At 50.8% G+C, this 136364-nt stretch overlaps 11 protein-coding genes and 1 long non-coding RNA gene across 23 annotated transcripts in view; 6 read left to right on the top strand and 6 right to left on the bottom strand.

The window, feature by feature from the left end:
- The window catches only part of USP49 (ubiquitin specific peptidase 49), a 24766-nt gene extending 13270 nt beyond the window's left edge, over positions 1-11496 (bottom strand). Inside the window, exon 1 of one of the 3 annotated variants that reach the window (XM_086861653.1) lies at positions 11423-11496. The gene's annotated coding sequence lies outside the window, so the exon portion shown is untranslated. The remainder of the gene's footprint in view (positions 1-11422) is intronic. The other 2 variants (XM_086861655.1, XM_086861654.1) reach the window with 2 other exon arrangements.
- A 280-nt stretch (positions 11497-11776) lies between these two features.
- Positions 11777-14678, top strand: LOC111945003 (uncharacterized). The gene is made up of 2 exons (XR_002871485.2): positions 11777-11838; positions 14221-14678. It is a non-coding gene; the product is annotated as an uncharacterized LOC111945003 (long non-coding RNA).
- MED20 (mediator complex subunit 20) lies at positions 14420-17858 on the bottom strand. 2 transcript variants are annotated; one of them, XM_086861652.1, is made up of 4 exons: positions 17778-17858; positions 17282-17433; positions 16263-16516; positions 14420-15016 (listed from the first exon to the last, which is right to left on the bottom strand). In XM_086861652.1, exons 1-4 carry the CDS (start codon positions 17789-17791, stop codon positions 14801-14803), a joined length of 636 nt encoding a protein of 211 aa, XP_086717778.1. In that variant the 5' UTR covers positions 17792-17858; the 3' UTR covers positions 14420-14800. The 2 variants fall into 2 exon arrangements, with proteins under 2 accessions (XP_086717778.1, XP_086717776.1); XM_086861650.1 differs by lacking the exon at positions 17282-17433 and having other exon boundaries at positions 17778-17832.
- A 7-nt stretch (positions 17859-17865) lies between these two features.
- Positions 17866-20595, top strand: BYSL (bystin like). Its single transcript, XM_086861649.1, has 7 exons — positions 17866-18187; positions 18269-18425; positions 18717-18855; positions 18979-19112; positions 19217-19377; positions 19560-19662; positions 20030-20595. The coding sequence occupies exons 1-7, from the start codon at positions 17923-17925 to the stop codon at positions 20376-20378; spliced, it is 1308 nt and encodes a 435-aa protein (XP_086717775.1). The 5' UTR covers positions 17866-17922; the 3' UTR covers positions 20379-20595.
- Positions 20596-21316: 721 nt separating this feature from the next.
- On the bottom strand, positions 21317-35489 carry CCND3 (cyclin D3). Its single transcript, XM_023942365.2, has 5 exons — positions 34325-35489; positions 32898-33113; positions 26403-26562; positions 25842-25984; positions 21317-22954 (listed from the first exon to the last, which is right to left on the bottom strand). Exons 1-5 carry the CDS (start codon positions 34520-34522, stop codon positions 22796-22798), a joined length of 876 nt encoding a protein of 291 aa, XP_023798133.2. The 5' UTR covers positions 34523-35489; the 3' UTR covers positions 21317-22795.
- A 22371-nt stretch (positions 35490-57860) lies between these two features.
- Positions 57861-67299, bottom strand: LOC111939671 (complement component receptor 1-like protein). 6 transcript variants are annotated; one of them, XM_086861644.1, is made up of 14 exons: positions 66504-67299; positions 65685-65830; positions 65023-65214; positions 64012-64111; positions 63377-63462; positions 62796-63008; positions 62177-62359; positions 61425-61613; positions 60866-61063; positions 60046-60228; positions 59479-59667; positions 59076-59255; positions 58803-58963; positions 57861-58636 (listed from the first exon to the last, which is right to left on the bottom strand). In XM_086861644.1, exons 2-14 carry the CDS (start codon positions 65770-65772, stop codon positions 58484-58486), a joined length of 2115 nt encoding a protein of 704 aa, XP_086717770.1. In that variant the 5' UTR covers positions 65773-65830; positions 66504-67299; the 3' UTR covers positions 57861-58483. The 6 variants fall into 6 exon arrangements, with proteins under 6 accessions (XP_086717770.1, XP_086717769.1, XP_086717771.1 ...); XM_086861643.1 differs by having other exon boundaries at positions 57861-58639; positions 66504-67281; XM_086861645.1 differs by lacking the exon at positions 60046-60228 and having other exon boundaries at positions 57861-58639; positions 66504-67011.
- A 1559-nt stretch (positions 67300-68858) lies between these two features.
- On the bottom strand, positions 68859-81673 carry PFKFB2 (6-phosphofructo-2-kinase/fructose-2,6-biphosphatase 2). Of its 3 annotated transcripts, XM_086861640.1 has the most exons (16): positions 81464-81673; positions 80749-80874; positions 80567-80663; positions 80154-80220; positions 79948-80022; positions 79774-79830; positions 79240-79364; positions 78616-78823; positions 76860-77006; positions 76190-76294; positions 75384-75513; positions 74381-74443; positions 73779-73852; positions 72262-72480; positions 71694-71757; positions 68859-70915 (listed from the first exon to the last, which is right to left on the bottom strand). In XM_086861640.1, the coding sequence occupies exons 1-15, from the start codon at positions 81537-81539 to the stop codon at positions 71731-71733; spliced, it is 1596 nt and encodes a 531-aa protein (XP_086717766.1). In that variant the 5' UTR covers positions 81540-81673; the 3' UTR covers positions 68859-70915; positions 71694-71730. The 3 variants fall into 3 exon arrangements, with proteins under 3 accessions (XP_086717766.1, XP_086717767.1, XP_086717764.1); XM_086861641.1 differs by lacking the exons at positions 71694-71757; positions 72262-72480 and having other exon boundaries at positions 81464-81670; XM_086861638.1 differs by lacking the exons at positions 68859-70915; positions 71694-71757 and having other exon boundaries at positions 71912-72480.
- Positions 81674-82358: 685 nt separating this feature from the next.
- Positions 82359-86346, top strand: YOD1 (YOD1 deubiquitinase). Its single transcript, XM_086861642.1, has 2 exons — positions 82359-82654; positions 83212-86346. Exons 1-2 carry the CDS (start codon positions 82447-82449, stop codon positions 83916-83918), a joined length of 915 nt encoding a protein of 304 aa, XP_086717768.1. The 5' UTR covers positions 82359-82446; the 3' UTR covers positions 83919-86346.
- Positions 86347-90496: 4150 nt separating this feature from the next.
- On the top strand, positions 90497-99366 carry C24H1orf116 (chromosome 24 C1orf116 homolog). Of its 2 annotated transcripts, XM_086861637.1 has the most exons (5): positions 90643-90774; positions 90877-90953; positions 93603-93732; positions 96346-96472; positions 97515-99366. In XM_086861637.1, the coding sequence occupies exons 3-5, from the start codon at positions 93646-93648 to the stop codon at positions 98645-98647; spliced, it is 1347 nt and encodes a 448-aa protein (XP_086717763.1). In that variant the 5' UTR covers positions 90643-90774; positions 90877-90953; positions 93603-93645; the 3' UTR covers positions 98648-99366. The 2 variants fall into 2 exon arrangements, with proteins under 2 accessions (XP_023797906.2, XP_086717763.1); XM_023942138.2 differs by lacking the exon at positions 90877-90953 and having other exon boundaries at positions 90497-90774.
- Positions 99367-107629: 8263 nt separating this feature from the next.
- On the top strand, positions 107630-114161 carry LOC111939674 (Fc alpha and mu receptor). Its single transcript, XM_023941992.2, has 8 exons — positions 107630-107639; positions 107672-108013; positions 109522-109851; positions 109924-110253; positions 110810-111170; positions 112232-112344; positions 112957-113105; positions 114118-114161. The coding sequence occupies exons 1-7, from the start codon at positions 107630-107632 to the stop codon at positions 113103-113105; spliced, it is 1635 nt and encodes a 544-aa protein (XP_023797760.2). The 3' UTR covers positions 114118-114161.
- A 315-nt stretch (positions 114162-114476) lies between these two features.
- On the top strand, positions 114477-126986 carry PIGR (polymeric immunoglobulin receptor). The gene is given in 13 exon segments (XM_023941952.2): positions 114477-116247; positions 119757-119852; positions 120569-120898; positions 121058-121387; positions 121999-122322; positions 122709-123023; positions 123918-123972; positions 123974-124038; positions 124517-124540; positions 124543-124635; positions 125351-125470; positions 125553-125611; positions 126414-126986. Coding segments are annotated over 12 exon segments (1923 nt in total). The 5' UTR covers positions 114477-116247; positions 119757-119770; the 3' UTR covers positions 126540-126986.
- A 2334-nt stretch (positions 126987-129320) lies between these two features.
- On the bottom strand, positions 129321-131826 carry LOC111939863 (interleukin-20-like). Its single transcript, XM_023942286.2, has 5 exons — positions 131656-131826; positions 131489-131554; positions 130940-131092; positions 130438-130512; positions 129321-130330 (listed from the first exon to the last, which is right to left on the bottom strand). Exons 1-5 carry the CDS (start codon positions 131812-131814, stop codon positions 130253-130255), a joined length of 531 nt encoding a protein of 176 aa, XP_023798054.1. The 5' UTR covers positions 131815-131826; the 3' UTR covers positions 129321-130252.
- Positions 131827-136364: the final 4538 nt, after the last annotated feature.

The following is a 136364-nucleotide window of genomic DNA, read 5'->3' as shown; positions in this document are numbered from 1 at the left end:
ACACCTCCAGGGATGAAAACTCCAAACCTCCCTGGGCAGCCCCTTCCGTGGAGAAATTCCTCCTGAATTCTTCCTTGCTTCCCAAAGACACCAGAAATGACACATTTCCAAGGAAAAAACCTCTCATATGATTGATATTCTGTTAGAAAATAGGAATTGATGCTCCAAGGAAGGAGTAGCACCATCACACCCTCTTATACTCTGTCCTTAGTGACCTCGTGCTCCAGAATTACTCACTCAGAGCATGGAAAATTCCCAGGAAAAGAGGCAGGAATCTCATTTTCCTGCTCTTTTCTCCAAAAATCCAGCAGGGTTTCTTCCCTTTACTCCTCTCCTTCAAACCCTGCTGGGTTCTGACTTGCAAATTCCATCCCTGATGAGCAAGAGATTTTCCAGAGAGATTTTTCCAATGATTCTGGAGCTCTTTTCCTGAAAACTCTCAGGCTTTCTGTCCCAGAATTGCTGCTTTCCCTCTCTCCAGGCTGACACAACAGCCAGCTGGGTACAGGAAAATTAACAAGGAAAACAGAGGAAGACAAATCCTCCACACCTGGATCTCACCAAATCCTGAGAATTCCCAACTTTCCCATGCCAGGAGGGAGTCAGGATCCCACAGGAGCCATGGAGGAATTCCTGCTGGATTCAGCTGTTGGACACAGGAATTGGAGGACTCCACACCCCACCCAGCTGTGCTGAACTCCAGCCCTGGCCACAAGGGAGCTTGAGGAAAATGGGATTTTCCCGCCAGCTTCGTCAGCCACTTCAGGTTTACAAAGTCCTCCCAGTCAATTCCAACTCTGGAAGTGTTAAACTCCTCCTGTGAGCTCCCAAAATCCACTCTAGGCTCAAAGCTGGAATTGTCAGGAATCAGTTTTCAAAGGAATATTGAAAAATTCCAACCAAACCCAAAAAAAAGAGTCAAAAAACCCAAAGCACTCAGATTAGGAAAATCCCATTCCCTGCATTGGCAGCATTCCTGGTGGGAACAAGGATTCCTGCAGGATTTGGTTGTCTGGATCCTGTCAGGAAGGTGAAGTTGGCAGATTTTGGTCCATCTTTGACTTTGGAGCACAACAAATATAAAAATGAAGCATTTCCAGGTCCAACCTCCACATCAACCAAACTGCTCCAGATAATTTAAATGCTCAGGGAACGGAGTCCCAGGGATGAAAAAGCTCCTTTCCTAAAAACTCTGGAATTCTGAGCACTTTAGAAAAGCCTTTAAGGCCTTCAAGAGTGCTTTGAATACAACTTGGGGATTTCTGTGAACTGGGATGTGCTGTTACCTCACCTACAGTCAAAAGGGAATTAAAAATATTCCCATTCCTAAAGGCTGCAATGGATAAAACAATCCAATTCTGCCTTTTTTGTTCCTGGGGAACTGGTGGAGCTGCACTACCCCAAAACCTCCTCTCCTCTGCTTTTCCTGGTGAATTCCAAGGAGTCAGAGAAGGCACCAAACTCCTTTTGGGTTGGTTGGGAGAGAAATTTATGACTCCACCAAAAGCCTTGGCCTCTTCCAAGAGCTGGAATTCCAACTCCACACAAAGGGCTGCACATGTGTCTTCTATTCACATTCCTTCCTGATGAAGATCCCTGGGAATGGAGCAGGGTTTGGAAATAATCATGGAAAAGGCAAAGAGGAGGTGAAATCCTTCAGTCCACAAAGGGATGAGTTGTTGTGTGTTTGCACTGCCATGGGAGTTTCAAGTTTTTAAAATTTAATGTGTTTTAAAGATTTAATTTAATTCAAATTTAAAAATTCGAATGTTCTTATCGAGCCAAGCACAGTTTTTCATCGGAGAGATGAACAAAAGTGACTAAAACCTCAAGTAGATGTATTTTTAATTTTCACCTCTTGACTTCAGCTTTAAAATTCCATTTCCAGGTGAAATATTGTCTATACATTCCTTAGAGTCACTGAAAACAAACAGACAAGATCCATATCCTACAAATCCCTGAAAATGTGGGAATTTCTATGTCATGACCCTGGATGTTAAAAAGCATTGTTAAAATGCTATTTAAGTCATAGTTCACAGCTTTCTAGAAGTTAATTTCTCTGTTTACTCCAGCACATAAAAATCCCTTCTCCCCTTTCTTTCCATCCAGGTTTTATTTTTGGGATGGCTTTTGGAAGGGTCAATAAGCTGGGAAACAGGAGCTGAACACAGATCTGGCACTAAAACAATTCACAACTTTCCTGAGCTGTTCTCCTGGACCAGTTTGAAGGGAAGGAGTTCACAGCAATTCCCTGCTGGAATTCACAGCAATTCCCTGCCTCTTCCATCTGCAGAAGCCTGAAGGAATTACAGCAAAACCACACAATTGGAATTATCAGCCTGGAGCAGGAAAAAGAATGGAATTAGAACAGGCTGAGAGATTATTCTGACTGAGAAAAAAAGTTCTGATTTCACTTTACAATCAGCTTGGCACAAGCCAGGAGTTCCCAAAGAATTCTGTGTCCACAGAGGTGACAACAGCAGAGGGTGATATCCCATATCCTGAAGTTTTCCACACAAACTTCCCTCCTGGAATAGCTCAGCTACAGCAGGCAGGAGAGGAGCTTTAGGGGCACAAAATCAGCAGCACAGACTCCAAATCCACTGGAAATCCACTTTTTTTGGTGCCCCCCATCCCCAGACTGTTTGGATTCATACCAAACGCAGCATCTTTGCTTCCTTTTGCACTTCCTACTGCCTGGGGATCCTGCTCCAGGGATCTGTGCCATGGAATAATAAACCAGGGACAGGTTAAACCAAATCATCCCAAGGTGACAAAGCAGGAGCAGAGATCAGCAGCCTTCCCTCAGACTCCCACTTTCCCTGCCTTATCATTCCTTTAAATCACAGCCAGCCACACAAATCCCTACATTTTCCAGCCTGCTGGAAGCATTTTTGCTTTTCCCCACGCTCTTGAACCATCATGATCCCACTCAGCACATCCCATTTATCACCGATCTGCAGGAAAACAACACATCCAGAGTTGAGGTTCACAACAACAGTTCACAGATGATGGATTAAAAATACCAAAAATCAGCCTTTTCACAGGGAAAATCCTACTCCAATCCCATCCAGCTTCCCAATAACAACAAAATCCAACCTCATTTTGGACTCGATCACCTTAAAGGTCTTTTCCAGTTTCAACAATTCCATGACTGAAAAGCAAAGCCGGTTACATTCTGACCCTGAGCACCTTTAGCATTCCCAAACCTGATTAATTCTGTCTCAAACCTCAGGGAATTTCAATGAAACCAAACCCCTCCATGGCACAGGGACGAGGGGAAGTTTGGCAGCTCTGGCACCTCGGTCTGCCGCAGGGATTGGGGATTCGGCAGCGGAATCCCAGCCCCTCGCAGGATCTCTTTGTGACAGACACAAAGAGGGATTACGGCACAGAGCCAACACTTGCTGAGTTCTGGGGTGTCCTCTGCTGTTCTTTCTGGAACAAAACTCAGATCCATGCTGGTGAAATCTCTGCTGGATTAGGAAGGAGCCCGTCCTGGGAGCGGATCTGGGAGCTATGGGTCACAGCGAGGTGGCAGAGCCATCTCTGAGGCAATAAAACACCAGCCAAGCCCAGCAGGCTGTGCCTGATTCTCTCCCCAGCCAGAAGGAACAGAGCATTCAAGAGGAGAGCACAATTCCACAGGCAGGGAAGGAGCTTCTGATGTGTTCAGGATCCCGAGACAAAAATAACGCCTGGTTTTGACAGCCCTCTCCATCATTTGCTTTGCCTTCACTTGCCAATCAATTATTTGGGGTTTTTAACCCCAAATGAGTGAGGTAGAACAGCTGAAAATTTTCTGTGGGTTTTGTAACAGCAGAAAATTTTCTGTGGGTTTTATAAATGCTGTGAATTGGTAAAAATGAATAAATCACAGCCATTTATCCAAATGCAGCAAGGATTTTGGTGTCTGATTTGTCTGCCCAGCAAACCCCAAGGTGCTCAATGGGATTTCTGTAGAGGATCCATAAGGATTCCCAAATTCCCATATGGAGAGTGCTGCTGTACACCCAGCTCTGGAAACAGAAAATCTCTGAGCCCTCCATTTGGACCCTGGGCCTCCAGCAAGAGCTTCTGTGTTTTCTTGCCAACAAAGAATTAAGGGATTTACACATCCTCTTCCCCTGCTCAGCTGCTGGGCCTGGTTTGTGCTGGGAAAAGCCAATCCATGCAGCAATCCCTGCTCTTCCTCAGTGTCCAAACAGGGATCTGAAGTGGCAAAAATAAAACTGAAATTTGTATTTTCAGCCCCAGCCTCACCCAAGGTTTGTGCCTCTATTTTCTGGTACAAAAGGAAGAATTTCACTTGTTCAAATCTACCTTTCCCTGCCGTTTCCTGATGGAATGATTCCTGATTTGCATGTTAGGAATCCTGCTCTGGCTGAAATCCTTTTTTTTTTTCCTGAACTACAGGATGTGAGTGCTGCCTTTGTCCTGCTCACAAGCCGAGGTCGGAAGCAGGACCCCGATTTGTGAACTCCCAGGTTGTTAATCTTCCTTAAGAACTGCAGATCAAGCCAGGCCCCATTCTGCAGCATCTGTTATTTTAATAAATTATCCTCCTAAGAGGTTAAAGTTCATCCCTTCAATTTGTCCTGAGATGAAACAACAACAGGACAAGGAGAGTAAAGAGGGAGAGGTGAATTTGGGTTTGATGCTACAAAAAGCTGTTCCTAAACCCTTCCAATTTTGGGATGAATAGAGTATTTCCTTCCTTACTCTGACTCATTTCCACATTACCCAAACCAGAAGCTCCAACTATCCTGGGAAGTGCAGGAAAAGAGCAGAACAGACTCCAAAGGAGGTTTTTTTCCCTCCTCCTTTGAAAACCACTTGCTGTTTCTACTCTCCATCATGAGTATATTTTATTTCCTCCACATAAACTCTGGTGAGCAGGATCTTCATCCTTGCTCTGATTCAGGTGAATTAACTATTCTTAGTTAAATAGATTTATTTCTAGTCTTAGTCTGATGACAGATTAACTCCTGACTGGTCGGATTATGGATTTACCTCTGGAACTAAATCACTTTTGAATCTGAGTTATAGCTATTAGTTCTTTCTAGCTCAGCTGAACAGCTTTTAGTGCCTCCTTTGTGTTTTTGAAAGAATGATTAAACATCATTAAATCCAAGCTCAGGGCTCTTTCTCACAACTCCAGGGAATAAACAGCTGATTTCAGGGGTTTTTTTAAGAATAGCAGAGTTTTACATGGATTTTTTTCAGCATAATTAATGCCATTCTAAATCTATAATGTTTGTCCTTAAAATTACAACATGTTTTTTTGTGCTTGTGTGGTTTTAAAGGACATAACCCCCACTTCGTTCTCCTCACAGGATCAACATCCTCTTCCCACATGATATTGCCATTATTTTTCTCCAGCTGCAGAAGACACAAAAAATTCCCAGAATCACAGAATATCCTGAGCTGGAAAAAGCCCACAAAAATCATGGAAATCCAAATCCTGACTTCTATACAGCAACCAGCAGACATTTGAACACACTTTGCTCTTAAATGAAACATGAAATATTCCAAATATGCCACCAGAAGAAGCAGCCACTAAGAGGAGTTTCAAGAACAAAAATAACCCCACCTGTAACTGCCTTGGGAGGTCACTGGATGCTGAAATCCAGGATTGAGACCCCCCTCATCCCAAATCAAGGGGTTTTTAAATAGCACAGCCTAAATTTCAGTTAATTCATCTTAAAGCAGCCCTTTGAGCCAGCTACACTGTCTGAATTATTTAATTTCTTACTGTTAATGACTTGAAAAGCCCTTAAACATCCAAAATCAGACTGTGCTGTTCGGTTCTACCACCACACACAAATATATATCCATATATATTAAAATATATCCCTGGATTTGTGTAACTCAATCCTTACACCCCTCCCTCCACCCAGAATCCTGAGAAATCCCCACAGTGACTACAAATGCAAACAAAATTAACCAATAAAACCCATGAACTTCTCATTCCATGAGTTACATCTGAGGTGGGGGGAAGTTTCCATGACCTGTTTTATTTGCTGAAGTTCAGTGCATGAAGAAATGATTTGGTTCTGGGGTATCCCAATACAGAATTTATCAATAAAAATATAATAATAAGATAATGCTCGAGGTAGGAGTCAGACAAAACAGCATTTTCCTCATACATACAGCACTTGTTATTTAACCTGCAGCACAAGGTGCAGCTCTAAGCCAGCTGAAATTCCTGGATAAAGTCAATTCCAGCACCAGGCAAGAGCTGGAATGGTTCCAACACATCCAAATAAAGGATTTACAAGAGCATGGAGTGACAGGACAAGAGGAGATGGATTTAAACTGTCAGGGAACAGGTTTAGATTGGATAGTAGGGAAAAATTCTTCCCTGTGAAGGTGGGGAGACCTTGGTACAAGGAGTTGTGGCTGCCCCATTCCTGGAAGTGCCCAAGGCCAGCTTGGATGGGGTTTGGAGCAAATTGGGATGGTGGAAATTGTCTCTGCCCATTGCACTGGATGAGCTTTAAGGTCACTCTCAAACCAAACCATTCTGGGATTCTGAGTTTTAATAAAAAAAACCAAATCACAAAATACAAGAAAGGTTCCCAGTTTTGTCAGAAATAACTGGAATGGAGTCAGGCTCCCAGACACCCATCCCTGGCAGGAAATAAAAAATGGGAAGCAAGCCCCCAAGGCAGCAGCGAGTGCTCCCCTCAGGACACTTTTAGGATTTCCAGCTAAAAGCCACTTATCACTTCCTCACCCAGCCCAACTCCTTCCACACAGCTTTTATTTCAACTCCAAACCCTCCAATTGTCTTCAGAGGTTTTTCAAAGCCTGGGAGAGAGGGGCAGAATGTAATTAGAGGACAGTATTTCTTCATCAAATCTAAAGCCGCCCACTGAAAGCGAGTGGGAAAATGCGGTCCCAAGGCAGCGCTGCTCCATGGAGGGGATGGATTTGCCTTTCACAGGGAAAAAGGGATGGGAGCTGTGCTCACCGTGCCTTAATCAGCTCAGCTGATCCCCTATAGAACATCTCAATGCAAGGCCACAGCTGCAGCCCATAACTCTTGGCTTGATCTTCCATGGTTTGCCTGAAAAGGGCAGAAATGCACTAAAGCTTTGCTGCAGTAAATTGGTCTTTTGGAAAAAAAATAAACAAATCCATCCCTGGCTGCACCCAGAGAGGGGGAAAAACAGGTTGGTTTGTTGGTTTTTTTTTTTTCAGTGTGAAAGTTTTTGTGGTCTACATCATCCCCCAAACAATTATTTCCTTTAAAATTCAAGTTATTTAGCTATTCCAGCCTTCTGGGGGGATTCCCGTGCCTGAGGATGTGCTTTTTCCTTTGGCATTTCAGTCAGCAAACTCCACAAAATGCTGAAAAAACACCTCCTTAGTCAGAATCTTGCTTTAAATAGTCCATTTGTCACGACTGACACGTCACACAAGACACATTGCAGAGGAACTTGGAGCTGTCACATCCCTGGATTCCAGCTCTCTGTCTCCATTTGGAAAAGCAGCTGAAAGCTGAATTACAGAGCTGAGCAAAGTGTGAGCACCGTGGGGAGGAACAAGAAAAGCTCCTGGTTTTCAGATATTTTTTACTTCCTCAGCAAAGCCAGACCTCTCAGTGAATTACAGCATAATTAGCTAATTAAAGGAACTCACCTAGCGAGTGTTCTTTCAAAAATCTCAAGGTATGTCCCAACAATTTGCCGTTTTCTGAGGGATTTCAGCTGATTTGTCACCAACTGGAGGTGTAACAGCTCACGTGCTCCTCATTATCATCTTGCAAGCTAAAAGCTCATTAACAACAATTAGGAAAAAAATATAAACTTGGCAGCTTTGTGTCATTTTCTGCCTACTACAGACACTCCTTAATGCTGTTGCAAAAAGGGATTTTTTTTTTCCTTTGACACCCAGCAGAACAGTGGGCTTTAATCTGAATTTTCCTCAGCGCACCAGGATATCAATTACAGCAAACAAACAAATAATCAGCTTTAGTCCACCTAAAATTCCATCCCAAAGACACTGGCAAAGGGCAGAATCTCACCTCCAGTTTTACCTCCTCTGCCTTTTAATCTGTTTTGTTTTCATGGGGTGTTCTGGCTGCTCTGTGCTGGAATTCCCTGGCTCCTGAGCTACAAAAGCCTCACCTGATCCATCTTTGAGCTAAAATCTCCTCAAACCCCAAAGTGAAGAGCATTTGTGGGCACACAGGGAAACATCAACCAACAACCGAGATATTTTCAGCTCTGAATAGGATTTTGAAATAATTTCTGTTCAACAATTTGGATTTGCTCAGCACCCTTAGGAGCAAACACTCATTAAAGGTTTCACACTAACGAGGATCCTCTTTCTTTCACTGGAATTCAAGGGGGGCTTTTTCCTAGACAAGAGCCTGGGGTGAAGGATTTGGGAAGGGTGAAGGGTTTGGGGAAAGGTGAAGGGATTTGGGAAAAGTGAAGGACTTATAAATATCAGGCTGCTGAGACAAAAACATCTCCCAAGGTTTCATTCCCCAAAGGGGAAAAAAAAAAACAAAAGCCCAGCAACAAACCCAACCCTTGATGAAATATTCAAGCTGAAAACCACAAAGGTTGTTAAACAAAGTGAGAAAACTTTTCATTCTCACTAGAAAGGATTCCTGCAGAAAATAAAGGATTGGAGGGGGATCTTTGGAACAACCCCATCTTTCCATTCCTCCTGACCTCAACCACTGCTCCAAGTTACAGGCAAAGTTGTCAGACAACTTATTATTTCTCTGTTTATTTATAACCATTTTAAACCAAACCCCTCAGTTTTGCTTTGCTTCAGAGCTGGGGTCAACTTCAGAAAACCTTTCCCACTTCCCCAAAGCTAAAAACACTCAGGAAGAAATCCACACTTACACACCAACAGTGAATTTTGTAGTATTTTTTAGAATTTTGTAGCATTTTGAAGTATTTCCATTTGTTAACTGCTCTAATTCAATCCATTAACATATTCTGAGGGCTGAGAAAGCACTAAATTTCACTTTATGAGTCCCAGCAGAAGCCCTGTGACATTTCAGTATAAAAACAGTTAACAAAGGGAAAAAAAGGCCAAGAAAAACAGGATCTAAAAGACATTTTCAGTCCTTTATACTGAATAAACGACTTTTGGTGCTGAGAAAGTGCTTCTTGTCACGTGTTTAGAGGTGCTGAGACAACACAGGGCTGCTTAAAAATAATAATTAACAAGTGAGTGTGTTTTAGCACTGAGGAAAACAACCTGCAGCGTGTGATATGGGCAGAGCTGCAGCAGCCACAAGAAATCCTCCGGAAAAAAAAAGACATCCAGAAACTGATTGTGCCTTTTTCTGTCCCCACTGAGCAATTGTCATCATTCCCTTCCCAATCCAAAGGCTCCTCCCAGCCCAAGCACACGAGGCTGATCCCAAATTTCCCCATCCTCACAAGCCTTGGACCACACGGAGCCGGCATCTCGGCAGGAATTGCAGCAAGAGATTCCTTCCTAACAATCCTTGGACACACAACAGCCAAACAAATCCCCAGTTTGGGCTTTTTGGCTCTTTTCTAGCCCTTAACCCGTTGCATGTGTGACTATTGTGCAAGCCCTGCTCCTGAACAAGCAGAATTCTCTTTTAACAAACCCAGCTTGCACAAAACCCAGAATTATTCCTCGCTGGAGAAAATCTGCCAACTTCAAAACACCCTCTTCCACTTGGACTCAGCTCGTATTCATTGGGAGAATGATCAGGGGAGGAATAAATGCACATTTATGGTTTGCTGAAAGCTCGGAGACATCAAATGCTGCTCACACTTGGCACATCACTCCCAAATATTTGCACCCAGCCCGTTCTCAAGGCAATTAAAAACACCAAATAAAACCCCAAACGCTTTTGTTGCCTTCTCCTTTTTGGGTTTTTGAGCATCACTCAACCTCTCTCACCCTGGATAAGCCACAGGAGCCCCCGAGTGCAGCTGCCCAAGGCAGAGCAGCCAAATTTCAGTGAAAATTCCACACGGGGCAGCTCCCAACACTTTACAGCAACAGCCATTTAATCCAAGTTTAATCCACGCTATTCGCATGCACACGGAGTTTTTAATTCACATTTCCACTGGTTTATCCCCTCTCATCCTCCAGCTCTTTTTTCCATCCTCATTCCCACATCCCAGCCACGTTTCCTCAGCTCCAGCAGCAGCTCAGCTCTCAGCCCCCTCCCCAACACCTTCTTTTTGCTTCCAGCCCCCCAAATCATCCCTTTTAATCCGCTGGTTTCTGCCTTTTTCCCCTCAAAAGAACGACTGACTACTCCAGGAAAAATTCCCGCTGAAATCCATCAGTTTTCCCTGGAATCACCACCTTTCCCTGGGCTCCATAAGCATCTTCCCCGAGGCAGCGGAGCGTGGAAGGACCAAATTTTGCATCGTTTCACACCAGACGAGCCCAGCGACTCCAGGCATCTCTCCCTGACTAAAAAGTACAGCAAAGAACTCCGCAAAGTAAAGACAACTTCCCACTCTCCCAGCTTCAGTATTTCGGGATAACGGGATGCTTTCCCCACGCTCTTCGACCTGGAGCTGTTTTGACACAGGGATCAGCCTTGTTCCCTACGTAAAGCGATTAACGGGCGCTTTTTCCTAAAATTAGCAGCTTTTCCAGGGCTGGATTCCCGTTTGTAGGGGCTCGGTTATCCCTGATCCGTGATTCCCGTGGCTCTGGGAGTCCTCGTAGCAAGGGGAATCCCCTTGGAGGTTTAAAAATGGGGATTTTGGAGCAGTTTTGCTGCCTGGAGCTGACACCAAGCCTCCCGCGGATCAAGTTCAGCTCTTTCCCCCTCTTGGAGACACAAACGCACGGATTTTTGGGGTTTTTTTCTAAATAAACACACACCCGCACCGATTTTTCTCCGTTTTCGTGCCCTCTCCCTGCTCTACCACGCTTAGCACGGAGGTTGAAAGGGAGTTTTTTAAGGGTTTTCTTTCCTCCCTCCCAGCAAAGCCACGACCCCAAGCACCCCCTCACGGTCCCGGGAAGGGGGTATGAGGAGGTGGAAGGGGGTTTGGAGGATTTTAGGAAGGGGGTCTTGGGGAGGATAAAGGGGGGTCTGGGGAGGTGGGAGTCGATCCCGAGGATGAGGGGGATAATGTGGAGAGGGGAGGATGTTCCCTCAACAAAGGGAAAGTTGCGGAGCCGCCGAGCCCGGCGCGGGGGTCCCGCCCGCACACAAAGGCGGCGACCCCCGTGATGGATGGGGGGGGGGGGTAGCGGGGTCCGCCTCAGCCCCACAACCGCACCACGGAGAGGGGGGGGTCCCTTTGAGGGGGGAGCAGCAAAGACCCCTCCTCTCCTCCTCCTCAGCCCCCATTTTCTCCCACCCCTCTCTCCCTCTCTGTCCTCAGGAGGGGTCGCGTCCCGTGTGTCCCCCCCCCTTCGCCCCCCCGTCCCCTTTATTTACCGCCATCACCAGCACGCGCGAGCTGTCACCCAGCGCGAGACGCCCCGGCCGACCACGCCCCCTCCCCGCCCATTGGCCGCCGCGCCCCGCCCCGCCAGTCCATTGGCTACAGTTCACGTCACTCAACGCCAACGTCCGCCTCCCTCTCCGCCGCTTACTCTATTTGCGTAGCGCGGCACACAGGCTAAGACCGCGGGTATTTACGCTGTGACCGTAGAGTACGCACCCCGCTGGCGTAGCGTACGCCGCCGAGGGCAGAGCGGTGTCGGGGCGTACGGAGTCTGCGCAGCCGGCAGGGGGCGCTGTTCAATGGGCGCCGGGGGGGGCGGGCCGGCGCGGGTTCGAGTCCCGCCCCCGGCCGTGACGTACCGGGCTTTGTGAATCGCGGGGCCGAAGTTCGGTTGAGGCACGGGAGGGTAAATAAGGGTGTCTTGGAGACAAAGAGGCTCTTAAAAGGGCGGCGCGGGGGCCCCCGAGAGGGTGGCGTGGGGTGGGAGGTACCCCACGGGGGCCCTGAGGTGATGGGGGTGCTGAGGTGACTGGGGGGGCGCACCCCACGGCGGTCCCTGAGGTGATGGGGGACACAAGGGGGAGGCTGTGAGGGCGCTGAGGTGATGGATACCTTGAGATGGAGATCCTGAGGGGATGAGGGGCACCCCAGGGGAGCCCTGAGGTGAGGGGGGAGGCAAAGGAGTTCTGAGGTGATGAAGACCCTGGGGTCACCTTAAAGGGTCCCTGAGATGTTGGAAGGGCCAAGGCGGGGGGGGGGGGGGGCTATGGAAGACCCTGAGGTGATGTGGGGACACCCTAAAGGGTCTCTGAGGTGATGGGAAGGGTCCAAGGGGGACTGTGAGGACCATGAGGTGATGTGGGGACACACCAAAGGGTCTCTGAGGTGATGTAGACCCTGAGGGGACACCCCAAAGGGTCTCTGAGGTGATGGAGACCCTGAGGGGACACCCCAGAGAGTCTCTGAGGTGATGGGAAGGGTTCAATGGGGGCTGTGGGGACCATGAGGTGATGGAGAAGCTGAGATGGGGGCTCTGAGATTAAGGGGGTCATACCCCACATGGCCCCTGAGGTGACAAGAGACCCCAAGGCGATGGTGGCACCAGTGCCTGGCCCACTTTGACCCTGTGCCTGCACAGAAATCCACACTGACACAGCTGCAATGAGCCTGCAGCATCTAAATTAAAATTGGAGAGTAATGAGCCACACTCACTTGTGAGATTAAAAAAATGCCACAGCACAACAGAACAAAAGCCCCAAAAATCCCCTGGGGTGGCAGCAAGACTGGCTCTGCCACTGAACCACTCGTGACCCTGATAAAATCACCTGTATAAATAAATTAATTATTATTTATATTATCACCTGTATAAATATATAATATTTATATATATATTTATACCTGTATAAACCTTAATTATATATAATATAGAACTAATTTTTATATTATTATGATAAATATTATTACTGTTATATATTATGCAAGTTAGAGATGATAATTATAAATATGAATAGTATATATTTATGTCTGTATAAAGTAATGTATTATTTATATATCATCTGTATAAATAAATAATTAATATTTATAAATATATAAAAAATATTTATTTATAAATATAAACCATGCAAGGTTGAGGCCTTCATTCCCAAAAGCCCTGCTCCCTCTTGGTCAGGCTTCAGTTCAGGGAATGAAACAACACTGACATAGATTTTGAGAGGTGCAGAAGCAGAGAAAAAAAAAAAAGGATCCACAATCAACAGGCTTGGCTGGGACATAAAGAACTAAATCCTCCTCATCCTCACGTCTCTGGAAACCCACTGACGTCAAGGGGTTAATGAAAGGCAGACTGTGGCTCCAGGGCTCCCTTTTTGGAGCTCCAGGAACAGCACAATGTATTAATAAAACCCCAGCAATCCCCAGGGATCCCAGCACACATTTCCATGTTTTTTAGGCACATGAGCAGAGTTTTGACATCTCCGATTCCGGAGCAGCCTCGGGAATTAACAAAGCATTACCAACATTCACCGTGACTAATCTGCTCATTAAGAGGGTTTTGGGGTTTTTTTTTTTAACTGTAAGGCTTGTAATGGGAAACAGGACAGGGATAACCATCCCTACAAATCCTAGTTTTTTCCCATAAGTTTTCCCAGCTGAACTAGGTGAATTTTCACCACTGAACACAAGTCATGAACTTGGGGCTAAAAGGTGCAAAAAATTCAGTATATTCAGCATTCTACCACACTTAAGGGACATTGTGCCATTTCTTAGGGCTCATGAACCACCTCTTTCTGGGCCTTGTGCTGATTAAATTTATTAAATGCTCACAACTAAAAGCTCTGAGCACTCCAACAGTTGATTAGGTTTGCAGGTAAGAATGATTAAATCATATTATAAAATCAAGCCAACAATCAGCTGGTTTTTTTTTTCCTTTTTGCTTCAGAAAGAAAACCTGTTCAAGATAAATTATTTCTGTTTTCTTTGCTCCTCAGACTCGTATGGGCAAGGAACCAATTATATTTTTTCTGGAATGCTGGTGCCTTCCCAGGAATATGAAGGAAAAAAAAATATATTGAAGAGATATCATTATGTCTTAAAATTAATCTTTGGCTGGTAGTGCCCAAATTCTTCCTTATTCCATTGAATCTGAAGCCATCAGGATTCTTCAAATGGTGTGCAGGAACAGGATATTTATTACCTACCTTAAAAACAATGGGATAAAGCTGCTGGAATTCTCTCAGTGACTGAAAAAGCTCCTGCCAGGCTCATTCATTTTATTTTTTAATTTATCCAGAGCCTTCATTGAGAGCCAGCAGATTCTGACATTCCCATCAGCTACAGAGGACGAAGGCAAAGTAAGAATGTGCCAGGAACAGGAATATGCAAGAAATCCTGGAATTTTTTTCACAGGGAAATGTTTGCTTTGGGGGTATAAAACTCTTGAAGCAGATCCAAGGGAACAGTCTGTAAATAAACACAAACCAGCACAACCCTCACTGTGCAGGGACAACTCCTCCTCCCAAAATCCAGTGTTTTATTGGCATGAAATACAATAAAACACCAATGTGCGTATATAAAAAATATAAATTGAAGAGATTTCTCCTGTAGCTGTTTGTAGTCACAGAAGCTCTGCCCTTACTTTTGGCTGGAATTTCTCTTTTCCCTGTGGATAAACAGCAATTCCCTGCACAAAACACTGTCCAAAGAGCCACGGATCCAATAATCCCAAACCATGGAGGACACCCAGAATTACACACGGCATTGGAAAACATAGAAATGGGAAAAATCAAGAAGGGAAAAAATCCTGGGGCTGCCTGCTGTGCCACGTTCTGGAGGGATTCCTGATCCAGTCCAGGAGCTCCAGAAAATTCTGTTCACCTGATTCCAGCCACAGGCACCTGCTGCTGCTTGCGGATCTTGTTGAAGAGCTCCATGTACTGCACCATGGTGTCCCCAGGGCTGTAGGCGCTGTCGTGCTTGGAGCTGAACACCGACGGGATCCCGGGCGTGTGGCTGCCCATGAAGCTCTGCATGAACTCCATCAGCAGGTTCCAGCAGTCATTGGCAATCACACAGGGACAGTATTCCACCTGGGAACACATCCCACAGCCCTGGAGCTGGTGGCAGGGACAGTATTCCACCTGGGAACACATCCCACAGCCCTGGAGCTGGTGGCAGGGACAGTATTCCACCTGGGAACACATCCCACAGCCCTGGAGCTGGTGGCAGGGACAGTATTCCACCTGGGAACACATCCCACAGCCCTGGAGCTGGTGGCAGGGGCAGAATTACATATGGGAATATACCCCAGACCCCTGGAGCTGGCAGGAAGGACAGTATTGCACCTGGGAACACACCCCAGAGCCCCTGGAGGTGACAGCAGGGGCAGAATTCCACCTGGGAACACATCCCACAGCCCCGGAGCTGCTGATGGGGCAGAATTCCACCTGGGAACACATCCCAGACACCCTGGAGGTGACAGCAGGGTCAGAATTCCACCTGGGAACACATCCCACAGCCCTGAAGCCTTCATGCAGGGAAGGCTTTTCATGGAAACACCCCAAAATATTCACCATCTAACAAGGATGGGTAAATATAAATGAGACAGAACGTGTTGGGAACATGCAAGAGGACCCTTTCCAAAGGGAAGGGAAGGTAACATGCAAAGGGAAGGACAGCAAGGCCCAAATCAGTAGGGAATTAGCACTGGAAAGGTTGTTTTATCCCCTTGGCCATCCTGAGGGATGCTGCTCGTGTTGTGCAGCTGAAATTTCATCAGCTTTTTATCAGGATGGCATTCCTGCAGGGATTCCCTGTGCAGGGACAGCCCCAGAGCACCTGCCTGGATTAAACCTTGGGAGAGGAGATCCAAACCTGCCTCCTGCACCAGCAAAACAACTGGGACACAGACAGGACAGGGAATTACAGAATCATGGAATGTTTTGGGGATGGGACCTTAAAGCTCATCCAGGGCAGGGACACCTCCCACTGTCCCAGGCTGCTCCAAGCCCCAGTGTCCAACCAGCCTTGGACACTTCCAGGGATCCAGGGACAGCCACAGCTTCTCTGGGAAATTTTTTCCATGGCTTTCCCACCCTCACAGGGAAGAATTTCTTCGCAATATCCCATCTGTCCCTGCCCTCTGGCAGTGTGAAGCCATTCCCACTTTTCCTGACACTCCAGGCCTTTATAAATAAAACATCTCCCTCCATCTTCCCTGTTGGCTCACTTCAGACACTCTCAATTAGATCACACCTAAACCTTCCCTCTCCAGCTTCTCCCATGGAATTTCCCCACCTATCCATGCATTCCCCACCCTTCTGAAATGGCTCTCACCTCCACAGATATGCCCCTGGCGCTGGGGCCCATGGTGACCGTGCCCAGCTTCACCAGGAAGTCGCAGTACTGGTAGCGGGTGCCGCGGCTCTCGATCTTGTTGGCCTTGGCGTTCTGGAAGAAGCCCTTGAGCTTCACCATGAGGGTGTCAAAGTTGGCATCAGCCACCAGGCAGGGCCCGTTCTCAAAGAGGGCAAAGCAGCTCAGGGGGTACTCGGTGTTGTGCATGACATACATCAGCTTCCCTGTCTGCCCTGGAACGACAGCGAGGGCGCGGGGCTGGAAAACCAATATTCCTGCCTTAAAGCAGCTCCTCCTCCTGCCTGTAATTCCTGATCCTCACGGGTTTATTGTGGTATCCATTCAGGGAAGAGCTTGGATTTCTTTCTGGAGATTCATGGGGAGAAAGAAATCCTCGGCAGGACCAGGATAAAACACCAGCATGGCTCGAGGGGAGGTGACAGGAGAACCCCAGGAGCACCCACCTCCCACAGGCATGGAGGGAGCTGGGCTCTGCCTCTCCTCCAAGATCCAGCTGCCAAAAAAGCAGGAAAATGCTGCTCTGGAAGATTCCAATGGGTCTGGCCGGGAGCAATGGCTGAGCAGAGCTGGGGCTGCACAGGCTCAGTGCAGTGTGGTGAGCATCACATAAATCAGTGCTTGAAAGGGATGTGGGCACCCAAGGGGAGGAAGATGAAGGGAAAGGGAAAAGGAACAGGAAAAAAGGACAAGAAGAGGGGGAAGGAAAAGGAGAAAGGGAAAAAGGAATTGTAGAATCATAGACTAATGAAAGTTGGATGAGACTTTCAGGATCAGCCAGTCCAACCCTCAGCCCAGCGCTGCCACCGTAACCCCTCAACCACATCAACCAGCATCAGATCCTGGAGCCTCCTCCACACCTCCAGGTAAGGTGGGGAAGGAGAAGGGGGAGAAAAGAAGCAGGAGGAAAAGCACAGGAAGGAAAAGGGAAAGAGGAGCTTGGAGAAGGGCTGGCCCCGCTGCCCCCCGGCCCTGCTGACCCTGTGTGCCGAGGGCGGCCGCGGTGTGATAGGTCTCGCAGTCCACGCCGAACGTCCCCTGCTTGTCCGCGCCCAGCGCCTCCAGCCGCCGGGCCAGCAGCTCCACGGTCTGCTGCACGCTCTTACCCTCGGCCACCGGCACCTGCGACACGCTGCGACACGGCCCAGGGCTCACGGACCCACCGGGGCACCGCCGCCCGCGCCCCCGGCCCTGCCCGTGTCCCCGGGGCTGCTCCGCACCCTCCACCCGGACATTCCCCCCGGGGCTGCTCCGCACCCTCCACCCGGACACTCTCCCCGTGTCCCCGGGGCTGCTCCGCACCCTCCACCCGGACACTCTCCCCGTGTCCCCGGGGCTGCTCCGCACCCTCCACCCGGACACTCTCCCCGTGTCCCGGGTCCGCCCCTCATTCCAGGAGCCCATCCCAGTGCCGCCCCCCACTCCAGGAGCCGCTCCCGGTGCCGTCCCCCCCGTCCCGGAGCCCCCCGCTCTCACCAGGTGACCCCCATGGTGCCGGTGCCACCACCGGAACGGGCGGGGCCAGAGGCGCCGGGAAGAGGCGGAGCCGCCCCGGAAAAGGCGGGGACAGGCCCCACGTGTCTCCCCGGTCCGGAGCCGGTGCTTCCCCGGTTCCGGCGCGATGCCCAAGGCCCGGCGGGCGCGGGGCTCCGGCGCGGCCCCGGCGCTGCCCTTGGCCGAGCAGATCCTGCAGGACGCGGCTCCGCGGGCGCGGGCGAAGCGCGGGGCCCCGGAGGAGCAGGACGGGGATGGCGGCGGGGACGGGTTCGTGGACGCGCGGCTGTCCCGGCGCATCCTGGAGCAGGCGCGGCGGCAGCAGGAGGAGCTGGAGGCCGAGCACGGCCCCGGAGCGCCCGCAGCCCCCCGGCAGCGCAGCGCGGTTCTCGGTGAGCCCCGGTAACCCCTGGCACGCTCCGGGACCCCCGAGCGTGCTCGGCCCCGGGCTGAGGCAGCGCCGCTCCCCGCAGGTCCCGGCTCGGACTCGGAGGATGATGAAGAATGGCCCTCGCTGGAGAAGGCGGCGGCGGCCGCGGGACGGGGCGGGGATTACGGCGGGGAGGTGGAGGTGGACCCCGAGGACGAGAAAGCCATCGAGATGTTCATGAACAAGAACCCGCCGCTGAGGTGAGAGGAGGGGGCTGCACCGGGGCAGGGACCCCGACTGAGCCCGGTCCGGTGTCGGCCCCGTGCGACCCCCGACTCACCCCTCGTCCTGTCCCAGCCCCTGACTCAACCCCTGTCTCACATCAACTCCCAATTCACCCCCATCGTGTCATCCCCCGCGACCCCCGATTCTCCCCCTGGTCCCGTGTGGGCCCTGCACAGACCCCAGCTCGCCCCCGTCCCTTGTCAGCCCCCGACTCGCCCCTGTCCCCTCCCTGGTCCCCCAGTGACCGTGTCCCGTGCCGGCCGCAGGCGCACCCTGGCCGATATCATTATGGAGAAGATCACGGAGAAGCAGACGGAGGTGGAGACGGCGCTGTCGGAGCTCTCAGGCTGCCCCATGCCCCAGCTCGACCCCCGTGTCCTGGAGGTCTACAGGGGCGTCAGGGAGGTGAGGCCAGAGCAGCCCAACCTGCAGCCACCACCCTGAGGTGCTGAGGGAGGGGACAACGCGCTCGTGTCCCTGCTGTCACTGCCCCCTGTCATGTCCTGGCCCGTGTCCCTGTCTTTGAAGGTGCTGTCCAAGTACAGGAGTGGGAAGCTCCCCAAGGCGTTTAAAATCATTCCTGCCTTGTCCAACTGGGAGCAGATCCTCTACATCACTGAGCCAGAGACATGGACAGCTGCTGCCATGTACCAGGCCACCAGGTAAGGTCACTTCAGGGACCCTCTGGCATGGGATTTTTTGGGGTTTTTTTCCCCCTGTTTGGCCTCCTTTCCTCATCCATCCCTTCATGCTTTGTTGTTGCCAGGATATTTTCCTCCAACCTGAAGGAGAGGATGGCCCAGCGGTTCTACAACCTGGTGCTGCTGCCACGGATCCGGGACGACATCGCCGAGTACAAGCGGCTCAACTTCCACCTGTACATGGCTCTGAAGAAGGCTCTGTTCAAGCCAGCGGCCTGGTTCAAGGGTAGGGGTCCTGCAGGGTCCCCTCTGGGGCTTGGCTGGGTACCTGGGGGGCTGTTGCATGGCAGGGACCCTCCAGCTGCTGCTGCGAGAGTGATGATTTCCTGGGCTCGGGGAGAAGGGGCTGAGCCCCAGGGCTCTGCCTGTGGATGAAGGTGGTCGGTGCCTGACTGTCCCCATTCCCAGGGATCCTCATCCCGCTGTGTGAGTCCGGCACCTGCACGCTCAGGGAGGCCATCATCATCGGCAGCATCCTCAGCAAGTGCTCCATCCCCGTCCTGCACTCCAGGTGAGGCCCTGAGGGGCTGGGGGGGAGCAGCTTCTCCTCCAGGGACCCTGGGAAGTGCCTTGGATCCATCCCTCAGCCTCTCCAGCCCCTGGGAGGTGGTGAGGGGCTGCTCAGCTCCCTCTGGGGTTAAGATTCAAGGCTCAGCTTTGTGCCTGAATGTCTGGTGCTCCATGGCTCCAGTCTGGTTGCCCCTCCATCCTTGTTCACTGTGGCTGTAGCCTGGTTCCTCTCATGTCCATTCCTTGGTCCCCATGACTTCAACCCAGCACCCCCTGACCCTTTGCCCATTCTTCTGTCCCCATGGCTCTGTCCCCTGACCTCTCTGTGTCCCCGTGGCCCTGTCCCCTGAGCTGTCCCCGTCCCGCAGCGCGGCGCTGCTGAAGCTGGCTGAGATGCAGTACAGCGGTGCCAACAGCATCTTCCTGCGCCTGCTCATCGACAAGAAGTACGCGCTGCCCTTCCGCGTGCTCGACGCCCTGGTCTTCCACTTCCTGGCCTTCCGCACGGACCAGCGGCTCCTGCCCGTGCTGTGGCACCAGAGCTTCCTGGCCTTGGCCCAGCGCTACAAGGAGGACCTGTCCTCGGAGCAGAAGGAGGCCCTGCTGGAGCTGCTCAAGTTCCACAGCCACCCGCAGATCTCGCCGGAGATCCGCCGCGAGCTGATGAACTCCAAGACGAGGGACGTGGAAGGGGAGCAGCCAGTGGCCATGGAATGAGCAGGGAAATGCTGGAGCCTGGCCTGCCCTCGGGACACTGCTGGGATCCTGGATCAGGAGCGTCCTTCCTGGATCACTCACTGGGAACAGACTGTGCCCACAGAGCTGCACCAAGCGCCCTGTGCAGCCCCTGTCCCACCCAGGAGCCCGGTGCCACCAGCACTGGGACACTGGCTTGTCCCTGTACTCAGAAATAAAACCAGAGCTGTGTCAGCCAGTCAGGGCTCCTGGGTCTGCCCAGCTTAGTCCCAGCCTGTCCCTGTCCCCACCAGCTTCTGGAGCTCCTTGTCCAGGGCTTTTCCCAAACACCCAAATCCCCTCAGGGTTGAATTCCTGAAGCTTCAGTGCCACCATTCTCACCTGGCCATGAGGGCACCTGCCTGGCCTGCTCCTGGCACTGTGCCCAAGTGCCAGCTCTGCTGCGAAACCCAGGGGGGACTTTCCCAGGAGGCTGCACTTCCCTGGGCCCTGCTGCCACTGCCAGGCCTGTGCCTTGCAGCTTTGGGCCACGGCGAGGAGCCCCTGCTGCACCCTGGGCTGTGCCAAGGGCGGCTGCCTCCTGTCACCTCCCATGGCAGGAGCGGGAGCTGGGTCCCCACACACCACCGCCTCTTCCGTGACTTCCCCATTTTCTCTTAAGCCAAAAGCTGGTGGCACAAGAGGGAGCCTGGGCTGGCACAGAGCACCTGGCACTCCTGAGCTGCTCCAGTGCCCACCACCCTCCAACCTGCTGGGAAGAAGGTGCTGCCTCAGCTCCGGCAGCACCTCACCTGCAGGAAGGTGTCTGGCTCCATCACCATCCCTGAGCTGCCCTGGGTGTCCCTCAGGGTCCTGCCTGCCCTGTTCCATCCTGGGAAGGAACCTTGGAATCCCAAGGGAGCACCAGGGAAAGATCTGAGCCCTGGGAACGGCGCAGGGAAACCCTCGAGCCACTGGGGTTTTTTTTTTGTTTAAAATATTTTATTGCAACATCACGGGGTTCTCTGGCTCTCCCAGCAGCGGGACTCATGCGAGTGAACACCAAAACCAGTTTACTCTTAAATTAAAAACTCATTTATATATATATATAAAAAAAAAGAAACACATTTCCTTTTGCACAGCCAGGCTCTGTCCCAGCCCTCCTGCTCGCAGGAGGCAGCGGCTCCGTGGGTTTCCGGACCAGGCAGGCTCAGGGAGGAGCAGCAGCCCCACCTTTTTCCGCCGGATTTTTTTTGTGGCTGGTGGCATCCAAAAAGGAAGATTTCTACCTCATTTTCCACATCCCCCACCGGAGGACAACAGCCACATGTCCAAAGGTTTCCCAGGCAGCAGCAGCATCTGCCTCCCGTCACTGTGGAGTCTCCGGCTTCTCCTGGTTAATTCCACTCTGTAATGGTTTTCTCATAGAAAAGCAGCATTATTTTTTTTTTTTCTTCCCTGTTTTACAACAATTTTTATAAAAAACTAACAGGATCAACAACAACAATACAAAAATGCAGTAATTGCTTTTCCAACTCAAGTGCGCAGCAAAGTTTTTCCACCCTCTCAGGAGGCAACTCAGATCCACCTGGATGAACACAGCCCCCTCCTGAGCGTAATCCAAAATCCCTGCCCTGGAAAGAGTGGAGATGCATCCCAGACTATAGCAGCACATTCAAAGGTTTTCCTTAAATCCTAGTCTGATGCCTAAGCTACCAAAGGACCCAGCAGCCTCCCAGGAGAGTCTCCCACTGCCCAGGGAGCCAGGGAAGGGGCGAAGGGGGAAGGCACTTTTTTGGGAAGGAGAGGAGAGTGGCACCTCACCCCGAGGAATCCCAGCTCTCCTCCCTCCCCATTTCCCAGCAGTGAACAATAAATTAAGCAGCCTCCGTGGGCCGGCGGAAAAGCCGAGGGGACGGCGCCCGACCCCGAACTCCTCCCAAGGCACGGACGGGGAGCGCGTCCCCAAAATCCCACATCCAACAGCAAAAACAAACAAGCCCCACAAGTCCTTTCCAAGCAGAAGCAGCTGCACGACTTCCCCAGGAGCTGTGGGGATGTGGCACGAAGCAATGGGGACTGAGGGGCCACCAAGCAGCTGCTCCACGAGCCCCGCAGGAGCTGGCGGTGATGAGGATTGGGGTCCTGCAGGGCTGGCTCCCCATGATTTTTGTCCCTCACAGGGCTGAAGTCACCGCCAACAGCCCAAAGAGCCAGGGAACACCAACACAGAAACAATTCCAAATTCATCCAGGCTCCTGCTCCCTGTCCCCAGCATTCCTGTGGCTTGGCACCACCTCGGTCACTCCCCCCCGGCCACCTGCAGCAGCTCCGAGCTCGGATCCCACTCCACATTCCCAGCCTGGGAAGGGCCCCTCGGAGGTGCTGGGTGGGCAGGGGGGATGCAGCGAGCTGGGGGTGTCCAGGGAGGGGCCGGAGTTCTGGGGAAGGGCGGTTGGTCACAGGTTGACGTCGGTGACGTCCGTGGGGGTGCTCGTGGGCTGGCTGCCCCCGTACGCCGCCGTCTTGGAGCTGAATTCCTGCTGGGATTGGGATGCCTGCTTCAGGCTCTCGGCTAAGGCCGCCTCGATCTGCTCCTGACAGGCCTTCAGGCAGTCCTGGAACAGGGAAACACACAGGAGCCATCAGATCCCTGCTCCTCAGGGCTGGGAGCTTTAGGAAAAGCTCAGAGCACCTGCTGGGCTGCGCCTCTGACCCCCCAGAGCATTTTTTCCAGAAAAAGGAGATTTTTCTCCATCAGCTTGTCCCTCCCCAGGCAAAGCCCCACACTCTGGTTGTCCTCCTCCCACCTCCCTGCTGACCCCATTCTGCAGGAATGCTGTGTCCAGCAGAGCTTCCCCAAGTCCCGGAGCCAGGGTGTGTCCAGCGTGGCAAGGGCAGGGCAGCTCCGCACAGCCCAAACCTCCCCCATCCCAAAAACACGGCTGTCCCTGGATCCCCCTCCAGCTGCAGCCCAGCTTTCCCACAGCTCGGGGTGATCCTGCAGCAGAGCCGGAATTCTGCTGGATGCCCCTGAGGCAGCAGGACCCTCCCTGCCCCAAAATCCACCCTACACCCCCTCCCACCCACGCTGGGAGAACGGTGCTGTGGCTGCCGAGCTTCTCACGAGGTTTTCACCCTCCTGTCCCCTCTGTGACACCCCCCAGGGGACCCTGAGCTGGGGGACACGCACAGGAAGGCGCAGGGGGCTGCCAGCAGCAGCAGCACTTGCCACAAATGCAAACCCTGCTCTGGTTTTTCCCCCACGAGCTGTAGGCAGAGGAGGAAACTCCCACTCGGACACAGCCCGGCTCAGCCCGGTGGCAGTTTGCACCTCACGGGACATTGTCACACCCGAAATCTCTTACCAGGAATCCGCCAGCGCTTCTTAGAAACTGACAGAGGATGTGGTGAGTGAAAATAGCAACGCCCAGCTCCCCTTCCCTGGCTCCCCATCAGCACAGCTCCTCCTGCCCCAGCCCTGAGTGCCACGGACACCTGGACAGGGGCTGCCCATCACCATGGACAGCTGGACAGGGGCTGTGCACCACCATGGACACCTGGACAGGGGCTGTGCACCACCATGGACACCTGGACAGGGGCTGTCTGTCACCATGGACAGCTGGACAGGGGCTGTGCATCACCACGGACACCTGGACAGGGGCTGTCTGTCACCATGGACACCTGGACAGGGGCTGTCTGTCACCATGGACACCTGGACAGGGGCTGCCCATCACCATGGACAGCTGGACAGGGGCTGCCCATCACCATGGACAGCTGGACAGGGGCTGTCTGTCACCATGGACACCTGGACAGGGGCTGCCCATCACCATGGACACCTGGACAGGGGCTGTCCATTACCATGGACAACTGGACAGGGGCTGCCCATCACCATGGACACCTGGACAGGGGCTGTGCATCACCATGGACACCTGGACAGGGGCTGTGCACCACCATGGACACCTGGACAGGGGCTGTCCGTCACCATGGACACCTGGACAGGGGCTGTCCATCACCATGGACACCTGGACAGGGGCTGTCCGTCACCATGGACACCTGGACAGGGGCTGTCCATCACCATGGACACCTGGACAGGGGCTGTCCGTCACCATGGACACCTGGACAGGGGCTGTGCATCACCATGGACACCTGTCTGTCCATCACCAAGGACACCTGGACAGGGGCTGTCCATCACTATCCTGGGCTCTCCATCACCATCCCCAGCTGTCCAGCACCATCCCTGGGCTGACCATCTCCATGGCCAGACCATCCCAGGGCTCTTCCAGGTCTCCACCAGCAATTCTGGCTGAGATGCCAAAGCCAGCCTGGCCATACCCAGCCAGGCTCCCGCTGGCCATGGAGCTGGCCCAGCCCTGCAGCAGCATCCCTGCATTCCCAGCACTGCCCAGCTGGGCCTGGGAGCTGCAGGAAGGGGATGGCTCCTCCAGAAGGGAAACTGAGTCACAGCCTGGCGACTGTGTCTCGGCTCAGGGAGAAGCAGCAGCACCACAGGAGGGGGAGGCTGAGCCCAGGTGCTCTCCCAGGAGCCCCAAATTCTGTGTACACAATCCAGGAGGAGCTGTTTGTGAGGCACCCCACACCTGGGCAGGGAGCACAGCAGATGCTGGGGAGGGACAGGAGGGTGCTGGGCTCCATTTCAGCTCCTCTCCCTCCACAGAACCCTCCCTGCTTCCCACCTGTTCCCTGCACAGCCCCGACCTCGTGGAGCAGGTTGGGAGCAGGTGGCTGCACTGATTTCTCTCTTTAAAAAGGAGAACAAAAAAATTCCATCTGCACAAGCGGATCGGGAGCCTCCCGCCCGGACAAAGCCCCGTGGTAGCCACCCCCACCCCTGATCCAGCTCCTGTAACTGACCTGGGCAGGGAGGACATCAAAGGGGAGAGGAAAAGCTCCCGACTGGAGTGACCTGTGGGATCCCCGTCCCTGCTCCAAGGGTGGCGGAGGGGCTGGAGAACCCCCCCATCCTGATGTCCCTAAACTTGGAATGTTTCATGTCCCAGCCCCCTTTCCCCCCCCAGCCAGGGCACCTGCAACCGGACACTGAAGGCAGCAGATGCCGAGCCCGACGTGTCCCTGTCCCCATCCCAGGCGGAGAACCCGATCCCGTCACCACCTGCCCGGCCGGGAACAGATCCTGCCCTTTGTGTGCCATTTCAAAGGCTCTGAGCCCAGCCCGCCCTGCCAGGGGCTGTGTTTGGGATCATCCCACAGCCCTTGCTTCTCCTCAAACCACTCTGGACAGCGCAATTCCACCCAATCCCAGAGGAGCTGGGGCTGGAAGGGCCCTCTGGAGCCCATCCCTGTGCCTGGCTGCCCATCACCACGGCCAGTCCATCCCAGGCTCTCCCTCCTCGTGGCCACCCGCAGCAGGTGACACGGGGACACATCCAGGTCAGAGGCTCCACACCCTCCCCTGTCCCACCCTCCATGGGAAATCTGAAGAAGGGAGGTTCCCAGCAGCTGGAATTCCCGGTGTCCACTCACCACCTCCGTGCCCGTGATCCCGGCCAGCAGCTCCGTGATGGCCTCGCCGCTGAAGCCGTTGAGGGAGAGGCTCAGGCCGTGGATGGCGGCTCCGATGCTGCCCGTGGCGATCATGGACGGGGGGTACATCACAAAGGTGTAGTCTGGAGCCAGCACAGGGACACGAGCGGGGAAGGAGCCGTCAGTGAGGACGCAGGGGGGGTTTGGGAGAGGGATTTTCCCTGGGGAGCTCGGGAGGGTCTCGCAGAAGGTGGGGAGAAACTGGGATGGAGGAGCATGGAACAGGCTGAGCACCAGGGCCAGGCCTTCAGGAGAAGTCCTGGGATGAGGTGGCTCCAGAGGCTGAGGGAGAGGCCGAGAAAAGTTGGGATTGAACCCTGGGCAGCCTCCCACAGGCACAGCAAGAGGCTGGCACACCTCTCCTGGCATCTAAGAGCCCCCAGGAGCATTATCCCGCCCTGAACGGCTCTGACTGCAATGAAGGCAGGCACCCAGCTCCCAAAAAAGGTGGGGAGCCCATCCCAGGTGTCCCAGCACCCCTGGGCCCAGCCCAGCACCCACCTGTGGCACAGAGGGCGATGAAGGTCTGCGCGTGTTTCTTCACCAGCTCCGCCTTGTCGGCGGGCAGCGGCAGCCGGTGCAGGATGTGAGGCAGGAAATCGTTGGCAATCACCGACACCAGGTCCCACTTGAGCTTCTCCAGGACCAGCAGCTCCCAGTGCTGCGGGGTCAGCGGGGACAGGACGTTATGGGATGGCTCAGGAGGCTCCAGGGCCAGCGCAGGATGGGGAAGGGCAGGAGGGGCTGTCCCCACAATTCCAGCCCTGGGCTGCTCAGAGCCGGGAGCAGAGCAAAAAATGTGGATTTTGCTTTGCAGGGATTAGCCCTGGACACTGCTGGCTTTGCAAGGTGCTGTGAGAGCCCAGGGAGGGAAACCCGGGGCAGGGACAGAGGGGAACCCAGGGCAGGGACAGAGGGGAACCCGGGGCAGGGACAGAGGGGAACCCGGGGCAGGGACAGAGGGGAACCCAGGGCAGGGACAGAGGGGAACCCAGGGCAGGGACAGAGGGGAACCCGGGGCAGGGACAGAGGGGAACCCGGGGCAGGGACAGAGGGGAACCCGGGGCAGGGACACCATTCCCAATCCCTTCCCCACTCCCAAGGAGACAGGCTGATGTCCAGGCTCCCAGGACAATCCAGCTCAGGGTAGAGCAACCATGGGGCTGTGACTGCCCCACAAACCCTGGGGCAGGAGGGAATTCCCAGGCTGGGAATGCTATTTTTTTCCTTTTTTTTTGGCAGAAAATTCCCTTTTCTCCACCAAGAAAACCTCCAAGTGTGTCCAGAACTGATCAGCCAGACCAACACCCCCTGGGCCTTCCCAGGTGCTGCCAACGCCTCCATCCCAGCCTGGGGTGTTCCCTCCAAAAATCCAGCAGGGATTTCTGGGATCTGCAGGAGCCAGCCAGGCTGGGAGCAGATGGTGGAAGGCTTGGAGCCCCTTGAGTTCCAGCTGGAGCTCCGGCTGCTCCTGAACCCCCTGAGCCCCTCCTGGCTCCGCTCCTGCCAGGGACAGGGATGGGGACAACCCTTGGCAGAGCCATCCCCCCGCAGCTCCCGGGCTCAGGGGTGCCAAGGTGAACACAAGGAGAGCCCTGCTTGGAGCCTCAGCACAAAATTTGGGATCCCTGCCCTCAAATCCCGGCTCTGGCAAGGCTGGAGCAGCAGCTGAATCCAACTGGGGGCCACACACGAGGAGACTGGCTGGGCTGTCACTGCTGTCACCTCTGCCAGGATCAATTCCCCCATTTCCCAGGATTCTTCCAGCCCCTTTTCCCCTCACCCCGTGGGTCAGCAGCAGATCTGGGTTGGGGGTTCAGAAAGGCCTGAGGGTGTCCCCAGGTCCCTTCTGTCCAGGACAGGGGACAGTGGCCCTGCTGGGAAAGGAAAACCCCCCAGGAGCTGAAGCTGAGAGTCCAGAGCTGGGCTGGGGCTGGTCAGGTGTCTCCAGTTCAGAACCTCACCCTGACCAGCACAAATCTCCTTTTGCCCCAAAAAATTCAGGATTCCAGACAGATTTGAGGAAGTGACATTTTTTCCTAAGCTCAGATCTTCACTTTCCCCTTTTTTTTCTTATTGTTCCCCCCCTTCCCTCTTTCCCCTTACACAACAAACCCACCCTGAGTTGCTCAAACACGTTGCTCAACCTGCTCCAAACCCCCACCCTGGGCCCAAGCTGCCACTTCCCAGCCTCTGCTTTCCCCCCAGGAATCCATTCCTGCCTCCCACCTCTCCCAGATGGATGCCCAGCCTGCCAGGATTGGGAGTTTTTTAAGCCAAATCCACAGGATAAAAGCAAAAAGGAGCTTTGGGAAAGAGCTCCAGAGCCTGAGGATCACCAAGTGCCTGGGTGGAGGGAGGGACTGGAGCAGAGGAGGAAGATCAGGCTTGGGAAAAGGAGGAAAGACTGGTGTGGAATGTCCTGAGTGGGACACAGGGGAGAGCCACTGCAGAGCTCTGTCCCCACCTCTCCCTCACCCAGGAGCCTCCAGAGGGTTGGGAAAGCTGCTCCAGGTCCTTGGGAAGGGACACAGGACACGTCTGGCAGTCCCTCCCCACCGGAGCAGGGCCTGGAGCTCCCTCCTCACACAGCAAACCCCAAAGGAATCCCCAGATCCAAGGGAAGTGAATCCCAAAGGAATCCCCAGATCCAAGGGAAGCAAACCCCAAAGGAATCCCCAGATCCAAGGGAAGCAAACCCCAAAGGAATCCCCAGATCCAAGGGAAGCAAACCCCAAAGGAATCCCCAGATCCAAGGGAAGTGAATCCCAAAGGAATCCCCAGATCCAAGGGAAGCAAACCCCAAAGGAATCCCCAAATCCAAGGGAAGCAAACCCCAAAGGAATCCCCAGATCCAAGGGAAATGAACCCCAAAGGAATCCCCAAATCCAAGGGAAGCAAACCCCAAAGGAATCCCCAAATCCAAGGGAAGTGAATCCCAAAGGAATCCCCAGATCCAAGGGAAGCAAACCCCAAAGGAATCCCCAGATCCAAGGGAAGCAAACCCCAAAGGAATCCCCAGATCCAAGGGAAGTGAATCCCAAAGGAATCCCCAGATCCAAGGGAAGTGAATCCCAAAGGAATCCCCAGATCCAAGGGAAGCAAACCCCAAAGGAATCCCCAGATCCAAGGGAAGCGAATCCCAAAGGAATCCCCAGATCCAAGGGAAGTGAATCCCAAAGGAATCCCCAGATCCAAGGGAAGCAGGATGCCCAGCAGAGGCCCTGCCACCCTCAGCTGTGGGACAGGAGCCAGCACAGCCTGTCCCAGGGGTGGATCCTGCCATGGACAAGCTCTGGCTCCTCGTTATCCCTCAGATCCCTGAGGCCACCCTGACCTGGCAGTGCCAGCTGGAGGTGCCAGGGATTGTCCCCAGGCCCAGGGACTGTCCCCAGGGGCCAGGACAGAGCTCAGGGCAGGTTCTCCTGCCAAAGCTGCCCCGTGCTCGTCCCTCTCCTCTGCCCCAGCAGCCTCTGGGTCGGGATCTGGGTCGGATCCCTTCAAGGAACAGAACAAAAGCAGCTGGGCCAGGCTTCATCAAACATCCTCTTCCTGGCTTTTCCTCACGGTATCAGCCCCTGCCCGGGGAGTGGAGCAGAGGAAGAAAGTGGAAAATGTCCTTTTGTTTCTCCTGTTTCTCCTCCCTGCCCATCCCAGAGCTGGGAATGCAGCGGATTCCCCTGTGCCAGATCCCCCCAGGGCAGGGCTCTGTGGGGCTGGGAATCACACACAGCAGGGTGTGAGTTTGATCTCTCCTGGTTGTACCCCAGAGGAAAAAAAACAACCAACCAAAAAACCTCAGCCAACCAAAAAAAAAAAAAAAAAAACTCAGAAAAATAAAGGAGGAAGGAAAATTCCCAAAATTCCCAAAATTCCCAGGGTCTTTCCTGCTCTGCCCAGGTGAGAAGAGTCCTGGTGCTGCCAGAAGAGCTGCAGCAGCCTCAGAGAAGGGCAGGGAATGTCTGGCTCCATCTGGGATGTGACAGTGACAGCCAGCCCTGCCCTCGCTGGGAGCAATTCTGGGTTCTGGCCCTGCAGGTGGGAAGGGCCCTCGGTGCTGTCACATGCCTGGGGACACTCCTGAGGTCCCTCCCAGGGGCTGGGGGAGCTGCAGCACCAAAATCCATCTGCAGATGGAAAATGTGGGAAAAAGGCTGGATTTCCACGGCCTGAGCAGAGGTCAGGGTGTGAAGGGACAGGTGACAGCTCAGGATGGATTCTGGGAACACCCCTGGCACCCTCAGCTCTTATTCCCTGATTTTCACTCCCCACTGCTGCTCCTGCATCCTCTCCCTGGAGGCTCCTCATTCTTTTTCCAGGGAATCCCTTGGTAAAACTGAGGCTGAAGATTTTCAAGCCAAAGCAGGATGATGGAGGTGATTTCCAGCTGTTCTCCCCAAGCTCTGAGCAGCTGAACCCCCTTTCCCCCAGGCCAGAAAACTCTTTATGAAGATAAAGAAAATTAAAAAAAAAAAACATGAAAAAGAAAGAATTACAAAAAAAATAAAAAGCAAGGTGGGTTAGAGAAGGGCCTGGACGGAAATCCAACTTCCTCCAAATGGACAAATCCCTCCTTGCATCATTTCCTTCACCCCCAGAATAACTCCAGCGAGGTTCTGTGTCCTTTCTGAAGGGCTGAGCTGCTGCCAAGCATCCCGAGGAGGAGGAGGAGGAGGAGGAAGCAAAGCCCCCGGGAATGTGAGCCAGCTTCCTGCTGGGATGGCCCCGGGCCATGGAAGGGAGGCCAGGATTGTCCAGAGGCTGCTGAAGAAGCTCCCCTGACCCTGCTCTCCCCACCCTCTTCCAGGGGGTTGGGAAAGAGCAGGGCATGAGCACAGAGGGGGAAGCAGCAGCTCTGAGGTGTTGTAATTCAGATTTAACTCCCTCAGGGCTCTCAGCCAGGGCAAATCCTTCACAGATCCCTGGATATTCCCTCCAGTCCCTCTCTGTTGGAACAGAATGTGCTCCAAAAGGGGTTAAAATCTATAAAATCCATGGAAATCCAGGGAAGATGACTTTTCCCATGGGTGTTGTAATCCAGATTTAATTCCCTCAGGTCCCACAGCCAGGGCAAATCCTTCAGATCCCTGGATATTCCCTCAATTCCCTCTTTATTGGAGCAGAATGTGCTCCATAAAGGGTTGGAATCCATGGAAATCCAGGGACTCTCCATGGCCAGGGATCTCCCAGTGCCTCAGTTTCCCTCCCTCTGGGCCAGGCTGGTTCCCAATTCCTCTGTCCAGCCCTTGGATAATAAACAGGAATAAACCTCTGCTCTGCTGAGCGCTCACATTCCCATCAGGAAAGGAGAGAAGGGTCCAGTTTGCCCCCAAAAAAGCTCTTTTGACTCCCAAATTAAAGCTGTTTTCATCCAGATCGACTCTGAGTCCATCACGAAGCATCCAAGAGCAACCCAGGATCATGGGAGGAAAAACTGGATGGAAGGAGAATTCCAGGACTGAGACCTGCAGGATCAGGAGCGAGGAACAGGGAGCAGAGTTTTCCTCCTCCATCCCCAGCTCCCAGGAGGAAGGAGCAGGAAAGATCAGCAGGAATTAACCCTGGAGCCTGGGAATGAGGGAGAATCTCCAGGGACGCTCTGCCCACTGCTCACCTGCTCAAGATTGAGCTGGGAACAGCAAATCCTCACCAAAAATCAGCAAATGAATCAGAATTAAACCCAACTGGGAGCTGAAGGAGTCAGGGATGGGGACAGGGCTCAGCACCCAGGGAAAAAGGAGTTTCCTGTGGGCATTCTCAGCACTCATCAGCTCCTGAGGGCTAATTAAGGCAATCACCACCCACTAATGACTCCAGGCAGAGGAGGGGAGGGGATTTTCCCCAGCCTTGGGAAAAACCAGGCTCAGCTGAGAGAGAGCTCTGCAGTTCCCAGAACTGCCCTCGAGTCACACCTGAAAGTTGTGTGGCTTGGCTGCCCACCTGGGGCACGGATCACACTCACATCAGCCCAGCCCCAAAGAACCAGAGCTGCTGAGCTGGGTGATGAGTAACCCCGAGAGATTCTCGGAGCCCACGGTCCCCAGGGATGTTCTGTCACCCAGGGGAGGTCGCTGCTCCCTCCTGAAGCCCCAAAAAAAGGGCTTTTCTCCCATTTCCTGCCTCGTGGCGCAGGCTGAGCTCACGGGTTTGGATCTCATCAGACACCACCAGCGAACATTTGGCCTTTCAGAGCCTCAGAACGGAACTTTCTGGATGTAGGGTGAGAAATGGAGGGGCAGAGCAGGAATTCCACTCATTGCCACCACCCTGGAACACCAAGTGACCTCCCCAGAAACCCCTCACAGCCATTCTGCTGCTTCACTCTGCACCTAAAATCCCATTTTTCCTGCTGCTGTGGAAGTGAATCTCCCACATTCCCTGCTTTTTGCAGCTGGGGGGAGGCAGAACTGCCTGACCCAGAGCTTGGAGATGTCACTGGAGTGACAAAACTCAGAGTGACAAAACTCAGAGTGACAGCTCGGTGCTGGCACATGAAACTTCCTCCACAACCAGGGGGGGACAGCTCTGCTCCCCAGCACGGGGAGGATGGAAAACCCTTCCCCAAGGAGGAGGGGAAGGCAGAGGGATGGGATCAGAGGGCAGGAGGGTGATGCCAAGCAGGAGCTGGGCATGGGAGGGGGCACAGGGCGTTACCAGAACTGCCTGACCAGAGCCTGGAGCCTGGGAGATGTCACTGGGGTGACAAAACTCAGAGTGACAAAACTCAGGGCGACAAAACTCAGAGTGACAAAACTCAGAGTGACAAAACTCAGAGTGACAAAACTCAGAGTGACAAAACTCAGAGTGACAGCTCAGTGACAAAACTCAGAGTGACAGCTCGGTGCTGGCACATGAAACTTCCTCCACAACCAGGAGGGAACAGCTCTGCTCCCCAGCACGGGGAGGATGGAAAACCCTTCCCCAAGGAGGAGGGGAATGGGATGAGAGCAGGACAGCGATGCCAAGCAGGAGCTGGGAGGGGGCACAGGGCGTTACCAGCAGCTCCTGGGCCGTGATGGAGTTGTCGGTGTAGATGCAGAGCTTCTCCACGGTCAGGGGCATGGTTTCCCTCAGCTTGGAGGCCAGGAGCATGCACACAGCTCCCAGCAGCTGCAGGTGGTTCTTCTGCACGGCCACGGAGGACAGGTAACGATCCACGTAGTTCATGGCCAGCGGGAAAACCTCCTCCTCACACTTCTGCTCCTCGCACACCTGGCCAGCCCCGGGGGCAGAGACACGAGAGAAAAGGAAGTTTTGGTGAGTGCAGGAGAGCTCAGCACAGCTTCAGAGCTGCTGTTTCACACTTGGCAGGCGCCCTCGGCAGGGAAGGAGCCGCAGGCATCGCCCCCGTCGCATCCTGAGGCTTCATCTTCCTGTGGAAAGCAGCAGAACCGAGCTGCAGCTCCAAAGAGTGCATGAATAAATCTGAAATTGCCTGCTTTGGCCCCGTTTCTGCTGTGCCCTGCTGGGGATGGCTCCAGCCAGCTGCCACCCCTGCCCTGGGGAGCCCTGGAGCAGAGGAGCAGCTCCAGCTGGAGAGGGGAGAGAAGGATCCAGGGCTGGCAGCTCCACCTGCAGCACCCCAGGGACACGAGGAGAATCAATGGCAGCACCCAAATCAACGCAGAGTCCCCAAAGTCCCCTCCCTCAGCCACCAGCAGAGTCCAGCAAGTCCAAATTTCAGCCCTGTGCTCTTATCTGCCACCAGCATCATGACACTTGTCACTCTGAACTTCCTTCTTTCGACATAACCATAAAAATATTGCGGTTTCTCCTCATCCTGCAGCAAACACCACCCTCCTCCTCCTCCTGCCAGCCGCGGCTGTCCCGGCCATGGGGACAATGACACGAAGGTCGTGACAACCGCCAGTGTCATCTCTGCCTTTAGGGCTCCACAGGAGCGGCTTCCAACGCGGCATTTATCACCCAACCCTTCTTGAAAAGGGGATTGCGGGGACAGAGTGACAGCAGGGCGGGAATAAAACCCTTTAAAATTAAAATATTCATTATTTCTTTGCAAGAGCTTCCTGCAGCACCGGCTGGGAAAAGGCAGGAGCCAGCCCTGCAGAACCCTCATTTATTGAGATTTTTCCCTGCGAGCCCACAATGAGATTCCCCGAGCTCCATCCCGGAGAGAGCCAGATTCACTTTTAATTTAGGGAAGTTAATAGCAGCGTTCTTATTTCCCCCAGCCCCGGGGCTGCCCGGCAGAGCGGAGATTTTGGGGGGGGGGGGTCTCTCACCCCCTGCTTTTGTGTTCGGGGGAGGGTCCTGCATGGGGGAATCCCAATTTCAGCACAGCCAAACTCACGGAGAGGCTGCAAAGCTGCGGCATCACCCCCCGGCCCCGACACTGGGGCCACCAGCGCTGTCCCCCGGCCCGTCCCCTCCGCAGCCCCGGGGACCCCGCCGCGATTCGCCACCTCCAGCATCCAGAAGGCCAACATCCTCCGCATGTAGGGCTGGATGTCGCGCTGCACGCACTGGAAGTAGGACAGGCGCGGGCTGTAGCGCTCCTCCAGGCTCAGCAGGTTCTGCAGCACCCGCCGGTCCCCGAGCAGCTGCGGGTCCCGCCCGGCGCGCGGCACGCGGGGCGCGGACTCCACGCACAGCAGCTCCATGGGCCCGGCACCGAGCGGGACAGGAGCGGGGGGCAGAGCGACAGGGGGAGCAGAGGAGAGCAGGAGGGAGCAGAGGGGTGCAGGAGGGGAGCAGGAGGGGTGCAGGAAGGGTGCAGAGGGGTGCAGGAGGGGTGCAGGAGGGGTGCAGGAGGGAGCAGAGGGGTGCAGGAGGGGTGCAGGAAGGGTGCAGAGGGAAGCAGGAGGGGTGCAGGAGGGAGCAGAGGGGAGCAGGAGGGGTGCAGGAGGGAGCAGAGGGGTGCAGGAGGGGTGCAGGAGGGGTGCAGGAGGGAGCAGAGGGGAGTAGGAGGGTGCAGGAGGGGTGCAGAGGGGAGCAGGAGGGGTGCAGGAGGGAGCAGAGGGGAGCAGGAGGGGTGCAGAGGGGTGCAGGAGGGAGCAGAGGGGTGCAGGAAGGGTGCAGGAGGGGTGCAGGAGGGGTGCAGGAGGGAGCAGAGGGAAGCAGGAGGGAGCAGAGGGGTGCAGGAGGGAGCAGAGGGGTGCAGGAAGGAGCAGAGGGGTGCAGGAAGGGTGCAGGAGGGTGCGGAGGGGTGCAGGAGGGAGCAGAGGGGTGCAGGAGGGAGCAGGAGGGGTGCAGGAGGAGTGCAGGAGGGGTGCAGGAGGGGTGCAGGAGGGAGCAGGAGGGGTGCAGGAGGGAGCAGAGGGGAGCAGGAGGGGAGCAGGAGGGAGCAGAGGGGTGCAGGAGGGAGCAGGAGGGTGCAGGAGAGGTGCAGGAGGGAGCAGAGGGGAGCAGGAGGGGTGCAGGAGGGAGCAGAGGCGTGCAGGAGGGGTGCAGGAGGGGTGCAGGAGGGGTGCAGGAGGGTGCGGAGGGGTGCAGGAGGGAGCAGCGGGCGGAGCGAGGCGCTGCAGCCGCCGCCGGCTCCGCCGCGGGACGCCAGGAACTGGCGGCGCTCCCGGCCGGGCCCCGAGCGCCGCCGAGCGCCGCGGGGCGGGGCCGCGCCGCAACGCAGCCAATCACAGAGCGGCCCGCCGCGCTGAGGGGCGTGGTTATACCCAGCCTAAACCAATCAGAGGCAATATCGCCGAAAAGGGGCGTGACCCTCCCGCGGTGGGCGGGGCCAGAGGCGCGCCGGCGGGACGGGCGCACGTGGGGCGCGGCGGGCGCTGCTGCCATGTTGGGGGGGGACACGGGGACACGGGGACACCGCGCGATCCCCGCCACCCCCCGCCACCCGCTTCCGCCCCATCCCCTTTATCTCCCCGCTCCGAGCCGTCTGTTCGTGCCTGATACTTTATTTTTTTTTCAGTGTTGAATCCTATAACTTTTTTCCTTTTTTTTTCTTTTTTTTAGCAGTTTTTTTGCAGGCTGTGGAAATAATCAGCTGTGCACATGTTTGGAGCCGCGCCGTGCCGAGCCTGCTGGCTCCCAAAATTCACCCTGGTGCGGCTCCGTGGGAGATTAGAAGCGCGGGGGCTGCCGAGATAAGGCTCTGTCAGCTGAATAATTCACAATTGTTCGGGAACACCTTTGAAAAGTAGGAGGCTGCTCAGTCCTCAAAGGAATTTCAGACAGTTTTGTGCCGTGGCTTCCCCAGCTCTGTGCTAGGACCTGGTCCTGCTTCTCTTTGAGCCACTGGAATTCTCTTTGAGCCTGGCTGGTTTGGGAAGCTGTGGCTCGCTCCCTGATTTTTGTCACTGGGTACAGAAACTGTGACTTTGTTGCTGGGAAGCGTCAGAAAAGAGCATAAATATAAATATAAATAAATATATATAAAATAAACAGCGGATTGTCCACACAAAACTCAGGAACTGAGCAATGGGAGCTGCAGGAATTCCAGAGCACAACCTGAATCCCAAAAGGATCCCAAAGTGGGCTCCTCTGGACACCTCTGACCGATCCTGCTGGGATATTCCTCTGTAAATAAACTCATTTTTAGGTTAAGGAACAAAAATGTGCCACCACAGCTGCTCCCACACACACAAGTGACACTCAAGCCACTTCCACCTGTGCCATTTTGACACATTTGGCGCTTCTTCGTCATCTAAAGAATCTTTAAATGACAAAAGAACACCTCAAATTAATAAGAGCAAGTAAGACAAGACCGAAGTCTCTGTTCTGTCAGCTCAGGATTTTTTTGGGAGTTGTTAAAAATGAAAACCATCTTTGTGATCAGAGGTTTAGAGGCTCAAAATGCCCCCGGTGACAGCGAGGTCACATCCACAACTCTCTTCCCAAGTGCTGGAATTCCATTCCTGGCCCGGGCAAGTGGCTTTAATTGATGCAATTTAATTATTGCAATTTATGCAATTTATGGATGGCAAGTTTTTAATGATGTCATCGGTGTGGATTTGCTGTGCTGAGAAACCCAAGGATGATGCAGAACTGAAGGGAAAGAAAGGAGGTAGAAAATTCCATAAATTACCATGAGAAAGATGGAATTTTTCCCAAAAATCTCCCTTTTTTCCCCAACTTTCTCTCACCTTACAAAGAAATCTTCCCGCAGTGTGGGCAGGAAATATTTGAGGAATCCATGGGAGAGAGCCCTGTGGATCAGTCAGCTGCTTTTAATCCGGGGTGCAGCATCCCCCCCTTCCTGCAGAGGAAGAGAAGGGCCCCAGATCCCACATTTTAAACAAAAATAGCAGCTCTTGACTCCAGCAAAGGGAAACCACAGCCATGGCTTTTGGGCCTTTTGGTTTTGGGGCTGTGTCTTTGGAAATTGAAAGTTTCAGGTTTGTTTTTTTTTTGGTTTTTTAGGGTTTTTTTGCCTCAGACTTCCTGGGTTTCCTCCTGTTCCCGGTGGTTGTGGGGTGGTTGTGGCCCCACAAAAGGGGGAAGGGAGCGTTGCACAAGGAGGATGACTGGGCAGAAGTGGAGCCTCTCTCCAAGCCACAGCAGCAGGCTGGAAATGCCAAATTAGAGTGCACGATCCTGAAAAGCCTGAAGCGTGTGGGTGTGCGGAGGGAAAGGGGGGAAAATTCCAGGAAAACCAAATTTTGGGCACTGCTGGCCATAGATAGGCTGCTTCCTGCCTTGGGCAAGGTTAAAAAAGGAAATTCCTTGGGAGTAGAAATGACAAAACCCCAGTGGCTTCCAGGAGCTCGGCAGGGTGAGGTTGGTCTTTGCTGAATCATAAAATCGGGGTTGTTTTTTTGGAATGTTGATGATGAGAGGAAAAGTGGGAGTTTTCAAAGGGCGGTGTGGATGTGGGGCCGGTTCTGGCAGCGCACAGATGGAGCCTGATGCCATTTATCCATGTTCCTGGAATTGCTGGGGCTGGAGAATCCCTCCAGGGTCATCGAGTCCAGCCTGTGAGCAATCCCCAGCTCGTCCCCAGCCCAGAGCACTCAGGGCCACATCCAGGGATTCCTTGGATACCTCCAGGAACGGGGACTCCAAACCTCCCTGGGCTCTTCCGAGGCCTGAACACCCTTTCCATGAGGAAATTCCTCCTGATTCCATGGGGAAACTCCTCCTGATTCCATGAGGAAACTCCTCCTGATTCCATGGGGAAACTCCTCCTGAATCCATGGGGAAATTCCTCCTGATTCCATGGGGAAACTCCTCCTGAATCCATGGGGAAATTCCTCCTGAATCCATGGGGAAACTCCTCCTGATTCCATGAAGAAATTCCTCCTGATTCCATGAGGAAACTCCTCCTGATTCCATGGGGAAACTCCTCCTGATTCCATGAGGAAACCCCCTGGAAATTCCCTGGATCCCTGGCAGTGCCCAAGGCCGGGCTGGATGGGGTTTGGAGCAGCCTGGGGTTGGGGAAGGTGTCCCTGCCCTGGTAGGGGTGGGATGATCCCCAAGGTCCTTTCCAGCCCAAACCATTCCAAGATTCCATGCAGGAGGTTTGGGAGGAGCTGGGACAGCGCAGGGACACCTTGGCCCATCTCAGGTGCTCCTGAGCCCACGGCTGAGGAATCTTCCTGCTCATCCAGTCCTTCCCTGCTCATCCCATTTCCTTCTCATCCCATTCCCAGCTCATTCCATTCCCAGCTCATCCCATTTCCTTCTCACCCCATTCCCTTCCTCATCCCATTCCCTTCCTCATCCCATTTCCTTCTCATCTCATTCCCTTCCTCATCCCATTCCCAGCTCATCCCATTCCCAGCTCATCCCATTTCCTTCTCACCCCATTCCCTTCCTCATCCCATTCCCTTCCTCATCCCATTCCCTTCTCATCCCATTTCCTTCTCATCCCATTCCCTTCCCCATCCCATTCCCTTCCTCATCCCATTCCCTTCTCATCCCATTCCCAGCTCATCCCATTCCCTTCTCATCCCATTCCCAGCTCATCCCATTCCCTTCTCATCCCATTCCCAGCTCATCCCATTCCCTTCTCATCCCATTCCCAGCTCATCCCATTCCCTTCTCATCCCATTCCCTTCTCATCCCATTTCCTTCCCCATCCCCTTCCCTTCCTCATCCCATTCCCTTCTCATCCCATTCCCTTCCTCATCCCATTCCCAGCTCATCCCATTCCCTTCTCATCCCATTCCCTTCTCATCCCATTCCCAGCTCGTCCCATTCCCTTCCTCATCCCATTCCCTTCCTCACCCCATTCCCAGCTCATCCCATTCCCAGCTCATCCCATTTCCTTCTCATCCCATTCCCAGCTCATCCCATTCCCTTCCCCATCCCATTCCCTTCTCATCCCATTCCCTTCCTCATCCCATTCCCTTCTCATCCCATTCCCTTCCTCATCCCATTCCCAGCTCATCCCATTCCCTTCCTCACCCCATTCCCAGCTCATCCCATTCCCAGCTCCAGAGGCATTTCCCAGGCTGCCTCTCCCTCCCTCTGGAATCTCCATTCCCAATTTTAAACCAAAATGATCCCAAGGGAAGTTTGGTCCAGCAGAGGTTGAAGCTCTGCCCCAGGGGATGTTTCCCAATATTCCCATTCCAAGCTTTTATATTCCAAAACATGGATTTTTCCTTGATTTAAATCTCTCTATCAGGACAAATTTTGGCCCAGTTTTGCCCAATTTTTTATAAAAATAAAAATAAATTAAGAATTAAAATAAAAACAATAAAAATAAAAACATAAAAATAAAAAAAATAAAAAAGCAAACAAAAATAAAAATAAAAACAACAACAAAACCCCAAAATAAAAATTAAAATAAAAAACCCAATAAAAATTAAAATAAAATTAATAATAATAAAAATTAAAATAAAATTAAAATAAAGTTAATAATAATAAAAATTAAAAAATTAAAATAAAATTAATAATAATAAAAATGAAAATAAAATTAATAATAAAAATTAAAATTAAAATTAAAATAATAAAATAAATTAAAAATAAAAATAAAAAAGTGGGTCTGGTGCTGCTGTTTGGGTTTATGCTCACAGAGGTATCAAACAATTCCCATTCCTGGGGTATAAATCCATTTATTCCCGATTATTCCAGGATTATTCCAGGGAAAAGGAGATGGATGTTGGGAAGTTCTTGGCTGTGGTGGCTTCCAGAAGGAAGAAAAGAAAAGGCTGAAAAGAGGAAAAATGGGGGAAAATAGATTTTTGGGACCAAGGACTGAACCAGAGACTCACTGCAAAAAAATTAAAAAAAAAAATCAAAAAAAAATCAGAATTTTAAAGAAAATTGAGAAGTAAAATTAAAAAAGCTCAGAGTGGAGTGGGAATTTTGGAGCAGCTGGGCCAGATGTGAACGCAGAGGAGCTGGCCCAGCTCACTCAGTGTCATCTCACCTGATTTTTGTGAGCAGTTCTTGGTTTTGTTTGTCATTTCCGCAGCTGTTTGGTGCCTCGGTTCCCTTTTCCTGGGGAAATCTCAAATGAAATCAAATTTTCATTGAGTCAAACTCGGAACCAAAGTGAGGTGGCCACAGGTGAACGCTCGGGTTTGTTCCCAAATCGGTGATTTTTGAACCAGAATTGGGCTGGGGAAGACACCGAGAGAGAGACAGAAAGGAAAGAAAGAAAGAAAAGAAAAGAAAGAAAAGAAAGAAAAGAAAGAAATTAAGAAAAGAAAGAAAAGAAAGAAAAGAAAGAAAAGAAAGAAAAGAAAGAAAAGAAAGGAAAGGAAAGAAAGGAAGGAAAGGAAGGAAAGAAAGGACAGAAAGAAAGGAAGAAAGGAAGAAAGGAAGAAAGAAAGAAAGAAAGAAAAGAAAATAAATTAAGAAAAGAAAGAAAAGAAAGAAAAGAAATTAAGAAAGGAAAGGAAAGGAAAGGAAAGGAAAGGAAAGGAAAGGAAAGGAAAGGAAAGGAAAGGAAAGGAAAGGAAAGGAAAGGAAAGGAAAGGAAAGGAAAGGAAAGGAAAGGAAAGGAAAGGAAAGGAAAGGAAAGGAAAGGAAAGGAAAGGAAAGGAAAGGAAAGGAAAGGAAAGGAAATATTAAAGAAAGAAAGAAAATATTAAAAAATAAATTAAAAAAACTGCAAAGCTGAAAGCAGAATTTCAGAAAACAAACTGGGTTTGGAAAGCCCCTGGTTGGGATAAATTTAGGTTATTTCAGGGGATTATCTGTGCTCACCAATTATGCAAACGGTGAAAAAAACACTGCCCTGATGTTTTACATCGAAAATTCAGCTTTTTTTCCACGCCCTGCCCTAATTTGTCCTTCCTGCCCTGCCCTGATCTCGCTAGACTTTGGGGTTCTGGGTTATTTTTGATGTTTTTTTTATATATATATATGTAAAAATAATTAATTAATTAATAATTTATATTTATAATTTATAGTAATATGTTATTATATTATATATAATATAAAATATATAATATAATTATATATTATATATTATAATATATTTTGTTAGTAATTTATATTTATAATAAATTATTGTATTATATTATTTATAATATTAAAATATATAATAAAATTATATTATATTATATTATATTATATTATATTATATTATATTATATTAATCATTCCCTCTCCAGGGGCAGGGCTCAGAGGAAATCCTGAAGGAGGCAGGTTTTTAATGAAATTCAAAATAAATAATAATAATAATAATAATAATAATAATAATAATAATAATAATAATAATAATAATTTCATTATATACTACTAATAAAAATAATAATAATGATAATAGTAAGCAAAAGAATAAGAATGAGAATAAGAACAAGAATAAGAATAAGAATAAGAAGAATATTCTTAAATTATTCTTAATAAGAATAATAAGAATATTATAAGAATAATAAGAATATAAAAATATATAAGATAATACTAATATTAGATAATAATATAATATATATAAGACAATGATAAGATAATAATAATAATAAATAATATAATAAGAATAATAAGTATAAGAATAATAAGAATAATAAAATAACAGTAGTAATATAATAATAGTAATAATAGTAATAATAACAGTAATAATAACAGTAATAATAATAGTAATAATAATAATAATAATAATAATAATAATAATAATAATAATAATAATAATAATAATAATAATAAATTTAAATAATAATAATTTATTTAAATACTTTTTCATTTTTTCATGAATAATTTTTTTTGCCCTGGGAAAGGTGTCCCTCATTTTTTTCTGCTCAGGCTGGGCCAGGATGCTCCAAAACCCAGCAGGAAAAGCCAAGGGAGAGGTTCCCAAGATCCCAGCTCCAAAGTGGGGCTGGCAGGACTGAGGCAGAGCCGCTCCAGCTCCGGGAACACCAAAGGGAAATCTCTGTCCCAGCCCTGGGGCCTTGTCCCCCTGTCCCCAGGCTGTCACCTGCTCCCCATTCCCTCCCAGAGAGCTTTCCATGGGATCGCTGGAATCCCGGAATTCTGTGGGATGGGAGCCACCCTAAAGCTCATTGGGGATGTCCAGCCTGGCCTGGGACACTCCCGGATCTTCTGGGAATTCCATCCCAGCCCCTCCCCAGGGAAGGATTTATTCCCAAAATCCCATCCAAACCACAGGAAAAAAAAACCACAGAGCACAGGTAATCCTGGAATTGTTTGGGTTGGATTGGAATCATCCAGTCCCATGGGCAGGGACACGTCCCACTATCCCAGGCTGCCATTTTCTCCATTTTCTCCATTTTTTATCCACTTCATCCACTTCATCCACTGTCCAGCCTGGCCTTGGACACTCCCAGGGATGCAGCAGCCCCAGCTCCTCTGGGAATTCCATCCCAGCCTCTTCCCACCCTCCCAGGGAATGATTCCTTCCCAAAATCCCATCCAATCCTTGTCCTTCCCCGGCAGCTGCTGTTGCTTTTCAGGAGAATAAAAAGGAGGGACACCATTCCTAGGAGAAAAAATTGAGGGACAACTTGCCCAGGGGTAAAAACAAGGAGGGACACCTTTCCCCAGAGAGAAGAAAATGAGGGACACCTTTCCCCAGAGAGAAGAAAATGAGGGACACCTTTCCCCAGAGAGGAAAAAAAGTCAAATTTGTCCCAGGATTTTGACTTCTCAGCCCAAGCTGGGGAGATTCATAATCCCAGAGTGAGGAAGAAGAGGGAGGATGAGGAGGGAAAACCAAAATCTGCATCAAGGGTGGATTTTCCAAGGTGCTCATGGGTTTTTCTGTCCAGGCAGTGGAAGAAGCAGGGGCTGGATTTGGGAACATTCCCTCCTTTCCAGGCTGGATCAAGTTTGCACAGAGTTTTATTGAGTTTAAAGCTACAATTCCATGGCCACAGACACAACACTCAGGTCTGGACGTCTGAAGTTTCCCAGAGGGAATAATTTGAGTTTTCCCACTCACCTGGATGAACAAGATGTACAATAAAAAACCCATTATCGATATTTACAGTGAGAAATGCACATTGGGAAGAGGCAGGGATTGATTTCCCAGCTCTTTTCTGCCCTGCTCAGAGCATTTCTCTGCTCTAGGCCTCAGTTTCCCTGAAGTCAAGCGGGATAAAGGCGATCCAGAGGTGTGGAACTCTAACCTGTGCCAGATTTATCCTTCAAGCAGCCACATGGGACTTGAATACGCACAGGGACACCCTGGGAGCGTCCCCCAGCCCCAACACCCCCTCCCAAACCCTGAGATCCCCCTGGAAAATCCTTGGGAAATGCTGGAGGGCATCTGAGCAGCTCCAGGCCAGGAGGGTGAGGAGCATTTTGCTGTCCCCACTTGGGTTTGGGGCTCTCCGAGCTCCCTCAAGCCCTGAGCAGGATGCGGAAGGGCTTAAAAATTCCCAACAAAAGCTCCAGCTCCAGCGGAGCCAGGAGCAAATTCTGCTTTAAAAAAAAAAACCACCCCAAACCCACCAAACCCCCCCTTTTGTGCTGGCATCAGCAGCCAGAGGAAGGAGATCTGGGTCTGCTGGGAGTGTTTGAAAGGTTTCCTGGAGACACCAGCACAACCCATGGCAATGTTTTCCCATCATCAGCAGCGCTCCCACCTCGCTCTTCCCACTGCCCTGAGCTCGTGGGGCTGAGAGCTGCCAGCCAGAGCTGGCTGTGCCACTTCCTCCAGGCCTGCCATGCCAGCTGCTGGCACAGGGACAGGGCACGGAGGGAGGGCTGGATGTTGGCTGGAGAGCCTGGGGTGCTGTCCCAGGTTAAAACACAGCACAGGGCTTGTAAATCCCCCCAGCTCCCCGTGCCTTCCTGGCTCAGCTCCTTGCAGCCTCTTGTTATAGATGCATTTTATATTGTTGGCTTTTTGCATGTATTAAAATGATTGTTATGTGTGTAAGAATGAGATATTTTTGTTGTATTAATGCAGTTTTCTTTATTTCTGTTATTGATGAAATTTAGGAATAGTGGTATAATACATATATGTTAGGCTATGGCATAGAATTAAAATAAAAACTGCTTTTGTTTGTATAACCCAAAGACTGAGGAAAAAACTGGAGAACTCCTGCATTTGTAAATATCTTATCCAGATGAAGACAGCAGTGACCAGAGCTCTGGAGGGAGGCATTTATTGCATTTCTGGTATCAGGGAATGTAAATCTCGATGGTGCCAAGAAGATTGATCTATTGGGAAGGAGGCAAGAGAAAACTAAACAGAAGAACACCAAAGATCCTAAGAAGAATGTCTGAATATGTATGAGAATTTATGGATATGGATGAGAATTTATGGATATGGATGAGAATTTATGGATATGTACCAGGGTTCTGTTTTTAAGGGACAATCCTTTGTCAGTGAGGTGAATGCAGAGACACCCAGCCAGATCTCTATACTTTATTTTTTTCTCCTAATTGCTTTTTTATTAAACTTTTAAATTCTATAAAAATTATGTGAACCTCGTTTTTCACACTCTCAAACTTCCAGCAGCGCCTGTTGAGAAAATTCTCATTTTTTAGTTACCTAGATAAGTTTTCCCAAAAGAAAAATGAGCTTTTTCCCACTTAGGGGGCGTGTAATGGAAATACGCTGTCGATGTTCACGGTGAAAATCCATATTGGGAAGAGCCAGGGATTGGGGATTGATTTGTCAGCTCTTTTTTGCTCTGCTCAAAGAATTTAGCTGCTCCTGGCCTCAGTTTCCCTCTATCCAGGTGAGATCATAAAATTCAGACACTCCAGGTACTCTAAAATACCCACATGGAGCTCTCAAATTGACCATATTTATTCTGCCCTTCCAGGGCATGAAGCCCATTTGTATTTTGGTGATTAATTATTAATAGTTTTCTTTTATTAAAGGTAATAAAGGCCTTCAGGATGGGAGAAAATTCCCAGGTGGGAGATGATGCCTTCAAAACAACTCCACAAACACAGAAACAAAGGATTTAATTCCCCTTGAAAATGACATTGTGCAATGAAATGGCTGGAGCAGCCCCTTGGAAAGGCACCTGGTAATTAACTGGGTGTAAATTAATCAGCTTCACACAGGATTTAGGGACTTTCAGAGCTCAGCGATACCTTTTGTAGTGACAACTCCCAGGAGGACTTTGAAGTCCTGCCTGTTCCAAGGGATGGCACAGGCTCCAGCATTTGGGAATATTATTGTTTTTAAAGGGGGATAAAAGCACCCCCACGCCAAAATCTGGATTTTTTTTGGCTCTGTCACACGCAGGAGGTGCCAACCTCGAGATAAGGAGGACAAAGGAGCTGCCTGAGAACCCAGGGAAGCGGGGGAAATGTGGGATTTGGTTTCCTGGGAGAAGCTGCCAAAGGGTTTGTGCTGCCTGGCCTGGCCTGGCTGGAGGAGCTGTGACACGGACAGGACCTGGCTGGCTCCGGAGCTGCTGGGAAAAGGGATTTAGGGACAATTTGCCTCCAAATCAGGTGGGCTCCAGGCAGATCAGAGCTTTGCTTCTTCCACCACCCAGCAAAGGATGTTGTGGTGGTGAAACCATCTCGGTGTGACTGTATTTAAATCAGTGGAAATGTAAAATAAACCAGGTTTAATGTAAAGCGGGGCTAAATTTGTGTAAAAGCGTCTCAGGGGTTGTTGAGCTCCTGAGGTTCCCACACACAGAATAAGAACAGGAATAAGGAAATGCTCATTTCCAGAAGATACACACAAAGTGAGACTCCTGCAATTAATTAAAAAGGAGATCAGAGCTGCCTAAGTAATGGGTGAGCTAAAAACCAAACCGGTGGGGAAAAAATAATAATAAATTTCCAAAGATAACGATCAGAGACTCCACCCCAGCTGCCCCCGAGGCACCCCAGGACGTGGCACTATAGATTCTTGACTCTGCATTTTGCACTTTGCTTCCTTATGGTATGGAGCTCCTTGTACTCTGTAAAAATGTAATATAAATAAGGAAAGAATAAACAACTGAGCCCAAACATGAGAAATCAGCCCCTGTCTCATCAGTCTTGGTTCTGGGGAACAGAACCCAGCCACCAGTGCCACACCCTGACGTGGATAATTCACTTTCCAGACGTGGATAATTCACTCAGGAGCCTCGGTTTTGTGGGAAAGCAGCTGGGGGTGGTGTCTGGAAAGCTGTGCCACATCTGGATGTCACCAGCCCCTCGGAGGTGGCACCTCGGTGTCTAATCCTGCCACCCCAGCCTGGTGTTATCAAGGGCCACCCTGAGACCAGAAAGGGCAGAGATAAAGCAAAAAGTCCTTTTTTTTTTGTGCTCCTGCAGCTCCAGGCCTGAGTTTCTCAGAATCCAGCTGCCCTCAAAGGAGAAATGAGACAAACAAATGTGTGGGGATGGGGAGCGATAGCACTGCCAGCAGGCCCTGTCCCTGTCCCTGTCCCTGTCCCTGTCCCTGTCCCTGTCCCTGTCCCTGTCCCTGTTCCTGTTCCTGTCCCTGTCCCTGTCCCTGTCCCTGTCCCTGTCCCTGTCCCTGTCCCTGTCCTCTCCCTGTCCCTGTCCCTGTCCCATCCCTGTCCCTGTCCCTGTCCTGCTCCTGTCCCTGTCCCTGTCCCTGTCCCTGTCCCTGTCCCTGTCCCTGTCCCTGTCCCTGTCCCTGTCCCTGTCCCATCCCTGTCCCTGTCCCTGTCCTGTCCCTGTCCTGATCCTGTCCCTGTTCCTGTCCCTGTCCCTGTCCCTGTCCCTGTCCCTGTCCCTGTTCCTGTCCCTGTCCCTGTCCCGTCCCTGTCCCTGTCCCTGTCCCTGTCCCTGTCCCTGTCCCTGTCCCTGTCCCTGTCCCTGTCTCTGTCCCTGTCCCTGTCCCTGTCCCTGATCCTGTCCCTGTCCCTGTCCCTGTCCCTGTCCCTGTCCCTGTCCCTGTCCTGTCCCTGTCCTGCTCCTGTCCCTGTCCTGTCCCTGTCCTCTCCCTGTCCCTGTTCCTGTCCTGTCCCTGTCCCTGTCCCTGTCCCTGTCCCTGTCCCTGTCCCTGTCCTCTCCCTGTCCCTGTCCCTGTCCCTGTCCCTGTCCCTGTCCCTGTCCCTGTCCCTGATCCTGTCCCTGTCCCTGTCCCTGTCCCTGTCCCTGTCCTGTCCCTGTCCTGTCCCTGTCCTGTCCCTGTCCCTGTCCTGTCCCTGTCCTGTCCCTGTCCTGCTCCTGTCCCTGTCCTGTCCCTGTCCTCTCCCTGTCCCTGTTCCTGTCCTGTCCCGTCCCTGTCCCTGTCCTGTCCCTGTCCCTGTCCCTGTCCCTGTCCCTGTCCCTGTCCCTGTCTCTGTCCCTGTCCCTGTCCCAGGGAGAGGCTGCCCTGAGCTATCAGCACCCCGCAGATGAAGGGGGAAAGAGCTGCTTGTCCTTCCCGAGGCAGCTGTGCCATGAAACTGCAGCGTTCGGAATGGAAATCCCACAATTTCCCTCATCCCCCTGCAGGAAATCCATCCTGCCTCAGTCTCCGTGTGTGAGAGACTGGAAATAACCTCAAATATTGAAATTTGTGCTTTTTCTGCTCAGCCCCCTGCCAGGGCAGCTCCTGGGCTGTTGGGAAGTGATGCCAGGTGCTGGAGCTGTTTCAGGACAGGGATTGGGATCTGTCTGAAGGATGGGGACACATCCAATTGGCCCAAGCAGGGGCCAAAATCGCTCCTGCGTGGCTCAGGAACTCAATTTTCCATCCAGGGAAACAGGAGATCCCTCTTTTTCAGGGATCCACTGCTTGAGATTAAAATTATCCTAATTAATAAACTGGAAATAAGTGATAAATTATATCCAAATAATAAACAGGGACTGTATCTTTGGCCTGAACCTCATAGGCCTCTCCTGTGAAACAGGGTTGGGAAATGCTCCAAGACACCCCAAATTCCTGTGAAACAGGGTTGGGAAATGCTGCAAGACACCCCAAATTCCCAATTTTTGTAGCTCTAACCACCAAAATCCTGGCTGATTCCTGCCCTGATTGGAGCCAGGACAGCCCTCAGGGCCTGCACACCCTGATGGTGGCACTGAGACAAGAAGAAATAAAAGGTTCAAACACAAGGCCCCACACAGATTTCAGGGGGTCCCCACAAACCCTCTCTCAGCCCGTTGTGCCCCACAAATTTATTTTTACCTGCCAAACGCATTCAGAGCATTCAAAAGTGTTTATTTACTTCCTGCACAGTGAAAAATAGATGCTGAGCAACGTTCTCTGCTCACCTGCAGGGCCCCGCTGGGCTGGGTGCACAGCTGAGAACTCCAGGGGTGCCCCCAGAGCAGTTTTTGCACCCCCAAATCTCTTCTCAACCCCACACCTGCAGCCCTGGCTGGCTCTGAGGAGCTCAGGATGTGTCTGGGGGAGGATTTGAGCTCAGCCTGCAGAGCCACCACGGCTTGGGGAGCAGAGATTCTGCTGGGGGGGGTCCTGAGCTCAAGGCTGAGCTCTGCAAAGCTCAGCTTGCACGGGGTTTAAAGGGTTTCATGGGGTTTAAAGGGTTTCATGGGGTTTAAAGGGTTTCATGGGGTTTAAAGGATTGCACCAAGCTCGAAAAGCAGCTGCAGGAGAGAAAATGTGGCACAGGAGGTTTGAGAGTGTCACAGCCCAGAGCTGGCAGGAGCTGCTGTCACATTTTTCCACTCACTGCTGCTCTGAGATTCCTTCAGCTCTTGGCACTCAGGATTTGGAGCATCCCAAAGATTGGGATTTCTTTCCCTGCCTTGATAAAAGGATGTGGAGCATCCCAGATGTTGGGAATTGCTTCTTTCCCTGCCTTGATAAAGGGTTTGGGGCATCCCAGATATTGGGATTGCATCTTTTCCTGCCTTGATAAAGGATGTGGAGCATCCCAAAGATTGAGATTTCTTTCCCTGCCTTGATTAAAAGGGTGTGGAGCATCCCAGATGTTGGGAATTGCTTCTTTCCCTGCCTTGATAAAGGGTTTGGGGCATCCCAGATATTGGGATTGCATCTTTTCCTGCCCTGATAAAGGATGTGGAGCATCCCAAAGATTGGGATTTCTTTCCCTGCCTTGATAAAGCATTTGGAGCATCCCAAATAAATCCCAATTTCATCTTTCCCTGCTTTGACCAAGCCACACCACACAGGACAAGTGACCCACACATCCCCTCACCAAATTCAGGCTGGCTCTGTCCTCTGCAGGATGAGAAAAAGCTGCTGAGATAAAGATAAGATGAGGAATTTGGGGAAATCTCTGCAAAATCTGAGATGTTTTTGGGTATTTCCAACGGTGAGACTGATCCAGGCTCTGCTTGTCAATGGAATTAAAGATATCAGACAGTAAAAAAGGCCAAAGCTCCCGTTTTGATTCATTTATTTTTTGGATCAGGTTGGAAATCCAAGCAGGGTTTGGAAGGTGCTTTCCATAAACCTGGAGTCCATCTGTGCCTGCCTGGGCTCTGCTCCCACACAAAACCTGCCCATGGAAACCTGAGCTTGGAACAGCCTTTTTCCAAAGGAAAAATCCTTGGAAAAGAAGAACAAAAACTGCACAAAGCTCCTGGGTTAGAGCCTGCAGATCCACATCCATGACACACGGATCTGCTGGAGCCAGGAAATGCTTCACAAAAGCAGGAAAATTCAGGATGGAGATGTTTCCAAGGGGAAGTTGCTCCTCACCTCTCCTGATGCTGATCCAGATGGTTCCAAGCCCCAAAAATATTGATTTTAGAGGTCTCATTTCCTGGACATTCCAGGCAGAGGCACCAAGTGTTGGTTTGTTGTTTCCCACCAGGAATTTGGCGCAAGGAATTCAGGCCGTGCACACTGAGACGAGCCTGCACAAGCAGCAGGGCTTGTTTGGGGGCTGATGTTAAAAAAAATGGAACAAAACACTTCAAAAATTTGAATTTTCAAGTTGTTCCCTGCTCTAAATATCCCATTTTTCCAAGCTGGGGCTCCTGCACTGCCACACCCAAGCAGCTGCAAGGAGGAGGAGAGGCAGCACGGGGCTCCCTGCACCCATCCAACTTCTGCTCTCGCATAGGAAGTCGATAAAAACCTCACTCGGTTGCAAAAAAGAAAATCAGATTTCGAAACGGCTGCTCCAGTCTCTCAGCAGCCCTGGGTTAACCCTTTCCAGCCTTTCCAGAGAGGGTGACACCAAATCCTTTGGTCTCTTTGCTCAGCTCTTTGGTTTTGTGTTTATCTCCTGATTTCATGTGGATTTTATCTTGGGATTTCTCACTTGTCCCATCTGCTCAATCAACAACCGGGTCAGGAGAGGAGGGGATGGAGGGAAGGTTTGGGAAAGCTCCATTAAAATGTTCACTCAGTGCAAAAGGTGAGCTGAAAAGGGGGGAAAAGCTGCGGAAGTTTGGCTGGAAAAACTCGTTTTCCTGACAGCAAATTTGGCTCCTGCTGGGAAGATCCATCTCCTTGGTGATTCCCAATTCTGGTTTCCAACCCCCGAATCCTCATTCTTGCAGAAAAGCCAAGTTTCCCCTCTTTTGTGGATTTTCCACCTGTTCTGGGAATCATTCCTGCAGCAGTGACCCAAAGATCTGTGTCCTGCCAGCCTGGGAATCCTCTGGTCCATGGGATCCATCTATTTGTGGGATTCACTGATCCATGGGATCCACTGATCCATGGGATCTACTGGTCCATGGGAATCCACTGGTCCATGGGAATCTACTGATCCATGTGATCCACTGATCCACGGGAATCTACTGATCCATGGGATCCACTGATCCATGGGAATCTACTGATCCATGGGACCCATTGGTCCATGGGATCCACTGATCCATGGGGATCCACTGGTCCATGGGATCCACTGATCCGTGGGATCCATTGATTTGTGGGATACACTGATCCATGGGATCCATTGATTTGTGGGATACACTGATCCATGGGATCCATTGATTTGTGGGATACACTGATCCATGGGATCCATTGATTTGTGGGATACACTGATCCATGGGATCCATTGGTCCATGGGATCCACTGATCCGTGGGATCCATTGATTGGTGGGATACACTGATCCATCGGAATCAACTTCTCACTGGGATCCACTGGTCCATAGGAATCCAGTGGTCCATGGGATCCACAGGGATCCCAGAGGAACCATTCCCGAGGGTGGATTGAGGGTGGATCAGCCCAGCCGTGGCTCTTTGTGGAAAAGCAGATTTGGCCTTCCCACTTTGTCCCTTTGGGAAGTTGTAGAGTCCTGCCCACGAGGAAGGAAAAACGCCACCAAATGGGGCAGTTTGGGGGGGGCTTTTCCCATTTCCTGTGTGTCACCCCTGTCTGTCACCCCCTGTTTGTCACCCCATCTGTCACCCTGTGCATGTCACCCTGTTTGTCACCCCCTGTTTGTGACCCCCTGCTTGTCATTGTCACCCCCTGTATGAAATTTTTATCCCCTGCCTGTCACACCCTGTTTGTCATTGTCACCCCCTGTCATTGTCACCCCCTGCCTGTCATCCCCTCTTTTTCATGGTCACCCCACTCTTTTTCATTGTCACCCCCTCTTTTTCATTGTCACCCCACTCTTTATCATTGTCATCCCCTGTTTGTCACTGTCACCCCCTGTTTGTCACTGTCACCCCCTGTTTGTCACTGTCACCCCCTCCTTTTCATTGTCACCCCCTGTTTGTCACTGTCACCCCCTCCTCTCCAGCTGTGATTAAATCGCGCCACAATTTCAACCGCCGCCGCCAGATGTGGGGACCTCTCTTGTCACAGAAGAAAGGCAAACAGCCCCAAGTGACACGAGGTGACAGTTGTGTGCACGTGAAGCGTGGCCTGTCACCCCCACCCCCCGGCTGTCCCCAAGCCGCAGGATCTTTGCCGGGCCCGTGGGAAATCATTTCATCAACATTTGAATATTTCCCCCCAAAACAGACCCGGCTCTGGTGGTGAGGCTGAGGAAGGTCCCTTATTCAACCTTCCTGCTAAAATCAGGGAAAAGCTCTGAATTCCTGAGCCTTTTCCAGCTAAAATCCCCCTGCTCTTCCCCAAATCCATGGGGAGATAAAACCTTTTTTCCTTCCTGCCCAGCTGGAGCAGATCACTTTTTGGGCTGCCACCAGCACCCCCTTTGCCTGATGGAATTCCTCACACGAGGGACACAACCCAAGGGAAATCTTATCCAGGGATGTGATCCAGGATCAAGATTTTAACCACAAATATTTCCTCCACTTAATTTTCTCTCTTCAAAATTGCATTTCCCAAGAGAGAAGGATCCCAGCCCCCCCATCCCAAGGTGGGACCCTCAAAGTCCCCAGGGAGCTGCACAAGAGGGACAACGAGCCAAGGCAGAAACTTCCAAAGGAAATGATGGAGAATTCTGGAGAAACCTCCAGCTGAGAGAGGAAGAGCTGGAGCTGGGAGGGAGGGAGGGACACAACCTCTGTCCCCATGCCCAGGGCAGGGAGGTGACAGCACAGGACCTATCGTGGCCTCCCAGCTGGTGCAGCTCCAGCCTGTGGCTCTTGGGACTGTCACCCATGGGGACTTTATCAGGGATGTCCCTCCTTTGGGGCTGCCATCCCTGGGGACTTTATCAAGGATGTCCCTGCTTTAGGGCAGCCTTCCATGAGGATTTATCAGGGGCTGCTCCTCCTCTCCTGCCCTGCTCCTGACTCTTGATTTCCAAAAAGGGCAGGAGATGTTCCAAAAAGGGTGGGAGATGTCTCAGAATCAGCAGCACATCCTGAGCAGCTGCTGCCACCCCCTATCTCTGCCTCACCCCTGGTGTCTCCTTGTGGCTTCTGAAGTCCCCAGAGACACCAAAACGCCCTGCCAGGCTGGTGGGGAGGGGTGACAGGACCCCAAAAGGGCTGCAGGGGTTGGTGGGTTCAGTTCTGGGTGAGGAGGGGTGACAGGACCCCAAAAAGCTGCAGGGGTTGGTGGGTTCAGTTCTGGGTGGGAAGGGGGTGAGAGGATGATTTTTAGGGACGTGGCTCATTCCAAAGTCAAGAAAAGCCATAAAAAAGCCAAATTTTTTTAGAGGGAGGAGGGGAAAAAAGGTCCTTGAAAGAAACCCAGTGTTATTCAAGTGGTTTAAGAAAGCTCCCTCTCCCACCAGCCTTTTGCAGGATTTCTTCCTGAGAAGCCTTCCCCTTCCCTGAAGATCCTTTTTAATTTTTTTCTTTGGAGCACAGATGAATAAACCCCAGGCTTTGTTCTTAGCAAGGATCTTTTATCAGCTCCTTGCCCTGATAGCACCAATTTTCATTTCATCTGCAAATGGGGATGGGGAACTGATCTGATCAAACAAGAACCAGCCCAAACCCAAGCTCTAAACTCAGCTTGAGCTGCTGAGAGGGTCCAATGAGTTCACACAACTTCCTGCATTTCATCCATCCCCATTCCCTCTGTACTTCCAGGATCCCACTGGGAAGAAAAAAGGGACTTTTCATCAGCCTCCAGGCTCAGATTTAGGAATTTTCTCAAAGTGAAGCAGCAGCAGCTTAAAATGACAGATTTAATGAGCAAGAGAAGGTGACAACAGTCGCTGTCACCCCCGTTATTGTCACCCATCCTGTCACACCAAGGAGCTGCTCAGCTCTGACAGTCAAACCCTGCTGTTTCTCCAGCTCTTTCCCCTAAAACCATTTCAAAATTCAACCCATTTTAGGTGCAAAGACCCCCAAGGCTCCTATTTCCACACCTCTATCAGTCAGGAAATCCCAGCAGCAGAGTTTGTCCCTCACCCCACCGTGGGAAGCATCTCCAAACCCCCTCAGTCTGGCTTGGGAGGATTTTTGCAGCTGTGGATGAGATTCAGAAAAATTTGGATAAATCCCTTTGTCCATCAGAAATTGGGAATTGCTCATAAAGGAGCCCAAACCCCCTGGGATCAGCAGCCTCTGGTGCACAACCAAAGTTTGCCAAACTTTCCCATTATCCTGCTCTGAAGCAGAGCCAGGCCAGGACCATGCAGGAATGGCTCTGGATGCTCCAATCCAGGTGGGAATTTGGGCAGAGCTGCCCAGAGCCCATCCCAGCCCAGGGAGCAGCAGGATTCCTTCCCCCTGTGGTTTCCTGCCACGACACTGATGTCCCTGTGAGCTGGGGTGGCTTCCCCTGCCAGCCCCCACCTCTGATCCCTGGAAAAATCCAGGCAGGCACCTGGAATGGGCTCCTGGCCTTGGCAGAACAGCCAAATGTGGATACAGGGCTCGGAAAATGGGGATAATTCTGGGATTGCTGCAGTTGGATGATGTATTTGCACCTGCCTGATCGAGGATGAGCTGGAAAAGGGAGATTCCAGAAGGCTCTGGTGGGGAATCCATGCCAGGAATGAGGCAGAGGCTTCGTGTCCCTGTTCCTGGAGTCTCTCCAGGCAGTTTTTGGGATCCCTTAAAGGAATCCATGGCAGGGATGAGGCCTCTCTCGTGTCCCCATTCCCAGAGTCTCCCCAGGCCATTTCAGGGACCAGCTCATCACCATCCCTGGATAAAGCAGGAGAGGCTGGAGCAGCCCTGGCTCTGCAGAATGTGTGGATCTGACAATTCCCAGCATCCCTGATCCCAAGGAATTGCTCCAGTGACTGTCCTATCCAGCTTCTGGAATGTCCAAAGTGGCACTGGCCAGAGAACTTGTCACCCTCTGCTCTTCAGGAGGGCAGGTGAGGAGCATTCCCATTTTCTGGAAGAATCCAAGGAATTGAGGGGATTTAGGGAGTGCAGAGAGCAAAACCTGCAGAGCTCCTCTGTTCTGTCAGCAACCCAAAATCTGCTTTTCCACAGAAAAATAAAGTTCTGAGCTGCACAATTTAAACAAACAAACAAACAAAAAACAAAAAAGGGAAAAAGCAGCTTGGATCCATCTCCTCATCCCTTTGGATCCCAGAACTCCAGGCAGGGGGATGGGAGGGAGCAGAACATCCCCTGAGTCACTGGTGGGGCTGGGAACAGCCTGGAGCTGGGGGTGAAATTCCTGCTGGATTAGATGTGGATTAGATCAGGAGCTGGTGGGATGGGAAGGAACAGATTTGACATCACTGGGTGCTGAAATTAAAGGCCCAAAGCAAAAATCCATCAAATCCTGGAAGCAGGAATGATGTCTGATATCCCAGTCTGGCCACAGAGAGCTCCTGGCATCTGCTGCAGGCTCAGCCTGATGGAGCAAAACTTCCAGAAGGAGCCATGGGGTGTCCATGCCATGCAGGATTCCCTGGGAATAGCTGGGAGGAGTCTCCTGCCTGTCAGGGGTGGCTGTGGATGAATTCCAACTCTCCCAAGACTTTTCCAGTGGAGCTGGATATGGAGCACACAAAATTCCCTCTTTATCTCCTGCTGCCCTGCATTTCCAGCAGCTGGAATTTGTTGCTTTGTGGGAACAGCTTCTTCCCTGTGGTTATTTAGAGGTTTGGATAAACATCTCTGAGTTTTCCCCTGGAAAAATTCCCCCCTGGAATATCTTAACTCCCACCCTGAGAGGTGTTTGGCATCCTGGAAACTCCTCCTCACTTTCTGTACCTGTGGCATCTTTGTGAAAATTCAAAATTCCAGCTGGGAGCACTCAGAGCTTGTCCACATCCCCACACCTCGCTGGGAATTCCTTTCTGGATCAGATTCCTCTTCCAAATAACAAATCTAGGGATAAAACTCCAAGACTTTCACTTCCAGAGTCTTCAATAACCACAAATTGCTGCCAATATCACTTTAACAAGCAAATAATCTCCCTCAAGTAGAAAAAAATGACTCAAAACTCTAAATAAAATATAAAACCCAACAGCCCCGTGGATTTAAACAATGTTGGAGTTCTCATTCCTGGAGAAAAAACAACCCCAAACATTCCCAGAAATTCAGTTTATTCCCTGCTGGCCCAGCAGAAGCTTTCTGAACACATCAAGTGTTTGTCACTGTCAACCTGCAGCCAAAACCTCTCAGATTTGGTTATCCAAGGAATTTGGGGGGCTCAGAGGAATTTTCAGTCTCAAGTGGGAGGATGGTGGATTTGGGTGGATTTTTTGGGGGGGATTTTCACAGCTGAGGGCTGTGAAAACTCGGTGCTGCCGATTTGGTTTCTGGATGGAGAGGCTCAGAAATCAGAATATCTCGGTCCCAACGTGCCCTCTGCTGGCAGCGGCTCTGGAACGAGGAAATCCCGGGAATGAGGAGGAAACCAACCACAGCAGCTCCATCCTTTTATCCAGCACATCTCTGGGAAGCCACAGAGGGATTTCAGGGCCAGGAGATTAAACGGCTCCAGGTTTTCCTCTGAAAAATTCCCCACTGGAATTCGCATCCTCAGAGGCTTTTTGCATCCTGGAAACTCTTCCCCACTTTCTGTGCCTGTGGCAACTTTGGGAAAAATGGAATTTAAATTCCCAATGGGAGCACTCATGAAATAGGGATGGACACAAGGAGGCAGCAGGATTTTTTGCTTCCAAATGGTCCCTTTGAAATGGGATTCATAGAGTCATAAAATCATGGAATTGTTGAGGTTGGAAAAGCCAGGAAATCCTGGGAAAGATGGAACCAACCACAGCAGCTCCATCCTTTTATCCAGCACATCTCTGGGAAGCCACAGCAGAATTTCAGAGCCAGGAGATTAAATGGCTCCATGCTTTCTTCTGAAAAATCCCCCACTGGAATTTGAACTCCAAGAGGTTGTTCTGCATCCTGGAAACTCTTCCCCACTTTCTGTGCCTGGGGGAAAATTGAATTGAAATTCCAAATGGAAGCACTCATGAAATAGCCCTTGGAGTGCCAAAGGCCCCTGACAAACCAACATCAGGAACCTGGAGGGGTGAGTTTGTTATTCCCTGGAAAAGGACAAAGGGCTGCCCATCATGTCCCATTGCCATGAGTGGAATTCTGCCTCTAAAAATTAGAAATGGAGCAGGATTCCTCCCAGACCCAAGCTGTCCCCACCTAGAACTCGGGCTGCCCTTGGAGTGAGAAACTCTGGAAGGAGGAGGATGGGGATGGTGTTGAAGGAGGTCTAGCCCAGCTAGTTCATGTCCAGGGCCCGTGGCTGGGAGCAGGCCCCTGCCTCCGAAAATTACAAATGGAAAAGGATTCCTCCCAGACCCAAGGCATCCCCATGTAGAACTCGGGCTGCTCTTGGAGTGGCAAACACCTCTGACAATCTGACATCAGGATCCTGGGGGTGAATTTTGTTTCCCCTGGAGAAAAGCCACCGTTCATGTCCAGGGCCTGTGGCTGGGAGCGGGCCTCTGCCTCCAAAAATTATGAACACAGAAGGATTCCTCTTGCACCCAAGCCATCCCAACCTAGAAGTCATTCTGCCCTTGGAGTGGCAAACACCTCTGACAATCTGACATCAGGATCCTGGGGGTGTGAGTTTTATTTGAGACATGAGAAAAGGCCGCTGTTTGTGTCCAGGGGCCTGAGCAGGCCTCTCCTCATAGCGGGAAGTTGGGGACAGCCCCCCCAGCCCTGATCTCCCCAGCAGGGATCTTCAAGGCAGATGTTCGGAGCTATAAAGGTGTTTTCCAGCCAAAATCACTCTGCAGCAGCCTGGCCTCGTGTCTGAAGCTTGTTTACATCCAGAGCAGGTGGGGTGTGGGGTCAGGTTGCTGTGAGAACACCCCCCACATCCCTGCACTCATGGAACAGCAGCTAATTGAGCTGTTTATTTACACTGTAAATAAACATTTACATGCATTGTAAATAAACCTATTTATTATATACACTTTATATATTATATGTACTTCCTGCATTATGTAAACACTTCCCTTTACTAGAGATAGGGCAGATTATTAAAACCCAGACAGAGCTGTCATTACAATTGCAGGTTTATTATAATCTCTGGTCCCAACACAAGACACAAAAGCTTCCCTTTCACTGGATGGTACAGAAAAAGAATTTAAAAACCAGCCATTTATTTCTGTACAGTTATTTGTCCTTGGGGCACAGACAGACGTGGCACTGCCATGGACCCATGCTTGAGAAGGAAAACTGACATTTTTGCTTTGCTAGGACAGAGGGTTTGAGGTTTTCTTGGCCATGAGAAAAGTAATTAGGCAGTGAAGGGGTTGTTCCCACTAATGAGGGAATGTTCCCACTGGGATGGACTGGAGAGTGAGTGGCTCTCACCACGTTCATGCCTGTTTGTACCACCAAAATTCATTTTCCACTCCATTCCTCCCTAGCTGTGCCCTGCCAGCGTGGCAAACAGATCGAAATGTGAAGCTTTAAAAGGCATAAAGTGATCTACAAACTGAACCTAAAAATTAACTCACAACTCATCGACTCCTCATGTGACCAAACCTGTGGCTGATTGATGAATTTTGTCCTGGCCACTTCAGCATTAGAACAATTTACAAAGTCATCAAAAATCCTCAGCCAGCATCATGATCCAGCACACAGAGGATGCTTCTTACAATGCCAGTGCCAGCAGTCAGCTGTAGGTGGCGATTTTTAGCTCCTTTTCAAGTTTCTGGATCTCCAGGTAGAGTTTCTGGACTTCCAGCAGGGTTTTCAGTTCTGACAGAGGAATTCCACACTGGAAAGCTGCTTTGTTTCGAAGAATCCTCTCACACACATCACGCTTCTTCTTTAAAACAACCAAAACAAAGGCAGAGTGAGAGTCCAGTGAGGGGTGACAGAGAAACTGCCACCGTGAAGCTGGACCAAAGCTATTCCAGGCTATAAATGGGGAAAGAAACAGGAAAAATGGGGCAAGAAAGAGGAAAAAGGGGGCAGCTGGTGGTACTTACACACGAGGGTGGTGGTGTCCAGGTGCCATCAGCTGAGCAGGTGGTTTTGGAAGCTGCCCCATCACGTTTGCAGTGGAAGGACACCGTTTCGTTCACCTCGTACCACAGCTTGTTGAAGTGAACCACGACGTCCTCCTGCCTCGGGAGCTGGGAGCACCTAACTGAGGGGGAAACACACACAAAACATCAAATAATGGGAGGAGATGGAGGAAAAACCACCCTGCGGGCCAGCAGAGCAGCACCTGGGCTGTGCAGGGCAGGGCTGGCACTCACCTGGCTGGCAGGTGGGCAGGGGAGGGCCCCAGGTGCCATCAGCCAGGCACTGGCTCTGGGCAGCGCCGCGCAGCCTGAAGCCTTCATCACAGGAGAAGTGCAGGAGCAGCCCGTAGGGAAAGGTGAACGTCTGTGGGGTCATCCTCGCCCTCTCCACCACGGGCTTGGGGCACCGGATCACTGCGGGACAGAGCAGAGCTGGGAATGGGCTCTGGGGACAGCAGAACCTGGGCAGAGCTGCTCCTCCTGCTGCTCTCTGCAGCAGTTTCCTGCTCAAATGCAGGAATTGACCCTCAGCCTCAAAGGCATGCTGAGGAGTCCTGGTGTCACACAGGAGCTGCACTGGTTCATCCACTCCAGGCTGGGAGCTCCTGGACCGGGGTTAAGCTGATCCCACACTCACCCCTGCACTCCGGGGCAGGTCCACTCCACGCCAGGCTCTTCCCGTCATCCGAGCTGCAGTAGATGGACTCGTCCCCCACGAGGGTCAGCCCCTCTTCACATTCATAAGTCACCCTGGTGCCATAAGGGAACTCTGTGTCACCTCTGCCAGAGTGGTACCCAAAGGAGATCTGTGGAGGGGGCCCACAGACTGTGGAACAAAGGGAATTGATAAAGAAAGGCACGTGCAGTTGTCATCTTCAGGTGAGAATCAAAAGCATTTCTGGGAAAGCAGCACAAAGGTCACTTCATGGGTGGTGTGAGGCAAATTCACAAGCTGCTGCCTGGATTCTGGCCTCTTACAGCAGCTCAGGGCTCCAGAAATATCAGTGTATTTCCAGTGGTGGCCTCCCCACTCCTGGGGGCCATGGTGGGATTCAGTCAAAGCCTGGACCTGATGATGTTGGAGCTATTTCCCAACCTTTATGATTCTAATTCCAGCTCTGGGGAGGGGACACCTGGCTGAGCTGGTGTCCCCAGGAGCAGGTGTTGCAGGCAGATCAATCTGTCCCCTGAGTGTCACACGTACCTTTGTCACAGAAGGGCAGCACGGGCTCCCAGCTCAGATCAGCCCCACAGGTGATGGACGCCTGGCCCCTGAGGGCAAAGCCCTTCTGACACGCCAGCCTCACCCGGGCCCCCACGGGGTAGTCACTCCTGCTTTTACCAACCTCCCTTCCATGAGGGATGTCTGGCTCTGGGCAGTGTGGCTCTAGGAATAACAGGGAATAAAGGATGTTGTGTATTTCCAAAAAGAACTCCAGTTGTGCTCTCTGTGGAGAAGAGCTACCAACAAATCTGAACCCTGGGTAGAAAAGTGGCCATCCCCAGGTGTGGGTCTCAGGCTGCCTCTGTGACCCTAAAGGGTCACTACAGGGAATTGGCTGTGCTCTGCTGGCTGCCCTGGGAAGTGGAGCAGGTTTTTCCATCCTGGCAAGGTTTTCCTGAGCTTTTGTGGCTATTGCTGTGGTTCTGAGTCAGGAGTTGGAGCAGTATTTACACTCATTTACACTCATTTCTCAGGGGAAATGCCTTGGGAACATCCTGTGCTCCCCAGCTTTGTGTCAGCAAAGCAGCCCCAAACACATCCCCTTCCAGCTGGGTAAATGTCTCCCAGGGCTTCTCAGGAACCTCCCAAACCTCTAGAAGCTTCCAACACACCACCCTTGCACCTCTGCAGACACCAGCTCAGCCCTGCCAAAACCTTGCTCTTTTTCTGTGGGGCCCATCTGGATCTTTTGCCGCCTGTACATTCCACATTAGCCCAGGAGAAATAGATCTGGGGCCACCTGGAGTGGGGGAAAGCTCTCCATGGCTTCTATCATGATCATCCCTCCCCTCTGTCCCACCTGGAATGCACTCTGGCACTGCTGGATCCCATCCACCATCGCTGCCACAGCGGAGGGTGATGCTGCTGCCACGGCCTCTGAAAGCAAATCCTTCACTGCACGCCACTTCCAGCCTGTCTCCGTACTCATAACCCTCTTTCACTTGCCATGGGTGCAAGGGCTTTCCATTTGGGATGTGTGGATCTGGGCAATGAATTCCTGGGAAATGCCAAACATCAGCAAGGGTGAAACCACGGCAAAGCCAAGTGGGAGACAGGAAAATGGTTGTGAAGATGAGGATGGATGTCTTGTAGGACACAGACACATCGTAACATTAAATCTGCCCCAAAAGCATCCCTGGGGGGATTTTCTGGGGGGTGGAATGTTTCTGCTGCACCCTCAAGACCACAATGGATGTTTCCCAGAGGTTCAAGGGACCTGAAAGCAAAACTGGCAAATAAAGCAAAGCAAACTCTGCAGCTGGAGAATAAATCAAGAATTCCAGAATCAGCAAAGACCAAGCTGGGCCCTGGGGCATCCCCCTGACCCCCAGGCAGTCCCCACCCCACCAGGCACTCACTGTCACACGGAGGAGGGGGCTCACTCCACACAAAACCCTGCAGGCAGCTGATGTTCCAGGTGGTTTTCCCCACGCTGAACTGGTGGCCATGCTGGCACTCATAGGTGACCACGGTGTCCACAGGGAACAGATTCCCAGCCAGCTTGGCTTTCACAGCATTCCTCACATCCGGGGGCTCATCGCAGCTGCCTGGGGGTGAGACACCAGTTTAGGGACAGTGGAGCATCACAGGGCCTGGGGTGGAGGGAATTGGGGTAAAAAACATGGGCTCACATTGTTCATTCTGAGATGCATTGAATCATGTGGGTTCAGGAAGGGTAAAGAGGGAATGCAAAGGAGACAAATGAAAACATACAAATATTTTTTTTTCTCCTGGAGAGAGACTTGTCACAAGGGCATGGGGTGACAGGACAAGGGGGAAGGGCTTTAAGATGAAGGAGGTCAGGTTTAGGTCAGAAATTCATCCTGATGAGGGTGATGCCCAGAGAAGCTGTGGATGCCCCTGGATCCCTGGAAGTGTCCCTGGCCGAGCTGGACAGGCCTTGGAGCAGCCTGGGACAGTGAAAGGTGTCCCTGCTGTGGCAGGGGTGGGTGGGATGGGCTTTAAGGTCTCTCCCAACCCAAACCATTCCAGGACTCTGAGTTTGGACCGCAGAACAATTTTCACCGTTACAACGATCTGTAATTCCCCATCCAGGGGATGCTCTCTGAGCAGAGGGGGGTCCCAGGGGCTGCTGGCCCTGCACACTCACTGCGCTGGCACACGGGCAGGGGGGGCTCCCAGAGGTCACTGTCCCTGCAGCTGGAGGCCCCGCTGCCGCTGAGGCTGTAGTGCAAGTCACAGTCGAACACCACGGTGTCCCCAAAGGTGTAGTGGGGTCGGTACCCGCTCAGCAGCTTCCCATTCTCCACTCTTGGCTGCTTACACGTCACCACTGGGCCGGGGGAAGCACACAGGCAATCAGCAGTTAGGCTTCAGAGGGGATGTGAGGGATTTGAAAAAGTCCCCATTGCCTTTTGCCACCAAAAGGGCTGAAAAGGGCCAGGACAGGGTGATGGGGTGGGTTTATAGGCTTTACCCTGGGTTACTGCAGGGTGTTTTAGGGCAAAGCAAAGAGAGAACACAGGTTTGGGAATGCTTTGCAGCTCTTCTCTTTTACAGCAGGTGAGAGGGATCTCCTGCCCTGTGAGCACAGTAAAATCCCACTCCCACATCCCTGCTGCCACAGTCAGCATCAGAGGAGACCCTAACTCCTGTCCCACCTGCAAGAGGTGATTCCATTCCAGCAGGATGAAGGAGAGAGGAGGTTCCAAGGGAGGAAGCAGCAGAGCAGGAGCAGGCAGCAGTGCAGGGATGTGGGAACAGCTCACCTTTGCATTCCGGAGCTGGGCTGCTCCACACACCGTTCACGTTATCCGTGGTTGTGCAGATAATTGTGGCCTCTCCCACCAGGGAGAAAGGTCTCTGCCCCTTCCTGGGGCTGTGGCACCAGTAGGTGACAGAATCCCCGTACACAAAATGCTCCTTGTCCATCCCACTGTGCTGCCCATTTGCGATTTCTGGAGGGGGTGCACAGGGAATCGCTGTGGAAGGAGGGGAAGATCACATAAGAAGGATTAAATTCATTTTAAACCAAAGATCTGGCCAGAAAAAGGTGGAAACAGGAGGTGGCAGAAGGGTCAGGAATGAAAGGCAGGTTTTGAGGAGCTGCACCAGCCCCAGGCTCTGACTGGGCACTGAGGAGGTTTGGGATATCCCAGGCTCAAATGCAGCTGCATCACTCCCAGAGAGTGAATTTCCTTCTGCAGGAAGGGAAACACAGATTAAAAAATGTCTTTCCAGGCTCCACTGTGCACTGAGATGGCAAAATCCTCAGCAGAGCAACACAACAGCTTGTTTATCCAGCCACACCCCAGATAATTAAAGAAGATAGTTAAGGAACTCTGCTTACCCTGACAGGTGGGAATGTCTCTGTTCCATGTGAGAACCTCGTTTCTAAGCACACATTCAATCTCAGAGTGTCCAGTCAGTCTGTACCTGTGTGAGACAGGGGAGAGGGAATTACTCCACAAACTCAGCCCTGATGTGTTACCCACATCACCACCAGGAAGGTTTGGGCTCCTTTGTCAGAATTCCAGCAGATCAGAAATCCATCATCAGTGTCATTTTCTCAAGGATAGACGGGCTTTTGACAAAAGCACTCTTTAAATTTAAAAAAATGACACGTTTCTAAGGAAAAGAATACACTTTATTAACTGCTTACACCTCTGAGCTCAGTATTCACATCTCTCCTTCAAAAAGACACCGAAACTTTTGGAATGGTTTGGGAAGAGCCAGGAGGGTGAACCTGAATTTGGGAAGAACTTCCTCAAAGCAGGAGATCAAGACACTCACAGGCAGTCTTAAAGCTCCCAAAGGAAAACTCAGAAGGTATTTTCTGCAATTATCTACAGATATTTATTAATTATCTATCTACAGATATTTATTAATTAATTATCTATTAATGGGGGAGCCTCTGACAGGAAAAAACTTTGGGAAGCTGTCTGGGGAGGAGGAAAGCCTGTGGCTCAGATGCTCCTGGCTTACCCAGTGTCACAGGTGAAGTTCACTGTGGAGCCAAAAGTGAAGGATCCGGGCAGGAGCAGTCTGCCGTGGGCCGGCTCCCCGGGGTAGGTGCACGCCTTGGCTGGGGACAACAGGGCTCCAGTCAGCTCCCAGCTCAGTTTCTTGGCAGGAAAGCCAAAGAGTCCCCCAGTTGTGAGGCAGGGGATGGATCAGAGACCTTCAGATCTCCCGTCCAGCCCGAGGTTATCCCGTGACTCCCGATGCTGGCCAGACCTGCCCCTGGGGTTTGCAGTGACCTGTGGCACTGCCTCTGCCCAGCTAAAGGATTCTCCCTCTGACAGTGAGCTGACAGTGGTCAAATAAGAGATTTTTAGGCTTCAGGCACTAGCTTGAGCCTGTGGGAAAGTCAAGTACACAACTTGCTCACTCTGGCCTGGGAAATCATAAGGAGGAATCCAAGCAGGCCTTAGAGAAGGAAAACAACATTTGCAGGTGTTGTCTCCTTGTTTACTTGCAAGAAACGGTCGAGGGGTGTTGTTCCTAACTGTGATGTGTTGATGACCAATTAAAGTTTTACCTTTTTGGACCTTCTTGGAAGTGTCTATAAAAGAAAATCTGGAAGAATAAAAAGTGCTCTCTTTTGCAACTAAACCTAGAGAGTGTGTGCCATCGCTTCACAGTTCCTAACACAGTGTGACACCTCTGCAGCTCACAACTGCTTTTCTAGACACCAGAGTTCAAAATGCCTGAGCAGAAAGACATCCTTGGAGCCAGCAGTGGAGCACAGCCAGCACCAGAGCTGATTGCAGCTCCTGCCAGCACCCAGAGGAACAAAACTCCCCTTCAGGTCACTCATTGCCACCTTTGGGCACTGCTCCAACAGAAGGAGCTGAGAGCATCAGCAAACAGAACCAAAAGCCGGTTTGGGTTGGGAGGGAGCCTAAAGATCACCTTGGGCTGATGAGGCAGGGACACCTCCCACGGGAGCAGGGACACCTCCCACGGGAGCAGGGACACCCAGAGCACACTCACGGATGCAGATGTCACTCGGCCCGTGCCACACCCCGTTGGCTCCACAGATGAGGACGTTTGGAGTGTAAGCTTTTCTCCCGTAGCCTGGCCGACAGACCAGCTCCATCCTGAATCCATAGGGGAACAGCTCAACGTCCTCCACCTGATCCTTGGGCTCTGCCGACTGCGACCGCGGCGGGGCCGCGCAGAGACCTGCGGACACAGAGCCCACCAGAAACGTGCTGGGAGAAAAACCAGCGGGCTTCCAGGCCTGATTCACCCTGCAGCTCCAGGGGAGGACCCCTCAGCGCTCCAAATTCTCCTCAAGGCCAGAAGCAAAGAGAAGTGCAGCCTGTGGCTGGTGGGGATCTGGAGGAACTTCACCATTCCTGCTCCTCACACCTCAGCCAGCAGATTCAGCCAGAAACAAATTCCAGATGAAGCATTTTTTTCTCCCCATTTAGTATAAATTATTGCACTTTTTCACCTGAAATAGTTTTGTATCTGCTTCCCACAGAAAGGGGGAAAAAAGGCAAAGGAAGCTGGATTCTGATCACAAAGATTTACAGAGCCCTTGAAAGGCAGAGGCAATGAGGAAAACAGCAGGATCCAAGTCTTGTAAAACCCAGGAGAAAGTTTTCCTTTGGGAATCTCAGTTCATCCTGATGGCCTCGTTCACTTACTGTGGACAGTCACAATGAGAGCAGCAGTGAGGAGTGACCCAAGGACAGCTGCACAATTCCTCAGCCTCCCCAGCTCCAAGGCTGACATGTTTATTCCTGCCTGGAGATCCCACAGATGTTACCACATTCCCCTCCTCAGCCAGTATCTGTGAAGACAGCAGAGGGGTCTTTAGGGGTATTTATACTCAGCTGTATGCACAGGTCTGATTTCTCCACCCCTGAGCAGTTCCTACAGTCACAGGAGAGGAGCAGAAGGAGCAGGAGCTGAATTTCTTTTCTGGAAACTTATGGGTAAAACACTTTATTTGTAGCAATAAATCTCTTGGAAGTCAAGTCCTAGTCAGAAGAAATCCTGCTGGAGTCACCAGTAGAGCTCCCTAACAATGAATTACCCTCAGAGAGAGAGAAAAGGATTTAAGCAAAAAGTTCATCAGTTCTGTGCAAATATTACCTGAGTCAAGCTGTAGAGCTCACAAGTCAATCAAACCAAACTACTTTACAAAATGGAATTTAAGTGCAATTTGCACTCGCCTGGCACCCCTAGGGATCTGTAAGAGCCCTCTCTGTGTTATCCAGTCATTCATGAGCCTGAACCCTCCCAAACCTCTTGGAAATGAGGGTCCCCCTCACTGCTCCCTGCCCTAAACCCAACGTTTCCCATGCCTGTTTCACCCCTCTGCCTATCTGACAATCCTTGCCACACCTCCTGCTCTCACCTGATTTAATTTCCAGACCTTTGTACCTGCTGGAGCTGCACAGAAGCTCCAATCCAGCTCTCAGGAGCAGCACTTGGAGCTGCCTGGCTGGGAATTGTCTTACCTGGAGGTGTGGAGGCAGGAGATGGGAGAGCCCAGGCGTGTTCAGCACTTGCAGGATGAAACGGGGACTGCTCTCCTCCAGCCCCCCAGGCTCCAGCCCCAGGCAAAGCAGGAGTTTTGTAACACCCACATGCTCAGATCTGGCCCCACCAAGCTCCAATTCTGCAGAAACCAACCAGAGCTGACCTGTTGACCCATAAATCATTAACTGCTCCCGAGCAAGAAGGAAGGGGTTTATTCCAGCCCCAGAGCAAAACACAACAAAACTGAATGCAGCCCAAGCAGATGTTGAAATTGTTTGGTTTTTATGTGTGGAGGTGCCAAGTGTTTGAAATGATCCTCGCTGAGCTGCTCCACTGGGACCTCGGGCACAGTGTGGGAAGTCCTCGGAGCTGCTTCACCCTGAGTTTATCCCCTCTGAGCTCAGAAAGCCATGGCCAGCATTCCAAAGGGGCTTCTTCAGCCAGCCCCACCTAATCCCATGGAAGCAGCTCCAGCTGGAGCAGCACAGGAGGTCCCTGGGAGCATCGCTCAGAGCTGAACATGCAGAGCATTCCAGAACAGTTTGCTTGGAAAGGACCTTAAAGCTCAGTTCCACGGAAACCCTGAGATTCTGAACTCCAGTAAAAACACCCTTAAAGCTGAGAAGGAGAACAGCAGTGGGATTTAGGAGTCCCCATTTGCAACTCAAACTCCCAAACCAGAGGACACCTGCCCACCCCTGCAGCCCCTCTTCCTCCAAACACATCCCAGAGACTCCCTGAGCTCCACACCTCCTCAGAAAACCAGCACACAGCAGAGAGTTAGAGCAAACAATGGAAAATAACAGGAAATGCTCTGTGTTTTTTTAAGTCTCTTTATTGCAAATAAACACTGACAGATATTTACACTCAAGTGCACACAGCACACAGCACGAGCTGACAGACACTGCAGCGTTTTAAAACCTAAAAAAATAACCCACTCAGAAGGCAGCAGAGCAGGAGAGTTCACAAGCAGCTGGGTAAAATCCCTCTCACCAAACACTCCAGACAGAGCTGCAGCTGCAAACAGCACCCAGGAGCAGGGGGACAGCGTGGGGACAGCGTGGGGACAGCGTGGGGACAGCATGGGGACAGCGTGGGGACAGCGTGGGGACAGCGGGGGTGGCACTGCCACTGCTCACCCAGAGGGGCAGGGGGTGAGGCTTGGGGACACCCCCAGGGCAGGTGGCTCTGGCCAGGCTGGTGTTGGTGCCTCTCCTCCCTCACCCCTTGGCAGCCAGGCCAGGCTCTGCTGTCACCCACCTGAGCTGCCGGGAAGGGAACACCTGGCAGGGGTGGCAGCTCTGAGGTCACTGCACACAGAGCAGCCAGGCTGGCTTTAACTCTTTCTCCCCATTTTTCAGTGTTTTTTCCCAGAGATGGAGCAGTTTTAGCCCCAGCACTCCTTTTCCTCTGCAGTGACACACTGGGACAGGCAGGTGCCACTGAAGGTGACAGCAGCCACCACCACCCTTGAAACAGAGGCACAGAAAGCTGGGGGCTCACAGAGACCCCCCCACTCCTGGGGAAAAGTTCAGGAAGGTGCCAGGCTCAGCTCCACACCTCCAAACCCACCCCCACACCTCCAAATCCACCCCCAAACCCAGCTCCACACCTCCAAACCCACCTTTACACCTCCAAACCTACCCCCAAACCCACCTCCACACCCCCAAACCCACCTCCACACCTCAAAATCCACCCCCAAACCCACCTCCACACCTCCAAACCCACCTCCACACCTCCAAATCCACCCCCCACCTCCAAACCCACCTCCACACCTCCAAATCCACCTTTACACCTCCAAACCCACCCTCAAACCCACCTCCACACCCCCAAACCCACCTCCACACCTCCAAATCCACCTCACCTCCAAATCCACCTCCACACCTCCAAACCCACCCCCAAATCCACCTCCACACCTCCAAATCCACCCTCTCACACCTCCAAACCCATCCCCAAACCCACCTCCACACCTCCAAATCCACCTCCACACCTCCAAATCCACCCCCAAATCCACCTCCACACCTCCAAATCCACCTCCACACCTCCACACCCACCTCCCCCTGCCCAGCCCAGGATGCTGACCCCACTGAGCCCGAGTTGCTGAGCTTTTCCACCAGAAACAGCTCAAAAACCCCGTTGCACAACGTTTGTTTGTTCTGGGGTGTTTGCACGCCCAGTGCCAAGGAAGTCAGGTGGTTTCAAGGAAATCCCTGGCATCACCCCAGCCCTGCACCCCCGAGGGCTCAGCAGGACCCTCAGGGTGATGATCACCTCCCAAATCTGCTGCTGCTCTGCTCCACACATGTTTGCTTACAACCTCTCCAAGGCTAAAATGCAGGAGGAAAAAGCTTTAATTAAAGCACCGAGGCACAAATGCTGCAGAGAAGGATGAAATTCCATCTCACAGCCCCAAAAGGGACCCCCAGCCACTGATCCAAACTGCAAAACATCCAATTTTCAGCAATGATTAAAAAAAAAAATCACAACCACCAACACGTCAACAGCGACATTCACAAATCCCAGCAGGTAAAAATATAGATTATTTTTGTCTCCTTACAATCATTTACTGCTCAGTGATACGAACATAAACTCTTCAGCAAGTTAGCCCAGCATTTTTGTGCGTAAACAACCTACAGTACATTTTCCACTCCTTTTTCCACAGAGCAGGAGGGGTTTGGTTGGAGGAGCTGGCCTGACAAGGACAGGTTTGTGCGTTCAGAGCATTTTGGAGTGTGACAGTGAGGACTGCCATGGACAGGCTCTAAACCTCTTCCTTCAACATTTTTTTTTTTTTTTTCTTGTTTATTTCTAAGCACAAGAACATTTAAAACCCAAGACCAGACCTGGGGTAAAAACCCTGAGAAGAAAAACTAATAAAAACTCAATTTCTCACCACCAAATTTCACTCCTCTGTGGCACAGTTGCTTTAGATCAACACATTTTTCTGCTCCTCAGAAATCCTGAGGGGTCCACATTAGTGCCTTGGTCCTCTCTATCTCAGTTTTATCGAATTACAGCTCTGGGAGTGTTTAAAACAACCAAGTTTGAGCTCAAAATGCCCAGGTAAACCTCAAGCTCTGGGGCTGCTGAGCTCCTCCACAGCCAGGTCACGGTTCCCCTGCTGTGAAATTATTTACACATTTAAAATAAGCAACTTATTTTAAATTGCTCAGATAAATCCTGGAGTCACCTTGGGAACAGCAAGTCCAGAACAGCCTCCTGCTCTGTACCCAAATGTTCCTTTCTTCACCCACCATGAGGGTCCTGCCCTTATTGCAAGAACAGCTGGAGTGGGGTGAAATGGAGTTTGGCAAAACACAAGTCAAGACTTGTGGGAGAGAACTGAGAATTTGGGGTTTGGTGGGGATTTAAGGACAGGATTTAAGTTAAGACACAGCCACACAGAGCTGCACCACCTGTGCTCTAAACTCTACAACAGCTTAAAACTATGAAAGGCAGCGTTGGGAACATTCACAGCTTATTCATAGGCAAGTTAAAAGCTTGTTGTGGGCCTAAAATTTGGTGTATTATAAAGAAAATCTGGTAAAAACCTTGTGCTTCCTGCAAACCCTGCCCAGGAGCCTTGCTGGTCCCAGCCATAATCCCATTTTCTGGGGTAAATGGATAAAATGCAGGAGAAATGACTGAGGGGATGAAGTTTAGGTTGGGATGAGAAGCTAAAATAGGGATTGAGATGGGATTTAAAGCACTGGGAGCTGTGCTGCCTCCAGAGAGGGGCAGGAGGGTTTGTTCCCATCTGTCCCTCACAGGAGGCTGCCCATGGGATGGATGTGCTGGCCTGGGGTCACATCCAAGCAAAAACCTTCCCAGGACAAAGGAACCAGCTCAGATTGGGGGGATTCACACCAGCACTCACGGAGGCAAAGTCAAACCAATCCTGGAGCTCCCTGGGCGGCTGAACAACAGAAAAAATTGAGTTTGAACTTGGAAATAACTTGGAGATGGTAAAAGAGAAATAAAAGCTTGGGGATTTGGCCTGGAAATGCCTCTTCCAAAGAAAAGCTGCCTCAGTGAGTGAAAACATGATTATTTTGTCCTCCCACTGTGGTTAATTTTGGCACCTGGCCAGGAGGAAAGACGTGGGACACTGTTTCAACACCCGGGGATGCGTTGGCTTACGAGCGTTAAAAGCAGCTTGGAGAAATCCCCACAATAAATCTTCTCCACCCCTGTGGACAGACATTCCAGCACTTGGAAAGAAAGGACATGGACAGGCTCTGAAGTCCCAGATCAAGGCGAGTACTGGCCAGGGTGGCTCGCGGCGCTCCGGGGATGCTCCAGTCCCAGCTGCCCGGCTCCTCCTGGCCCTGCAATTCCCAGCTGGATCCAAGGAAAGCAGGAGCCCCTACACTGCCAGAGTGGCCATTTTCTGCAGGGAAAAGAGAAACAGGAGAGCTCACAGCAAGGGAGGCAGGAGAGGGTAAAGCAGGAGACAGCTCAGCTCAGCACACGGGGAGGTGAATGCAGCTCCGTGGAATCGCTGCCCGTGGCAGGAACCACCTGAGGATTTACTTCATCCCTTCCATCCGAGCACACAAAAACCTGTTTCACTCTTCACATCACCTTCCAGCCCTCCTGAAGGGTGTTCCCATCGCAGCCTGAGCCCACACCAGCTGACAGTGGTGGAGAAGAGAGGCAGGTTGGTCACTCAGGGCTGCTCACTTTTATTTACCCTTCTCCACGGGCAGCTGCACCTCCAGAACCACCCAAGAACCATCACAACGACCATCCTGTGCATTAACCACAACAAATACTTAGAGCTTTGATAAAACTCCTCCCTCTGCCTCGCTCAGGACCCAGCAGACACCAGGAACACACTCAGACAGTGAAAATCAGAGATAAATCCATGATCCAGTGACTCCTGCAAAATCCCCGAGAGCAGCAACGCCACCACACCTCGGGCCCAGGGGAGAGCCCTGCTCAGCTCCATCCCATGTCCTGATCCAGGGATGGAGCAAACTGGCCTTCAAACACAATTTGCAGCAGCCAGCACGAGCACAAGCACCAGTAAGCCCAGTTGGATCCCCCACTGAGGTCCCCCACAATCTCAGGTTTTATCCAGCACAAGATTCCTGCTGCTCCGTGGGTTTGTGGAGCCCAGAGTGCTTTCCATGCAACACGAATCAAGAGAAATCTGACTTACTAACCCCACAGAGAGCACACCCAAGCTGCTTGCAGTGGCACTCAGAGGCAAGCATTTCCCTCTGGAGGCTGCAAAGGAAACAGAGAAGCACAGCAGGGCTCTCAGTGCATCTTAAAGGAGACTGAAATAGGAAAAGCAGCAAAGCAAATGAGGGGAGGAGTGAAGCGGCCCCAAAATTTCCTGTCAGCCCAGGCCAGGTTTGTGTCGCAGCAGGAGGTGACAGAAGGCAGGGACATCACTTGGCTGCAGTAAAAAACTGGGACAAAGAGGGCATTTCTTACTTTTCCAATCAGGTTTTAGCCCAGAAGCAAAATCCTACCCAGAATTAACCCCCCTGATGGAAACCTGCCTGACACTGAAAGACTGGCACCAGAATTCCAGTTGGAATTGTGGGGGGGGATTTTTATGTTTTGGGGTTGGTTTTGAGGGTTTTTTCCAGCTGTTTTTTTTTCCTTAATGCAGTCCAGGCTGGGTGATTTTCATGCAGAAACACAGACCCTGCTGGAGATGCTGGGAAGGGTCTGGATCTCAGAGGGTGATGGTGGGGAGGGGGAGCAGAGGGAAGGTACCACCTGGACAGTGACTTCCAGCTGTGGCTGCTCAGCCCCTTCTCGAGCTTCCAGGGATGGGAAAGGCCCTCGAGCTTCCAGGGATGGCAGAGGCCCCAGCAGATGGAGGGGTTTGCTGCCCAGGCTGTGGTGCCGCGGGCGCTTTACGGTGTCGGCGCTGGCCCGTGGGGTAAAGCTGTTCCTCCTCATCCTCACAGGGCTCTGCCTGCTGGGGAGGTCGTGCTGATCCCACACAGAGGGAATCACCAGGAATGAAAAGGGGGAACCAGAGTTTAAAGGCACGTCACACACCACCAGCACCCCACCCTGAATCTCCCAGTGACCCCGCATCGGGCTGCGCCTTCCCCGGCGTGGGAAACAACTAAATCCATCGTGGAGACAACTGGAAAGTGATTTTTCAGCAGTTTTACCTCCCTTTGGGACTTTTGTTTTTCTTGGGTGGCTCTGTTTTGGTTTGGTTGGGGTTTTTTTTTAATTTTTATTTATTTTTTTTTTCTCTCTGCACAATCAATTTAAGGAGAAAAAGAAATAAGCAAGTAGAAAGCTCTCCCTCCTTCTTCTGCCCCAGAGCAGCTGTGTTACCCAAGCAAAGCAAAGAACAGAAACAGCCTCCAGGTGGGCAGCAATGATTTCCATGCAGGGACAGCAGAGAAGTTGGAAAAGTGATAAATCCCAGAGTGGTTTGGGTTGGAAGGACCTTTAAATATCATTTAATCCAATTAAAAATCACCAAATCCTTTGCTGTGAGCAGGGACATGCTGGAAACCACGAGGATCCACACAAATCATGCCCAACATCCTCGGTTTGGCATCTGGCAGCTCCACAAACCCTCCAGCCACGGCTGCAGGTCCTGCTCTCCCCAGTCCCTCGTCACAACAGAATAACCAGACCCAAGAGCCCTTCATAAAATCCAACAAAAAGCCTAAATCTACCAAAAACCACCCAAAATCAGATGCATTCAGACTTCCTGTGAGCTCCCAGAGCAGAGCTGGTTTGTGCTCCCTAATTGGGGGAATTAATTAGGGGCAATCACTGAGGCTTTTCCCTGACAGTCCCTTTGGAAAGCAGGGTTTGCAAAACCAAGGACCTCAAAGATCAGCAACTCCCCCGCGTTTGGGATGTGGTTACAAGGTGGATGGTCAACAGTCATTCAAATAATGGCAGAGAGGATTTCAGAATGAGAAAACCCATCAAGACAAAGAGAAAAATCCACTTTAACCCTTTTGCCAGGTCCTTTTGAAATCCCCAATAAGCATCAGCAACAGACTGAGAACTGAAAACTGAGAATGAGACCTGGAGTTTAAAATCTTTGCCCTAAATTTTCCCATTCTGCTCCCCACAAGAGAAAAATATCCCCCCTGGCCTGGGCAGCACTGATGCACAATCCAATTAATTCTGCTTTTGGGGGAAGAGAATCCTTCTGCTCACTGAAAGGCACCAGGAAGGTCTAGCAAGTGTTCAAGAGGGTTTTGTGATTTATTTTGGGAAAGGTGGAGCCAGAGAGGTGCAGCCAAACTTACTGAGTTGAGGGAGGGTTTGTCCCTGTGGGTGTTGACTGCTTCCACATTCAGGGTAATTGTCTCCACTTTGCAGCCTTCACCCAAGAGAAAGAGAAGCTTATATGAGTAATTTATTAAAAAAAAACCAGCAGGGAAAGCAAACAGGAATAAATTTCTTATTTATAAAAAATAATGCAGCTCATAACTCCACAGTTCACCCCACAAACAGAATTTTACACTTCATTTGGTGGATTTTACATGTGAGAGCACAGCCCTGCGTTATTTGGGCTGCACAGAAAAGCAAATTTTAACTGACTGCACCCCAAGTTTGCAGGCACAGCCTTCCCCACCCATAGGGAAAATCCAATTGTTTAAAAGAGAGGCCAGGAGAGAAGACCCTGCACCTCCTCATCTGCTCACCCAACACCCCCAACCCTCCAGAAACCTTTCCTGTGGGAACATTTTGTATGTTGAGCAGGAAATAATCTAATTGTGTATTACCAAAACCTCCCAGAGCATGGCCAGGTGCTGCCACACCTGGACACAAACCTGCCCATAACATCCCCAACACACAAACCAGGACAGGAATCCAAAATAAAAATTAAAATAAAGCAGTTATTTACCATAGGCAACAGGTGTGAGCTTGAGAATGGTGTGGAGGGGGCAGCGCAGGTAGGGCAGCTCATCTAGGGCAGAGAAAGGGGTTATGGGGTCACCTGGGATGTCACAGCCCCCCTCCTGTCCCCTCCCCTGCAGGGATGTCCCTGCCCATCACAGGGGGCTTGGACCAAACCCTTTGAAGGGTCCCTTCAACCCAAACCATTCTGGGATTGAATGGGAATTGTGCTGGGAATAGAAGCAGCCAGACATTGACTCAGCAGCGAGACCCAGAAACCCCAAATACAGGAGCTGGAAATGAGAGCGGAGCCTGATCTGGCTCAGGGCTCTCCAACACCTGGCACTGCTGGGTTAAGGGTTGGACTCAACCCTCTAAAAGGGCTTTTCCAACCCAAACAATTCCATAATTCCATAATTTCCAGTGCACAGGGCCAGCCAGAGGAGACCCGTGGCACAGGGCTGGGAAAACACCTCAACAACAGCTGCCATGGGCCCACAGGAGATTTATTCAGAGCTGTATTTAAAAACTTATAAAGTTCTTTAGAGGTTTATTAACTTCATTAAAAAGTTTTATGAAGCTCTAGTGCCGCTCACTGGAGCTTGCAGCACGCTGGAACCTTCCAGGTGTGTGTGCTGTGCAAGGAATCAGCACAAATTTCAAATTTCCCTGGGATGGAGCAGTCCTGCCAACCCTTCCAGGCTGCTGAGGCTCTTTAATTCAGCAGAAAACTTTTCCTTTACGTTAAAAATTGGTCCCCTACACATTCTGCAAGCTGAAAACAGCTCCAGAAACAACATCTGGGCAGAAAAAACCAGCAGCACATCCCCAGGGGAGCTCCTTTCCCTGCTGCAGGGCAAGGGTTAAAGCACCACTGAAACGTTTCCTTTTCTCCTTTTTTAAAAGTTAAAAAAATAAAAATATAAAAAATCCACCCAGACATTCCAAACCACCCTCCCAAAAAGGAGAAGCAGGGAACCAGCCCAAGCATCATCCCTTTATTTTTGTACCTGCACTCTTGTCAAGAAAATAAGCCAGGAGGCACCTCATAACTGCCTGGTGGGAGATAACCAGGACGTTGCCTTGCCTTTCCAGCTCCATAATTACAGGCTCCAGGCGCTGCACCAAGTCCTGGTAGGACTGAAAAACCAAACAGGAATTGGTCAAGGGGTTGTGTAAACACAGAGGGTAAAGCAGAGGTGGCAATTAACAGCGTCACATTCAGGGAAATATCAGCAGCAAGATGAGGAGGTTATGGGTGATGTGGTAAAAATAGCGGGAGAAAAAACCCAAAAAAAGCTAAAGCAGAAAGTGAAATTCGGTGTCAGAACCTTCAGACCGTGGGAGGGCTCAGATTACTGGTAACTCATTGAGTGCAGTCAGGAAAAAAACCCAAATAAAATAGTGAGTGATTCATTGAAACAGGCTGTGAAGTAAACTCAGAAATTACTCCAGGTCACACCCACGATAATTTTGTTTCCCAGATGGTTTCTCAGTGACAATTCAGGCCTGGGATGCAGAACCCCTCAGTGTCTGAGGGCAGCATCCAAATTAATGGATTTAAATTGGATCTGCACACCCCAGTGAGGGAAATCAAGAAACATTTCCCTCAAAAGAGAATCGGGGATCCTAATGTTCTCCATTTGCATGCAAATACTGGCAGAATAACTTAAAATTAAAGAATATTTTGAATTAAAAATAACTAACTCGTTAAATAGCTTAAAATTAAAGAATAACTTATAATAAGTCAGTTTTAACTCTAATTCCACGCATTTGTTGACTGCACTGTGCATTGTTGTTTTTTTAGGGTCCTCACCTCCCCTCCAGGATAACGATAAAGATATTTCTCCTGATCCCTCATGGCAAACTCCTCTGGATACTTGGCTTCAATTTCTGCATAGGTCATTTCTTCACAGACCCCCTGAGGGAAGGAAAAACTGGTCACCACAAACCTCATTTCATCAGAGAGCCAACGGGGAGGGAAGGAAAAGCAGAGGCTGAGATCAGGGATCCCTTTATGGCATGGAAATTTTAGGTGCTGCATCTGACCCAGCCCTGCCCCCAGTGTGGGTTCCAGGGTGGTTTGAAGAGGCTGGGCTTTGGTTTTATCCCAAAACCAAACAGAGTGACATCCCTGGGGTTTGCAAGGGATGAAAAATGAGCTCTCGCTTCCCCAGCAACCACCCTGCAATTTCCTGAGAGAATCAGAGTGGGAGCAGCGACCTTTGCCCAGCCAGGAGGGTGTGACAGATGTCTGGGATGCTCAGTGTTATTTTCCTGGTGTCCCCAGCAACACCTGGCAGCTCTGAACACCCTCAGCCCTGCACCAAACCAGCCCAAAGCTCATCCTGGATGGCTGAGATCCGTGATCCAAAAACATGGCTATAAATCAACAGAAAACACCTGGCTTTATGTGGATTAATTTGGCTTTAAACATTATTTCCCACCTAGAAAAGCTGAGGTTTTTTAAGCAGCCTCTCACTCACAGCATCAATCTCGTTGAGGATCTTCCACTGCTCGTAGAGCACCCCCAGGGACTCGGCTGTCTGGATTGTCCTCTTCAGCTGGCTCGTCCACACCTTCAGGTCCACGATCTCCTGCTCCTCGATGAACTTCTTCAGCGCCTGGGAAAACTGGGGGGAAAAGCTCCAGGTTAGGAGGGTGATGCCTTCTTGGGCTCCCTAAAAACAGAGGCCAGACAAAATGAAGGGAATGAAAAGCAGTTCTATTTATTGAAAGGCTTCCAGGTACATTTTGGGCAGACAAAGCCTCTCCCAGGAGTGACATTCAAAAATGGACCAGAGCTCACAGGTTGTCACACTTTTATAAGTTTGGTTTATTTGTATATTGAGGGTTCATCTTCCATTTCCAGCTTCAGGAAATGAAGTCATTTACCCCAAGTTTGCTCCCCCCAACTCACTTTTGTTTCCATCTCTCAGGGCCTGAGGCAGGGAGGTGTCCTTGATCCCCAGGCCTGGAGAGGAATTTTGTCTGACCAAAATGGGAAAGCAGCAGCTGACACTGTGTGTGGAATTTAGAGTTCTACATGAAAGAACTGCAGGATTGCAAACAGATGAAAAATATAAAAGCTGAAACCCTGAGGCATCAAGGGGGCAGGGGAAGCTGCAGCTGCTCAGAGCATCACTGGGGGCTGCAGTGGCGAGGATCCAGCTCTGGAGAATTCAGATTTTAGCCTTTACAGTTTTCAAATCCTGTACTCCATTAGTGCCTAACTCTGAACTCCAAATAAAGTGTTAACTACTGTCTCCACATTTGGGTCAGACAAAACAATCCCTCTGGGCCTGGAACTCAAAGAAACCCTGCAGCTTCAGGCCCCAAAAAGTGAAAACAAAAGTGAGCCGGAGGGTGGCCAGAGAGCTGGGGGAATATAACTTCATTACCTGAAGTTGGAATTGGAGAATTAAGCCCTGATATGCAAATGAACCAAACTTATTTCAGTCTGAAAAACTTGTGACCATTGTCCATCATAGGTGTAGCCTCTGGGAGGCTTCTGACTGCCCAAGGGGTATCTACAGAAGGCTTTTAATAAATGCCCACTCTTATTCTTTTCATCTTGTCCAGCCTCTGTTCCAGGCAGCCACTCCAGGGCATCACCCCCAAACCCCAGGGCACATCCCCAGCCCCCAGGGCATCACCCCCAGCCCCCAGGGCATCACACCCAGTCCCCAGGGCATCACCCCCAGCCCCCAGGGCACAGCCCTAGCCCCCAGGGTACAGCTCCAGCCCCCCAGTGCATCACACCCAGCCCCCAGGGCATCACACCCAGCCCCCAGGGCATCACCCCCAAACCCCAGGGCACATCCCCAGCCCCCAGGGCATCACCCCCAGCCCCCAGGGCATCACCCCCAGCCCCCAGGGCATCACACCCAGTCCCCAGGGTACAGCCCCAGCCCCCAGGGCACAGCCCCAGCCCCCAGTGCATCACACCCAGCCCCCAGGGCATCACCCCCAGCCCCCAGGGCACACCCCCAGCCCCCAGGGCATCACACCCAGGGCACAGCCCCAGCCCCCAGGGCATCACCCCCAGTCCCCAGGGTATCATCCCCAGCCCCCAGGGCACAGCCCCAGCCCCCAGGGCACAGCCCCAGCCCCCAGGGCACAGCCCCAGCCCCCAGGGCACAGCCCCAGCCCCCAGGGCATCACCCCCAGTCCCCAGAGCACAGCCCCAGCCCCCAGAGCACAGCTCCAGGGCACACCCCCAGTCCCCAGGGCTGGCAGTACCTGTTTCCCTCGGGCTGACAGACCAGAGTCCCCACCAATCTTGCCCAGGAGGTTGTACTCGCTCTCCCCGTGCCGGCACAGGTAGATGGTGCGCGGCTGGACGTGGATGTTCATCAGGTAATAGACAATCTTACTCTGGATGTAATCCTGGACTCGGTTGACCAGGAACCGCTGGCCCACGTTAATCACTTTAATGAAGGAAAGATCTCTGCAATCGACAGAAAATAAGAAAACCCACAGGGCTGGTTTGAAAAACGAGCGGCTGCAGGTGTCACCCAGCTACTCCTCCTCTAGGGAAGGCAGGACAGGCTCTGAAGTGCTCTGCTTAAAAATCCTTCCCTGGGAGAGGGGGGAGGCCCTGGCACAAGGATCCCTGGAAGTGTCCAGGTTGGACAGGGCTTGGAGCAGCCTGGGATAGTGGAAGATGTCCCTGCCCATGGCTCTTAGAGATGGGCTTTGAGATCCCTTCCAACCCAAACCATTCTGCAGCACACAGAGAGAAAAACCCCTTCAGATGTCACCTGGGACGTGATTCACCTGTCACAGCTGGGGAGGGCAGAGGTGCTGGCAGTGCAAAGCAGCTCCTGTGCCCAAGGACAGAGGGCACCTCGGGGTTCTGCTTACTTGTCATCAGCATCCGGGTCCAGAGGCTCGTAGGTGACCTTGTAGCACTCGATCCTCTTCAGGAAATCGTCCATCACGTTCTCCCGGTGCCTCTCTGGGTAGTCAGGGCTGGAAACTTTCACCTCCTGCCCAACAGACACCGGGTTAAGCAAACTCAAGAAGGAACAAAAGCAACGATGAATTACATTATTCCCCACTTTGTTTAACACTTTGTTTAACTGCTGCCCCGAGGAAAAACCGGCTTCTGGCCAGGAAACAAAGACTCTCAAGGCACTGAAGTGCTTGGCCCTGACAGACACCGCTGGCTCCCAGCTCTGCCCTCCCTCCCTCGCCAGGACAGCGCTTCAAGGTCACTCATTGCCCGGCTCCATTTGATTTCCAGAGTCTCACATAACAGCATCTCTGGCTTTTAATAAACCTGCAAATCCCAGCTGCTTATTCTGCAGGTGAAACGTGAGAGGGAGGCACTTGCAGAGATCCCCACGAGCTCCCCGAGTTCCCACGGCAGCCGAGCCTGGGAAGGGCAGCACGCACCAGGATATTGGCAGCGATGACCTCTGGATCATCACAGACAGACTCCACGAAAAACACCTGGGGAGAAGGCAAGGAAACACATTTCAGAGTCTAAACTCGAGAGCTCCTGTGCTGGGGAGCCACAACACCCCTCGGTGTAGCAACTGCAAATTAAACACATAATTAAAGCACTACCTTGAAAGCATTTTCCTTAGCAAAATTTAAGATCAGGTCCCGTCGCTCCCGAGTCGTGTTGGTCGCATCAAACACCTGGAAGAAAATGAGGAAGGAGCACTGAGCAAGTTGATCTTAAGACTTTTAAACCCCAGCCCCAAACCAACGCTCCAAGGCAGCTTTGAACTGCCCCAATGTAAAAGCATTTTTAGTGCAGAGGATCTTACAGCGATTTGCCCGCACTCCTCCAAGAGATAAGACTTCACATCTTCCAGAGCCACCAGGGCACAGCGTCTGCAGGACAGAAATAGGGATGGTCAGAGCTGATGGAAAGCATTCCCACAGCAAAGCTGAGCCAGCAGAAGCCAAACACCTCCCTCCCAGCCCTGTATCACTGTTCTAAGAGCCCCAGAGACTTTGGGGTACCTCCATCTGCGACCTGACCCTCTCAGCCCCTGAGCTCTGTGCCAGCGCCAGACTCCCACAGCCATCCCTGGCAGGATTCCTGCACAGGCTGTGCTGTTCCTCCTTCCTTCCACAGGCACTCAGGGTTACTTTGTGCTCCTCAGCCACACAGCCTGCCGAGCCTTCAGTGCCCCCAGCCCTGCACGGACCGCTCCAGCCCCCGGCAGGGACTCACTTGCGGATTTCCATGGCCTCTTTGTTGTCGTGCCTGAAGAAGTCGTAGGACTTGTAGGACTTCACCGCCTCGCGTCGATACACCCCTAAATTAAACACTTCACACACAAGGGAGGAGAGTGAGAGGGCATTTCACTGGCAGGTGGCCCAGCACAGGGCAGGGATCTCCCCACACAGCCCCACCTTTGGTGGGCACCCCGATCCAATTGAGGTAGCGGGTGAGCTTTTTGGACATGTAGGTCTTGCCCCGCGCAGGCAGCCCGATCATCACGATCAGCGTCGGGGAGTTGGTCATGTAGGAAGCCCATGCTGCAAAAAAAAAAAACAACCCAACAAAACAACCCCAAAACCACCCCAAAACAGCATGATGGGAGCTGCAGAGCATAAAGCGAGACCCAGCCCGGCGTCACATCCCATCTCCCGGTGGATAAAGCATCTCCGTGCATCCCAGGACGGGCTGGCGGTGTGTCCCCGCTGTCATGAGCTGCTGGGACCGCTGGGACCGCGCTCTCCCGGCTGTTCGCTAATGAGGCGAAGCGGCAGCACCACCGCCTAATGGGGCTTTTAGCGTTAAAAGCATTTTCCGCCCGGGCAGGAGCCGTCAAGGGCGAACCAAAGATGTTTTTAACAAAACGGTCACGTTCTCTCAGCGAACAGCCCGAGCGAGCTCCGAAAACGCCCGTGGAGAGGCGGATTTGGGGGGAAAAGCAGGGGATGGGGATGGATGCAGCAGCCGGGAGGTTGTGGGGGAGCGGGACAGGGAGGGGACAGAGCAGGGTCCCCCGCGGGACGGAGCGAGGCTCGGGGCGAGCGCTCATCCCCCTCCCGCAGTTGATTTCATTTCTTTACGGAACGCGCATCCTCCCCCGCAGCACCCCCCGGGCCCGGGGCTACTCACAGCACTGCTTCTCGCCGGCCCTGCCCCGCGGCGCCCCCGCCATGGCTCCGCGCCGCCGCTCCGCGCCCCGCCGCATGCAAATCGCATGCAAATGAGCGGCGGAGCTCGCACCCGGCGGAGCGGGGACGGAAACCGGGCACGGCACACGCGGGAAAAGGGGCGGGAGAGCGGGCCCGCGTCACGCGCGCGGGGGCGTGCGCTGTATGCAAATGAGACCGGGAGGGCGGGGGGAGCCGCGCGCTGTATGCAAATGAGACCGGGAGGGCGGGGGGAGCCGCGCGCTGTATGCAAATGAGACCGGGAGGGCGGGGGGAGCCGCGCGCTGTATGCAAATGAACCGGGAGGGCGGGGGGAGCCGCGCGCTGTATGCAAATGAACCGGGAGAGAGGGGAGAGCCACGCGCTGTATGCAAATGACACCGGGGGATGGGGGGAGCCGCGCGCTGTATGCAAATAATACCGGGGGGGTGGGGGGAGCCGCGCGCTGTATGCAAATGAGACCGGGAGGGCAATGGGCGGGGCGAGAGGGGAACCGGAGCACGCGCGCGATGCAAATCAGATGGACGGTGATAAAAAGGGGAGCGGAGCTCGCGCCCCTATGCAAATTCAGGTGGGCTATGCAAATCAAATGAGAGGTAATCACCGGGGAAGGGAGGGGCAGCACCTCGCGTTATGCAAATGAGATGGCAGGCGGTGTCTGGTTGCATATTAAACTAATACAAATTAAATAGGCGGTCTCACCGCCTTTATGCAAATCAGCCTCCCGGCGTGTTGTACCAATGACAGAGGCACGGTGCCCGGCTCTATGCAAATGAGCCGCGCGCCATGCAAATGAATGGGCGACGAGCGCTCTCCGCCCCGCCCCACCCGCGCTCTGATTGGCCGCCCGCTGGGGGGGTGGGGCGCCGCTTGTTCTCGCGAGAGCGGGGCGGGCGCGGGCCGGAAGCGGAAGCGGCGGTGGCCGGTGCGGCGGCGGCCCCGAGGATGCTGCGGCTGCGCTGCAAGGCCCGCAGCGGCTCGCACGCGCTGCCGGGGCTGTCGCCGCACTCCCGCCTCCGCGACATGCAGGCCGCGCTGGCCGCGCTCACCGGAGTGCCCGCGCCCGCGCAGCGCCTCCTGCACGGCTTCCCGCCGCGCAGCCTCGACCTCAGCGACGGCGAGCGGCGGCTCGGAGAGCTCGGCATCCACTCGGGTGAGGGCCCCGGGGGCAGCAGGGCGGGGGGCGGCGCTTTGCGGGCTCTGCCGCCCCGCCGGCTGCAATTACGTTAATTAAAGAGGCCGTGGCACACACGCCCCTCATCAGCCGGCGGTCGGGCCGGTTCCTGCTCCCGGGGGAGGCGGCAGCTCCCGGCTCGGCTGCGCTTCCTGCGAGCGCCGGTGCTGCTTTGGCCGCGTCCCGGGGGTCCGGAGGGGACAGGGAGCGGGTCCGGAGGGCACAGGGAGCGGCCGCGCCAGGTGAGTCCCGCGGGGGCCGTTGAGGTGCCAGCGGCTGTTGGCTCAGGCTGTTTCCCAGCGGGATCCCGAGCTGGGGAACGGGCGGGGGTGTCCAATCCCGGGTTGGACGGGGCTTGGAGCAACCAGGGAAGGTGTCTCTGCCCTTGGCAGGGGTGGGACCGGGTGCTGTTTACGACCATTCCATGATTCCATGACTCTTCTGTGATCCTCAGCAATGACAGCACAGCTGTGTTGTGCTTGAGGAGCAGCAGCAGCTTTAAGTCCCCTCTTTATGTCCCTCCTCCTGTTTGGCAGGTGACACTCTGATAGTGGAAGAGGACACATCCAAACCCGAGCCCGACTCTCCCGTGGTCGCCAAGAAAGCGATGTCCCACCCTGTCAGGGAAGCCGTGCCTGTTCTGGCCAGGAGGGTGGTGCCAGCAGACAATTCCTGCCTGTTCACCAGCGTGTCCTACGTGGTGGAGGGCGGCGTGTACGACCCCGGCTGCGCCCCCGAGATGCGCAACCTCATCGCCCAGATCGTGGCCAGCGACCCCGAGTCCTACTGCGAGGCCGTGCTGGGCAAAACCAACAGGGAATACTGTGACTGGATCCGCAGGGAGGAGACCTGGGGAGGAGCCATCGAGGTGTCCATCCTGTCCAAGTTCTACCAGTGCGAGATCTGCGTGGTGGACACGCAGACCGTGCGCATCGACCGCTTCGGGGAGGACGCGGGCTACAGCAAGCGCGTGCTGCTGATCTACGACGGGATCCACTACGACCCTCTGGAGCGCCGCGTGCCCGGCTCGGACATTCCCCCCCAGACCATTTTCCCCAGCAGCGATGACGTGGTGCTGGCGCAGGCGCTGGAGCTGGCGGACGAGGCTCGGAGGAAGAGGCAGTTCACGGATGTGAATCGCTTTGCCCTGCGCTGCATGGTGTGCCAGAAGGGACTGACGGGGCAGCTGGAGGCCAGGGAGCACGCCAAGGAGACTGGACACACCAACTTCGGGGAGGTGTGAGCTCAGCTTGAGGAGGGTGCCATCGACTACCTCACCGCTCCGGAATCAAATTCTGGAGTCCCCAGATAAGCTGTTTGTAATCATAAAATTCCGTTCACAGAGCTTGAAAAGCGAATTAACTTAATGGTGGCCAACGCACAGGTTTGGGAATAGGGGATTGGGAATAGGGATGCTGAGGGATGGCACTTGGGCAGGCGCTGGACAGTGGCAGCCACGCTTTGATTTCATCACTTTCCGTGTGTGTGTGTGTGATGTGAGCAGCCAGGCTTGTCCAACACCGGTGTAAAATCCACCTCTGAGGTGCTGAATGTACGTTCTCAGGGTAATTCAGGTAATCCAAGGCTTTGGGAAACACACATATCAGCATTGCTTACACTGAGAATTAGGCTCTGCGCATAGGAGCGGCTCTCAGAGGGGAAACTGCTCGTGTGGTGCGTGATTTGTAATGGAAATAGCAAGTACAATATCAAAATAGAGTTTGTGGTGGAAAGAGGATCTCTGAGCTGCCCTATACCTTCAGGAATAGACTGTGTAGTTTGTGTGCAGAAAACTTTAGGGAAGGCAATGGCCTCTAAGCTTTAAGGTAGCCTTTAAATTAATGAGTAGATGGCTAAGTGTTGAATAAAACTTACTAATCCTCCGTAGGTAGTTTTTAGTTGCTTGAAAAATAACTCTCAACCCCTGGTGTTTACACTGCATCAGAGCATAAGCATGCTTCCTGAAATACTTGGGATTCTTCTTTATAATAGCATTGGAAATTCCTGCAAGAGGGAAGTGAGTAGTTAGGGAAGTGACTTAATTTGCATCTGTTAAATACATTGAATATTTTACTTGAGCAGAGCCATTCATGGCCATGGTGTTACTAAGCTGTTCCAGTTTCCAAATACTGTAAATGAGCACTTTAAGGTTGAGTTCTCACTCTTCTCTGGTAAAAAGTTTTGCCCTCTGAAGGCCAGAGCCAGAAGGGAGGCTTGAAATTCCATCTGCTTTCTGCCTTAATGTGTTTGTTTTGTCACCACTGACTGTGGAGTAGCGAGACTTTCATCGTGATAATGAAGGGTGCAGCTGAGTATTCAGGACAAAATAAGCTGGGAAAAGTACCCCACTCCTTGGACTGTTGAGAATCAGGGAAGGTGAAATTGGTTTAATTGGAATATCTTACCTCACAGTGGGGTTGTGAAGCTTAACAGCAAATGCTTTTGAGGGTTTTTAAAAGGTGCTGTAAAGGTGCATATTACTGAAGGGGATTTATGTTTAGTTGTTTTTTTTAAAAAAGATGCCTGCAACACATCCTTGTTTTTTGAATATTTAAATATTCTTTGCCTGCCATTCTTGTTACTGTTTTGAGTGGCCTTCCTTGCACTTTTAGACTGGGGAACAAGAACGTGCATCCTCGGACTGAGGCAGAAATAAACCCACTTTCCACGTGGAACCTGAAACCCAGTTTGAAAGGCCTCTGTTCCCTCAAGCACCTGACCAAACTGGTGCAGCAACGTCACCTTTCCTGCAAAAATCATATTTCAAGTTCTCAGCAGAGGCTCCCAGCTGGATCTTGAAATACAGGAGGGTTTTACTGAAGAAAGAACATAATGACATAAGTGCTTTGCTGAATCAAGGCATGAATAATTAAACAGCCCAGAATCACCCAGAGCACTATGGACCAGGTTTGTTTTTAATTCAGTATTAAAACACACATTAGCACTGTTGGGAGTTCCCTACAGAAAGCCACTTAGCTTCCAGTGTTAAACCCCACTCTGCTTTTAGCCTGTCATTAGGAAATGAAGATAAAAACCCCCCAAAACCCAACATTAAACCCAGCCCTGTAGAAGCTGATGCTTAAAAAAACCTCCAGAAGTAGCTGACAGTTCAAAGGAACTTGAAGATGACACTGTGTTATAACTACTTGAGCTGAAATACTGGCTAGGAAGGAGACCAAGAGACTGGCAAGCCCCAGGTGTGCTCTCAGCTTTCCCAGGGAAGCAGGGATGTGCCTGGGACACTGATCCTCCCCCTTTGCCATCTGTCACATGGACACAATACCTACCTCAGAGAGGTGCACGAGCTGTCTTTGAAACACAAGTGGAAGATCCATATTTATTGTCTGCCTTGACTTTGGGGAGCAACCCTTAGATTTTAGCTTTGTGTCCTGGATGGATTTCTCAAAGTGTGTAAAACATTTTTTTTTTTTCCTTTTTTCTTTTTTCTGGTATTTCTCAGTTGCAGTATTTGAAAAATGAGCTTTATTTAATCCAGAGTGTTGAGCTTTGCTAGATCATGTTTGCATTGGGAATCTGCTGAGGGAGAATCAGTTCTGTTGGAGGGAGATGTGTCACTATCACTGCTTGGATGTTTTCTTTTGTTGCCTAGAAAATAAAATCTCTTTGGTTAAAAAAAAATAAATAAATACCTGTAATTCATGGTTGTAAAAGTTGATATTGTTACAGGCTGGCAAAGAACAAGTTTTTGGTACTGACTGCAATGAAAATTTCTCCTTACTCTCCTAAACTTTCCCAAACAAAAAAAAAAAAATCTCCATTATTTAAAATGTAAAGTCTGGATAGATTTAAAACACAGCTCTTTTTCTTTTTGAAAAGTATTATTAGGATGTTTTTTAGTACTTTTAAACTAGGATTTTCCTGCCCTTAATGACACAGTCAGGGAATTATCCCAGAAATGGCATCCTTGTGGTGGTGGGATGAACTCTGAATATCAGAATGGGATGAGATGAGCTTCAAGGTCCTTTCCAAGCCAAACCACTCTGGGATTCTGTGAAATAATGATACCTGAGATATCAGGACTCAGCTGTAAAGAGAGTTTTGCATCCCTCCAGAATCTCTTATGCATTGAAATATATAAATTATTAAGTAGACTTCACAAATGTTTGTGTCCAGTATTACACAGATCTACTCGGTGGATGAGATAGACTGAAAGAGCAGTCTGGGGAGAAAATCAGGAATAACTGGAATTTCTGAAGGACAGACCTAGTTCTGAAGTTCTGAATAAACTCCTGTCAAAAGAGCAGTTTCTGGGGAGAGCACTGAGCAAAGGAACATCTTATTCCATGGCACATCTCAGATCAGCACCTTTCCCTGAGCACAGGCACAGCGGGGGCTGTTGTGACACTTTGGGGACATCCTCATGTAGGCATCCTGTTCTGGAGACCTGAAGAATGTCCCAGCTCTGGGGACAGCCCCCTGTACCCATCCTGCTCTCCTGGAGACCTGGAGAATGTCCCAGCTCTGGGGACAGCCCCCTGTACCCATCCTGCTCTCCTGGAGACCTGGAGAATGTCCCAGCTCTGGGGACAGCCCCCTGTACCCATCCTGCTCTCCTGGAGAATGTCCCAGCCCTGGGGACAGCCCCCTGTACCCATCCTGCTCTCCTGGAGACCTGGAGAATGTCCCAGCTCTGGGGACATCCTCCTGTACCCATCCTGCTCTCCTGGAGAATGTCCCAGCTCTGGGGACATCCTCCTGTACCCATCCTGCTCTCCTGGAGAATGTCCCAGCTCTGGGGACATCCTCCTGTACTCATCCTGCTATCCTGGAGAATGTCCCAGCTCTGGGGACATCCTCCTGTACTCATCCTGCTATCCTGGAGAATGTCCCAGCTCTGGGGACATCCTCCTGTACCCATCCTGCTCTCCTGGAGACCTGGAGAATGTCCCAGCTCTGGGGACATCCTCCTGTACCCATCCTGCTCTCCTGGAGAATGTCCCAGCTCTGGGGACATCCTCCTGTACCCATCCTGCTCTCCTGGAGAATGTCCCAGCTCTGGGGACATCCTCCTGTACTCATCCTGCTATCCTGGAGAATGTCCCAGCTCTGGGGACATCCTCCTGTACTCATCCTGCTATCCTGGAGAATGTCCCAGCTCTGGGGACATCCTCCTGTACCCATCCTGCTCTCCTGGAGAATGTCCCAGCTCTGGGGACATCCTCCTGTACCCATCCTGCTCTCCTGGAGAATGTCCCAGCCCTGGGACCAGGCTCTGCTCTGGGGGAGCTGACCCCCAGTGAGACTGAAGCCTCTGTGCCCCCGCAGGGCTGTGTTTGCCCTTTGGGGCTGAACGAGGAGAGAGCAGCAGCTCTCTGCTGCCTGCCTGGAGCTGGGGGAGTTTCTGAGAAATCAGACTGACACACGAGTGCTGAATCATCTGTGTTTGGCTGATTTCACTGCAGAACCCACCCATGGGCCAGCCCTGGGAGCCCCTCCCTGCCAAGGAAACTCTAGAAGAGGAACTAAAAGTTGTCAGCTTGCTATTTGGAAAATTGCAGCTGCCGTGCAATTAAATGTCTGGCTGCATTTTAAATCAAACTTTGCATCCAGCTCTAAAACTGCTGTCAGGTTTGCTCCAAATAAAATTCCTTCAGATTGGGTGGAATCACTTTTCAGCTGCCTGAGCACCAAAAGCTCCCTGAAACAGGAACACAACAGAGGAATTAACAAGATCAGGTTGTCCAAGATCGCAGTGCCCTTGTCTATTATTTTTAATTAAAGTCTTGAGGAAGACGTTGGGGAACAATTAAAGCTTGAGAGCTGCCTTCTCACCTGTGGTGTTGAGAACAGCTCACCTCCCTTCTCTATCTCTGTAAACCAGAGATGATAAACGGAGCTCCTTGGCCATGGGGAGGTTTAATGAGTGCTGTGCAACAGGAGCCATTACTGTGTGCTATTTTCCAGAACTGATTTAGGCTGTGCCTGCAATTTGGGTGAAGGAAAGTGCCCAAGTGTCTCAGAGAGTCAAATAAACGTCCTTACCTTGACAGGAATCTTATCAGTGACGCTGTGTGGATGCTTTTCCTTCAGGGCCGGGCCTGAGTCACTCGTGCCCTCGTGTTTAGGAACAGGGTGAGGCTCAGCAGGGCTGTGAAGCTGCCAAAGTCCTTCCAGGGCACTGGGGAGTTTTCTCTGCATCGTTTGACTCCTCGCATATCCTTCATGCCATCCATGTGAAATCACACCTTATTTTGGGTCGGAGCTATTTATATTTGTTGGAGGGAGAGGAATGTGGAAAAAGAACAGGTTCTTTCTGGGCTCCTGATTCAGAGGAGCTGGAGGTTTCTCCTCATGGCTGTGACACTTTCCTGACCCACACGGGGCTGCAGGCAGCCAGCTCTGCCTGTTTGGCTGCCCAGAGTGGATCCTGCTGGTGTCAGGACACCCCTGCCCGCTGCTGGGGCTCACTCACACCCTGCTGGCACCACAATAACAAAATAACCCCAGCTTTGGTTCCCTCCCTCTCTCAGAGCATCCTCAGCACCAGGCACAGCTTGACAAACCCCACAGCTCTAAAGCTTCCACTTAAAATGAAACTTCATTCATTCATTTCAAACCAAACCCACTTCATGAGTTAACATCACCTGGAAACTCTGTCCATGCTGTGGCAGCCAGCACAACTCCTGCCCTCAACCCCTGGCTGTCACAAGCAGCTCTGAGCAGGGATAACGTGCTGCATCCCCATCCCTCACCTGCTGCAGGCCAGCCTGGGAGGGCAGGAAGGGCTGGGGCTGCCTGGGGTTTGCAGATTTGCTCTCCAGCACACCTTCCCTTCTGGAACAGCACTTGCCTGGGCTCAGCATTGCTGGTGGGAGCCTCTGGCTCATCTGCTCTCCTTCCATCTTCCCTTGGCTTTAATTAGCTGATGTTTCCACTTCCCTGTTCTGTGGAGCAAGGAACCTGTGTGGCTGCACAGCCTTTTGCTAAAAATACAAATTAAAGAAAAAAAAAAAAATAACCATTGGAGCGTGGAAACGTGAATGAATCCGGCAGCTGTGTCAGCCCTGGAAATTTCCTGCAGGGTGTTTGTAGATCTGCAGTGAGCAGCACCTTGTCAAGCAGGTACAAGTCCGTGCTGTGTGTGGGGAATGGCCAAAGCATTGTTTATCAGCAGGAAAAACTCCAATTTTAATAACACAGCCCAAAAGTCAGAGGGGGAAGGAGGCTCTGCCGGTCTCTGTCTGCCCCTGCAGCACCGCCCGGGCTGGGGGTCGGTGTCACCTGCACAGGGTGGGGACATCTGGGCCCCCGTGGGGAGGAGGCAGCAGAGGTGGCACCCGGGGGCTCCAAGCAGGAGATGCTGCTGGGGAAATGCCCCAGCAGAGTTTCTGAGAAGGTGTCAGTGTGAAGATGAGTCTGGTGGGCATCTCGGGGGTTTCAGCTTCCACCAGAGCTCCAGGAACAGACCTCAGGCTGCCTGGGGAAGGAGTCCCCACACGGGAAGGAGCCTGCAGAGGGTTTTGGTGCCAGGGATCGGTGCCAACTGGGACAAAAGCAGCTGCAGGTCGGGACAGGCAGAAGGAACCTCGGAGCTGTGCAGACCCGGGCACCCCATGCTGTAAATCCGCGCTGAAACTTCCCTTCCAAAACACTTTCTGCCTGTCTTCACAACCTCCTTCCTTTGCAGGCAGCAAACTTCTGGCCTCTGGGAAGCTGTGGTGAAACGCAAGCAGCGACCTGTCCCAGGCCAGGCTGTTCTGAGAGCCAAACAGGAGCCAGCTCCTACCCCAAGAGAAGAAATCTGCTGTGGGTGACGCGTTCCTGGGAGCGAACACCCAGAGCAGGGCCAGGTTTTTAATTATTGTGTGCAAGGCTGGGGTCAGGGCTGAGCTCAGTGCTCTGCTGTCAGCTATGCTGCAGAACAGGATGTCGGATTAAGGAGTCTCCAGCCAAAGCCGTGCCCAGGACAGCAGGGGACAGCAGGGAAGTGAAGGAGCTGGGTGGTACCGAGCACTCCCGGGCACTGCCAGCTCACACCCAGCGCTCTGGGGCACAGCACCGACGGGTTTTGGGGGCTGGAGCAGCAGGAAAGGAACCTCACAGGGCTGCGGGATGAATTCCACTCGCCCTGGCTGCAGGTGAGGGGCTGGGGATCACCTGTCAGGACGTACCTGCTGAGCCTGGCCAGCACAGCCTTATCTGCAGCAGGGTTAATGTGTAACCTGGCTGTGTTTGGTTAGCCCAGAAAAGCAAAGAGGTCCTGGGATAGGCACGGCCGGGACAAGGAATTGTGCAGCACGGAACGACGGACGGCCCGGTAAAACAACAAAGCAGATTAATAAGAATTTCTGGTCCTGTTTTTCTTTGCTCTCTGTGCTTTTCCTGCTGGATGGGCTGCGGGTGAGGGGCTGGGGGGCTCTGGGTACTCTGCTTTGGAAGGCTGAAATGTGGTGGGGGGTTCACCAGCAAAGGATGAGGTGGTTTGAAGGTGCTGCTGGTGGGAGGAAAGCAGGGAAAACCTGTGCAAACAGCTCAAGGAGCTGCTGGGGTGCTTCATTTACCTGCTGAGATAGGAGGAAATTCAGATTTCCCCCTGGCCCCTTTCCCCCTGAGCTGGGGTCCTTCCCCCTGGGCTGCTCAGAGCCTGCGAAGGGGAATTTGCTTTGGCTTGTGCTTGGTGCCCTTTCCCAGGCAGGAGGGGTCTGGTTGCTCTGCCCCAGACAGCAAAACCGAGCTCTTCTAAACTGGGATGAAGAGCTTGGAGTGGTGCTGGCTGGAAGAAAGTAGCCTCTTCTCTAAAGCAATTAGCATTAATTGCTACCCAGCACCTCTTTGATGGCCCCGTGGGCTTTTAAAGGACAGTTATGGCAACGGCCACAGCAGCTGAGGGACCTGGCCTTTGGATTTCGATAAAAAATAGCTGCTTCCAAATATGTTTTTAGCTGGGGAAGAGATCTACCTCACTGAAACCCAGCTATAAAACAGCTTTTTGAGTACTGTGTCGTGTAAATCAAATGCTCGGTCGCGTTTTTAGCTTGTGGCTGTTACTCACCGCAAAGAAGGAACTAAAATCCTTCTGAATCATTAAAACTGGGGGTTTCAACACTGATTTTTTCCTCTTTCCTGAGCTGGATGAGTGTGCTGGAGCCGTAATCACATCAGAGAATTAATGGGCAGGAAAAGGAACTTCTTGTTTTGGTGCAGATCCTCAGCAGCGCCCGGCGGGCTCGGGCTGAGCTTTGCCTCTCGTGAGCTGGGGCTCGGTGGGTGCCAAAGCCTTGGCAGCTGCTTGAGGTCTCTGCAAATGCTGTTTGAATGAGAGAGAAAATGATTTCTGTAATAGACTGGTGGTTAGGGGGGATTCTCGTGGAGAAAATGCCTCCCTGCTGGCCCCAAGCAGCTGCACACTCAAGTTCCAGCAAGGCTTTCACTTCCCCAGGAGGGTTTTGCTGTCAGAAATTTGGGAGGGAGGCAGCCAGGAGCAGCAAAACAACCGTGGTCAAACCTCCAGCAACTTAGGAGTCCATGTAAATCTATAAATCTATATCTCTAGTTTTGATAAAAATCTAAATTTCACGTTGTGGATGTTCCAGTGCAGAGGCCTAAAGTCCCCCAAGCTCAGCTCTGCTTCCCGACAGCTCAAATCCCTGGCTGTGAATGGATCTGAATCCAAAGAATCCAGGGAATTGCTGTTCCAAAGCCACCACTTACTGCAACGTCACTTAAGCAGTAAATAATGCAAAGCTGAGATTGGAATATTAAACTCCTCCTGCATGGAAGGATTAGATCTGTCAGGGCGTGGGTGTTGAAATCTGATTTTTGCGGCATATTCCAATTATAAAAGAATTCTTTCAGGGTCTAACGCTCTGAACAAGCAGCCAGTTCTGCTCACTTATCGCTGGATCTAATTCCCTGATCCTGCTACGAGAGAAAAAAGCAGCAGTGTGTTCCTGCCGGCAGGTTCCAGCACAAAGGGCTCCTCTGTCTCCCGAGGAGCAAATCCTCTTGCGTGGGTCCGTGTGTCTTGGAGGGGGTGTTGGTGTTTGTTTTGCTGCTCCCTCTCACCCCCACAGCCCAGTTCCCTCCCCAAAAACGGGCTGGTGCATGTGGAGGAGACTAATTGGCGGTGCCAGGAGGTTTTGGGAGCTCGGTGTTTTGCGTTTGACACGTCCTGTGAGCTCTGTGCAGGGATAACTGTGCCCTCTGCCACCCTGCCCTGCTGCTGGAAACCCAGACCCAGGGGGTTTGTCACACTGGGGTCCCTCTGGTGATGGATGCATCCAGAAGAGCATCAGGGGGATGCTGCTGTGAGCAGGGGGGACCTTGGGGTGCTGCTCCAACCCCCCTGGGCACAGCCCCAGCCTGCCCTGCTCCCCACAAGCCATGTCAGCCCTGTCCCCAAACACACCCAGGCGTGCCCCAAAGGCCTGGGGACACCTCCCTGGGGACACCTCCCTGGGGACACCTCCCTGGGGACACCTCCCCAGGGCCCCCAAGGAAGGGTGGCAGAGGCAGCTCCTCGCCAGGAGGAAGCCCTGACAGAGCGAGGATGTGAGTAACCAGCAGCATTTCGGGCCAGCACGTTCATAAATTGGAGCTGCAGGGCTGGCACAGGGTGTGGCAGAGGAAAGAGGTCCCATGAGCTGGGGCTGGGATTTCTGAGCCTCTCTGAGCCTGAGCTGGGCTTACAGCTTTGTCTTGTGCCTTATCCACCCCTGTGAGATGATCAGAGACCCACAACACGAGCTGGCTGTGCAGAGATGACCCCGTTTCCAATTATTTCGGGGAAAACTTCAAGGATGGTTTTTAAAAACCCAGCTGTGCCTTCTCCTGGAGCCAGCAGCCTAAGATGGGGCACAGCTCCTCCATCCAGCAGCTTCAGAGCCTGCTGTCCTCCCTCCCAGCGTGCTTGAGTCACCCCTGGGGGAATCTCACAACTTAATCCTTCTCCTTTCTCCTGCTCCAGCCGGGATATTTCCCCCGTGCCAGCCTCCAGGGCAGCCCGTGCTATGCCTAGGAAGGAGCTGGGGATGGCTGGCTGCAACTCTGGCAGCTGTGACAGCATGGCCAGCACGGCCTCCAACCACTCGCAGCGGGTGAGTAACCCTGGGGAGCCCAGCCCAGCTCGCCCCTCTGAGCTGCAGAAGGATTTTGGGTGGATCTCAGCTCAAATCCGCTCTCCATCGGTGCTTTGGAGGCAGCTGGAGGCCCTGAGACAGCACCAGGACCAGATGAATTCCTGCCCCAGAGCACTGCCAGCCCTCGCCGCTGCAGGGGCTGCTCTGGGCCAGGATGGGAGAGGGAATCCTCTCCCTGGAATGGGGATCTTCTCCCTGGAGTGAGGATCCTCTCCCTGCAGTGGGGATCCTCTCCCTGGGGTGGGGATCTTCTCCCTGCAGTGGGGATCCTCTCCCTGGGGAGGGAATCCTCTCCCTGGGGTGGGGATCCTCTCCCTGCAGTGGGAATCCTCTCCCTGGGGTGGGGATCCTCTCCCTGGGGTGGGGATCCCCTCCCTGGGGAGGCTGCTGTGCTGCCAGGGCTGCAGGGATCAGACCAGCTGGGCTGAGTGACTGCACTGGAGCGAGCTGAGCTCCTCTAGTTTCCCCAGTTGAGATGAGTTTGGACCATGGGTGTAGATGTGGAATTCTTCACTATCTGTCCATTAAAGCTTGTTTGTCTCCCTGCACCGATTCCGAGACTGATGGGCTAATTACATCCTGCCTGACTCGGAGCATAATTGATACGTGTGAGAGCAGCCCAGGCCTGGCAGCTTCTCCATTTGCTGTGTTGCAAACCAGAACCAAACCCTGCGAGTAAATGGGGATGGAAGAACTGGTTGTGATACTGCACAGGAGAAGATTTGGATAAGCTGTCTCTGCAAAACAACTCCACCTGAGATAATTCCTGCCCCGTGCTCGTTGATCTGATGTGCATTCCATCCTGCCCTGCGCTTCATTTTGTCCAGGACAGATTGCAGGAATCACTTTGATATCTGATATTGCAATAACACATCTCCTGCTGCTCAAAACACACCAAAAATTCACCAACTCTTGCTCAGGTACGAATGGGAGAGCAAGGAGAGTTCATCACCTGCACAGAAACCTTCATTATTTACGGTGTTTTCTAAGATTCAGCATTGCTGAGCAGTACAGGTGTCTGTAGATACAGATTTGTTACCCATCTGCTCACACTTCAATTTAAATAAATAAAAGGTAGAGACCAAGCTCCCAAGTTCAGAATAATCCACCTTCTGACCCACAGAGTAGGATACTATAAAGAAGACTTTAAACATATATATGTTTCTTATTTTTAGAGGAGATTGTCTAATTTTCTGGAGCAGTAAATACTCATTATTCAACAGCCACTGGCCAAGCAGCTGTCACAGGCTCTCTAAACTACCTGGACATTAAATAGAAAAATATGAAAATAATATATAATATATTATATTAAATATAATAATTTAATTTAATATATTTTTCTATTATATAAAAATAATAGATAATATATTAAAAATATAATATTAACATAAAGTTATATATATAAAGTTATATAGTTATATATGTAGTATAAAGTAAACATCTCTTTATATATATATGGTATAAAGTAAACCTTTCTTTTATATTTATATGTTGTATAAAAAACCCCTCTCTTTTTATATATATATATATATGTATTATAAAGTAAACCTCTCTTTATATATATATATGTGATATAAGGTAAACCTCCCTTTTATATATATATATATGTGTATATATATGTGGTATAAGGTATATCCTCATATATATATACATGTTTGTGTGTGTATGTATATATATATATGGCATAAAGTAAACCTCTTTTATATATATATAGTATAAAGTAAATCTCTCTTATATGTTTATGTAGTATAAAGTAAACCTCTGTTTTTATATATATATATGGTATAAAGTAAACCTCTCTCTTACATATATATACACATATGTATGTGTGTATATATATATATATTTGTGGTGTAAGATAAATCTCTCTTTCTTTTACATGTATATGTGGTATAAAGTAAACCTCTCTCATATATATATATATAAAGTATGAAGTAAACCTCTCTTATATGTATATATATATGTGTGTGTGCATATATATTTGTGGTATAAAATAAACCTCTCTTTCTCTTACATGTATATGTGGTATAAAGTAAACCTCTCATACCTATACATATATGTTGTGTATATATGTATATATTTGTAGTAAAAGATAAATCTCTCTTTCCTTTACATGTGTATGTGGTATAAAGTAAACCTCTCTCATATATATATATATATATGGTATAAAGTAAATTTCTCTCTTACATATATATACATATATGTGCATGTGTATATATATATATATTTGTGGTATGAAATAAACCTCTCTTTCTTTTACATGTATATGTGGTATAAAGTAAACCTCTCTTTTTTTATATATATATATATATATATATATATATATAGTATAAAGTAATCTTCTGTCATATATGTATATATATATGTGTATGCATATATATTTGTGGTATAAAGTAAACCTCTCTTTCTTTTACATGTATATGTGGTATAAAGTAAACCTCCCTCATATATATACATATATGTGTGTGTATATATACTTGTGGTATAAAGTAAACCTCTCTCTCATATATACATATATGTGTATGTGTATATATATTTGTGGTATAAGATAAACCTTTCTGTTTCTCGCAGAGCGCCAGCAGCTATGATTATTTATCCGTGGAGGAGAAGGAGTGTTTGCTGTTCCTGGAGGAAACCATTGGCTCCCTGGATGCAGAAGGAGACAGCGGCGTGTCCACGGATGACACGGACTGCGGGGGTGAGCTGGAACCCCTCGGCACCCAGGGCAGGGAGCAGGATTTGGGGGACTCAGGGGGTCCCATCCCTGCAGAGCATCCCTGTGCTCCGGAGAGCAGCAGAGCCCCAGAGCATCCCTGTGCTCTGGAGAGCAGCAGAGCCCCAGAGCCATCCCTGTGCTCTGGAGAGCAGCAGAGCCCCAGAGCCATCCCTGTGCTCTGGAGAGCAGCAGAGCCCCAGAGCATCCCTGTGCTCCGGATAGAGCAGCAGAGCCCCAGAGCCATCCCTGTGCTCTGGAGAGCAGCAGAGCCCCAGAGCATCCCTGTGCTCCGGATAGAGCAGCAAAGCCCCAGAGCATCCCTGTGCTCCGGAGAGCAGCAGAGCCCCAGAGCATCCCTGTGCTCTGGAGAGCAGCAAAGCCCCAGAGCATCCCTGTGCTCCGGGCAGAGAGCAGCAAAGCCCCAGAGCCATCCCTGTGCTCCGGGCAGAGAGCAGCAAAGCTCTCTTTGTATAAATATATAATATTTAATATAAAAATAATATATAATTAATATAATTATTATAGATAATATAACTATTATATATAATTATATATAATAAATGAATTAATAAAATATAATCAATATCTAATTTAATATTCAATATAATAATAAATATATATTATATAATATATAATATATAATATATAATATATAATATATAATATATAATATATAATATATAATATATAATATATAATACATAATACATAATATATAATATATAATATATAATATATAATATATAATATATAATATATAATATATAATATATAATATATAATATATAATATTATTATATAATTTTATATTATATATTATATAATTGTATTATATTATTATATAATATATTATATATAGAATATATATATTATAATATATAATATATATACATTATATATATATTTTATATATATATATATTTTATATATATATATGCTCGGAGCAGGGATCAGCAGCGTGGTGGGGCTGAGGAGAGTGGGAAAATCATCTCTGCCTCCTCCAGCTCCCTCTCTCTCTTCCCAGATGTTGGCAATGGGATTCCCGCTCGGAGCAGGGATCAGCAGCGTGGTGGGGCTGAGCAGAAGAGTGGGAAAATCATCTCTGCCCCCTCCAGCCCAGGCTGCCCCAGCGCTCCGAGGAACATCCCTGCAGCCAACGGAGCTTCTGGCAGCAAAGGAAGGGTCCCCACGGAGCCAGCGGGAAAAGCAGCGCAGGAGGTGCCCAAGGAGGGGCTGGACCGAGCCAGCTCTGGAAGCCACACGAAATCCGTGATTATCCGGCCTCCAGAGCCCTTCCAGGATGAGCTGGAGTGGTCACGCAGCCCTCGCTCAGACACCGAAGGGGAGGTGGCCAAGGAGACCAAGATCCGGACTTTGTGGGGCCACCAGGAGAAATCCACGCTGGAAGAGGCCCCTCAGGACCCCGATGCCAAGCGTGGGCCTCCAACTGCCCCCAAACCGCGCAAGCTGCCCCCAAACATCATCCTGAAAAGCAGCAGGAACAGCTCAGTGCCGCTGCCCACGGAGCACAACCACAAGGTGAAAGCAGCACCTCCACCCTCAGCCACCCCTCAGCCCAGCCCTGCCGGCGACAGCGCTGCTGAAAAGGGGAATTCGGGCCACCTCGACGCCAAGGAGAAGGAGAAAGCCCGACGGGAAGCCCTGGAGAAGTTGGGACTGTCCCAGGCCAGGAGGGAGCCCAGCGCCCAGCTCCATCCCCACGCCAGGGAGACGCCGCTCCCCGTCCCTGGGCAGCCTGGGGAGGGCTCCGTGCCGGGGATCCGGCAGATGACCTTCAAATCCAACACCCTGGAGCGCTCTGGGGTGGGGCTGGGCAGCTCCATCAGCAGCAGCAGCAAGGAGCAGAACGCCAGGAGCAGCAGCAGCTCCCTGGGCAAGATGTCCTTCATCGAGCGCCTGGCCCCCAGCTTCCTGCGGGCCGGCCGCCCCCGGCCCACCTCCCTCGGGCCAGGGAAGGACTTTGGTGGCCTGAAGGAGAGTGAGGAGCAGGACAAGAGCAGCAAGAGGAGATCCCACCCTCTGCCCAGCTTCCCCAGGCCCTCGCGCTCTGCTGTGAGCGTGAAGATCTCCCCGAAGGCCGCGGCCGACGAGAACCGGCGCGAGGCGCTCAAGAAGCTGGGGCTGCTGAAGGAATAACTCGTGGGGCTTTTCACCCCAAATCCAGTGGCCTTGGGCTCGAGCATCTGCTGCCATCTCCTGCCCCAGCGCTGTGGGAGAGGTGTTGGGAGCTTCACGCCAAGGAACGCTGCGTGGACAGAATATTTTGTATATAGCAGATGTGTGTGAGCTTTTTGTTTATACAGAGCATCTCTCAGCGTGGACAGGGCATGTTCTCCTGCAAGGGCTTTAATGCATTTGGGGATTCATCAAAACAGGGAAGCTGTGGAATTAGGGGTTTGGTTTATTTTCAAAGGGGTCACCATCTCTGGGAAGAACTGCTGGACTTTGCTGCTCCTTTAGGACTTTTTTGGTTTTTTTTTTTAATTAATTTTATCACAGCCTCTGAGGCCTGAGCACTCACCTGCCACATGAAAGCGCCTCCTGGAAGCACCACTGCCTGCTGGGGGTCTGCACAGACATCCCACTGCCTCCCCTGCCACACTGCTCTCCCACCCAGCCTTCAGCACCTGGATCCAGCACCTGGAAGAGGCTTGGACTGCAGGAAGTGACAGCCAGAGGTTGTGCTGGTGCCAGATCCAGATGTGCTGCCCAAAACGGGGCCGATGCAAGGCTGGGACAGCTCCAGCTCGTCCCTTCTGAGCTGTCCTGGCACCTCTCAGGCCCAGCTGATGCTGCCAACGCCTTGGGGAGCAGAGGTGGTTGGTGTCCCTAATAAACCTGTGTGTGATCAGAAAGGGCCGTGTGGTGCAGATTTATGTGGCAGTCAGGTAAATCTCAATAGTGGAGTTTAAAACAATTCTGAGACAAAGGATGAGCCAGGTCAGGTCTGACCCACCTATAAAATGGAATTATTCTATCAGCACAGGCAAAGTCTTCCATGGAGCAAGCTGGGACAGTGGGAGGTGGCCCTGCCTGTGACAAGGGGAGGAACAAGGGGAGCTTTAAGGTCCCTTCCAACCCAAACTGCTCCGTGATTCTGTGATTCCCTGCAAGCACAAAGAGGGACTGTGGAATTCCCGGTGCTCCTGTGCTTGCTGGCAGGCTTGAACCAGCCCCATGTGCAGCAGAGCTCCCACCCAGCCCCATCTGCTCGGGCTGGGGACGTTCAAGTGCAAATGATTCATTTTAAAGGCAGAAGGTGGGAGATGCCAGGTTGAGAGCTGAGTAAAAGGGTCAGCCAAGCTCCTGCCTGGGTTAAAGCTGCATTTTCATCCCCGTGCTCCTCTCCTCTGACCACTCTGTCTCACCCAGGGCTGATTCCAGCTCTGCCTGACTGCTCAGCACCTGCATGATGCAAGTCCCAAGGGAAATCTCACCTTGTTTATCTAATGAGAAAGGAGGAGAGCATTAAGGACTCTCTCAAAGCATTTTTGCCCTGAAACAGAACCTAAACGTTTCTAAACCGGATTGTTTTGGAAACAAAAGGTTTCTCTTCCGATCTTTGGCTTTAGCCAGAGCCATTGTGTGCTGGTGTCATGAAAGCTGAGCTTTGTTCCGATTTCCAAGGGGAAATCTCACTCCCAAAGATCCCTTATCAATCTGTGACGTGGTGACGCTCACAAACAGGAGCTGCTATGACATGGAAACAAAAGAACAAATTAAAACAACAGCCCAGAGCAGCAGGGTCATTCCTCTGGGAATGAACTCCACATTTCTGTGCCTTTCCTGGAGCTGCCAATGCTCTGGGCTGAATCACCACAGGCAGGCCCCGTTCCACGAGCAGGCGTCGCTGTCTAGTCCTGCGAGGGGAATATGGAATTTTACCTGCTGGATCTGTTTGTAGCCCTTAGAAACGGAGCTGTTCATGCCCCAGGGCTGTGACCTTATGCAAGAGCAGGCCCATGACTGTGCCTGCTGTCCCCCAGAGCTGAGCCCTGCTGCTGACAGAGGGATCCTGCTCCTGCTCCTGCTCCTGCTCCTGCTCCTGCTCCTGCTCCTGATCCTGATCCCGATCCTGCTGCTGCCCCTGCTCCTGATCTTGATCCTGTTCCTGTTCCTATTACTGCTTCTGATCTTGATCTTGTTCCTATTCCTGCTCCTGCTTCTGTTCCCTCTCCTGCTGCTGATCCTGCCCCTGATCCTGATCCTGCTCCCAATCCTGCTCCCAATCATGCTGCTGATCCTGCCCCTGATCCTGCTCCTATTCCTATTCCTATTCCTATTCCTATTCCTATTCCTATTCCTATTCCTGCTCCTATTTCAGCCCCTGCTCCTGCTGCTGTTTCTGCCTCTGATTCTATTCCTGCTCCTATTCCTATTCCTGCTCCTGTCCCTGCCCCTGCTCCTGATCCTGCTCCTGTTCATATTCCTGCTCCTGATCTTGATCTTGATCCTGTTCTTGCTCCTGCTCCTCTTCCTATTCTGATCTTGATCTTGTTCCTATTCTGATCTTGATCCTGCTCCTGTTCCTGCTCTCATTCCTGGTCCTGTTCCTGTTCCTGCTCCAATTCCTGATCCTGCTCCAATTCCTGCTCCTGCTCCTGTTCCAATTCCTGATCCTATTCTTGCTCCTGCCCCTGCTTCAGGGAGCAAGGCCACCTCAGCTCCACCTGGAGCACCTGCAAGTGCCTTCCTGCAGCCCAGCTGCTCCCTCTGCCTCCTGCTGCTGGAGACTTTTCTCCTCCTGGTACAGCTTTGCGTCAGGCTGGCCAGCCCCAGAATAATTCACTTCATTGCTCAGCTACAAACCTGCATTTCCCTGCTCCATTCCCTGCATCAGCACCTCACATTCCTTGGATTCTTTCCGTGGGTCAGCACCTGCAGCTCTTTGCTAGGGTGCCCTCCCCTTGTCTCAGCAGCTCCAGCGAGGTTTGGAGAGGGATTGAAAGCCTGGCTTGTGGCAGCCTGAGCCTTTTTGGTATTCACAGACTGTCTTGGAAAGGTGCTGCTGCTGCAAGGTCAGAGATGGAAGGGATTGAGTGCAGCTTAGTGCTGCCAGCAGTTAATTAACATCAGTAAATTGTTGAGGGCAATTGCCTCCATGGGTCAGTCCCTGTCTCTAAGGAAAGCCTGCGGTAGTTTGGAAATGAAATTGCCTGTAAGGAACAAAGGCTCTTGCTTTGTCATCATCATCAAATCATGGAATGGTTTGGGTTGGAAGGGACCTTAAAGCTCATCCAGTTTCACTCCTCTTCCGCAATCCCAGCTTGCTCCAAGTCTGGGTGGGGAACACAAAATCTACCCCCAGGTTCAGCCAGAGCCCAGCAGAGCTCCTGGGTTCTTGTCTGGGGACCCCTGAAACCAAAATCTGACTTCATGCTCTGGCAGGGGCATGAGATGAGCTTTAAGGTCCCAACCCAAACCATTCCATGATTCTGTGAATCTTATTCTGGGAATATTTAACTTGATTTGTGCCTGGAAGGCAAAATCCCAGCAGAGCCCAGACACAAAACAGCCACGAAGAGAGATCACAGCCTTGCAGAAGCAGCAAGTCTCAGAAGAGCTGGTAAATGTACCCTCAGTGTCTTCATGCAGATTATCCAGACTGAGTTTATGTGTCAACAACGTTAAAAACAACAAAGAAAACACCCAGCTTTGCATTTTTCACAGAATATTCATCTAATTCCTAACCATCAGTCCCACCCTGGCTCAGACGTGTCATTTCCATGTCTGCATGAGCCTGTCAGGACCTCCTGTCTCAGTTAAAAACACCTTTCATTACAAAGATCAAATTCAGGAGCAGTGGCTGGTGGGATTCTGGCAGTGTCAGGGAACAGCAGCTGCAGCAGGCCACAGCAGAAATCATTTGTGTTAATAACAGCTCTCGTGTCTCTAGGGTGGCACTGGGGGAGCCCTGGGGCTGAGAGGTGGGGAGGGAGGCTTGGATGCTGCTGAACCAAGCTGGGAAACGCCAAAGCTGGTGCTGAAACGCCAAAGCTGTTGCTGAAACACCAAAGCTGGTGCTGAAACACCAAAGCTGGTGCTGAAACACCAAACCTTGGGCTCCAGGATCGAGCTGGGCTCGCTCCAGCTCTGTGGGAGATGCTGGAGATGTCTGAGGCTTTCTATCCACGTTCCAGGGTGGTTTGGAGTTGAGGCTCTGCCCTTCCCTGCTCACAAGGAGAGCTCTCCAACCCCACCATGCTTCTCTCCATTATCATTTCTTTTCTTTTTTTGCCCCTGTTCTTTGTTTCTAATGGAATTGTAAACGAGAAAAGGCCCAACCTCGTCACTGCAGCTCCCACCCGTGCCAGGCTTGGCCCCACAGAACCAAGAACCTGCAAAGAGGAGCCCCACCAGGGGCATTCCAGCCTTTTCCTGCTGTGTTAAAACAATCAGGGTTTCCTGATTTGGGTTTTGATTTCCTCCATTTGCCAGTGATGCAAACTTACCCAACAATATCTTCAACCAGAACCAGACCCGCTGTTCCTCGTTCCTGCTCTGAAATCCCGGGTTTGGGATCACCCTGGCAGGGCAGGGGGTGAGGATCTCCACTCCCCCTGAGACCTCAGCTCTTTTCTTCCAAACACCTTTGGATCTGGAAGTCCAGGAAGAGACAGACAGGGGCAGTGTTGTTCCTTGCAGAGGAGTTCATGTGCAGCAAAACCACCCCTGGCTGCTTCCAGGCAGGAGTTTAATCATGAAGTGGGCACTGTGGAGCAGCCAGGGTTAATTAATAAATAATTAATTTATTAATTGCAGCTCTGAGCACAGACAGGCTGTGCTGAGGTGCTGGCAGCAACCTCCACATCTGCACAGGGATAGAACTCCTGGGATGGAGCCTCTGCCTGTCCCGGTGCTGCTCCCAGGGAGAAGATTCCCCCTCCAGCACACGTTTGCCAGAGGAATTTCCTCTACAAGCACAGCCCAGAGGAATAAATTCTAAAAAATTTAACTCTCCTTTAGCAGTGGAAGGTGCAAGGCAGTGACAGTGCCCCAGGAGGGTCTCCTGTAATTCCATGGTTTGTGAATCTCTAAAATAACGCTGGGTGTTCCCAGGGGGCTCTCACCATCACTTTTATCCCATTTTATCACTCAAAGAGTGATGCTTTGCTGCTCTCATGGCAATAAATGCCCCCAGGCAGAGCAGCTCTGCTGGAGCCCAGCCAAGAGAGGGGGATTTTGGCTCAGGTTTGGTACAAAACACGAAAATTGCTGCCATATAAGAAATCATATCACCATTAACAGCGCAAAACTGCTCGGTGGGGATTTATCTCCAGCCAGGGAGATTCCAGAGGCCTTCAAGGATTGTTTTACACAGGAAACAATCTGCTCTTCACACCCTGTCTGACCTGAGAGGGGAAGATGAAGGCTCTGGACCCCACAGGACTGGAGAGCCGTGTGGTTCCTCTGAATGTCCCTCTGAACCCCTCACGCTCCTCACCTGAGGATGCTCTGCAGATCCTGGGGGCTGCTGGAGCCCCCTCAGAGGTGCCACGGGTGGGTTTTGTTCTGCAGCCAAACATTTTTAATGCAAGGCAAAGCAGCCCAAAGTCCCTGGCAGGAACTGCCGTGCCTCCGTGGCTCTGGGGCTGTCGGCATACCCAAACTCCTCTCAGGGATTTGGTTCCTGCAAGAAGAGGAATTGTGTTTGTGGCCAGGAACAAACTGCCCCGAGTTCCACCTTCAGACTCTCAACCCACCTTGTTCACACTTCTGGGACGGGTTTAGGACAAAAATTGAAGCAGAAATCATCTTTTTGACCCCAAAACAGGATCAAAACACAGACATGAGCTCAGTGAAGTCAAACCACAGGTGGCTGAGGAAGCTTTCTCAAAGTTCTCGCTGTGAAGTTCTGCCTGGAAGTGCAGCAAACACCATTTCATTACATGCTACGTGTTTTATATTTCAGTATTTTGTCTGCAGAGCAGGGGAATTCCTCTCAAACTCTGCATTTTCTGCTCCAGGCCTCATCATCCCTTTTTTTTTTTTCCCTTTCCATGATGTCATCACATCCCAAATAGCTAAAAAAGATCATTTTGGGGTCTTTTTGATGACATCTCTGCTACTCCTCTGAGCATTTTGACCATCTCCACTTTGCTCAGAAATGCACATCGAGACCTCAGAAGATTTTTAGTGCACCTGTTTTAAAATCTACACATCAATATATATGGAAAAAAGCATAAAACATCAAGAGAAAAGCAAATACTGACTGAGCTGCAAGCTGCAAAAACAACTTTATTAAAAAAAAATCCGAGCTGGAGGTGGAGGAAGAGAAAGTTTCCAGAAGCATCACAATCTAAGGTAGGCAAGCCTGAATTTGCCCTTAAAATACTGGTTTTTGGAGTGATTATAGGAAAGAGATTTCACCTACAGTATGTAACAATTCTGAAATTCAACATAATTATTTCTATAAAAATAAAGGTAGTGATTTATGATGACTTTTCTTCCCATTGTGCCTATTTTTTTTTATCCTTTTAAAGCTATAAATTAAATTTACTGATCTTTTTGGCCTAGAACACCCAAAAAAATGAAATGGGTGAGGTAAAATGCATCCCAGTTCCGGATGGCAGCAGGATAATGGTTTAATCAGGTGCCAAAAATGGATATTATAAACATTTTGACAATATAAGGCTGAAATAAAGACAGGAAAAGCCCAGCTATACATGGTTTACTCCTGGGATTTCTCTAGCTCCTTCTTGTCTCTTCCTGCTTTACATTTAATGCTTATTTGTGGGTTAGCATTAAAAAACAACTCCTTGCCTTAAAATTAACATTAAATGAGATTAAAGCAGAGCTGAGGGTTCTGTCCTGCAGACCAGAAATGAGGAATGCTCTGCTGGACATCAGAAAATATTAAATAAGCACAGAAATCACATTTTTACTGATTTTTTTTTTTATTTTTTGGATGGATAAAAGCCATTGAGCTCTTTACAGGGAATTTTTGTTAGCTCCTCATTGCTTCGAGTCCTTCAGCCTGGTGGGAATTGAGTGGAAATCCCTTTTTTTCCCCCAATTCTGTCTCTTTTGGCTGTAGTGAGGGAGGTGCTGAGGCTCTGCTGAACCCTCTCTGCCCTGAGTGAGCAGAGCTGGGGGGTCCCGAGCTGTCCCCACTGCCAAATAAAAATAAAAATAAAAATAAAAATAAAAATAAAAATAAAAATAAAAATAAAAATAAAAATATAAATATAAATATAAATATAAATATAAATATAAATATAAATATAAATATAAATATAAATATAAATATAAATATAAATATAAATACAAATAAATATAAAAATATAAATATAAATACAAATAAATATAAAAATATAAATACAAAAAATATAAATATAGATATTAATAAAAATAAAAATTAAATAAATAAAAATTAAATAAATAAGAATAAAAATAAGAATAAGAATAAGAATAAGAATAAGAATAAAAATAAAAATAAATATAAATATAAATATAAATATAAATATAAATATATATAAATATAAATATAAATATAAATATAAATATAAATATAAATATAAATATAAATATAAATATAAATGGAGATGACTGGGGGAGTGACAGGAGATGTTTAAGGATGTTGGCACCCCTGAGATCTGCAGCTTCTCCTGTTGTTTCTTGAGATGAAAAAAGAAGGGAGAAGGGAGAAAGGAAAAGGGAGAAGGGAGAACGGAGAAGGGAGAAGGGAGAAGGGAGAAAGGAGAGGGGAGAAGGGAGGATGAAGAAGGGAGAAAGGAGAAGGGAAAAGTGAAAAGGAAGAGAAAAGGGAAAAGGGAGAAGGGAAAAGGGAGAAGGGAGGATGAAGAAAGGAAAAGGGAAAAGAGAAAAGGGAGGATGGAGAAGGGAGAAGGGAAAAGGGAGGATGGAGAAGGGAGGATGGAGAAGGGAGGATGGAGAAGAGAGGATGGAGAAGGGAGGATGGTGAAAGGAAAAGGGAGAAGGGAGGATGGAGAAGAGAGGATGGAGAAGAGAGGATGGAGAAGGGAGGATGGTGAAAGGAAAAGGGAGAAGGGAGGATGGAGAAGGGAGGATGGAGAAGGGAGGATGGTGAAAGGAAAAGGGAGAAGGGAGGATGGAGAAGGGAGGATGGAGAAGGGAGAAGAGAGAAGGGAGAAGGGAGGATGGAGAAGGGAGAAGGGAGGATGGAGAAGGGAGGATGGAGAAGGGAGAAGAGAGAAGGGAGAAGGGAGGATGGAGAAGGGAGAAGGGAGGATGGAGAAGGGAGAAGGGAGAAGGGAGGATGGAGAAGGGAGAAGGGAGGATGGAGAAGGGAGGATGGAGAAGGGAAGGTTTGATGCCACAGCACCACAGCAGATCCCTCACATATTTTTGGCCGTTTCCCGTTCCCAGTGATGCCTTTACCCCATCCCCAGAGCACAGCGTTCAAAGCAGGAGTGTGAGATCTGCAGAGCACCATTAACATCTTTTTTCCTTTTAGAATTCCCCTTTTTCTGGCCTAGGACAGGTCAGAGACTTGGAGCCAGCAGGGAGGCAGCGCCCTGCCCTGAGCAGCCCCCAGAGCATTCCGGTGGTTGCCACAATCTCTCTCTTTTGCTTGATAACACAGAAATCAGCAAAACCCCCTCCCCAGCGTGAGATTGGTGAGGATTGCCGAGGGAGCACTCCGGAGGGCTGGACATGGTGCTTCTCCTCCTTCTGGCAGCTCTGCTGCAAGGTGAGTCAGGGAGACACCGAGTCCCAGCCCCTGAGAAGAGCAGGCTCAGCTGGAACCGGGCACACAGGCCGTGTTCTTCTGGCTGAACCTCCCTTGGACACCAAACACCTCCACCTGCACTGGAAACCAGTCTGAGCACCCCCTGCCCAGTCCAAACCTGCAGAGAGCCAGCAAAGGTGGCCAGAGCTGGGAGGAGAATCCTTGCACAGCTTGCACAGGGGGAAGGATGCTGCCAGCTCAGGCAAATGCCAAAGGGCTTTTCTGCCTTAATTTCTGCCTTTGAGCTTTAACTCCAGGTCTGGGGGGTCCTGGAAGGGGCATTGAGGGTCTCCCCATCTGTGCCAGTGGCTCTGTGGGCACTCAGGGAGGGGAAACACTACATCCAAAATAGATTTCCTGAGCTCCGTGTCCCCCTCAGCAGCACAGCCCTGCCTCAAGGAGCGATGGCTGTGAGTAACCAAAGCCTTCTGTTTGTGCCCCAGAAGAGCCGGTTTCCAGCAGCCTGTACGGCTCCAGGGCTCTGGCAGGAGGCCTCGGAGGCTCCATCACCCACCAGTGCTTCTACTCCCCCACCCCGGCCAACAAATACGAGCGGAAATATTGGTGCAAGTTATCAGCAAACGGGGTGTGCTACACCATCATCTCCTCCAGCGGCTTCACCTCCAGCCACTACCGGGGCAGGGTGGCCCTGGGGGACGTCCCCCAGAACGGCACCTTCACGGTGACAATGACAGGGCTGAGGAGCAGCGACTCGGGCACCTACAGGTGTGGCATTGGCAGCACCAACGAGGGGCTCTACGTCAGCCTCAACCTGACCGTCCTGGCAGGTAGGGGTGTTTTGGATCCTGGGAGAGTTTGGGAGCAGGTGCCTCAGGTTTTATTGTTAATGTAGTGATAGATATTAATGTAATATTGTATAGTGTATATTATATGTAATTAATTATATTAATTATAGTATTTGTTAATAATAAATGCATTAATTTTATTAATTATACAATAATTATATTATATTATATTATATTATATTATATTATATTATATTACATTACATTACATTATATTACATTATATTACATTACATTACATTATATTATATTATATTATATTACATTACATTACATTACATTATATTATATTACATTATATTACATTACCTTACATTATATTATATTATATTACATTACATTACATTACATTATATTACATTATATATAATATAATATAATATAATATAATATAATATAATATAATATAATATAATATAATATAATATAATATAATCTTAATAATATAAGATATTATAATTGATAATTATTATGTATAATTTTATATAATTAATTCTATTCTATAATTATATATTAATTGTATTAATATAATTAATATTATAAATAATTATATCATATTATATATAGTATTAATTATATAATAGATAATATATAATATTATATAATATTAATTATATTAATTATATTATATAAGTATAGTATAATTATATATATTTAATTAATTACATTATATTATTTATAATTGTCTAATATATAATTAATATAATGTGGCTATTAATTATTACTTATATTAATATAATATGTCTTATTAATACATCATTATATTTATATTATAATAATTGTATATTTATAATTATAATATATATTGTAATATATATGATTATAATATAATACATATTATAATGTATATTTTAATATATAATATAGCATCTATTATAATATATATTATAACAGAGAATTGTATTTATGTTATATATAAATATATTATATATAAATATATTATATATAAACGTAATACATCATATTAATACATTATATTAATATATTCCATTATAAAATATATACTTATAGAAAATATATAATATATAATAGATATTCTAGTATATATTATATACTTAATATCAATATACTATATTATATATGAATCTATCCTAGCTATGTTATATATTGATATATGATATTTTTAATTTTGGGGTATAAAAGCAGTCAGGTTTGGCCAAATCAGCTGTTCAGAAATGTGGAAGGAAACCCTTTCCTGCCTGTTGGAAACAGAAATTTGGAGATTCCAGGGAAGGGCACACGGGAAATGTCTGAGTGAAGGGGATTTGGAGAAGTAAAGGAAATAACTGCTGGAGTTTCAGGCTGTGAACTATGTGTGTGTGGATATTTTTGAGGTATTATAATCTAAAAAAAGATGAATATTTATTATTTATCTATTTATTATCCTAGGGCAGCGCTCAGGGGCATGGCCTGAGCTGTAGAGCCCAAAGGATGGGGCAGGTTTTTGGGAGCTGTGTGCTGACAGCTCCTGTCCTGCTCTCTCCCTGCAGATGCTGCCGTGTCCAGGCCAACCCAGCTGGTCCGAGGGGATCTCCACGGCTCTGTCACAGTCCTGTGCCCCTCTGGGGACACCCAGGGTGACCACAAGAGGTTCTGGTGCAAAGTGGGCAGAAGGAGCTGCACTCTCATCGCCAGCTCTGATGGCTACGTGGGCAGGAGGTACCAAGGACGGATCGTTATCACCCCTCAGGACAGCTCTGGAGCTTCCAAAGTCCTGATAAACGACTTAAAGAAGGAAGATTCGGGGCTGTATCTGTGTGGGACACAAGGCCCGAGGGGTCAGGACAGCCTGCAGGAGGTGGTTCTGCTGGTGGCCACAGGTAGGACAGGGCACGGGGAGCTCAGCGCTGGCTGAGGGGTGTGAAGCGCTAATTCTGCGTCCTCCCCTGCAGCCTCCGCCCTTCCCAGGAGACCCAAGTTCCTCAGCGGCACCGTCGGGGGCTCGCTGTCCTTCCAGTGCCACCACGACCCCAAGGGCACCTACGAGAAGAAGTACCTGTGCAGGTGGCAGGGAGGGAGCTGCCCAGTGCTGCTGGATGATGAGGGGTTTGTGCTGGAGTCCTACCGAGGGCGGATACAGATGACCAGCAGCCACCCCCAGCGCGGGAGCTACACGGTGCTGCTGAGGCAGCTGAGGGAGGAGGATGAAGGCTGGTACTGGTGTGGGGCCAGGAGTGGGCACACGGAGCTCACGGCCTCCCTGAAGCTGCTCATCCACAAGGGTAGGTGGTGGCACGGCCTGGGTGGTCCCCAAACCTTTCCACACCGTGAGAAACGGCATCAAATGAAATTAAATCTCCTTTAATTGTGAGCGAGCAGCCGAGGCGATGGGGGAGGTTTTCAGGGGTGAGAGAGCTGAGCTTTCCGAAGAAATTGGAGAGCTTTGGGTTCTATTATTGATTCCTTACGATGCAAACCCCCAGGAGCTGACATCCTGGTCCTGGCAAGTGCAGCACAGGGAGGTGTTTGGCTCTGAGGATAAGCTGAAGGTTATCTGAGAAACTGCAGAGTGTAAATAGCCAGATCCACAGAACTGCTCCTCTGGCTAAGGCAGAAGGAGTGGGGTTAGAGTAGGATGTTTGCCAGGTATTCAGGTTTTCACTGGTGCTTTCTGTAGCACTCCCAGGAGAGCAGAAATGCCCCAGTCTGGTGGTTTTTCACGTGAGACGCGAGGTGAGATGTGTAAATCTTTGGGAAATCAAACAAACGCATTGCCTCTGCCAAAGAGAGGGGATTAAAGCCTCAAAATAAATTTTTATTAAATAAAATTCTCTGTAGGAACCTGCTCCTCGTGGGACCCAGGAACAGCCATGGCACCAAGTCCTGCTGCCCCCAGCACGGCCAGGCATGGGAGCATGGCAGACGTGATGGGCACTGTCCCCAAGGACACCACCATGGCCAGTGTCACCAAGAACACCATGGCCAGTGTCACCCACAGCACCACCATGGCCACTGTCCCCAAGGACACCATGGCCAGTGCCCCCAAGGACACCATGGGCAGTGTCAGCCACAGCACCAGCATGACCACTGTCCCCAAGGTCACCACCATGGCCAGTGTCACCCACGGCAGCAGCTCCCTGCTACCCTCTGCCACTCCTGGCACCTCTGCAACCTCCCCAGGTGAAGCCTTTCAGGAGAGGTGAGTCCACAGCCACACCCTTGGTGCTTCTCACCCCATCTGCCCCATTCCCCAGGGCCCTGTGGAAGTTGTGCACAGCTGAAAACACCTCCAGGAGACACGAAAAGGGAGAGAAGGTGGTGAGGTCACCTCGTGTCCCTGCACACTTTGAACTTGTCTCTGACCCTCCCGGTGCTGGCTGCTCCTGTGGAGCAGATGCCAGAGTCAACAGCTGTGCTCCTGCCTGTTTCCCTGGGCTCAGGATGGGGACAGGACCTTGGGAATGTTGCTGAGGCTTGAGCAATAGCCCTGGTGAACGTGTGGCTGCTGCACAGCTCAGGCCACCCCTTCCCCGAGCCCTGCAGCAGCCAGGAGCCCATGGGCAGTGTGGGAGCTCGCTGTTTAACCAGGAGTGAGCTTTGGGTGAGGTTCAGCCAAAGCCTGGCAGTGTTTTGGCCAGGAATTGTTCCCTGGTCGTTCTCCACACCAGTTCCTGTGTCTCACCCCAGTGCAAGCGGCTCCCCAGTGGATTCACCTCCTGTGCTCCCTGTGAGCAGCTCCAGCTTCTCCCCCAGCTGTGGCCACCAGCCAGCCCTGCTGAGGGGACGTGGTGCAGATGCACCAGGAATCGCAGGGTCAGCCTGGGCAAAGTCCACAAATCCAGTTCAATCCCGAGATGGGCACCTCGGATCCGCATCCAGCCCCGTCCTCCCCACCCCAGCCTCCCCCAAGCCACATCTCCCTGTCATCCTGACACAAGGAGGGAAGGCACCTTCCAAAAATGTGACAACTCACCGAAAAGTGTGTTTCTTGTGAATTTGTATTGTGCAAACAGCTCATTTTCCCTTTGGAGGGACTAATTCAGCTGGCAGCACAAACCCCACACGGCAGCCATAGAAATCACTTCCTCATAAGCCAAACTCCAGATCAAATGATTGCAACTCTCCTTGACTCTCTTGACTTTTCTTTGATTCAGTCAGAGCTTACAACTCCTTGGTACTCTTTAGTGTGAAAACAACCACCTTCATGAACCACGAAGGTGACTCCAAACCTAATTTAACCCTGGTGGTTCATCTTCCCAGCTCCTCGGGTGAGCCACGGCTGCTCCCAGCTGTGTTACCAGCTCTGCTTTTGCTGATTTGCATCACCATCACCATCCTCACCCTGGCCAAAATCAAGCTTCAAAAGCAGACAGGTAAATTGGCCAGGAATCACCTTTTGGGGTGGCAGTGGTTGTTTTGGTTTAAATTTGCAAGGGCTGGAGTCTGACCCGTGGAATGTTTCCATCTCCCGGACACGTGTCTGTTCCGCAGCCCCAGACCTGCAAGCAAAGTCCTTGAGGGGTTGTTTGGTTTTGTTTTCAGCCTGTTTAAATGCAAAGCAAAATGAAGGAAATGCTGAAGCCCTGCTGAAAGCAAGGCTGGGATTTTGTGTGTGGAGGGTTTGTGGCTCTGTGGGCGATAGAAAATCCTGGAGGGAGGGACCTGTGTGGTGTGAGTGGCTTCACTCTGGGCAGCTTCTGCGGCCAAATCCAGCTCATTCCATGCAAAGCTGACAAAGACAGGCCCAAAAAAATCCCTTGTAATAACTGATTTGCAAAGACACGTGCACCTGTCTTAATCCAGACCATAGAAATAAACTTAGGGACAGAAAACCTTTGGCCATGACAGCGGTGAGGGGACATTCCTTATTCACAGGAAGGAAACTGTGAAATAATGGCCTCATTTGGTGTCTGACACACCTGAACACTTAGAGAGGTGCTAGTGGGGGTGTTCCCTGCAGTGCATCCGTGTGTTTTGTCTTAAAGGAGAGGAAAGAAGCACCACAGGGAGCCTGGAGCCAGCTTTGGCTGGAAGGGAAGAAGGGATGGAGGAGCCCTGGAAGGGAGGAAGGGATGGAGGAGAGCCCAAGTCCAGGAGAAGAGCAGGAGTTCAGGATGGGCTCTGGCAAATGTAGGTGGGTGTTTGCTGCAACTGGCACTGCAAGTATCATGTCCCTTGATAAAAGAGAATAAACCAAATTTTGAGCAGGGAATCTGTGGCTTGGTAAGGAAAACACCTCCACAGGAGAGGCACCAGGTCTGCAGTCCAGGAATTACAATCCACAGTCCAAGAATCACATTCTGCTGCCAAACTCTTGCCTTTCTTCCTTACCAAGAAACGTTAAACCATGGATTTCACAAGACTTGGATTAAATCCTACATAAAATTCATATATTTATTGTAGGGTCGATTATAATTTTCGATTGCAAGTAGTAAAGCTGTTATTGCCCTTCCTGCCTCTTTCAGTAAATCCTTATCAGAATTACACAGAAGTAATTATTGTTCACTGTGTTGCAACCATGCCATTCTTCTGTGTTTTATTGTGCAGGACAATCTCTGATATCCTTGGAAATATCAGGATGACCAGCTTCTATGTAAGAGTCTCAGATTGTTGGTGCTTTTCTAAAGAAAAGCTCCTGTAAAAATCATCAGTTAAAGTGTATTTGATCTGCGGGAATTTCTATCAGTGAGAAGGACTCCACTGAATAAAAAATTAGTGGAATAGTGGCTCAGAAATTTGGTGATTTCATGTTCTCACTCCAATGCACTCAGAGCCAACAGGGGTCTTCTGGTCCTAAAGAATAGAAAGAAAAATTACACCTCCCCTAAAACCTTGAAAATAAACCAACATTCTGTGAAAAACTCCTAAAAAGGAGAATAAAACCCAGTAATTATTTGTGCCTTTTCTTCCCAGATGTCTGGGCTGGGGTAAAATCTGGGATAATTCTCTTAACTGAGCAGGAGGTTGGCTCCAAAAGTCCCTTCTGACCTGGGTTTCTCCACCTTTCTGTTCCCAGAGCTCCTTAAAATATCATTTAAAATACCAATACTGGCATAAACCCAGAAATACTTATGAAATGACTTCTACAAATACCACAGAGAGGCAATGCCAGATCACAGCTTCTCTTCTGTTTCACTCTTTTACAGTCACTCTACGGAGAAAAATTACTTTTCCAGGTGTCTGATGAAGACTTGAGCCAGAATCTGCTGTGAAAGCCCCTGGGTACCTGAGCTGGGAATTTTCTCTGTGGAAAGACAAGCCCCCAACACCTCCCAGTGCTTTCCCCAGAACCCAAATCCCCTTTAGTGAGAGCTGAACCCCCACACTTCCCAAACTGCTCCATGTTTTGAAGAAGAGAGAATAAAATAACGCACCTGAACCCAGCTATTTGTGGGTTGTTTCCCTGAGGGAAAGGTAAAAAAAGGTGTGGGGAGGGAATCCTTTTTGGCTTCAGGATTTCTCAGTGAGAGGCAAAATATCAGAAAATCACAGAATGGTTTGGGTTGGAAGGGACCAGCTTACTAAAAATAATAAGGATTTTACTGTTTTTGGGTTTTTTTTTTAAATCCTGATCCATGGAGTAATTTTGCAACACATAAACCACGTCTGATTTCAGTTTCTCAGCCACCCACGTTCCCAAAGTGCTATTTTTCCTTCACCTCTCCTGCAGGGATATCCAGAGCTTCAGAAGCAGCTGAAATTCAAACACAGCCCAGCCCCGAGCAGCAGCGCTGCTTTCACGCTCGCATCGTGGCTCGTGCTGCAATCTGCACTCCCCAGATAAAAGCAGTCCGAAGGTTGTTTGTTTTCTGGAGATGCCAAAATGCTTTGGAACATATGACTTGGCAGGGAAACGCTTCCTCATGTGCTAAAGCAAGGAAATACATTTCAAATATATTTACATGAGGCCATGGATTGGATTTACTGGAGGGTGAAAAGGGGGTTTGGTTAAAAAACCCCCTATTTATTAGCCTTGGGTTCATTTTTCCTCCTTGAGATGCACCAGGAGTTACAGGTTCCCATATTTCTTCCAGGTTTTCCTCTGCCCACAGCCATCCCACCTTCTCTTCAAGGTCTTAAAACCACATTTCCATCCCTCTGCAGGACCCAGCAGGGAAGGGATCCCGAGGGATCCGTGCCTGGGAGAGCAAACACAGCTGTGTCCACTGTGGTCCAGCCAGCACAGCTCGATGGCCACGAGGCAAAAAAGCAATGCCAGCATTACCTGGGGGATGTTTGGAATGGTGGGAAGTGTGCAAGGGATCGGGGTTTGTTCCCATCGAGGAGAGGTGGTGGTGGCTCAGTCTGAGATCCCCACCAAGCACAGCGACAGCCAAAAGCTCCTTCCTCACCCCAAGAGATCCTTCCTCACCCCAAAAGCTTCTTCCTCACCCCAAGAGATCCTTCCTCACCCCAAGAGCTTCTTCCTCACCCCAAGAGCTTCTTCCTCACCCCAAGAGATCCTTCCTCACCCCAAGAGATCCTTCCTCACCCCAAAAGCTTCTTCCTCACCCCAAGAGATCCTTCCTCACCCCAAGAGCTCCTTCCTCACCCCAAAAGCTCCTTCCTCACCCTAAGAGATCCTTCCTCACCCCAAGAGCTCCTTCCTCACCCCAAAAGCTGCACATTCATGGAAAAAACGGAGCTCAACACCCTCAGCTAAACAAAAGGCATTTCCAAGGCTGGCTTTAGGATGTGACAAATCTGTTGAAGATCCCAGTTCTGGGTCAGGATCTTGCTGCTCCCAGGCATTGCAGGAGCTGCCATCCTCTTCAAACACATCAGTTCTCACAGAGTGGGCGAGGAAAGCTCCGTGTGACCCCCCCAGTTAGAAGGAATTCCTGCTTTTGCATCATTAAAAGGAGGCAAAGCAAGGAATCACAGCTGCCATGGCTGCTCAGGTCCTGCCCAAGCAAAAAGCTGGCACAGAGCTACCCAAAAGACTCTCCATGGATTTGACCATGGAATCACCAAGCTCCTTCCCAAAAGAGGCAGAGGAGCCCTGGAGTTTTCCTGGGAGCCCCCAGGCTGGGGTGGCTGTGGTGAGGACACCCTGGAGGGACAGCAGAGCTGGGCTGGGCACTGGCTGGGCTTTGCCGTGGGCAGAGCTCACCTGGCAGCGCCGCTGGATGTTGTTCCTTTAAGGCACAACAGGTGGAAATGCAGGGCTGAAGGTGCAGGGAGTATTTAAAGCAGGCTGGCACTGCCACAGCCCCGTGGGGACACAGGACACTCACAGCACCCGCCCGAGAGGGAAAGCCAGAAGTGCCTGGGGTGTAAGTAACGCTGCTTTGGCATCTTTGGGAATGCACAAAGATTTAAGCTTTTGTAAAAAAAAAAAAAAGATTTGAGATTTTGTAAGGCTGTGGTGGGATGGGGAAGGAGAAGAAAATGAGTCTTGAGCCAATTTTGAGGATCCATCCTCACATGCGAGGGAAGGTTTGGAACCATTTCATGTTCAGAGCTCACTGGTGGGAGGCTGATTTCTTCTGAAGGAACCACAGGAACAGCCTTATGGCAGTTATTCTTCTCTGCAGCAGGTTTTTAATATTTAGTTTCTGAAAAAAAAAAACAACCCAACAGATTAATTATCATTACAATATTTGCTTTAAGTTTTAACATGGGAAATAAAAGTTAGTAAATATTACCGTAGTAATCTAAATTTTGTGACTCAGCCTGAGGTCATTACCGGCTTTTGAACCCCAAACCATCAGATTTTGAAATTTTAGAAGAGAATTGCTGCAGTTGTGTCCTAAAGGAGCTGCTTTAGAAGCTCCCTGAGGAGTTTGTACAGTTACAGGAAGACAAATAGAACCTGAAGCTTAAATGAATGGACTGGACGTGGTCTCCTGAAAGTGAAATCCGAGGAGCCCCTGTCCCACTCAGACCAGTGAAGGGTTGGGTCCTACACCCCTGAATTCCCACTCTGCACAGGGAACATTCCTGTAGATTTAATACATTCCTCAAGTACAAATAATCATCACCTAATTGCAATTGTTAATGAATCCACACTGGCATCATCCATCCCTCCAGCCTCTTGGGCCATGGGATGCTCCTGCTCCTTGCAGGCAGAGGAGAATTAAACTAAAATAATTTCATGGTGCTGAAGTTGGTTTCACTCTCCAGCCCAAGAAACAAATGAACCATGAAGGTCTGATCTGAAAAACAACAAGTGGGTGCATGGAGGATCTGAAAGGAACATAAAATCAGGTCTCAGGTTAGTGTAGAGTGGATCCAACAGCTGAAAGGAATGTAAAATTGGGCCAGCAGCACAATCTCAGCTGGGATTTCAGTCACTGCCTTGAGAGCTGCCTGTTTATTCTATTTAATTTCTTTCCTGAAATACGTTGCTCATATGTTTAACTGACACATTCTTAGTTCAGAGGGTCCCAAGCACTGCAGGCATTTCTAAAAAGTGCTGATTTCTTGGTAAATCCTGATACTCTTCAGCAAGTTCTATTGAAGTGTTTCTGCTCACTGCATCACCAAACGAGCCCCTCCTATTTATTTTCTCAGAATTGTAAAGGAGGCATCTGCTTAGACATGGAAATGTTTATTTTCTGCACGTGTTTCAGCTCAATCTTTTATCTGCAAGTTAATTGCTCATTCCTAACCCCATGAAAATGGGGTGGTTTGGTGGTTTTTCCCCATTCCACTGCAGAAAATAAAACCCATGGCAAGGCAAGATCAGCAGTGACCTTGAAGGGCATTTGAAGATGTGAGTAATCCAGTCCTGTGCAGGATGAAATTTGTTGCTGTGCCCTTTTTCTGGGCACAGAAGCCTCCAGCACTTCCTCACAGCACAACTCTCTCTACAACAATTTGCATCTGCACAGCTTCCCCATGGATCAAAAGGATTTGAGTGGGGAAATATTACCTGTATATAAAATATATAGAATATATGCAATATATTACCTCTATGTTATTATTTCTCAACTATTTGAATAGCAGCAAACATTCCACAAAAATCCAGAAGGGCTCCCAGGCTGGAATGACAAATATCACAATTAAACCTTCATGTTTTGTCAATCCCATGGCCTTGACACTGTTCATTGTCAGGACCAATAGTTAATATCTAATGTGCTGGACTGGGCTGATCCCTGGCAATCCCTGCAGCAGGAATTCAGCAGAATTTGGGAATTGAACTCTGATATTCCATAACCAGACAGAGCAGCTGCTGGCTCAGGTTTGCACAGTTTGGGGGGGTCAGGTCCTGGTCTCTTCCAAATTATAAATCTGAAGATAATTTAAATCTGAAGATAATTTAAATCTGAAGATAATTCTCCCTAGGACTGACAGAATCCCAAAAGCACAACAGAAACCTGGGGAAAGTCTTGTAATGGATGAGATTTGGAAGAGCCAGCCTGGCCAGAGAGCACTGCTGCTGGAAACCTGGAAAATACCAAAATTTAGGCATAAAATAGCACTGGAGAGGAAGGTGATGGTCTCAACCCAGGTCCAGAGAAATGTCCAGGAAATGACCATCAGCCAGTGTTAAGGGTAGAGACACTAAAAACACATCACTAAAATGTCCTTGTCACCCAGTGGAGCTGCAACGAGGCTTAGAGCCCAGCACCAAATCAAAACTGAGATTGTTATTCATTCCCAGAACCACATGAAGACAACAACAACAACAACAAAATTATCTGTCCTGAGCTGGAAAGCAAGAGAAAAGGTCATTATGTTGCAATTGTTCCATTTACACTTTAAACCAGCTCAGAGCTGTAGGTGTTGGTGGTGCAAGAGCACAGGAAGCACAGCTTTGGGTAGGCAGAGATCTTGGTAACCCTTCCAGAGCTGACAGAACAACGTGGGCTGTACCCCAAAACCAGCTGGAATTTTTGAAGAAATCAGAATAACGGATTATTTCAGCTTTGCCAAAATGGGCAAGGCTGAACTGAGTCCTGCTTGCACCACGGGCTGGAGGGCAGTGAGGCAGAGGAGCTGCTGTCAGCCAGGGGCAAACATCAAGGCCCTCTTTGTGCCACGGTGTTTGCTTTCTGCAGAATTTGTCATGTTTGCCCTGCTGGCTACTTCTGGGATGTATTTGAAAGAGAATTTTTCATGCTCAGTGAGTTAATTATTAGCCATGGACAAGTGGCCATTGAGCAAGGAGAAATCACAATACAAGGAAGAGGCACAACAGAACTCCTTTCATCTTAACAGGGAAATAAAAGCTTTTTTCCTTCTGCCGGGAATTACCCTTAATAAAATCATGTCACTTGATGCCCTGAAATCAAATTTCTCTGATTGTTTATAAAGGTTTTCCTTGGCACCTCTTACCAGCTCCCGTGGGTACCTTCTATCAACTTGGAACAGGCAGGTGGATCAAGAGCTGGGCTCAGGAAACACACCTAAAATCTGATTTTTGGAGGAGCAGAGCTGAGCTAAATCCCTACAGCTCACTCAATTCCAAAGCAGCTGAGGAAAGAATTAAAAAAGAGGTGAAAATATCACCCTATTTTCTCTTTTGTGTGTCCTTGGAGAGACCAGGGAAACAAAGAGAGTCCCCAAATACAGGCTCCAGTCAGGAATTCTATGGCAGAGGGAATATTGGGGTGTTGGGATGAGATCCATGAGCAGTCCTGTCCTGTGCAGCAACCCAGGCAAGAACAGAGATATCAGCTCCCTTTTTCCCCATCCAATTCCTCAACAGGAGCGATTCAAACCCGTGTTTCTCTCTACTTCACACAGCCACAACCCTCATATCCTCCAAGCACGAAGCTTATTAGACTCTTAACACTTTGCAAATGTGATTATTCAAGTCCTTCCACGTCTTTTCCAGGGAATGCAAGGAAAATGACATTACTGCTGTTCCTCTTCCTGCTCGCCTTGCTCCCAGCTGGGTCTGCAAGAGGCAGACACCTCCCCAAGGCAGCCAGTGAGTGTCACCCACCCAGGGCACGGATTTTGGGGTGGCCAAGGACCAGAGGTGGCGCTGGGAAGGGAGGAGGAGGGTTTGGGTGATGCCTGGAACAGGCTTACCTAGAAGCAGGGGACAGACAAAGTTAAAAAGATAAAAGTGGATATATTTCATGAATAATAATGAGTTTAATGAAGGACCTTCAGGTACATTAAGGGCAGATGAAGCCTCCCAAGAGGCTACACCCAAAATGGACAAGGTCATGAGTTTCTCAGACAGATGTAAGTTTGGTCCATTTGCATATCAGGGGTTAATTCTCCAATTCCAGCTTCAGGTAATGAAGTCATGTTCCCCCAGTTCGCTCTGCCTGCAATTCACTTTTGTTTATGATTTTCAAGGCCTGAGGCTCTCAGAAGGATTATTTTGTCTGACCAGAATGCAAAGAGAGCTTACCAACACTCTCTATGGAGCTCAGAGTTAGGCACTAATGCAGTACAGGACCTGAAAAAATATAAAAGCTAAAATTTTGAGTCATCATGGGGAGCATCTTAATCAGGTCACGGGGCCTCGCAGGCCATGGAGGCCGCACAGCCGTGGGGACACATGGTGTGGACACGATTTTCTGAGCCTGAGGGAGTTTCAAGGGAAAGCCTTTTGGGAAACAGATCAGCCACTGAGAGCCTGAATCTGGCTGAGGAAATCCCGTCCTGACACGCAGCCTGTTCTCCCCGCAGTCTCCAGCCCCGTGTTCGGCCCTCGGCAGGTCTATGGCGTGCTGGGCGGCTCGGTCAGCCTGCAATGTTTCTACCCTGGCACGCCGGTGAACAAACAGGACAGGAAATACTGGTGCAGGGAGCTGGGCTCCCGCTGCGTCACCGTGGTGGCCACGCGCTACGTGGCTCCCGACTACCAGAACAGAATCTCCCTCACCGACCACCCCGAGGCCGAGAACTTCCAGATCAACATCTCGGCGCTGGGGCCGGAGGACGCCGGCACCTTCCAGTGTGGCGTGGGGGTCAATGGCAGAGGGCTGTCCCACAGGGTCATTCTCAGTGTTGCTGAAGGTAATTACAACCTTTATGGATCCTGCAATCCCTAAAGTACCATTTGCTTTGAGTTTTTTCCCCCCTCCCTCCCTTTCAAACGAGGCCTGTCGGGTGTCTGAGAGCTGCAGGTGCTTTCAGGGAAGTTTCATTCCAGCCCCTGACTGTGTCTGTGCACAGCCCCACCTGTTCCTGAGGCGGCTGAGCTCTTCTACTTGAAGCTCCGCAGCACCTGGACCGTGTCCTGCAGCTTTGGTGAGGACACTGTGAACTTGAGGAGGTACCTGTGCAAGAAGGAGGAGGACGGCTGCCGGAACATCATCGACAGCCATCGCAACATTGATCCGGATCTCCAAGGGAGAGTTCTGCTGACTTTTGAGGATCCTCCAGGCTCCTTCAGTGTCACGATGACTCAGATGGACTGGGAAGACACAGGCTTGTACTACTGTGGGGCCGGTGAATATGGGAAGGAAGGAAAATCGAAGGAACTGGACGTGTTTGTCTACGAGGGTGAGCTGTTCCCAGGGTGTTTTCCCCTTCCTCTCTCCTTTTCTCCAAAAGCATCACCAGCAGTTTCACTTTATTTAGCAAGAACTTGAATTTCTCTTTGCTATTATCCTATTCTCTCATCTACACACTTCTTTCTATCAATTTAACCACCTGTAAGTACTAAACCATCACTAAATAAAGCTTGTACCCAGATTTCACCTTCCCAGAAGTGGAGAGCTCTGCTCTCCAGCCCACAGCTCCAGGAGACAAATTCCACTCCCCTGCCCCAGTCTGAGGCAAGCAAGCTGTCTCTTCAAGCCCCCAGTTCCTTAAATCTCAAACTGACAGATGTAGAGGGTCCCTCTAGCAAAGGGAACAAAGCTTTGCAATTTCTGCCCACAAAGCCAACAGCACTCAGTGAATTTGGGAAAAAGCAAGGCCTGACTGATCCTTTGGGATCAATTCCCACCAGTGTCAGGACAATCTCCTGATGTTTGCATCCCTGAGCTTTGCCTGGCCTTACTTTAGCCATGGCAGCTTTGTTGGATCTGATAATGTTGATTTTTTGGGGGAGGGTGCCCCACAGACACAAGCAAGACTCTTATAACTGCTCATTTCATTCTTGCCAACAGACAAAAACTTCCCTCAGTTAAAGACCACGGTAACTGGAAAAAAAGGAAGTTCAGCAACCTTCGAGTGCCTCTATGATCCTCTAATGAAATCTTCCACGAGGATCTGGTGCAAGTGGAGACCCCAGGGATGTGACAAGATCATAGACAACACCGGCTACGTGAAGTACAACTATGAAGGAAGAGTGGCCATGTTTGAGAACCCCGAAAACAAAACTGTCAGCATCATCCTGAACCAGCTGCAGGCCAAGGACGAGGGCTTTTACTGGTGCATGTCAAATGAACTGAAGGAGCAGCAATCATCCACGGAACTGAAGGTTGTAGAAGGTAAGAGGTGTGCACTGGTAGTTCTCTGCCTGTTCAGGAGGGATAGAACCACCCCAAGAGAGCCTTTTTGGGAAGAGACGTGAGCTTCAAGCCTGAACTCTGTAATTCCCAAGAAAATTAGGAGAAAGAGAAGCAGTTTCAAACACCCCAGCAGCTTCACAACTGAGACAGGGAAAGTTTCAGTTTTGTGGGAACGCGTTTACAGAAAATTCTCGAGAAGTATTTCTTAAGAAAGAAATACTTTCCTGCAAGAGAACCACAAAGAGCACCTTTAGTGTTAATTAAGCAGCACAAGGAGCATTTTCTCTCGAAGCTCCATCCCCACTACTTGCTGGCCACCCCACCACTGAACCCCAGCACCCCTGATGTCCTGTTTGCCCTCGCAGGAGAACCTGCGCTGACGGGACCGAAGGAAGTGGAGGCACAACTGGGCTCCAGGGTGGACTTAACCTGCTCTTACCCCTGCAAGTACTACTCCTACGAGAAGTACTGGTGCAAGTGGAACTACACCGGCTGCTCCATGCTGCCAGCGCTGGATCAGGGGCTGCCAGGGCCGGGTGCCACCTGTAACGCCTCCACCAGGACGGCTGTGCTGAGCTTTGACGCGCTGACGGAGGATGATGAAGGCTGGTACTGGTGTGGGGTGAAGCGCAACGGTGCCTTTGGGGAAACCATGGCTGTGGAGCTGCGGGTGAGCACAGGTGAGCTCCAGGGCAGGGCTTTCCCTGCTCGTCCCTTGTGCCCAGGGAGGGCTCTCCATCACCGCTAGGCTGCAGCAGCTCGAAACAGAAGCGCAGCATCCCGGGCAGGTGCCAGCAGCGCCCTCCCTGATTTGCACAATTTCCCTTCACGTTTTCGTTGGCTCAGTTTTGATTTCCCAGCCATAAAAAGCTCACCTCTTTCCACAGTAATTTTACTTTTAACCCCGTGCTGGTTAATCGCTCCTATCACCATGTGTAGCATCATTTAGTTTAGGCAACATCTGGCACCTTTCAGGTAAAGAAATGATCAAGTTCAGAGATCTTGCTCCAGAGAACTTCTTATCTTAATAAACAGGAAACCAGTAAAGAGCAGGAGAGGCTGACACCAACAGCAAGGGGCTTAGCCTCGGCTTTGGTGGAGTATTTTGGAATTGAAATGGTTTTGTGGGGAGGAATATAGTTAGAAGCAGAGAAAGATTAGAGCCCTGGGTATCTGATATTTACCCACCCTAAGTGGGTGATGGCCAACATGGAAACGGAGTGAAACAGCCCCATGTCATTGCTTTTGGTGGGCAAGGAGCCAGGAATAAAAACAAAGCAAGGATGCAAAATTCAATCTGGAAATTATTAGAGGCAGAACTCAGAAATGCAAGCCTTTTTACTTAGAAATGCAAGACTTTCAAAATTCATAGGCAGAGAGATCCTACTTGAGATTTTTGCAGTAAAATATTTGGCCTGAGAGCATTTCAGGCCTCAAACCCCCATTTTGAAGATCCTCTCATGGAAAGCCAAAACCCACAGCAGCTCCATGTCCACCAAACACATCCCTGTAGTTTTTGTGTCCAGTTCTCATGCTGCTGCTCTCTAACCACCCTCCTTCCCTGGGACACACAGGGAGTGATGCCAAGCACAGCCCAGAGCTCCTGGATGTTGATTCCAGCCATGAGTCTGGAGCTGTTCCCCCAGGAGGAGCCTACAGCGATGCTGAGGTGCGAAAAGGAGCTGTCCCAGAAAGGTTGGTTCCCTCCATCCCCTGCCATTTCTCATTTTTGTGGGGTTTATACAAACCCATTGTGTTTACACACCTTGTGTGTGTTGTTTAACAACACATGAAAAAACTCAGCCCCAAAGAACTTTGCTTTAAATATCAGAGAAGATAAAAAGTGAGTGCAAAGGGCAAGATGACTCATAATTAATCTCTAATTCAAGAAAGTAGTATCAGAAGGAAATTATTAGAAATTCCAGGTACTATTTGAAAGTACTTCTGTTACTATTAGAGAACTTTCCTTTGTGTATTTATAACCAAGCTGCTGATGCAGCTGTTGACCTCAAGCCTATATTTTTATTTGGGTTTTATTTTATTCCATATTCTAGAATCCAGTTAATTGATTGAATTGCACCATGCTCACTCAGAATTACCGTCCCACCCAAATTTAGCCTGCTGGATTTTCCCATGCATCGTTCTCAGTGAGATTTCTCTCCCTCTGTTCCAGCTCTGAGGAAAGCCATGGCTCCAACACTCTGGCCTTAGTGCTGGGCCCTCTTGCTGGTCTGATCCTGATTGTTGTGACAGCTTTTGCCATTGTCAAATACAGGCAGCTGAAGAGATCTGGTGAGTCCCTGCCTCTCTGGGCTCTCAAGAAACAGCAGCAGCACTGAGTTTAAGTGCTGGGCTGAGCTGCTCTCCTGGTACCACACCAGGATGGGCAGGAAGGTCCCTCCTCCTCTTGTGACCCAGCCAGAAAGCTCCAACCCCCTTCTCCTCCTGTGACCCATCCAGAGAGCTCCAACCCCCTGCTCCTCACACTGACCCAGCCAGAGAGCTCCAACCCCCTGCTCCTCACACTGACCCATCCAGAGAGCTCCAACCCCCTGCTCCTCCTGTGACCCATCCAGAGAGCTCCAACCCCCTGCTCCTCACACTGACCTACCCAGAGAGCTCCAACCCCCTGCTCCTCCTGTGACCCATCCAGAGAGCTCCAACCCCCTGCTCCTCACACTGACCTACCCAGAGAGCTCCAACCCCCTGCTCCTCCTGTGACCCATCCAGAGAGCTCCAACCCCCTGCTCCTCACACTGACCCATCCAGAGAGCTCCAACCCCCTGCTCCTCACACTGACCCATCCAAAGAGCTCCAACCCCCTGCTCCTCACACTGACCCATCCAGAGAGCTCCAAATCCCAGAGTCCAGGCTGAGACAGAGCCCAGCCCTCCACGGGCTTTGCCCATTGTGTCACAGCATCGCCTGGCACAGAGGGTTTGGATCTTGCTGTGCTCCCACCCACTCCGAGCGAGACCTGAGGGATTTTCCTCCTCCCTGTCACCAGACCTGGTGTCCGTGGGGAGCTACAGGACGAACATCAGCATGTCAGACTTTGAGAGCGTGAGGGACTTCAGTGCCAGCAACAACACAAAGGAGATCCAGGACACCTCCATGGGAAGGGACGGTGAGTGGCTGACCCACAAAAGCCACAGAAACACCTGCCAGCCACTGCCCCCTCTCCAACACCTTCCTTTCTCTGCCTGCAGAGCCCACCACCACCATGGATGCTCCGGAAAGCACTGCTGACACAATGAAGGCAAAAAGGGTAAGAGGAGGCAGGAGAGAGGCCACTGACCTGGGAGACGTGGCCACAGCCCTGCAGTCTGTCCCAAAGGGGCTGTCCCCTCCCAGGGGCTTTATTTATACCCAGGTGCTCTCCATTTTTCCCAGATCCAGCCCCCGTGGGTGGGTCTCACCCCTGTCCTGACTCCCTGGTTTAGCAGAGACATTAACAGATGTCACTTTGCTTCAAGAAATGAACCAAGGCAGCCCCAGGCAGAGTCAGGAAGGTTGGGTTTGTTACCAGAGATGTGAATCAGTGCGATATGCAGATGGCTGGAAACCATCACATCCCACTTCTCAGTGGCTCAGGGGGCACAGGGAGGCAGGGAGGGCTCGGCCATTGCAGGGGCTATTTTTTTATTTTTTTTTTTTTCTTTTATCTGCCTTTCTCTAATTTTCTCTGCCTCCCCTCCCCTCGGGTAGGATCATGGTCCAGTGGCACCATTTGGCAGTAGCTGCAGGTGCCAGATTCAAGCCTGTAGGGACTTTTCTTTCAAAGTCCCTACCAACAGGAGAGGTGTAGGTATTGTCAGTGTTAGGAGATGAACTGGAGTGATCAGTAAAGAAAGCCCAGCAGTTTTAGGACAGGGGAGTGGATGCCAGCACCCAGGCTTGCCAAGGAATCCCAAACTTAAAAGCTTTTTGGATCCTCCCAGGATGATGCTCACATCATCTGTATCATCCCACCCCTCCAGTGTCCCTGTGCCATCCTGGGACATCCCCAAAATGCTGCCTTTCCCCTGCTGCCCATCCCCATCCCCTGACTGTGCTCCTGTCCTTCCCAGAGCTCCAAGGAGGACGCTGACCTCGCCTACTCCTCCTTCCTCGTCACCTCCGACAGCATCGCCCAGCGCAGCTCCGGTGGGGACAGCGCAGTCCTGGACGTGTCCCCCATCCAGGACCGGGTCTGAGGGGGAGGTGGCAACGCCTGGAACTGCCTCTGCCTTGAGAATCACTTCACAATTCATTGATCCCACAGTTTGCTATAACTTGGCCTTTTTTTTTTTTCTTTTTGCTTAAATTCAGCTTCGAGTGGTGATTTAGGAGGAATGGTTTGATTCCGAAGAGGGCTGGAAGTGCAGGTCTGAGTGAGGAGGTTGGGCTGGGAAACAGCAGGAACTCGAGTGGCTCGTCCCACCAGCAGCCCCAGTTCCTACACTGGCTCTCACTGGCCAGAAGGAGCATTGTGAAAAAAAACCCCAACACATTTTCTTTTAAAGGCAGATGGAAAACCCTTTAGAACAGCATCTGATGCTTTTGATTTCCCTAAGCTTTCCCGACCTGGGGGCAGCACCTGCAGGCCAAGACACGTCTGGAGTGTTTGTATGCGTGATCAATAAAGAATCCAGTGGCTTTCAGCAGACTGGGGAACTCAGGGTCTGTGGGATATCACAAGAAAGCCCACCCAGAGAGACACAGAAAGGGTGGGAAAAGCTGAATATTCCACAGATAAAGCAGCTGTAATGATGAAAAGGTGACAATGGCAGGCTGGGTTAGCTGGCAGACACTGGGCCTCACTGAGGATAAACACAAATTATCCCTACATTGCAGATTCCAGAATTTCACTGAGGATAAAACACAAATAATTCCCCAATTGCAGACTTTCAATGCTGGGGTGAGCGGGGCAGTGTCTCCCTCCTGCTCACTTCTCACATCCACATTGCACCTTCCTGCCAGCCCTCAGAGGGAGGTGAGGGCTCACCTGCCGCATCCCCAGGGCTGCAGCCCCTCAGTGGGAAGGGGTTTGGGTCTCGGGAAAGGCGTGGAAGGCCGGGAAGGGTCCCTGGAGAGGCCGGGAAGGGTCCCTGGAGAGGCCGGGACAGATCCCTGGAGAGGCCGGGACAGGTCCCTGGAGAGGCCGGGAAGGGTCCCTGGAGAGGCCGGGAAGGGTCCCTGGAGAGGCCGGGAAGGGTCCCTGGAGAGGCCGGGACAGGTCACTGGAGAGGCCGGGAAGGGTCCCTGGAGAGGCCGGGACGGGTCCCTGGAGAGGCCGGGACAGGTCCCTGGAGAGGCCGGGACGGGTCCCTGGAGAGGCCGGGAAGGGTCCCTGGAGAGGCCGGGACAGGTCCCTGGAGAGGCCGGGACAGGTCACTGGAGAGGCCGGGAAGGGTCCCTGGAGAGGCCGGGACAGGTCCCTGGAGAGGCCGGGACAGGTCACTGGAGAGGCCGGGAAGGGTCCCTGGAGAGGCCGGGACAGATCCCTGGAGAGGCCGGGACAGATCCCTGGAGAGGCCGGGACAGGTCCCTGGAGAGGCCGGGAAGGGTCCCTGGAGAGGCCGGGAGGGGTCCCTGGAGAGGCCGGGACAGGTCACTGGAGAGGCCGGGACAGGTCCCTGGAGAGGCCGGGACAGGTCCGCGCCCGCCCGGAGCCGCTGGAAGGGAGGGAATGCCTGACTCAGGTGCAACAGGAAAGGCGTGAGCCTGGAAAGCATCCCCGGAGGGAAGCGGCGACAGGAGAACGGCCCGGTTTGGAAATTTCTGAAAGGAGAAAACCCCTTTTGCTCTCCCTGTGCAAATCCTCTTCCTCCTCAGCCTGCCCCACGGCCTTTCTCCAGCTCCGCTCCTCCCTCGGCGCCCTGGGAGCAGCTGTGATGAGCTGAGCTCCGGGAGAGCAGCGGGGGCTGACAGGGTGGCTGGGCTGAGCATCCTGCATCCTGCATCCCTCCTGCATTCATCCTGCATTCATCCTGCAGCCCCTCCTGCAGCCCCTTCTGCATCCCTCCTGCATCCCTCTTGCATCCCTCCTGCAGCCCCTCCTGCAGCCCCTCCTGCATCCCTCCTGCATCCCTCTTGCATCCTGCATCCCTCTTGCATCCCTCCTGCATTCATCCTGCATTCATCCTGCAGCCCCTCCTGCAGCCCCTTCTGCATCCCTCCTGCATCCCTCTTGCATCCCTCCTGCAGCCCTCCTGCATCCCTCTTGCATTCATCCTGCATTCATCCTGCAGCCCCTCCTGCAGCCCCTCCTGCATCCCTCCTGCATCCCTCCTGCATTCCCCGCTCCATCCCACTGCTGGCACTTCCAGCTGGCATCTCCTTCCCACAGGGGAGCAGCCCTGGGCAGCTGCCATGCCCTGCAGTGGGCAGAGAAGTGTAAAATCCCTGGGTTAGGTGGAGGCACTGAGGCAGGCATGGACTGAGGGCTGCAGCACACAGGATGTGATCGATGCACAGGATGAACTGGAATGATTGTGACATAAGCTGAAGGTGTGGAATAAAACCCTCAAGCTGTGATCAGAGCCCACAAAAATCCATGAGGGGCTCACCAAGCAGTCCCTGCTCCTTCAGCTGGTGCCAGCTGATTTCCTGCGGTCTGGGACGAGCCTGGGCACTTCTCTGCATCCCAGCATCATCCCCAGGGGCTGTTCTTCCACCGAGAATTGTGGAATGTCCCAGATGCCTCTCATTCCTAAAAGAGTGATGGAGCTGAAAAATCACCTCTCCTGAGCACTGCCAGAGCACAGGGAGATGTGTTCACCTGTTCGTGCCCTGGACAAATGAAACCCCTGAGAAAGTGAATTAACAGAATCAAAACCCAGAGAAGCTTTCCTTTGGCATAAGCGAATATCTGAGGGAGGACAGTGAGCAAAGAGAGATCTTTGCTTTGAAAGTGAATCACCAAATGCCACCCAGCGTGACATTTGTGCCCCAGGGAAATGCTGGTGCTGTGCCCCAGCTGGGATTTAGAGCACGCAGTGGGTACCAGCAACACCCAAAATGGGAGAGAACAGCACAGAGCTATAAATAATGCACAGTTTTGGGGACAAACTGGGGGAATTTAGTGGCACTGAGGTCTGAGTTTGGTGTTTCTGGCGTGCCCAGAAGGATGCATCAGCCCTGGCATGCTGGACTGACAGCATCTGCTGTAAAAGGACACCACAGAGAATTCAGGAAGTTTCACCAGCAAGAATCATATAATTCCCCAGAATTTTGACCAACAGACTCAGCACAGTTTCAAGTGGGGTTTATTTACAGTCATCACACCCAATTTCCACAAAACTCACTACTGAGTGTCAGTAAATTGCACAATACGCTCAAGAACCTTTTTCTGTTCAGCAACCACATATCTTGCACAGAAACTTTTTTACTGATAGGGCAGAAAATACCATCTCAAAAGGAAATATGGATTTCTGAGGCCTGACATACCTGCTAGGACCTGTTCTTGGAAGCATTTCTCACACTGTACTCCTCATTTCAGCCAGATCCATCAGTGGCAGCAGCCCTGAGACCGAGCCCAGGTTTATGCAACATCAGCTGCACCAGAGTCCTCCCAGCCAGCTCTCAGCACTCATTCCCCACATTCCCCAGACAAAACAATTTGTAATTTAAATAATAATTTTATGACATGATCACAGCTTAATGTCTGCCAGCAAGAGAAACCCTTGTGGGTTTTCCCTGGGAGCATCCTTTGGTAGCAGCGGTGTTGATTTAATCAAACTCGTTATTTCTGGCTTAATGAAGGCTCTGCTGATGTCCCTGGCTGGGAAAGCACTGCAGGTTTGCCTGAATGCAGCTGGAACTGCTGAGGAACTGCACTGATGCAGTGATTTATTGTCCCTCTCTTCTCTGCAAAGCCCCTGCAGCTCCTCAGCCCCAGCCAGCCGTGGGTAATTAATGCCACCCACTAATGAGATCTCTCCATCCAGTCCAAGAGGATGTCCAGCTCCCCCAGGGATTTCATGGCTGCAGATGTGACATTCAGCTGAAATGATACAAAGGAATGAGCTGTAACCACAGACCATGGGTACAACCCAACATAAAGAGAATTTAAATACCTGTGTTAATTACCAGGCTCAGTCACCAACTCACCCCTTCATAGTTTGCAAGTATTTGCTTGAATTTCTCCGTGGATTCCTCCCCACACACACAGTTATTCTTCTCACGCTGCAAAAACAGGATTAATTCATTAGTCTGGGCAGTTAATTTTTAAAAATAAGATTTCAGTTTCTGAATTTGCTGGGCATCATATCCTGAGACACTGTGGAACTGTGGGAAAGGCTGCAGGACCTAAAACCAGGCTTTAGCTCACAACAGCTGATGTAACAGACACAAGAACAGGATAAATATTGGGCTTTAGGACCAAAGAGGAAGTTTGCTGGTGAGAAAATATAAAAATCTCTCAGTGGACAGAACACTCTTGACTCTGCTTTGTATTCTCAATAAAACCATTTATATAATCCAGCTTTATATTTTATATTTTTTAATTTTATATTTCTTTATTTATATTTTGCAGCTTTCTAAATCATCCAGGTTGGTTTATAGGTGAAATATTGACAGATGCAGCCAGGCTGGAGCAGAACCCAGGACTTACACACTGCCCGAGCTTCCTCCTCACGCTGAGGAAGGAGTTGGCGATGCTGCTGATTTTCCTGTTCACAAACGAGTCCTCGGTCCTGCAGTGCTTGAAAACTTTGTCCACATAGAAGGTGAAGAGCTGGTGAGTGATGCAGCATCTGTCTGAAGACTTAGAAAATGAATTTAGTGACTAAAAGTTGTTCCAAAGGGGTGTAACCTGCAGTCACTCTCTGGGATAAAGCATCTCTGACAGGAAGCTCGTGGTAGCTGAGCACAGCAGGACAGTTTGATTCAGAGAAAACTTCTTCAGTGGTGCTCGATTGAAGCTGATAAAATAGATGTGAAATCATTTTAGGCTGATTTTCCAGGAGATCCATCCTCAGCAAGTCTCACAACAGGAGCTGGGTATCAGCAGCTGGGTATCAGAGGCTGAGACCTGGACTGTGCCCAGTGTTTTGGGGTGTGAGAAAGCTGAAAATTCCTGATTTATGACAGATTGCATTTCCCAAGGTCACAATCCCCTGCTTTTGGATGCTGTAAGGGCTCCCCAGCCAGGGCCACCTACCTTGACCTTGTGCAGGGAGTGAGGGTGGGACAGGATGCTCAGGGTCCGGATGGGGTCTCTGGATTGCTGCGGAGAGGACGAAATGGGCAGGGAGCTGCTGACTCCAGAGGGGCTCCAGGAGCTTCCAGGGGCTCCCCCAGCCCCCCAAGAGCCTGGGAAATACTCACAATATTGGCTTTAATTGCTGTGAAGCCAGCCCTGATCTCTGTCATGCTCATGGAAACCCTGCAGGCTCCAAAGTGGAAGATTTTGTCCCCAGCTGTTGGCATCAAATTCACCCAGCAGGACACAGAGAAGAGGCAGAGGAACAAGGGGGATCCTCTCATGGCAGCTGCCTGGGAGACCTGCCCAAGGAAGAGAATACTCCTCTTTATTTTCCTGAATAACACAACTGTGATCCATATGAAAATATGGATTTTATATAAATTTATATAGAATAAATTTTATATAAAATTCGTACATCTGCACCCCACGCTCATTAGTATCTCTTACCCATTTCGTTTTTGCTCCCCATGAGCAAGAGAGAAAAAAAATCAAATAAAATCAAATATTTAACAGAAGAGCTCAAAAGGAAAAGGAAAAATAAATAAAATATTAGTTTAAAATGCATCTAAATAAACAGAGTTCTTCTGAAAAAAATGTTATCAGAAAAATAAATACAGTGAAATTAATTTTTTAAGTCTTATGACACAGAAGGAACAGGAGGTAACTGACTGAAAGTAACAGATTTCAAAGTCTTATCCCAGAAGAAAACAGGTTCCCTCTGGAATGGCATAAGTCAAACACAAGTTTTGTTAGCACTGAAAATTAAGGATATTAATAAAAAATGTATTTCAGAGATAGGAGTACAAGGAAATACCCAAAAGGACATAGAGCAAAAGGTAAATTCAGTGTTTTACCTTCACCTCTCTCACCAATGTCTGACCTGGAGAGCTCCGAAGGACACGTTTTTATCCCGGTACCAGGAGGAAATAACTCTTGGATTAACTTTTGGGATTTTTCTTGCTTTTCCCAGCACTTATTTCCCTTTGTAATTTGCTGAATTAATGAGCTCGTGCAAGGGACCAGCTCTCTCTCCCACGGGTGTTTCCCTCACCTACGGAGGCGGGAACTCTTGGCATCACTGCGTGGCTTTCCTTTTGGGAAAAGGGATGTGACCCAAAGCAGGGAGCATCCTGGGGATCACATCCCCAAAACAGCCAGCATGGAACAATGCTGGCAATCCCCTCCTGGAGAGGGGCCGTTCCCAGCTCCTCACAGAGGTGTTGGGATGTGGGAATCTCAGTGGCATCACCCCACAAGGATCCCAACTCTCCACAACATCTGGCAATGGAGCCGGTAGGAGTGGTGAAACTCAAATCCAGGGTTTTCTCCATCATTGTCCTGGCACAAGGGGCCTTCCCCTGCCACTTTCAGGGAATCCTGGTCCCAGATGCAAGGATTCCTGCTGCCAGATTCAGGGAATGCTGTTCCAAATCTCCTCAGTTCCTGGACACTTCTCCATCCAGTGTCCCTGGGCACTTCTCCATCCAGTGTCCCTGGACACTTCTCCATCCAGTGTCCCTGGAGGACACTTCTCCATCCGGTGTCCCTGGACACTTCTCCATCCGGTGTCCCTGGACACTTCTCCATCCAGTGTCCCTGGGCACTTCTCCATCCAGTGTCCCTGGACACTTCTCCATCCGGTGTCCCTGGACACTTCTCCATCTGGTGTCCCTGGTGTTGGAGACATACAGGAACGCAAGGTCAGGGGCTTTGGAGGACACAGCTCCCACCCTGCTTCCCAGGCTCAGAGGTGATTCAGGTGATGATTGTTCACAGCTGAATCTGTCACCCTGCAGAAGGACAGAAATGTCACTGACACCTTCCCAAGTCCCCCAGGCCAGTGACATCCGTGACCATGCCACCACAAGCTTTCCCTGCAGAGCAAAACTGGTGCAGCCAAGGAGCAGCCACGTTCTCCTGGCAGCATTTCAGCCCCAGGCTGTCCCCAGGGAACCAGGATCTGTCAGCTGGGGCACGTGGGAATGTGGCAGTGCTGCTGCAAACCCCGGATCTCTGTGCTGTTGGCTCCAAGGTTGGTTTGGATATTTCTGGATCCCTTTTGGAGAGAGCTTCATTCAGTCTACAAACAAAAATGTACAGCTAAATAAACTCCCTGGAGTTTCTGTCACCAGGAGGGATGGACAGCTGGACTTAGAGGGCACTGGGGTGGCAAAGTCACCCCTCTAATGCCAGAGGCTGCCTCTGGAGCGGGTTCCTGTCAGGAGCAGCAGCCCCAGCGTGCCCCTGTTGCAATGCAGGTTACCTTGTGCCTGTGGGCCAGGGCTGTCCTGCACGGATCTGCTGGGTGACTAATGAATTTATAGATAACCAAGCTCAGTCTTGAGCGGAGATCTGTCACCAGGGAAGGACTAGGCAAATGGATTTTCTGCCCAGGCTAGTCAGGGTGTTGCACACAGGGTTACTGGAACTGCCCCAGATGTGCCCACTGTGCCTCAGCCCGCTGGAAATCAGCCAGAGGGCACGGCCCAGGCTGCAGACGGTTGGATTTGCCCTGGCTGAGGTGTTGGAGGGATCTGGGACAGCACAGGGCTGTTAATCCCCACCTCCCTCCCCCAAATCCCAGCTGCTGCCTAGAATTGCAGCAGAAATTTCACTGGAAGCAGAGGAAGTAGCAGCATTCCTGGGAGCCCTGTGCACACCCAGCCCGGGTGAGGAAACAAGGGAAGAGGCAGTGAGTTCTTACTTCATTATGTAAATGGCAGATGACATGAAAGGATTTCTTTCTTTCTGTTTTCTTTTCCTTTTGGTAACTGAACTGACGCCCAGGATGGGTCAGCCAAGTGCCAGAAGGCAAGGAAGAGATGTGGCTGTGGGAGAGGTGGAGGAGACATGCTGGGATCATACAGGAACAGGAGGGAAATGTTGGATTATCAGGGCCCAGGGCCTTGGACAGATCTCTGCATGTGTCCCTCAGCCTCTCTGTCCTGTCACTGACCTTCTGCAAAGCAAAAGAAACAGCAGGACCCCCAGCACAAGGGCAAGGAGGAGGAAAACCCCATTGGGGTGGGGGACAGCCTGGAGAGATTTTCAGGTTGGGGTTTTACTGTCTGTGGAATGGTGGTGATGGAGAACCCCAAGTGCTGGACATGGGGGGTGGCCAAAAGCCCCTCATTTCAGAGCAGGGTGGAACCAGCAGGTTCCCAGAATGGTTTGGGTTGGGATGGACCTCACATGGCAGGGACACCTTCCACCATCCCAGGCTGCTTCAAGCCCAGTCCAGCTCGGCCTTGGGCACTTCCAGGGATCCAGGGGCAGCCACAGCTTCTCTGGGCACTCTGTGCCAAGGCCTCACCACCCTCCCAGGGAAGGATTTCTTTCCAAAATCCCATCTGTCCCTGCCCTCTGGCAGTTTAAAGCCATCAGCACGTGTTGGAACAAACCCAGATGGAAGCAAATCACCCCAGCGTGGCTTTCCCCAGCCTGTCACCAACCCGCCAGCTCCAGCAGCATGAAAACACCCTCAATAAAACAGCAAATCATCCCTCTTTCACTCTGGGAAGGAAGAGGGAAAGAAGGAGCAGGGATTTCTGGAAGGCAGCACTGTGACGCTGCAGATGAGCTCAGTGAAATGGGAAGCGATTCCCGCAGGTGCTCCGGGCAGAGTTAAACCTTTGGGGCACCGCAGCGCCGGGAATGGGGCAGGGAAAGCTCCTCTCCCCAGCAGCACTTCCAGCTAACGGGAAAGGGCTCCTCCCTCGGGATTTTATGGCAGGCTCGTTGTGACAGGGCGCTCTGAGGGCCCAAACCACGAGCAAAGGCAGCAGGGAGGGTTTGTGAGCCAGCTCAGGAGTTAAAACTCAGCCCTGGGTGCCATTGGCTTAGCTGAGAAATCATTGATGCACGGAAGGGATGGGAGGGAACATCCCCAGGGAAATGCCGCTGGGAGGATGGAGCCGCTCGGAGCGCGCTGTGTCCCCGCAGCCACGCCGGGGATGGTGCTCAGGGACAGAACATCTCCGGGACTAACCCAGGACTAACCCAGGACTGACCCAGGACTGACCCAGGACTGACCCAGGACTAACCCAGGACTGACCCAGAACTAACCCAGGACTAACCCAGGACTAACCCAGGACTAACCCAGGACTAATTCAGAACTAACCCAAGACTAACCCCGGACTAACCCCGGACTAACTCCGGACTGACCCAGAACTAACCCAGGACTGACCCAGGACTAAGCCAGGACTAACCCGGACTAACCCAGGACTGACCCAGGACTAACCCAGGACTAACCCAGGACTAATCCAGAACTAACCCAGGACTAACCCAGGACTAACCCAGGACTAACCCAGGACTAACCCAGAACTAACCGAGGACTGACCCAGAACTAACCCAGGACTGACCCAGGACTAAGCCAGGACTAAGCCAGGACACCGTCCTGGAGAGCCCGGGAGTGTGACAGGCACCAGGCACTGGAAGGGAACGAGACACTGACTCAGCCCCGGCTGGTTGGGAAACTCAGCCCTGCTCCATCCCCTGTGCACCCCACTGGTGTTCCTGGGAGTTACCACAGCCCTCACCCAGCTCCGTTAATAATTCGTTCCAAAGAATTCAGTTCATCCAAAAAACACCCCCAAAAATCCTTAAAGAAATTGTCATCGAGCTCTTCTGATCCAAAGGCTCCCTGATCTCGAGGGCTGGTCCCAGATCACGTTTAACATCAGGTTTCCAGTAAAGTGTCTCAGGGTGATAAGGCAGTTTCAATAGTGCCTTTCAAGGCATTTTTTGCACTCTAAGAAGTTCTGATAACACTCGACAGCCCAGCCTTGGTCTGACATTCTTTGTCATCGCCCCTATTTCACAGCAGCTTTAG

The sequence above is a fragment of the Cyanistes caeruleus genome, chromosome 24, assembly GCF_971803275.1.
Source record: "Cyanistes caeruleus chromosome 24, bCyaCae1.hap1.1, whole genome shotgun sequence".
NCBI classification, from domain to species: Eukaryota; Metazoa; Chordata; class Aves; order Passeriformes; family Paridae; genus Cyanistes; species Cyanistes caeruleus.
Note: the sequence above shows the minus strand (reverse complement) of the source record. Positions and strands in the feature narration are given on the sequence as shown.

Coding starts and splice junctions, on each gene's coding strand:
- MED20 (XM_086861652.1), bottom strand. Junction 16,517..17,281: donor GGCCGCCCTCGGCACACAGG/GTCAGCAGGGCC, acceptor CTGTCGTTCCAG/GGCAGACAGGGAAGCTGATG. Junction 15,017..16,262: donor CCAGGGGCATATCTGTGGAG/GTGAGAGCCATT, acceptor ATGTGTTCCCAG/GTGGAATACTGTCCCTGTGT.
- LOC111939671 (XM_086861643.1), bottom strand. CDS start 65,772: ATGTCAGCCTTGGAGCTGGGGAGGCTGAGGAATTGTGCAGCTGTCCTT. Junction 63,463..64,011: donor AACTTCACCTGTGACACTGG/GTAAGCCAGGAG, acceptor TGTCTCACACAG/GTACAGACTGACTGGACACT. Junction 62,360..62,795: donor CCCAGCTCCGGAATGCAAAG/GTGAGCTGTTCC, acceptor CCCCCGGCCCAG/TGGTGACGTGTAAGCAGCCA.
- BYSL (XM_086861649.1), top strand. CDS start 17,923: ATGCCCAAGGCCCGGCGGGCGCGGGGCTCCGGCGCGGCCCCGGCGCTG. Junction 18,188..18,268: donor GCAGCGCAGCGCGGTTCTCG/GTGAGCCCCGGT, acceptor CGCTCCCCGCAG/GTCCCGGCTCGGACTCGGAG. Junction 18,426..18,716: donor AACAAGAACCCGCCGCTGAG/GTGAGAGGAGGG, acceptor TGCCGGCCGCAG/GCGCACCCTGGCCGATATCA.
- YOD1 (XM_086861642.1), top strand. CDS start 82,447: ATGCTGCGGCTGCGCTGCAAGGCCCGCAGCGGCTCGCACGCGCTGCCG. Junction 82,655..83,211: donor AGAGCTCGGCATCCACTCGG/GTGAGGGCCCCG, acceptor CCTGTTTGGCAG/GTGACACTCTGATAGTGGAA.
- C24H1orf116 (XM_023942138.2), top strand. CDS start 90,749: ATGAATTCCACTCGCCCTGGCTGCAG. Junction 90,775..93,602: donor TCCACTCGCCCTGGCTGCAG/GTGAGGGGCTGG, acceptor CTCCTGCTCCAG/CCGGGATATTTCCCCCGTGC. Junction 96,473..97,514: donor GGATGACACGGACTGCGGGG/GTGAGCTGGAAC, acceptor CTCTCTTCCCAG/ATGTTGGCAATGGGATTCCC.
- CCND3 (XM_023942365.2), bottom strand. CDS start 34,522: ATGGAGCTGCTGTGCGTGGAGTCCGCGCCCCGCGTGCCGCGCGCCGGG. Junction 26,563..32,897: donor TCACGGCCCAGGAGCTGCTG/GTAACGCCCTGT, acceptor CTGACCCCGCAG/CACTGGGAGCTGCTGGTCCT. Junction 25,985..26,402: donor CATCGCCCTCTGTGCCACAG/GTGGGTGCTGGG, acceptor TGCTGGCTCCAG/ACTACACCTTTGTGATGTAC.
- PFKFB2 (XM_086861638.1), bottom strand. CDS start 81,539: ATGCGGCGGGGCGCGGAGCGGCGGCGCGGAGCCATGGCGGGGGCGCCG. Junction 80,023..80,153: donor AGGAGTGCGGGCAAATCGCT/GTAAGATCCTCT, acceptor ATTTTCTTCCAG/GTGTTTGATGCGACCAACAC. Junction 79,365..79,773: donor TCATCGCTGCCAATATCCTG/GTGCGTGCTGCC, acceptor TCTGTTGGGCAG/GAGGTGAAAGTTTCCAGCCC.
- LOC111939674 (XM_023941992.2), top strand. Junction 110,254..110,809: donor GAAGCTGCTCATCCACAAGG/GTAGGTGGTGGC, acceptor AATTCTCTGTAG/GAACCTGCTCCTCGTGGGAC. Junction 111,171..112,231: donor GGTGAAGCCTTTCAGGAGAG/GTGAGTCCACAG, acceptor TCATCTTCCCAG/CTCCTCGGGTGAGCCACGGC.
- LOC111939863 (XM_023942286.2), bottom strand. CDS start 131,814: ATGAGAGGATCCCCCTTGTTCCTCTGCCTCTTCTCTGTGTCCTGCTGG. Junction 130,513..130,939: donor GGAGGAAGCTCGGGCAGTGT/GTAAGTCCTGGG, acceptor CTGTTTTTGCAG/CGTGAGAAGAATAACTGTGT. Junction 130,331..130,437: donor TACTTGCAAACTATGAAGGG/GTGAGTTGGTGA, acceptor GTATCATTTCAG/CTGAATGTCACATCTGCAGC.